This window comes from Talpa occidentalis, unplaced genomic scaffold, assembly GCF_014898055.3.
Source record: "Talpa occidentalis isolate TD23 unplaced genomic scaffold, MPIMG_talOcc4v2.1 talOcc4.16, whole genome shotgun sequence".
NCBI lineage: Eukaryota > Metazoa > Chordata > Mammalia > Eulipotyphla > Talpidae > Talpa > Talpa occidentalis.
The window spans coordinates 74148975-74293153 of record NW_023601653.1 but is presented as its reverse complement, the minus strand read 5'-3'; the positions used below and the strand labels follow the sequence as shown (position 1 = coordinate 74293153).

Sequence of the window (144179 nt, the reverse complement as noted above, 5' to 3'; positions counted from 1 at the left end):
CTTTATAAGGTTGATAATAATATATCCCATGATGTGTATGTGTTTGTATATATCACATTTCCTTGATGCATCCATCAGTTCAGGGATACTTGGTTTGTTTCCATACCAGCACTATTGTGAATAATACTATGATGAGCATGCAAGTGCAGATATCCCTTGTAGATAATAGTATTTTCTTTGGGGTATAGACCCAGATGTGGGATTGCTGAATCATGTGATAGTTCTAGTTTTAATTTCTTTAGGGACCTTCATACTGTTTTCCATAGTGGCTGCACCAAATTACAATCCCACCAAAGGGTTCCCTTTTCTCTACATAATTGACAGCAAATGTTATCTCTTGTATATTGTGCAATAACCATCCCAACAGATATAAGGTTATATCTTATTGTAGTTTTGATCTGTATTTTCCTGACAATTAGTGATAATGAACTTTTCATATACTTTGTATGTTTGAATGTTTTCTTTCAAAAAATGACTATTTGGGTCCTTTGTCCATGTTTTAATGTTTTTATTCCTCTTAAGTGGTATGAATTCCTCCTCTATGTCTTCTAATGAACACTGGGATATGTGTTTAAATAATATTCTTCCTTCCATAGGTTTCCTTCTCATTTTATTGATGGTTTCATTTCTTGAGCAGAAACTTTCTAGTCTGATATAGTCCTGCTTGTTTATTTTTGCTTTTGTGCCTTTGTTTTTGCTGTCACATCTAACAATTCATTAGCAAGACTGCTGTCAAAGAGTTTATCTCCTAAGTTTTCTTATAGGAATTTTCTTATAGGAATAAAAAAATTTTATTTTTTATATGAATTTATAGGAATTTTCTGCAGGTCTTGTCTTCAAGTTAATCAATCTTCAAGTTGATTTTTTGTTTATGATATAAGTTAATGGTCTAACTTCGTTTTTGTGTATGTGGATATCCAGTTTTCCTAGCACTGTTTATTGAAAAGGCTGATGGTCCTTTTCCCCATTGTATATTATATTATTGACTCCTTTGTTATAAATTAACTGACCATAATGCCTGGGTTTTTTCTGTTCCATTGACCTATGTGTCAGTTTTTACACCAACACCATACTGGTTTTAATTCAACAGCTTTGTAATGCTGTTTGAAATCGGAAAATGTGATGTCAGCCTTCAATATCTTGCTCAAGATTGCTTCTGCTGTTTAGTGTCTTTTGTGGTTGCATACAAATTTAGGGTTTTTGATCCTATTTCTGTAAAAAATGCTGTTAGAGTTTTGATAGCTATTAAATTGAATTTGTAATTACTTTGGGTAGCATGAATATTTTAATAATATTACCTCCTCCATTCCATGAACATAGAATATGTTTCCAATTATTTGTGTCTTCTTCAATTTCTTTTATCAATGTCTTTTATCAATGTCAAATTATCAGTGCATACACTGCTCATTTCCTTGGTAAATTTATTCCTAAATATTTTATTCTTTTTGATGCTATTGTAAATGAGAGTATTTTCTTAATTTCTCTTTCTGATAGTTAATTATCAGTGTATAGGAACACAACAGATTTTTATACATTGATGTTTTATCTGCAAATTTACTGTATTTATTGATTGGTTCTAACAGATTTTCTGTGAAGTCTTTAAGGTTTTCTGTATAATATGTCATCGGCAATGTAGAGACAATATAGGGTGTAGTAAAGTTCTGTGTTCAGAAGCTACAAATACTTGGGGGAGGACAGGAAATAGAGGTGAAAATCAATAAAGACAAAGGTGCCTTCCTAAGTAATAAAGAAATACCTGTTAGTTAAAAATCTGTCAGCTTGTTATTAAGAAAAGAATTCAAGATAGCATCTGCTCTACTTAGGAACTATCGAAGCAATCACCCACACAGAAAACTGTGAGCCAAAAGAAAGAGCATTTGTTGTGCTCAACTTTAAAATCCATAATATCAAGAGGTTTATTAACCTTGAAATAGCTTGATGGTGTGCATCTAAACTCAGGTGCTTAGTCAGGGTAATTTAGAAAGAATTCTTTCATCAAGTTACACAGGATGAATTCCTGAGCTCTTGGGGTTGCAATTTGGTGAAGTGATAATTTGCAGAAATAAATTCCAAGAACTGGCAGGCATTTATCATGAAGAAAACAGGACTGTTCTAGAATTGAATTGTACCGGATGTAACCAGTCACTGAGGGTGGGACTGTGAGATTAGGGTTGTTTTCACAGCTTTGTTTCGGATCTTCTTTCCCTTTTGTGTTGCTTTAAACTAGAAGAAACATAACATATAAAGGACTTAAGAACAGCCAGGCTCTTGCTGAAGGAGACACATATGGTGTCTATTGTGGAATTTTGCTTCTTATTCCCTTTAAGTAGGGATAAAGTTATTATATTTTTGATCTTCAAAAAAAAATAAATAAACTAGAAATAAAAGCAAACTTACTAGAAAGGGGGCTCTGACAAAAAGACATAATTTCTACAGAAAAAGTACCCAGATTGGCAAAAGTCTCCCTCATCTGAACCTTCACTTTGTTTAATATCAATAATTAAATATGCATGCCATCAGCCAAGTTTAACCATGCCTGGAGTACCACCGACAGGTCAAAACAAGTGCAGAATGTAAGAGGAAAGAGGAGAAGGAGGAACAAAGAAAGAGTGAGAGAGCAAAAAGAAATGCTGGAGGTGAGTCAAGGTAGGTGCCTTCAGCTGCTTCAGGCAGCTCTCCAGGCAAGTAAACCAAGCACATTTAAAAGAGGTGGTGCTTTTCCTTCTTCAAAAGCAAATGAAGAAAATAGGTGGGGACGTTTTCAACTTTTTTTGTTGACAAAATCAACACCCAGAGAGCTTGTTAAGAATGTCAATTCCGGGCCTCCCTGGTGGTGCAAGGGGTTAAGATGCAACCTATGAAGCTATCCGCAGCCACTGCTGCATGAGTTCGATCCCCGGCCAGGGTGGTGACCCACATGGCGCAGCAGACCTCTCCTGACTCGCCTGCTGCTCCCCTCAGCAGTGTATTTCATTCAATCCGCCTGTTCTGTTCCCTACTCTGTCGCTGGTGAATCCTCTCATTCCCCCACACCTCTGCCCCGTACCCCAGTTCTTGTATGCATAAATAAATAAATCTTAAAAAAAAAAAAAAAAGAAAAAATGTTTCTCAAATTGGCCTAGTAGGAGAGGTGGCAGAAAGAAGCTTTAGCTCTGCTACTCAAAAGTTCACATTTCTCATTCCTTGTTGAACATTGCTAGAGAGTAACAATCCATATTCTGTGGGGTAAGAAGACAGATTCATGGTACTTCCATCCAGGGATAAAAATTGCCTCTATAATTCAATCTGAATACACTCATCTCGGCAATGAGTCAGATTATCTAGTTAAAAGCATCTGGTTGCTCTTAAAGTTAGAACAATAAGGAAAAGGCTGTATTAGCTTTGCTGGAATGTTAAGCTGGTTATTCAACATTTCTTGTTGTTGTTCATTTTCATTCAATCTTAAGTGGCTTCAGGAAGGCATCAGTCATCATGATTTTCACCATCTTTATCATCAATGCCTTGTCTATGTAGTAATTATAACAATAGCTAACATGTAGAGTGCATATACTCTGTGCTGAGCACTTTCTGAGTTATTTGTATGTGTATAAATTCATGTGATCCTCACATGCCCATGACATAGTTTTATTGTTACCTCTGTTTTATAGATAGGGAAACTGAGGCACAGTGAGGTTAAGTGACCTTTCTAAAGTCACATAACTATTAAATAGCAGAGCCAGGAGTCATACACCAAGACTTTGACTATATTACCCATTAACCACTAGGATATATAGCAAAAAGCACATTATTCTGGAGTTTAATGAAGCAAAGGAAACAGAGTTGCTCTTAACATTTTTGGGAAATCTATAATCCTTAGAAAAATAAATATATAACATATATTTGCATATTGCCACAGTTCTTCTTTTGTTCCTCTAAGACCATACATTTACCTTTATGACTCTATCCCAGGTAAAGAATGCCTACGCTACTCTAGACACAAGTTACTTAAAATTATAAAATAGCTATCACTACCAAAGTAAAAAAGAGTTTCAAAAATTGAATGACTCTGGGCCTCCCTGGTGGCCCAGGGCCTAAGTCTCAGTGCTATCACCTCTATGGCCTGAGTGGATCCCCAGCCAGGAAATTGACCCGCATATGGCACAGCAGACCTCTCCTGTCTCACCTGCAGCTCCCCCACAGCAGTGTATTTCAGTGAATCCACCTATTCTGCTCTCCCCACTCTGTCTCTGGTGAATCCTCTCACACCCCATACCCTCCGTACCTTTGGCCTACACCCCAGTTCTTTTATGCAAAAGAAAAAAAATTGAGGGCCTCCCTGGTGGCGCAAGGGGTTAAGCACAGCACCATGACGCTATGGCATCCTCTGAGGCACAAGTTCAATCCCCGGCTGGCCAGGGAGATACCCACATGGCGCAGCAGATCCCTCCTGTCTCGCCTGCTGCTCTCCTCGATCTGCCTGTTCTGCTCCCCACTCTGTGTCTGGTGAATCCTCTCACCCCCCCACACACACACCTCTGGCCTATACCCCAGTTCTTGTATGCATAAATAAATAAATCTTTAAAAAAAGAAAAGAAAAAGAAAAAAATTGAATGGCTTTATAAAGCATAGCCTCAGATACCTTTAGTACTGTGCTAAATGCAATTTCAAGTAATAATAAAACTGTAAGCCTGAGAATCTAATTGCCATTTTCACCAAAGACATATAGATCGCTGATAGGCATATGAAAAGATGTTCTTTATCGGTTGTCATTAGAGAAACACAAATCAAACTCACAATCAGATTTCACTTCATATTGATTAGAATGGCTATTATCAAAAATTCAAAGTAAAATGTTGGTAAGGATGTGGAGAAGTAACTCACATGTACTGTTAGTGAGAATGTAAATTATTATAGCCCACATGGAAAATAGTGTGGAGATTCCTCAAAAAATTAAAAAATAGAACTACCATGTATGATCCAGTCATTTCACTTCTGGATATTTATCTGAAGAATATGAAAACACTGGACCTCCCTGGTGATGCAAGGGGTTAAGCATCGCACTATGAAGCAATCCGCAGCCTCTGCAGCATGAGTTCGAACCCCCGGCAGGCCAGGGAGAAACCCACATGGCACGGGTTTCCTGATTCGCCCGCTATGATATGGGAACAACCATGATATGGGAACAACCCATGACACATGAGTAGATAAAGATGTGGTATAATCACACAAGAAGATGTGGTATATTTACACAATGGAATCTTAACAGCTACAGAAAAAAATAGAGATGAAAATTTGCCATTTGCAGCAACATGGATGAAACTTAAATGGATTCTGCTAAGCCAAATAAGTCAGGGAAGAAAAAGGCTATCAATCATTTGGGGAGTATAAAGAAATAAAGCAAAGGAAAAGACACAACAAAAACAAACCTTTAGATTGACAACAAAATGATGGTTTCCAAAGGGGACATAGGGAGGGAAAGGAACAGGTAGAAGGAGTTGATGGTAGACAACTAGTGGTGGGCATGGGGTGAGGATATATACAGTTGTTTTTGTTTTTGTTTGTTTTTTAAGATTTATTTATTTATGCATACAAGAACTGGGGTACAGGCCAGAGGTGCAGGGGATGAGAGGATTCACCAGAGACAGAGTGGGGAGCAGAACAGGCAGACTGACTGGAATACACTGCTGAGGGGAGCAGCTGGCAAATCAGGAGAGGTCTGCTGCCCGATGTGGGCAGCTCCCTGGCCGGGGATCCAACTCCTGCTGCAGAGGCTGTGGATAGATTCACAATGCTGTGCTTAACCCCTTGCACCACCAGGGAGGCCCCGAAATATACAGTTATAGAGCTGAGAAACTATACACTGAAACTTACTCAGTGCTATAAACCAGTGTTACCTCAATAAAAACAAAAAACCCTGTAAAAAAAAAAAAAAAAAAAAACACACATGTCACCAAATCCAAGAATTGGCTTTGTGTAAATAACTTGAAAACTTTTCATCAACTGCCAAATTATTTCAAGATGGAAGACTAAATCTCTGTAACTCCCTGGCAACTACTGGAACCTGCCCTGACCTGACCCAGCCCCTGTTGATAGAGAGAAGAGGATGCCTAGAGCAGTGTGCTAAAGGTGATTTCAAATATCGTCCAAGTTGTTTTAATAAAATCAACTCATTCATTCATTATTTAACAAGATTTATTGAATATTTCTGTAATGAGAGTTACACTAGGCATCAGGGGCATGAATTTAAAAGTTACTGTGGAAAGAACACACCAAAATTGTACCCTATGTAAAATGCCAATCGAGTATGATGAACAAAACTAGGAATTAGAAAAGCACATAAGGAAATAAAATACATAAATTTTGCAAAATGATTTGATGGAGGAACTACAATATTTGCCTCTGTTTTCCAGGTGGTTTCTTCCCTAATAATTACCTCTCTCCACAGCCACGTCTTCATCATCCAATCAAGTTATTCAAGTTCTTCAATGAACTTCTTAGCTTCTTAGTTCTATTGCTATTCATCAGTTCACTCATCAATTAAATACCAAATGTGGAATCTCTAAGTAGCTGGTGTTTATTTTAATTTAGCCAATTAAGAAACAAGTTAAAATATGATCTGTAACAATTTGGAAAATGGGGGGAATACACAGACACATATGAAAATAACCTTAGACCATACTGGGCTATTGTAAAGACAAGTGCAAACCAAGACAATTTGGGTTGTCCATTGGATATATCACCCCAGGGGAGCAGGTGATTAAATTGGCCTACAAAGAATGTGGAGATGGAAAATCCAGGGTAATGATTTTACAAGATGCTGTTAACAATAGATGCAAACAGGGCCTCCCTGGTGGTGCAGGGGTTAAAGACAGTGCTATCAAGCTATCGCCAGCCACTGTAGGATGAGTTCGATCAGGATGCTGACCCACATGGTGCAGCAGACCTCTCCTGTCTCGCCCTCTGCTCCCCTCAGCAGTGTATTTCAGTAGATTCGCCTGTTCTGCTCCTCACTCTGTCTCTGGTGAATCCTCTCATTGCCTCCCCGCACCTCTGGCCTGTACCCCAGTTCTTGTACATATAGATAAATAAATCTTTAAAAAAAAAAAAAAGACTTGTCCAATGAGGCAGAAACCAAGAAACAAAGCTCCTCTCTTTTCTTGTCTATTCATATTCATCTCACTTACTTTAGGGAGGAGTATAAATTTGTATAACCACTTCAGAGAGCAGTTTGCATTAGCAAATATATTCAATAGAACATGTACACATCCTATGACCCAGAAATTACATGGCTAGGTATAGAAACTCCTGTATATGTGTTCTAGGAGACACACTACAACATCTAATAGTATTGTGTTCATTATAGCAAAAACCTCGAACAATTACTAGATTTATTGGATAAATAAAAAATTGCATATTTACATAATAAAATAAACTGTAAAAATTAGTGACTAGACCACAGTTACATTATATGTTAGCATAAATGAGTCTAAAGAGGTAATGTTTATTAAAATAAGTCACAGAAGAATACATACAATATGATTTCACTTATACAAACTTTTTTTTTAAATAGGGAAAACTAACCAAAAATATTGTTGAGGGATAGATGCACAGTTAGTTAAACACACACACGCACACATGCACACACACACAGAGGAATGACAAGGGAGTAACACGCAGATGATTTTGAGGCATGGTAATGTTCCATTTCTTGGCTTGGATACATTTTATTGCAGTCTTTTAAACCGCATATTACTTTTCGTTCATCCACTAGATATTGAGAACATACTCTGGGTCAGGCTTTGTGCTGGGTGTTGGAGACACAACAGTGGCCAAGTTAGACAAGGAACTTAGAGGAGTGGGAATGAATTAGATTTATAAATTCCAATGACCATTAAGCAGAAATAGAAAAGTAATCCTAAAACTAACATGAAAAAACAATGGACTAGCCAAAACAATCTTGGTAAAGAACAAAGTTGTAGGGCTCACACGTCTCCATTTCAAAACTTACTTCTAAGCTAAAATAATCAAGTTAGTTTCATACTGGTATAAGAACAGACATATATCTCTCATATATCTCTCAATAGAACAGAATGGAGGGTCCAGAAATAAGCCCACACATCTATGGTCAACTGACTTCTGACAAGGGTTCCAAGACCATCCAATGGAGAGCAAATAACCCTTCAACAAACGGAACTGGGAAGACAGATACTTATATGCAAAATAAGGAATTTTGACTCCTGCCTATGCAAAATTTACTCCTGCTATATACAAAAATTAACCCAAAATAAATCAAAGATCTTAATGCTAGCACTGAAACTATTATAAAAATTTCAAAGAAGCCTAGATATAAATCTTCATGGTCTTACAGCAATTTATTAGGTATGATAACTAAAACATAAGCAACCAAAGAAATATAGATAAATTTGTCTTCATCAAAATTAAGACTTTGTATATCAAAAAGTAAAAAAACAACACTTGAAGTATGAGGAGATATTTGATCATGTATTTGATAAGGGCATATCTAGTGTCCAGAACACATAAAGAGCTCTTATGACTCATCAACAACAACAACAAAAATAATCACCAGAAGATTTGAATAGAGATCTCTCCAGAGAAAATCTATAAGTGGGCAATAAGCATATGAAAATATGCTTGACATCATTAGTTGTTATGGAAATGCACCTCAAAGCCACAATGAGATACCACTTCACACCCACTAGAATAGCAAAAATTTAAAAACAACAACAAAAAATGATGCAGACACTATGGAGCAAGCTGATAGTTGCTACAGTTTTGAAGAACTATATGCAAATATATAGCATGAACTCCCAGTTAAATATAAAATTATCGGGCCTCCCTGGTGGCACAAGGGGTTGAGTGCAGCACTGTGAAGCTGTCCGCAGCCACTGTGGCGCAAGTTCAATGCCCGGCCAGGAAGGTACCCACATGACACAGCAGACCTCTCCTGACTCACCCGCTGCTCCCCTTAGCAGTGTACTTTGGTCTATCTGCCTGTTCTGTTCCCAGCTCTGTCTCTGGTGAATCCTCTCACCTTCCACGCCTCTGGCCTGTACCTCAGTTCTTGTAATCATCAATAAATAAATCTTAAAAAAATATATAGGATTATCATATAACCTAGCAATATCTCTAGGGTTGTACCCCAAATAATTGATAATATATGTCACACAGAAACAAATGTGAATGTTCATTCCAACATCTCCCAACAGAGCCAAAGATATAAACAACCCAAGTACCCATCAACTGACAAATGTGTAAACAAAATGTGATACCACTCATACAATGCCTATTTGGCCTTGAAAATAAAAGAAGTACTGATAAAAGCTACAACATGGATGAATCTTGAAAACCTGCAGAATGAAAGAAATACAAGCCTATTTGGCCTTGAAAATAAACAGAGACCTCTCCTGCGCCCGCTGATCAGCAGTGTACTTCAGCTCCCCGCTCTGGCTCTGGTGATTCTCTCACCCTCTTGAAAACCTGCATAAATGAAACAAATTATAAAACATGCCTCAAAAAGCTATGTATCATATAATTACATTTATATGAAATGTCCAGAATAGGTAAATCCATAGAGACAGAAAGTAAATTAGTGGCTGCCAGGGACTCTGGTAAAAGAAGAATGGAAAATGGCTTTTAATGGGTATGGCATTAGTTTTAGGGGTGATGGATATGTTCTAGAATTAAATGGTGATGATGGTTGTAAAACCTGTGGATATACTAAAAAACACAGAATTGTGCACCTTAAGTGGGTGGATTTCATGGTATGTGAATACTATATCAATAATAAACAAAACTAACAGCAACAACAAACTAGATTTATGAAGCCTCTTACTATGTCAAAGCAAGAAGGACTCTGAAGGATTATCTGGTCCAACTTGGTCATTTAGGAAGCAGTATATTGAGGCCCAGAGGAGGGAAATGACTTGTAAAAAGTAGAAATTTAGTCAGTTTCAGGAAAAGTGTGGGGTGTCTGTTACCGGTAAGGTGCTTTTTCTTTTTTTGAGATTTTAAAACATGCATGAAAAGTTTCAATCATGTGCAAATATAGAGACACAGCATAAACTCCCAGTTTTAATAATCACCCGTAGACAATCACTTTATTTCATGTACACCCTCTTTATCCCCTCCCAAATATTTTTAGGTATATTCAGACATCAATTTTACACAAATACTATAGTAAGTGCATATGGTTTCATATTTTTTACTTGTATGATCAACATCTCACACATGTATAAAAGCATGCCCAAGAAAAAACTAAATGACCCCTCCAAAAAGAAAAAAAAGAGAAAGACCGTATGGTGAGCAAGATTTAAATAAATCTAAATATACATTCAATGTAAAAGTGTACATTATATGGATGATGAACATATAAAGAAAGTGGAACTTATGCAGATCACAAAACAGCACATAAGCTTATAAAATTAAAGGGTTCTCGGGTTCTTGAGCTTTTCAAGAGAAAGCAAGAAATACTAACAATCAGTTCTTTGCATAATGCAGTAGAAAACACATACAACATTGTTCTAGAACATTCTTTGTGAGGTCAAGCAAACAGGAAACTACATGTGCAACCAGTAGAGGCCTGGGATTTATAAAATAAGGTCGATGCATATATTGTAATACTCTGTGTCATTAAGGGAGTAAACTAGATCTATATAGACCAGTATACTCAAATCTCAAAAATACATTACAAGGCAAAGAATAAAACTAAACATCCCACCCAATTATGTGAGCTGTGTTTCAAAGACTAAAAACAATTTGCAAAACAACAGGAACAGCAACACGGCATTGATTTAAAAAGTAAAGCTTATCTGCTTCTAGGATATAAGAGACAGAACAGGACTAAGGGCGGTGGTTAAGGGAATTGTTAGCTATATTTTTAATGTTTTATTTCCTTGGGAGGAAAAAAGACAAAACACATATGACTAAAGTTAAATCTTGGTGGGCCTCCCCTGGTGGCGCAGCGGTTGAGTGCTGGGCTGCAAAGCTGCCTGCAGCCTCTGCAGCACCAGTTCCATCCCAGCCGCCAGCGAGGGTCCCACATGGCACACAGACCTCTCCTGCTGTGCCTGCTGCTCCCCTCAGCAGTGTATTTCATCAGTCTGCCTGTTCTGCTTCCTGCTCTGGCTCTGGTGAATTCTCTCACCCTTCCACGCTTCCGACTGTACCCAATGCTTGTATAAATAAATAAATAAATCTTTAAAAAAATAAATAAATAAAGTTAAATCTTGGACTGTGAAAATACAAGTGTGTGTTATTTGTGTTTTCTATATTATCAAACTGTGCTTAAATTTTAAAAATATCCTATAAATTTCTGAAAGTTATATACATAGATATTTTTAAGGAGACTGCAAAAACAATCTAAAATTTTGAATTATAGTCCTCTATGTTATATAAATAATCTTTGATAAGGAAGAGCTTTTATTAGAGCAATGCACCTGCTCTATGGAGGCCACCCTCCATCTTCCCATTTCTAGATTCTTGACAAATTTGATCCACATTTTCAGATCATCTGTCTTTACAAGGTTAACTCCAAAATGGAATCCAGGGTGAGAAAGGAACATTCTAGTGAAATCACAAAATCATTTTGAAATAAATGTCACAAATTAAGAAGGAATGTTTATCTCACATTTATTTTTTTAGCCTTTTAATAATTTATTATTAATTTTTATTTTGACTTTTTCTTTTTTTAATCTCACATTTATTTTTGATATTTACCATATTAACATTGTCATAGCAGGAACAGATTCTGCTTGAGAAATGTAGGTCTGTGGGCAAGGGTATAGTCAAATACTAAGTAGATCAAAGGTGTTGAAGAAATAGACCCTGACATAAATCCTCAGTGTGAAAAGGTCAGCATCCAGGGTTATGACAAATTCAACTATGGTTAGAGCAGATGTCAGCCCTGAGGACAATGGACAGATGATCTATTTGATACAGTGATTAGGTTAAGGGTATTGGATGAAATTAAAAGTCAGGCTGTAGAAATAGTATAATCTGGGGCCTCTCTGGTAGTGCAAGGGTTAAGACTCAACCTATGAAGCTATCTGCAGCCACTGCAGCACGAGTTTGATTCCTGGCTAGCCAGGGAGCAACACACATGGCACAGCAGACCCCTCCTAACTTGCCTGCTGCTCCTCTCAGCAGTGTACTTTGGTCAATCTGCCTGTTCTGTTCCCCACTCTGTCTCTGGTGAATCCTCTCACCCACGCCTCTGGCCTGTACCCCAGTTCTTGTATGCATAATAAATAAATCTTTAAAAAAATAAATCTTTAAATAAATAAAAAGAAATAGTATAATCTGGTGGTCTGATCAAGTATGGCAAGATTCCAGCAAGTATACAGAGTCAATATTCTGGGAAAGGAATTTGGTAACAACTGGTCAAGGTAATATGATTATATCCTAGGAGCTTAGGAGAGCTTGTTGCATTGGGCCACACTTACTTGGTTCCTAGTGAGAAAAACTCAGCTCACATTATTGGATGGTGCTGACTTCAGATGCAATGGGATGCAGGGGGTTAAATGATGTACTCAGAACTCTTTCACTTGCCACCTGTGTTAGTCAGCTTTGCTACAATCATGCTTTATAAAAAGTAGCCCCCAAATCTTATACTGTAACCTCAAAATGTCAAAGACCTGCAACAGCAAACATGCATGTCATGCTTGCAGGTCTACAGGTTGGCTGTGATTAAACTAATGCTGGCTGGGTTTGGCTAGACTCAGCTGGGCTCTAGTTTCAGGGGGACTAGACATCTGCTCTGTGTCTTCATCCTGAGACAAACACAGAAGGATGAACAACTACCCAGGGCGTGATCTTTTCATGGCAGAGAGAAGGTTCAAAATGGTTGGTATAAACTTTTAAACTATTAGCACACTGGTCATTTCTACCATAAGCATAGAGTTCAGAATAAGTCATGGTCACATCCAGGGATGTAAATTCAATTTACTCCAGTGAGAAATTCTACAAAGCTGCATGGCAAAGAGATAGTGTGTGTGTGTGTGTGTGTGTGTGTGTGTGTGTGTGTGTGTGTGATATACACATACATATTTGTATAGAGATCAATCAATAGTTAGATACAATTTTATATTATATATAAAGAGAGTTGGAACCTACCACACTATCTCGGAACTTTCCTTGTCTCTGCGGTCTTCACCCGGTATGTAGGCTCTGTTACCAAGGGCAAGATGGATGTTTGCTATTTCCAACTCACCTTAGTAGCCATAATGGACACAGACCATCTTTCCTTGTAACTTTAGTTCAAAAAAATTCAAAGAGTGCTCTGACTGAACCAACCACCACCACATGGGAAGATACAGTTTAATTGGCCGGGCTGGGTCACATTCCCACACTTCATATCTGGGATCCATTTTGATCACCTCAACAGGATACATAAGACCTTAGAGGAGCGCCTAAAGGAACTAACAGTGGGCAGGCTTAGGCAAAACAACCTCTCATCTCAACTGGAAACAACTGGGGAAAACCAAGTGAATACAGCCGTGCAGCACATGATAGGCTTGGAGGGGCAATGCAGCCCCTGAGTGCCAGCACTACCTCCACTGGGCTTAGGCTGCTGCTGCTTCTGGGTACTTCTCATCCCTCTGTGGACCTAGCATGGTCCGGGTGGAAATATGGAACTCTAGGATAATCCAACTTTAGGAGCTAGAAAGAGTAATCGGAACAGGAATGTCGGTTTACCTCTATCAGCAAAGTTAAAATGTTTTTTTCCTGGAGAGGGCTCTGAGGTTAAGAGGGAGGGGGTAGGGAGCATCCCTGGTGGTGCAAGGGGTTAAGTCTCAGCACTATGAAGCTATCTGCAGCCACTGCAGCATGAGTTTAGTCCCTGGCCAGGGAGCTACCCACATGGCAGAGCAGACCTCTCCTGTTTTGTCTGCTGCTCCCCTCAGCAGTAGAATTCAGTAGATCTGTCTGTTCTGCTCCCCACTCTGTCTTTCACCCCCCACACCTCTGGCCTACACCCCAGCTCTTACATGCATAAATAAATCTTTTTTTAAAAAAAAGATGGAAGGGGTAGGGCAAGTGTCACGGGGATGGAAGGATGGTAGTGGGGGGAAATGTTTTTCAAAAGGTGAAAAAGTGCATCAAAATTTCAGGGGAAAGGGGCCTCTCCAGTGGTGCAGTGGGTTGAGCATGTGCTGTGAAGCTGTCTGCAGCCTCTGCAGCACCGGCTCAATTCCTGGCCAGCCAGGGAGATACCCACATAGCACAGCAGACCTCTCCTCCTTTACTGTCTCACCCTCTGTTCCCCTCAGCAGTGTTTTTTTTTTTCTCCATCTGCCTGTTCTGCTCCCCGCTCTGTCTCTGGTGAATTCTCTCACCCTCCTGTGCCTCTGGCCATACCCAAGTTCTTGTATAAATAAATAAATATTTAAAATAAGAAAAATAGTAAAAAAATAAATCTCATGGGAAAGCTATGCTGCACCAGCTCCCAAGGATCACCGGGAGCAGGACACTTACAAAGGAATAATGACAGTGATGACAACGTGGCCTACCTGTCACCAGGCTTTAGGTGTGACCCTCTTTTGACCCAGAGCACTATGCTGGGTGTCATCTGCTCGCACATCCACAACTTCATACTGAAGAAAGTTGTTAACAGTTGAAATGAGAAACTTAAAGTCTTTACAAATTATGTCAATTATGTCATCTATTAAATGAATTAAATGGGCAGAATGAAGCCTAAATCTTGGTTGTTTTGAAATGATGTGCTCAGTATACATTATGGTGCATGAATGAATAATTGTTGGGATTTCCTCCATTAACCTGTTTTATGGCAGACCTGTGTCACTGATGTGATGGGGAGGGGGGATAAAAATAAAGGAGAATGAATAAGAGGGAACTGCCAGATCTAGGGGCTGCAGAGAAAACAGAAGGGCAGGCACTGCTGAAGTTGAGACCCAGTGAAGAGTTTCCTTCAGGTTGAAGAACTTTAACAGGCCCAAGAGTCATTTTCCTGTCTTGCTTCTGCTTGTTCCTTTAGGAGCTGGGATTCACCTTTACCCTCAAATCCTCAATACTCAGAAAGGGATATAATATCAGCACTGGCCTTTCCAAGTTCTTCTGTTACAGAGCAACCCCAATATAGAACGGTTGCCTGACTGTGGGCCCTCACCCAGGCACTTAAAATGGACTTGAACTGCAGGCACACACCAAAGGTTAATGAAAGGTTTATTTATAAGGAAAGAGGAAATGAGGAAATGAATAACTTAGGGAGAAAAAGAGGGAAATAAATTCATAAATGTGTCCTACCTGTTCCACCGGCCTGGAATCCCAAATGACCAGCCAAGAGCTGGCTAAAAGGCCAGTGCCATGAGGCCAAGAGCGTGGCCCCAGCTCTCACATGGCTGGTTATATATCCAAACAGAAAACATGGCTGCTTAACTCTGCCCTCAGGTCCTCGCAACCCTCCCTTTGGTGATCATGGTATTGGTAGTTCCCAGTGTCTTGATGGAGTGGGAGTGGAGTCCACAAAGCCTGTATGGAGTTTGCTCAGGACATCCTTTCCCCCTAACACTTCCAGAAAGTCAGACTTGAGTGTGAAAAGTGAGGTTTTAGAGATACAGAACACTCTAGAATGAACCCTGGTATTTTTTTGTTTGTTTGTTTGTTAATGCCAGAAAAAAACAAGATGTGTTGAGGGATTCTTTTGGTCTGTGCAAGTGTGGGATCCCAGCGAATGCTTCTGACAATTTTGACAATTTATTACAGGTTGAGGGTGACACAAACAAAAAATAATGTGTCGAGGATTCAAATTGTCCCCAACCGTTTTATTAGCTTCCTTTCTCCCAGTGTTCCTTAACTCAGCACTCTCCTATTTGCTTCCAGAAGAACTACAGTTGAAATTGTTCTCTCTAGACAAGAATCAACCAGAATAGGATTATTTTAGCTGGTTTTCCCAACCAATATCAGATGTTTCCATCCCTCCCCTGTCTTAAGTGTACCGGAGACCTTCCACCCACCTGGCTGGATAATGACCCTTGGCACTGAGCTGGGGGCTCCGAGATGTCTGGCCTCAGGACACCTTGGCTCTCACTCTGACTGTTATTTCGAAATCAAGAGCAGACTAAAGTGGGCTGATCAGAGTTTGGGCAATTGAGATTGGGCCACTGCTGCAGCGTTGCAAAACCGGCATTTGGCTGGCAACAGGCAGGCAACAGCACTATCTCTTCAAGATTCCAGACACCCTCTGCCCTAGTTCTATTCAAGTCCAAAGATCAAGCCTCTCTCAGATACCCTGAGCTTGAGATATGCGTGCTGGACTCCATTATGACACTGTAATTGCAAAGAAATTCAGTGAAAGGGTCAAGAAGCAGTGAAACGTCACTCACCTGAACGTGTTAGCAAGGGGTGGCTTCACGTGGAAGAAGTTGGCCAAAAGTTTCCCTGGTGGTTTGGGGTTTGTTTTTTGTTTCTGTCAGCATGTGTGGCTTACAAAATAGTGAAAGCTCAAAATAGGGGGTGGACAGGGTCTTTCACGGTTGCTGCTCTCTCCTTCCTTGACCATCACAGAAAATGCATTTACTGAATAAACAGAAATAGCTTGCTAGATGTTTCCACTTGCGTGAAGGAAATTTGAGACTTGCTGCCTTCATCACTTAGAGTTGTTTGTTGTTTGGCTTTGTTGCCATGGTTACTACTAATATATGTTTGTGTTCATGTCTACATACATGTAGCATGTGACTGTTATATACACACGTGCACACATGTATCACATTGTGTGTGGCTGCTATATATGTATGCATACACCTATGTAGATGTCATGTGTGTAACTAGTACATACGTGCATATATGTGTTTATTCAAGAATGTCAAAGTTGTATTTCACATGCATGGCAGAAAATTAGAGGATAAAGATAAAGGGGGGTTCACCAAAGATCATGTCCAGTTGCAGGTTTTAGGCTCATGGGGGCTGACAATCAGTTGGATGAGTACTTTTTTAAAAGTTGTCATTAATGGGCCTCCCCGGTGGCGCAGCGGTTGAGCGCTTGGTTGCAAAGCTGCCCGCAGCCTCTGCAGCGCCGGTTCGATCCCCGGCTGCTCCCCGGCCACCAGAGGAGGGTCCCACAAGGCCCGCAGACCTCTCCTGCCGCCCGCTGCTCCCCTCAGCAGTGTACTTCGGTCCTTCTGCCTGCTCTGCTCCCTGCTCTGGCTCTGGTGGATTCTCTCACCCTCCCGCGCTTCTGACTGTACCCAGTGCTTGTATAAATAAAAAAAAAAAAAAAGTTGTCATTAAATATTTACAACAAAATGTATTTAGCATCTTAATCGTTTTAAAGGTCATGGTTTTGTGGCATTAAGTCCATTTACTTCACAGGGCTACGATCACCCCCATGTCCCCCATCTCCAGAACTTTCTCATCTCCTTCCCTTTAAACATGAAATCTCCAGCCCCTTCCCTGCCTCCCCCAGCCCTTGCCAACCAAGGTCTACTTTCTGTCTGAATTCGGTGCTTCTAGGCCCCGCTGGAAGTGCAGCTACATGGTGTTCCTCCTTTTGTGATGGGTTCATTTCCCTGAGCATGTGTCCTCAAAGTTCATCTGTGCCGTGAGTTTTTATAGTTTGTTTTTCATTGCTTCGACTGTTTTTGTTTTCTTTTTTTTTTTTTTATTTGTTTATTTATATTTATTTACACATGCACTGGGTACAGTCAGAAGCGCGGGAGGGCGAGAGAATTCACCAGAGCCAGAGTGGGGAGCAGAGCAGGCAGAAGGACTGAAGTACACTGCTGAGGGGAGCAGCGGGTGGCAGGAGAGGTCTGCGCGCCATGTGGGACCCTCCTGTGGTGGCCGGGGAGCAGCCGGGGATCGAACCGGCGTTACAGAGGCCGCGGGCAGCTTTGCAACCCAGCGCTCAACCACTGCGCCACCGGGGAGGCCCTGTTTTTGTTTTCTTGTTGAGGGCTGACAAGAAAATGCCTGAAAGTTTGCCTGGACTTCCTCTCGTTCCTCCAAAACGCATTTACCTTTGCCATATGGGGCATTTTTTGGTGTTTCTTCTTGCCTTGTCCACTGCATTAATTGACGTGGTAAGAGCTATTCCTGGCGCTCAGTGCTGCCAGGAGGAAGGACAGAAGCTCCCATCTCCTCCTCCTCCTCCTCCCACAGACAAAGACCTCAGAGGAGGAAGAGCAGGTGAGCACCTCCCCACCCAGAGGGCAGACCCCTGCTCACCTCCCTGTCCGAGCACTGGAGGCTCACACGTGCTCTCTGCTTTGTTGCCCTTTATAATTCTTACTTTTCACTAGGACATGTAAATGGTTAAATGTATGCACAGTGATAATGGCGAAGAAATCTCCCTCCCATCCCTGTCCCCACTTCCTTGTTCCTTCCCATCCACCAACCTGGGCTGTTTGCAGAGACAGTTCACAAGCAAACAAGCACCGGCTGCCTTGTTGACACAAAAGATGTCTTACACCCACCCGATCTGTATCTGCTTTTTGGAAAACTAGAGGAAAGTGAGAGTGTTGAATGAGAAGTTCCCACCACCCAAAGTTGATAAGAATATTTAGGCAAAGCTGTTTCTTTTTTTCTCTTACATAAGTCACAGGCAAAGTTAAAAAATATTGTGGCAAAGCCAACCCTCCCCCACCCCCTATCTGCAGAGGTAAACAGGATCATGAATTTTTACATCTTCTCAGAAATCTCCTAGTTTCACATGTCTACATATATATGTCAGCGATTTTTCAGTTTACATAATACCCACGTTTACTACCCACTCCCTCTATTGACAGGCATTTAGGTTCTTCCATCCGAAAGAAATAATAACCAGATAATGCTTCAGGAAATTTCTTGCACACGCATCTTTGTACACATTAAGACTGAATGCATAGGATAACTTTGTAGATGTGGGTTCACCGGGTGAAAAGATGTGTATTTTTAAATTTCATTGATTGTTCCGAAGAAGTCATGGTACATTTTTACTCCCACTGACAATGCCTGGAGTGCCTCTTCCTCCACATTCTCACTAACAGTCATTTGATCAAAATTGTTCCTCCTTACTCATCTAAGAGGGAAAAAATTATACCTTTTATACTTTACATTTCTTATAAAACAGATTTCTTATTAAAGAGGTTGGACATTGTTTCATGATTTTAAAAACCACACGTAACTCTTTTATGCTTTTTTAAAGGTCCTTCACCCATTGTTCTTACTTAGTTGAATGTCATACTGACTTTTTTTTCAATGCACGGAAATGAAACACAATACCTTTCTTGAACATAACTATGTACATACCATTTAGTCCTGCCTGATCATAGGGTAAATTTGATGAGAGCAACGCAAATATTACAATGATTAATGTTGCTTTTTTTTTTTTTTTTAAGTGACAAAGCAACCTGTGTTGGCAGATCCAAAGTACAATGATAAACATCTTTTGAGGCCAGGTTTTCATTGTATTAGATATGCTGTTCTGTTTTTACAGGAAAATGTGCCTATAATGAATTTGAGAAGCACCTTGGAAAGGGGCAACGAAAGGACTTTCTGGTTACAGGCACAAGGATTTTGGTGTTTAAGTTTTCCGGGTATAAAATACTCTGATTTGTTTAGTTTTGTGTGAATCCTTTGATTACTGCATAGTGATATCTCCTTAGGGAACAGAGATTTTGCTCCAGAAACAAATCTTATCAGATTTAACATCAGAATATCCACCCTTAACACCAGTCCAAGGTATAAGTCAGGGACAAAGACTGTTTTCATTCCCTCTAACTCTGCTGTACTGTGGCCTCTCAAAATCTTCCCTTTTTCACCTGAAGCATCATCTTCCTCTGCAGCATGAGTTCAATCCTCCGCCGGCCAGTGAGCTGACCCACATGGCACAGCAGACCTCTCCTGGCCCACTGCTCCCCTCAGCAGTGTATTTCAGTCAGTCTGCCTGTTCTGCTCCCCACTCTGTCTCTGGTGAACCCTCTCACTGCCCCCCCCCCCACCACACACACACATCTCTGGCCTGTACCCAAGCTCTTGTATGCATAAATAACTAACTCTTTTTTTTAAAAAAGAAAGAAACATTTTACCCCTAAACTACTTCCTCCTCTCCTTCCCTCCCTTCTACACATGTTTGCACTGTGATCCGGCTGGCGTGTCAGTGTAAGCAATCTGGCAGATAGCACAGAAAACTGCCTTCAGCAGCCTACACCCAGCAGACAGAATATGGTGGGTCACTACATAAACCAGTGGTCCTCCCTCCAGAGGTTGATCCTTCTCCAGAAGAGGGATGAGATAAGCAGGACCAAACATTGGTCTCAAGAAAAGCACTTCACTCTCTCACACTGGAAGGAGAGAGCACCTGATCCTTTCGCTTCTGGAATATTCATAAAAATTGAGATTTTGTGGTTTTGTGTGCATTGGCTCATTTGATTCTCACTAGAGAAAAGCGAAGACAGCAGAACCTGTACTTCACAGATGAGAAGTGGTCACTTTCCTAAGATCACTGAGCTTGACCCTGGTGGGTTGGTGCTCCTGGGAACAGATTCCGCTCTCCGGGAGACTTTAAAGACTGTCAGGCCAATTTTGCTGCTTCGATTTCTTCCTCCATCTCCTGATTCCTACACTTTTCTCAGGCATGGCATCCTCCTGGTCAGATGGACACTGACCACATTCCCCTTCTTTCCTTTCTCCACTCCAGAGAGTTCTAGATCTTTCCATTATAAGTCTGCAGGCGCAGCCAAGAAATTGACAACTACAACCTGCCCGATGTGGCCCAGGCTTTGGGGGACTTAAAGGCTGAACAGATGTGCAGACTACCCTACTCTGAGATGAGGGAATCTTCTAGAGATAGGAACAGAACACCAAATCAGCAACTCTCTCAAATTCTGCCCCTTCACAGTGAAGAGTATCAGGGAAAAAAAAGAGTGAAGTTATGAACAAGTATGGAAGACAGGAGGGGAGGTACAGAAATCCATGGCACCTTTTGTACCATGAGCGACCAGGATCAGGGGAGTTCCCAACCCATTGCAACCCCTGTCCCCCTAAGTGTGCATATGGGGCAATGGCGGGGCCAAAGGAGGACAGGCTAATTGAGAAGCAGGGTAGCAGAGCAGCACCAAGGTCCCAGAAACATGAGTTTGTCACCAGGACACAGGGCCCAGCTATACAATTTTCTTCAACGAATTTGCAGGAGTAACAGAGGGAGAAATTAGACAGCGGTCGGTCAAGGGGAGAAAGGAATCATGCGAAATCACGCCAGAGTAAGCACTTGAATCTGTAAATGCTGTATGTTTACAGATGCAAGATACTATTATTGCCCTGTGGGGGTCAGAAGTCAGATGGCTTAATAGCTCTGAGAAGGCAGTTTCCCCCAGTGGGAGGGAAAGCAAAGTGCATTTCCTAAGTGCTGGGATTCTGCCTTTTTACCTTGTAACTCACAGGCTGCTGAGCACAGCATTCTTAACAAGGAGGTCAAGGGGAAGATGGGATTTGAGGGTGCTGGCAGGTGGGGTTGGGATGTCTGGGCATAGGAGGGTCCCAGAAGGGGAGAGAGGAAGGGAGGGCACCACAGGGTAGCCAGCCAGAGAGAGGGCTGTCTTGTGAAAAGCCCAGAAACCACAGGGCAGTTGTGGAGTTTTTAGATAATCAAGGAATGAGGGTTAGGGCAAGGAGGGCAATGTCTAAAGAAAGACTAACTGCCAGCATATCCAGGACCCCAAACACTGGCCAGGAAAGAGCCAAGAATGCCCGAGGGGAGAAGGGCAGCCTCCATCCCAACCCAAAGAGAGCAAGAAGCTGCAAAAAGAGGGGGAAGCAGACCTCCCACCCCAATCTGCTGCCAGGGCTGGAAAACTACACTCTGGTTGCACCTGCACAGTACACCCAGGAAGGGACAGGCAAGCGGTCTCCTGCACATCATCTGAGCCCAGAGCCCTTCTCCTTTCCTGGCGGTTGTTCCTCCCTGGACTCTGCCCACCCGGGGCCTCTCTCTTTTTTAAAAGATTTATTTTATTTATTTATGCATACAAGAACTGGGGTACAGGCCAGAGGTGTGAGGGGTGAGAGGATTCACCAGAGACAGAGCGGGAAACAGAACAGGCAGACTGACTGAAATACACCGCTGAGGGGAGCAGCAGGCGAGATAGGAGAGGTCTGCTGCACTTTGTGGGTGTAGCAGTGGCTGCCCATAGCTTCATGTTACTGAGATTTAACCCCTTGCGCCACCAGGGAGGTCCCCTGAGTGCACTTTCATCTGTCTCTAAATAAACTGCTTTTGCTTCTGCTAAAGACATGGCTTTGAATTCTTCTCCCTCCACATCAAGGCCCAAGAAACCCCAAACCCAGAGACATGTAGTGACCCCAGAATCTGGTAACAATACGAAAATTCCCAAAGTTGTGGCCTGATGAGATGCTGGCGTGGCCCAACTTGCTGTGGAGAAGTCGGTAAAGAGGGAGGTGAGAGGTCACCGAGCATGCTCAGTCTCCAGTGTCTCTGCAGGGGGTCCAGGTTACCAGATTGGGGTGAGGATGGTGTGATTGGGGGGCTTGTTTGTGGGACTTGGAGAGTGCCCCACAGCAGGGGGAAGAGGGAGAAGAAAGCCTTTACCCCAGAGGCTTTTAACTAAATGTCATCATCAGGAAAATCTAAGATTCAGTTAGGAAATAGCTGAGATGAGACCTGAGGCACATGGCAGGGGAGGAAGAAGAGGGGTTAAAACAGGAGGGAGGGCACCAGGGACGGTGGTGATGGGTCATGGGTACTGTGGTGGGGGGGAGAACTACAGGGACCACATCTGAGGAAAGAAATCAAATACTGTCCAAAAATGAACAATGATGTAAATAATAAATAAATAAATAAATTTAATTATTAAAAAATAGTAAGGGTGTTTTAGGAAAAGCAATGTAAAACTCTTGTAAGATTGTATTTTTTCCTGAAAGATTTATTTATTTATGCATACAAGAGCTGGGGTACAGGCCAGAGATGTGGGGGGTGAGAGGACTTACCAGAGACAGAGTGGGGAGCAGAACAGGCAGATTGACCGAAGTACACTGCTGAGGGGAGCAGTGGGGGAGTCAGGAGAGGTCTGCTGCACCATGTGGGTTTCTCTCTTGCCAGCTGGGGGATTGAACTCGTGCTGCAAAGGCTGCAGACAGCTTCATAGGTTGCGCCACCAGGGAGGCCCCAAGATTGTATTTTCATGAATCTTCTGGATGCCTTCCCAGAACCATAGTTGCATTTTTTTTTCCCATGAAGCTTTAATTTCAGTGCCTCTCCCCTATCTGCGAAGACCCTATTCATAATTTCATATTTGTGATTTTTAAATTGCCCTCTCCCCACCTTGATTGTATAAATTCTAGGGACCCACAAAAGCTTGATCTACCTCTGCTTTAGACTCTCCACAAGTTGGAAAAATGGAAGAACCTCCGTGGTCCATAAATAAGTGCTGGGAGTGTGATGTAAAACATAACTATATGGGGGCCTCCCTGGTGGCTCAGGGATTAAGTCTTAGCACTATCACCCCAAAGGCCTGAGTTGGATCCCGGGCTAGGGAGCCGACCCACATGGCGCAGCAGACCTCTCCTATCTCGCCCGCTGCTCCCCTCAGCAGTGTGTTTCAGTAGATCTGCCTGTTCTGCTCCCCACTCTGTTTCTGGTGAATCCTCTCACCTGCCCCACCCCTGTACCTCTACGCACCAGTTCTTCTATGCAAAAATAAAAATATTACAAAGAAAAAAAATACTCAACTGTATGGTGTTTTGTCCACATTTCCACAAGAGCCCCTGGTATCTTTAAAGCTGCTGTGAGAGCAGATCCAAACAGTTCTCATCACTGCTGTTAAAAATAGAAAACACAGGACCAAGATGGAGCTATTCATCCTGGGCCCCCGCCCAGACTTAATACCTAATTTCATTGTCGTTTCAACCTCTTCCGAAATGTAATCCTAAACCAATCAATGTAGAGTTTCCTGGCCAGCACTTCTTGCTCATCATCACAGCAAGACCCCTGCCTTCCCTCCAGGGAAGGTGACTTTACCTAAAAAATCTTTACTTCTGCTAATAACCTATCCCACCCTCTTTCTGGCTATAAACACCCTCCATTGTGTAATCCCTTGCGGTGTCTAGGAGGGTGCTGCCTGATTCATGAATCATTTAATAAAGCCAATTCAATGTCTACATTTGTGATTTTTGGTTTTGCTTTTTTTTTTTTAAAGATTTATTTATGTATGCATGCAAGAATTGGGGTGTAGGCCAGAGGTGCAGGGCCGGGAATGAAAGGATTCACCAAAGACAGAGTGGGGAACAGAGGAGGTGGATCTACTGAAATACACTGCTGAGGGGAGTATCACCATGTGGGTCACCTCCCTGGCCAGGGATGGAACTCGTGGTGCAGTGGCTGCAGATAGCTTCATAGTGCTGACACTTAAGCCCTCGTGCCACCAGGGAGGCCCCATGATTTTTGTTTTTGAACATAAGGAAAAAATTTTTTCTTGCACCCCTCTGGGGTGATGGATAATGTTATTTAAACTTTTTGTAGCAATCATGTCACAATGAATATGTCGAGTCTTTATGCTGTCTGCCTTAAGCTTATCCACGGTTGTGTGCGATTATGTCTCAATACTGTAAAAAAGCCTCTCTACATGCAATGGAAAAAAAAAAAAAAGAATCTCAGCGTTCTGATTTCCAAACTGCTGTATCCTCAAAAGATAAGCAGGAACAATGATAGGTATTTTACCTGGGAGTGAATTTTTTTTTTTGACATTTTTGATCTGGATAATAACTGCAGACATGCTCCTAGGCTCTTAGTTACCCAATATGCTTCAGCTCAGAGTGAAGATTAGGTGGCACATTGGCAGGACATGTGAGTGTCACCTGCCCTGGGTGTGTTTCACCAGGCAGGTTAGGACTAAGTCACTTCTGTGTGCTCATGCCTTCCTCACAAACACTGGGAGTTGCTAAACAAAGCGGCACTGTAGGGGTTACACCCCACCTCCCTTTCCTGATGACTGTACTGCCGGCCTGCAGTCACCAGAACAGAATGTCCCCAACTTACAAATGGGCATTGTTCTCAGAAAGAGAATTTGTAAGTCGATTGTTTAGAGTTGAAAGACATTTTCCCAGATAAACAAGGGTACACATAATCTTTGCTAGTCAGGACAACCCCAAAGAACTTCATGTGTCCCTGAAATCAAAGACAGTGCCTGGGAACAGAACCCTGCCTGCGTCAACATGAATCCCTCAGAAAATGCCTTCCAGCTTCTAGCCTTGGGGCCCAGAGGAACCTTCTTCCCTCTCAAGGGGCCCTGTGAACACGGAGTGTGGGTCTTCCCACCTCTAAGTCCCTAAGTGGCTGCTGTGCCTTAGGATGAAGGCCACTGAGGAGAAAGAGCTGGGACAGAGCATTTTGGCCAGGCCCTGAGAAGGGCGAGTAAATCCCAGAATTCCTCCCAGAATCTGGCTCTCTGCCCACATTTTCTAAGGGCTGTGGGGATAAGCCTGCTTCCTGTCCAAGTTTCTTTGCCCTTTTGAAGTTTCCTGAGGTCTTTGAGCCCTAGAAACAATGATAAACAGAAGGCTTTTAAAAAACAGCTTATTTTTTTTTGAGGAGGGGGTGGAATTTTTCTCTTATTTTTCTATTAGTGAACTGCTCAGGAAAGACCAAGGTTGACATAGGGAAGGATACTGGATTTCTGGGTATATTAAAGGCCAAAAGAATCAGGTTAGGTTTCTTTCAGTTATGGTGTTAAAAAAAGAAAAAAAGAAGAAACCACAGAACCAAAATGGAGCAGTTCATGAGGAGCCTACCAAGACATGAGATGATCCAACTGCAGTTGCAGGCTCCTTCAAAAATAAAAAACCCTACAGGCCTCCCTGGTGGCATAGGGGTTAAGTCTCAGTGCTATCACCCTATCAATGCTGTGGCCTGAGTTCAATCCCCAGCCAAGGAACATAATCCACATGGTGCAGCAGACCTCTCCTGTCTCAGCAGTATACCTTACTAGATCCACCTGTTCTGTTCCCCACTCTGTCTCTGGTGAATCCTCTCACCCACATCCACACACACACACTCCTCTGACCTACACCCCAGTTCTTGTATGCATAAATAAAATTTTTAAATAAATTAATAAACCCTAACCCATCAACCTGGAGTTTCCTGGTCAACATTAGTGAGGTCATCTGCATGATAAGACTCTCTGCCTTCCCTTGAGAGAAGGTGGCTTTGCCTGAAATAACCTTTTCATTTGCAGTAACCTTGCCTCACCCTTGTTCTGACTATAAACACCTTCCATTTTGTGCATGACCTTCACAGGGTCTTCCTCCTTGCTGGATGGTATGCTGCCCAGCTCACCAATCACGTAATAAAGCTAACCACGTCTCTCAATGCACTCAAATGAATTTTGGTTTTTAGCAGCTGTTGGCTTTAATCAAGAGGAGGCTCCAAGAGGAGGGTCACACATAATCTTAGACTTTCTTTAAAATTTTTTTATTATTTTATGTCTTGACACAAACTCAAAGTATTGTTACCCATATCTCAGTCTTTAAATATCTAGACTTTACAAAAGGCCTTGATATCCATTATCATATTTGCGATAAAATATTGTTATCCCTGTTTTATTTAAGAAAACTGTCTGAAACCAAACTAGTTGGTTGGGAAACCAGGTCTTCAAATCTGCGCCTTTGCTGCTGTTTTTTAGAGGTTGGTTGATTCCCTTAAGGGAGTCCCACAACTGAAATGAGTCCCCAGAGAATATCTGATTTTATCCCTGTCTCCAGACTCCACTAAATTACCCTAAACATCTAAATGGCTCTTGTGTTCTTAAACTTCTTTAGGGAATGAAATCTAGATCTGTCGGTTACCTGTTTTGGTGACAAACTGGGTCTCTGATTAGAAAGACATCCTTTATTCCTGCCTAGGTTCCATTTGTTATCACAAAAAATTTGTGGTTTTTTTTTACTACTTTGTTGGGAAAACACAATAAGGAACTTAGAAAACAAGGGATCAGCTAGTGATTACTGGGTCAGGTCACCACAGTCCACAGCAGAACTGAAATAATGACTAACACATATACCAAAATACTTCCTTCTCTCCTTGTGAACATCCTGTGGGGTCTGTAGAGCTGGCTTGGACACATACATGCAGCTGATGAGGCAACCAAAACCTGGAAGCCTGATTTCATCCAAGGCTCTTGCACAAATCCACAGTGGAGCTAGACTAGAATTCTGGTTTCTGACCCTGGGATTAAAAAACAGTCTCTATGCTCATCAAAAAGTCATGTTGACTTTATAGATTAACAAGGTTTTTATTTGAGCGAGTTCTTAATTCCGTGCCCAAGCACAAATTCAGGACTGCTGGAGGCCGAATCAGAAATGATTCCCAGGGCATTTCCCTTAGCGAGAACACCAAGCCCAATTTGGCTTCTGCCAGGTGCCCTGGGGCCGAGCCAGGGGGCTGTGCAAATGTGCAGCAGCTGGCTGGCCCTGCCAAGGGCTGCTTGGGAACCAGGAACGTTCAGAGGCTTCTCTTGAGCTGTTATCTAGTTTTCGGGTCTGTCCAGATCTGCATGCAAGCAGTGCCATCTGGAACAATCTGGGTGCAGTGCTGCTTCTGACACTTGCTATGTCGTGCATCTCGAGAGAAGCCAGGAAAAACAAAGATGCACCATGAGCTTTGGGCTCAGGTTTGCCTAAAAAAATCCTCCTTATCTGATCAGAGAACAATCATCCAACTGACCAGAGGGAAATGAGAAATGGGTCACACCTACGCAGGAGGATTTAGGGACAGAGTGTACTGATTACAGTTTCTTGGGAGACTCTAATCCTGGACAGTTTCTCACTCTTACTGCCAGATTCAAGCTTTAGAGTGTAGACATTGACTATTTATTCTGGGTCCCCATCCTCAGACCATTTATTCTTGGCCTAAGGTTCTGCACACATGTCCTCTACCCCCATCTCCTCCTGCAAACAGCCATCTCACTGCATGGAAGACTAGGTGTCCTCAGATGTAATTCTCTGTCAGCAATTCTCAAACCTTGCTGTTGAGCAGTCATCCAAGGCACCTTTTAAAACACAGATTCACTCACTCAGCACTTTTATGTCTAGGCCCTAGGAATCTGAATTTTTTAATGTTCCTGGTGATTTTAATTGAGCCAGGTTGAGGGAAAGCCAGTAGGAGCTAATGCCTAGGAGGCAATGAACCCCCTCCTTAAGGGACACTACCAAAAGAGGAAAAATAACTAATCTCACCTCTTGCACACGCTGGAGTCCACTGCAAACTCGGCCCCAGAGGGACCAGCAGAACCCGAGCTGTGCTCAACACCCATTTCTTTATGTCAATATCCATGACACAAAGGTACCAGCTTGTTTTGACCTGTGTTCCTTCCTAAGCCGATAGATGATGGGGGGAGGGAAGGAGGAGGCCTTGAGCTGCTCATTCCACCTCCCTCTTTCAAGACCTAGCCCCTCCCCTGCTCTTGCTGGAAGCTGAAGCTCCAGGTGAAAGCTCTGAGCCAGCTGGAGCAGAGGCTCTGGAGCTCTGGTCAGGTGCACCCTGGGTCTTGGGAGCCAGAAGAGCTCTCCCTTGTCACTTGGAATCATGATGCCCACCTGCATTACTTCCCTGTGGTCCCTCATGCCAGTGCCACACACAGTTTCCCCACCTTGACTGGTCCGACTGTCTGCTCAGTGCACCTGCTGCCACAGCTGGACTGAGTTTGGAAGTTGAGGGGGTGGCGGGATCTCTTAGGAGCTGAAAATAGGTCATGTCATTTGCAAATATTTCCGGTTGGGTTACCCCTTTTCTTGTGACAGATTATTTATTTGTGATGGAGATTTAAGTCCTGGTGTGGAGATTAAGAACTGCCAGAGCAAGTTGGAAAAGAAAATCCAGAAGCTCAATTCATGTCCTTGTCCGTGAGATAGGAGCCATTTCAGAGCACTTCTAAATTTTGAAGACCACTATTATTCCAAACCTCAGCCTCTGGGAAGAGCATTTTCCTTTGTAAATTTGGGGGAGCAGCACAGTAGGGAATGCCCATGGCTGCTGTGTAAAGCGAACCTGCCTCTAGTAGCCCTATAATCTGTGCTGCCTGTGAGTTGCTTTGTCCTGACTCCCCGGGCTCAGCACCCCTCCACTTCTCGCCCTGCTTCAACAAGTACGTCAATATAGTCTTTCATTTTGTGCATAATTTTCTGTGTCATTAGTCCTAAATGTTTTGTCCTTTTAGATTCCAGATCATCAAGTCCCCTCTGCCAATTGCCCCATCAAAAGAAATCATGAGAGTCACGCTTCTCATTCAAAATGCTGGGCAGGGGCCTCTCTGGTGATGCAAAGGTTAAGCCTCAGCACTAAGAAGCTAGCAGCAGCCACTGCAGCTTGAGTTCCATCCCTGGCCAGGGAGCTACCCACCTGGCATAGCAGACCTCTCCTGTCTCTACTGCTGCTCCCCTCAGCAGTGTAGTTCCATCAGTCTGCCTGTTCTGTTCCCCACTCTGTCTCTGGTGAATCCTCCCACCCCACCCCCCTGCACCGATGGGGGGGCCTATATACCCCAGCTCTTGCATGCATAAATAAATAAATATTTTTAAAAAAAATGCCAGGCAGCATGATGGAGAGTGTTGTACACACCTTGAGACTTAGAAGCAAATGAGTGCCTCTGACTTCAGGTGACCAGATTCTGTAATTATCCAGAAATGGACTGAGAGACCAGAAAGAGCTCTGGAGTCGGCTTCCAGTACCAGCTGTTACTTCATGTCTCTAAGTCATAGTTTTCCCGTGTGTAACACCTGGATAGCAATGCATACCTGGCAGAGTTACTGGAAGAAATATATACATGTAAAGCAGCAGGGTACAGTAGGCCCTCGTTAAGTGGTAACTATAATTATTCCCCGCCTCTCTAATGATAGCCTTCAAGCTTGCAAAGTAGTCGGCTTCCTGGAAACTGTGTAGGAGCAGGAAACAAATCTGCCCATGACTAAACACAAGCCCCGTGGGCAGCTTCCTGGCCCTTCTCCCTGGTGGTCCAGCGGAGCAGAAGCTCAGCTCCTGGACTTTATCTGCACTAACTCCACACTCAATTTTTTTAAAATAATAATTGAAAAAAAAAAAAGAGAAACCCATCAACCTAATTCTGCCCCAATTTGTCCAAATGAGAAAATCTGAAACTCAGCTTGGCGGCTGTCCAGATTATGTGACCACCATCAACCCGCAAGACCTCGCCACCCAAATTTTGAACCACTGACATTTTAACTAGAACTGGTTAAATAGCGACACCGTGTGGCCAGACAGAGCGTCGCCCAGTCAGAGCCGTGGGGCCTGGTCCCTAGTTCCCTCAGTCATAAAATAAAACAGGGGCCTCCCTGGTGGTGCAAGGGGTTAAGATGCAACCTATGCAGCCACTGCAGCATGAGTTCGATCCCCGGGCCAGGGAGCTACCCACATGGCACAGCTGACCTCTCCTGATTCTCCCACTGCTCCCCTCAGCAGTGTGTTTTAGTCAGTCTGGCTGTTCTGTTCCCCACTCTGTCTCTGTTGAATCCTCTCACTCTCCAAACCTCTGGCCTGTACCCCAGTTCTTGTATGCATAAATAAATAAATCTTAAAAAAAAAAGAAAATAAAGAAAATAAAACGGCGCCTCACAAACGTGAGTAGAATCACTTCCTGCTTTGGAAATGTGTCCTTCCTGTCCACAGCCTAAGATTTGAGTGTGCACAAATCAAAGCAGACAAAAGAGGGCATAGCATAGGTAAAGTTTCTGTTTGCTGTGTGGCTGCTGAGGTGCTATGGAAAACTGACAGAAAAGCCCACAAGCCCATCCCACTCGGATCTCTCGTTGTGGCGTGTATTCAGACCTTAAAGAACTAGGAAAGTATGAAGGAAGCCGTCGATACTGTAGAGTTATACTGTCAAAGAGAAGATATTTTTAAATCATGAGCAGGATTGATAGGCCCTTCAAATAGCGCTCAGTGTAAGAAGTTACTTTAGCTGTGGGATGAGTGTCAGCGGGGGTTGTCATGGAATCTCTCTAGTCTCCTGCTTCTCGGCAACTTTCCTCCCTCAACTCTGTCAGACAGATGAATGACTATTTATCTCATCCTGGAAGTTATTTAGGGAGCAGGAGTCTTCCTCTTCACACTAGTGGGCGCAAGTTTTTACCTATTTGAGAAGTCTTAGGACTTGACTCATCATGATGCGTTTCCACAGAGGACTCTTCTGAGCCTTTGCTGGTCTCCATGCATAAGAACTAGCTAGCTCACGAGCTCTCTGAGTCACAAGCAGAAAAATCCAGGAGGAAGGAACAACTCATCCTGCCAGGACGGATTCTCTGCTTCACTGACTTGAACCCCTTTCAAGAATGATGGGGAGGGCCTCCCTGGTGGCGCAGGGGTTAAAGACAGCACAGTCAAGCAATTGGCAGCCACTGCAGCATGAGTTGATCCCCACTGGCCAAGGAGCTACCCACATGGCACGGCAGACCTCTCCTGCCTTACCTGCTGCTCCCCTCAGCAGTGTATTTCAGTAGATGTGCTTGTTCTGCTCTCCATTCTGTCTCTGGTGAATCCTCTCACCTCCCTCCCCCACACACACCTCTGGCCTGTACCCCAGTTCTTGTATGCATAAATAAATAAATCTTAAAAAAAAAAAAAAAGAATGGTGGGGAGATTTTTGCCCCAGTGACCACGAGTGGAATTCGAAACAAGGACCAGAGAGATTCAGGGTCATTTCCTGTGGCTGGAAGACTATGTCGCCTGTTAACTTGGAAACTGGGCTTCCTGTTTCTCACCACAAGGAGCTGGTCCCCAGAGGCCAGTGAGAGGGAAGCCGAGCACAGAAAAGGGAGAGGGGAAGGGAAGAGGAGCCACAGATGCCTGGGCAGCCTCTGAAGACCCCCAGTCTCCGAAACTCTTCTGAGTCCTTCTAACACTTCCCTCTTTGCAAGTTTGTTCAAATCCTCTGTTATCTGCAACTGCGAGAGAATAAGCCACAACCTGGCCTGGGGAGTTAGTCTCCTTCTCCCTTAGTTTTCTCATTTGTTCGTGAAGTTCATCACTCATTTCTTTAGTCATTCATTCAGCAAATGTTTATTGAACGCATTTTCTGTGCTAGGCACTGTTTTAAGTTCTGGGAGATGTAACTGGGAACAAAAGATAGTTCAAAAAATTCTTTCCTTCACGATGCTTCTATGAAAAAGGCTTCTGGAAATAAAGAACACATATGAGAGAGGACATTGACTTCAAATGAGGTCTCAAGGGCCTCCCTGGTGGCACAAGGGGTTAAGTACCGCACTATGAAGCTGTCCTCAGCCTCTGCAGCACAAGTTCGATCCCCGGCCAACCAGGGAGCTACCCACATGGCGCAGCAGGCCTCTCCTGATTCGCCCACTGCTCCCCTCAGCAGTGTATTTCAGTCAGTCTGTTCCCCACTCTGTCTCTGGTGGATCCTCTCACCTCCCTACCCCCACATCTCTGGCCTGTACGGCAGCTCTTGTATGCATAAATAACCTTTTTTTTAAAAATGAGGTCTCAAGCAAAGGCACCTCTGATCCAACAGTGAGAGCAAAGCCCTGAGTCTTAGAAAGTGGGTCAGTGTCACTTAAAACAATATAAATTCCTTTGGTTTTATTTTTTTTAAGATTTATTTTATTTTATGCATACAAAAGCTGGGGCACAGGCCAGAGGTGTGGAGGGTGAGAGGATTCACCAGAGACAGAGTGGGGAATGGAACAGGCAGACTGACTGAAATATACTGCTGAGGGGATCAGCGGGCAATCAGGAGAGGTCTGCTGAGCCATGTGGGTAGCTCCCTGGCCAGGGATTGAAGTCGTGCTGCAGTGGCTGCGAACAGCTTCATCGGTTGCGTCTTAACCCCTTGCGCCACCAGGGAGGCCCAAATTCCTTTGGGTTCAGAAAAAATTGGATTAAAAAGAATCACTCCTTCTATAGTATCTTTTCTTTCTGTACAACTTTTTTATTTTTTTATTTTTTTTTTATAGAGGCATGTTTTCTTTCTTTCTTTCTTTATTTGTTTGTTTTGTTTATACAAGCACTGGGTACAGTCAGAAGCGCGGGAGGGTGAGAGAATTCACCAGAGCCAGAGCGGGGAGCAGAGCAGGCAGAAGGACCGAAGTACACTGCTGAGGGGAGCAGCGGGCGGCAGGAGAGGTCTGCGCGCCATGTGGGACCCTCCTCCGGTGGCCGGGGAGCAGCTGGGGATCGAACCGGCGCCACAGAGGCTGCGGGCAGCTTCGCAACCCAGCGCTCAACCACTGCGCCACCAGGGAGGCCCTCTGTACAACTTTTACTCTTGGTACCACTGCAGAAAGCATCTCTGCTGTTTTGCCGAAGGCCCCACACTCAGCCACTCCCTGTTCACACAGCAGTTCCCGCCCTGCTCTGGCTGCTGGCAGCTTTCAATCTATTTCCAGTTATCAAGGGCAGCTGCAGATAATACACCTAAGTGACAAATTAAATTCACAGATCATTTTAAAAATCTAATTTTAGCCATCCCTTCTCCCGCTTACTTCTTTATCAAAAACTACTTAGGAAGCCCAAATTAACTGGTCTGGCTCACTCTTCCGTGGCTGAGTTGCAAATGGACAGAGTGAAGACCAAAAGGCTGGCAGCAGGAGGGAGGAAGCAAAGAACGTGAAGGCCCAGACTCTCAATCTAGAAAATGCATCAAGTGAGGGCCCAGTCTTCCATATGGCCTAACATCCCAGCCTTTGGTGGCCCTTCTCAGCTCCAACTTTCCTTCTAGAGAGATAAAGCTAGTTATCACTAGCCAACCAGAGGGAAGTGGTTTCCAATCAAGAGACAATTCATGTTCTCATTCATAAGTGGAGAGGTTCTTTGTAATTTTTTATATATTCCATGCCTCAAGTGCCTCTCCATGTCCCCTCCAAAATTAAACATTTTTTCCTCTGTGTGTGGGTGTGCATGAATGTGCTTCTCTCTCTCTCTCTCTCTCTCTCTCTCTCTCACACACACACACACACACACACACACACACACACACACTCTCTGAGGTTCACCCAGCATAATATGACCAGTGTTGGTGGGGTCTGGCAGGTCCTCTGAGCCTGTGCTTCTCCTAGAACTCCTGGGGCTGGACACAGCTTAAATAAAATACTCAGGACTTTAGGGAGAAATTAGGGCACTTTTAGAAACAGTAACCAATTTGGGGTTTTAATACTAACAGCAAGTTTTGCTTCTCACTCAAAGAACAGAAGGTGGAAACATCTAAAGGAGTTCTCCAAAGGGAGAATTTGTCAGATGCCTTTATCAGTGGAGGCCTGTCCTAATCCTAACCTGACCTGTGAACTGCCTACCCAGCCACCTATCTACTTAGAAATGTAGGCAGAGGCCTCCCTGGTGGCTTAGGGGTTAAGTCTCGGTGCTATCAGCAACTATGGCCTGAGTTACCCCACCAGGGAGCTAACCCACATATGGTGCAGCAGACCTCTCCTGTCTTGCCAGCTGCTCCCCCTAGCAGTTTATTTGAGTCAATCTGCCTGTTCTGCTTCCCACTCAGTCTCGGGTAAATCCTCTCACCACCACCTCCCCCTCACCTCTGGCCTACACCCCAGTTCTACACAGAAAAAAACAAACAAAAAAAAGAAATGCAGGCAGTCAGGCATACCTTCCTCCTGATTTTATTTTGAAGTCAAGGTGAACACATGCAAACACCTAAGCAAATATAGCCTTATTGTACTCACAATGGATCTGTAAGCTTCCACCTACTGGCCTCAGGCAGAGAGAGGAGGGAGGTAGAACATCCCAGGACAAACTCAGTTCTGCTTTGTGTGGGAACATCCTTTTCCCTCGCATCTTAAAGACTCCCTGAGGTGGGCCTCCCTGGTGGCGCAAGGGGTTATGAAGCTATCTGCAGCAGGAGTCCTATCCTGGGCCAGGGAGCTACCCACAAGGCACAGCAGACCTCTCGTCCTCTCCCCTGATGCTCCCCTCAGGAGCATATTTCAGTCTGCCTTCTGTTCCCCTCTGTCTCTAGTGAATCCTCTCATTCCCCCATCCTGCACCTCTGGCTTGCACCCCAGTTCTTGTATGCATAAATAAATAAATCTTAAAAAAAAAAAAGACTCCCTGGGGTGGCTAGCTTGGTCTAGGCACTGCCTGCAAAGCCATGATCTTTCAATCAGACTGAATATTAATCATAATCAATTATGCTATGGTGCTAGGGGATCGTGCACGGGGTGTGGGGAGTGCTGGGCTGGGAGTAGGACCTGGCTGCCCCAGTCCCAGTGGATCTTAGGCTAGCTCTTAGTGATGGTAAGTTCCTCACATCCTTGTTAAAGGTGCAGACAGTTGTCCCAGCTCCACCCCAGACCAACTGCCTACAAATTTCTGGTGTTGGGGGCCTTTGATTTTGCATTTTAAGGTTTGGAGCCCAGTCAAGTTTTGCAGGTCCTGATATGGAAACCCAGAACTGGCATTCTGACCGCCACTTCTCTTCCTGCATTGGGATTCTAAACCAAAGCTCATTTTTCTTAGGCTGGTCCCCATATTCTCTAGCACATTTCTACAGCATTTCTGTGGGGATTGTGGACAAGTTACTCTTAACAAATTTCCTGAGGTCCCTAAGGATGAATTCAAATTGGATTCCAGCTCTTAAACACTTTGAACATCTGATATAAGTTAACTCTTGGCCTCCAGAATAGTGATGTTGGGCAGGGCAATCATGCCAGCCAGTGTCCAAAACACTGGTTATTGTGGCTGATTTGTGTGACTGATCAGCTTATTTGGTTAAATACCAACTAATGAACGTGGTTTTGATCTTTCCTAGGCCAGCTCACTTTAATGCCCATGGACCATGAGTGGCCCATGGAATCTGAACAACAGTGTGAGGGATAGTTTCTGGCAAAATAACCTGAAGGCTGTAATAGTCTGTGATGTTAAATAAGAAGGTTCTTCCTGTGGTGTTAAAGGCACAGTAGTCTAAACGGCCATGGATACTCTCAGGTAGAATCTTTTGGATTATTTTGCAGTATCACTTGCTCATAACCCCATTCCTTAATCCCACTGTTCCCTCTGAAAGAAACTCTTCTAGCATTAAACTGGTGTCTGTTCCTGCTTGCTGGCTCACCTGTAAGCTAGTCTGTTCAAAGCTGGTCTCTCCTGTGCAGCTGAGATCAGTATTTCTGCCTTCTTGGATTTCTGAGTTCTGCCATCCCCTCTTTTTTGGCTCTACATCCTGGGGTCAAAAACTAGAGATGCGTCGTTAAGAATCCTACAGCAGGGTCAGGCTTTACCAAGGAACTGGTGAGCAAACCAGGGCTAACAGGGCAGGCTAACTTGCAATGTGAAGGAAGAAGAGGAAGATAAATGCGAAGCTTAAACTTAAAATTTCAAATTCTTTTGTTCATAACAGTAATATCAGTAGCCACCACCCATCGTGTATTCTCTTGGTTAGCCCTTGGGGAGAGTGCTTCGTGCATTACCATATTTAATTCTCTAATATTCTCCTGTCCCTCCCTCTAATGACCAAACTTGAGCTCTAAAAAGGTCTCAGTTTCCTGACTCTCTTGCAGAGGTACGCCAGGTAGCAAGGTTTTAAGGACCAGGTCAAAAACAAAAGGAGACTCAAGAAAGATAACCATGTGTCCAAATAAGGAAAAAGGGAGAGAAACTTCAGTGAAGGGTATTTAATGTCAGCAAGAAACTGTACATCTGGGGCAGAGATGAAGAGACGGTGCCAGGCCAGCCGGGCCTGACCTAGCTACGCTTCCTGTCATTCGTGAGGCCTCCTTTGATGGAGGAAGTGACAGCAGCAGCATCACAAGTTGGCTCTCCCTGTGTGGGAGCACAGTGCAATGTCCTCAGTCCAGCTTTGCACCTGGCTCTCTGCAGCTCGGGCACAAATATTCAGTTCATGTCTGTCCCAGACCCCTTCCTCTTGGTGCAGGGAGCTTGTGGCAGGAGCTAGTGAGCTGTGGAGGAAGAATCATCCAGGCCCCAGAGCCTGGGGGAGGGGTAGGTTTCCCATGCAGGTTTCCCATGCAGTCACCAGTCAGTGATGACATGGGAGGGCTGCCCATTCAGAGGAAGGAGTCTCGCCTGTCACTGCAGACCCTGCAGCATGTACATGAGCAAAGGCATAAGAAAACCTCCAGCCTCTCCCTGAACCCATCAATATTCTGGCAAGACCCTGAAGCAGCAAGATTTAAGCTGCCACCTGCACGGGGCCTCTTGGCCTGTCCGCTGGGATCCCAAGGGTGTCATTACCCCGAAGACTCCAGACTTCATCTTCTCCATCTGCCCACTACCTCGCTCCTCAAGGCCACGGTGGGTAGACAGTGAATATTCCCTATGCCCTGAGAGTCCCCGCCAGAGGGAGGGGAAAAGCCCCTTCTCCTGCCCTCTGGGAGTGGAGAAGCAGCAGCGTGCACTCCTCAAAGATCTCCAGCGTCTCTTAAATAAGCTTTTCCTTTCCATTTTCTTCTTTTAATTAGTTAGCATCCATCCATTTATTTATACAAATATAAAATAGATTTATATAGATTTATATAATATAAACTTTGCGGGGAGCGCAGAGGCCCCGCCGGCTATTTGCAGACATACTGGTCGACGATCTCCGTGCACTTCCTGCACTTGACGAAGCAGCACCAGTGGAACTTGCAGTGGCAGCGCTCCACCTGCACGCTCTTGAACTGGTCATAGCCGCGGCCACAGCACATGAGCTCGCAGCCGTCCATGCCCTCCGAGGTCTTGTTGCACAGGCGGCCCTGCGTGCCCAGCGAGCCGGTGGTGTCATTACGCAGGCAGTAGTCGGGGCTGGGGTCCACGTAGACCAGGTCCTCTGGGGTGGGTTGGTTGAAGCGGCTGTTGACCAGCTCCAGCCGGCCCTTGCGGGTGATGCGCATGGCGGCCGCGCTGTCATACTTCTCCTTGAGCTGGTCCCCCACCTTGCGGAACTCGGCCAGCTGGAGCCAGCAGGTCTTGAGGCTGCAGGACCCCGAGACGCCGTGGCACTTGCAGGCTACGTCTGCCATCTTATACACAGCCTGAGGGGAGGAGAGAGAAGAAATAAGCAGCCTCCCTGAGAGATGTCCAGCAGAAGGCTGGGGCAAGCCAGAGGTCAAGGACTGAACAGGACTCTCGGGGGGCAGGAGTATTGTTTTCCAAATGTATACACAATTCTTTCCAGAATCGCTCAAAAGCGGATAAAAGGAGCATCAAGTGGAAAAACACTGGGGAGGAGATGCACATCTGATCAGCTGCAAGGGTAACATTTGGGGCGTTTTCTACTTGCTCCATTTCTTATGGCTTGAAATGTGTTACAAACAATATGCCATTTTTACAATACAAAAGGGTATTTCTATCTCGACCAAAGCTTCAATCAAATAAAGACCAACAAAAGGTGTCCAATTTTTATACCATATGCAACACCAATGAGAAAAAAGACTCCAGTCCTGTTATAAGAGTACCAGAAGCTTCTGGCATGACCTTGGTGAGCCCAAAGCTCTCCTCCACCCTGCCAAATCCTCTAAGAATGAAATTGTTTTCTGTGTTAACCTCTGATCATTAACTCCATGGAATCAGCAGAACCCTAACCATAAACCACATCACGTTTGTGAACAAGAGCATGCTCTGCCACCCCAGTGCTCCCCAGACACCCCCTGGGGCGGTTGTGAGTGTGGAGAGAGAGAGGTGAGGCCCTGCACAGTGACAGCTCAGGTCAGTGTGCCCACCTGTGGGGGTGATTCATTTGAAAACAAATCACCCTGGAAGTCACTGAACTACAATTATGTGGAGTAGATTTGAACTTGGGTTATCCCAAGTCAAAATTTAAAAGCAAGAGTAGACCAGAAAGCTGCTTACCAAGTGTTTTTCAATGAAAGCATACTGATGCATTGTGTCAGATAACCCTGGCAGCAGGCCCAGAAGTGCAGATGGCAGAATAAAAATGCAAGCCTGCTGCAGGACATTTTGTCACCAACAGATTCAGGACTCATTTTTCAAGGGTTTTCTCTCTGATTTCTTTTCAAGAGTCCCCAGATTGTGTCTTTATTCAGCACTATACAGAGACCACTGCAGGTGCAAAAAAATAGTTTAACCATCATCAGCTCATATTACTATTGTCAAAACTCTTTCTGGTGTTTTTCTGGTATGGAATGATTCCCACCAGTTTATGGTGGAGAAATGGAAGCTCTAGAGAGGCCCAATAACGGGTTCAGGGCCACCCAGAAGGGAGCCAGACTGCTCGGGCTTCTGCACTCCGATCTTGGGGCTTAGAGGCTTAAACATGGCTTAGGGTGGAAAAGGAAGGAAGACTCCTCCCCAAGGTTAAAGGCACTAGTACTTGGCTGCAGCTCCAGGCACAAGGCACAAAGGAACCCACACCCCATTCCAACAGGCACTTCAAAGAAGGGCCTGCAATTATCCTTCTGGCACAAATCCCCAGGGTCTGAGCTGCAGCCTAACATTCCTTTGGAAATGGTGCTTGGTTTACAGAGGGATGTCAGGCATCTGGCGGCTGCTGCAGGAAGCATTAGGGTCTAATACTGTGTACCCTGCCGTTAAGTGACTAAGGGAACCGGATAAGCATCTCCACTGGGAGCAAACACTTAGGGAGATTCTGGGGAGGAGGGGTCAAGACTCCACAGAGCAAGGATGAGAATTTTGGTGGAACAAATCCCAGAGAAAGTCTGTCACTCACCCTCACTATTTAGACATACATCCCATCCTTCCGCCAAGAAGAAAGACATCGTAGAGAGGGCAATATTTGCATTTTAAACATTCTACTGTTGATAACATAGATTAATATATTATCCTGTGTGTGTGTGTGTGTGTGTGTGTGTGTGCGCGTGCGCGCGCTCGCGCAACCTTCTTGTAGAAAGGTGCAAGATCCCAATTGTTGGCCCTTCATGCTAACTGAAAATACAAGAAAGTGTTAAAAAAATTTTTGTTGTTAATGCAACATTTTTCCCTCTGGCAAAGCCCTTTTTAAGTCTCTCTCCCACTTCTCTCTAATGGTGTGGCTGAGTGTGGTAACTGACAGGAATGTCACAGGATTAGCCAGCTTTTATCTGGAAAATGCTCAGACGCCCTTGAGTGACAAGGCGGTATCAACCCATCACTCTTGCCACCAATATCTAAAATGGACTGATGAGAGACTCTTAGAGGCCAAGAGAAATTTCTGGCAAAGTATGTCTAAGATTTACTCGGTGGTCAAGATGTCAGATCCTTAAAATTCTGTTTAAAAAAAAATAAAAGATAACCTAGTTGCAAAATGCTCATCCAGAGAATTTTCAATCCTACCCCTAAGGAACTTCTTGTAGGTGTGAGGAAGTAGGAGGGGAATACCTTTGGCTTAGATGGTGATTGATAGGCGAGGTCTGTTCCTCGAAGAGGGCATAAAAAATAGAGAGGGACAAGAATTCCCAACCTGGAGCAGACAGAGGCAAAGGGAGAGATAAAGAGCCAGGGATGAGGTGTGGAGACCGGAGGAAGGGGGTTGGGGGGAATCCCAAGACAGGGGGAGAGACATAGAGAAAGCCAGGGAAGGTGTGTAAGAGAAACAAGGCAGATGGAAGGGAAGACGCTGGGAGATAAGGGCCAGTGCAAACAAACAAACAATTAAGGGCAATAAAATGAGGAGCCAGCAGAAGTGGGGTCAAGACTGTGACTGAAACGGGGCCATATTAGGATGAAGGCCTAGTCACCTCAGCATCTGCCACAATGTCCCCCCCACCCACCCACCCGCGCTCAGAGCGGGACAGGAAATGCTTTCCATGAATTTGACCTCTTGGTAGGAGGTAATATGGCGACTTCCCGCCACCTTGCCACAGGAGCCCACCCTGTAAAGCAGAGCAAAGAGAGTAGTTGCAAAGGCATCAGATGGCAATACCTGTCCTTAGGAAGCCACAGCCAGAAAGGTGAAGTAGAGTAAGCAATAGCTCAAGAAAAGCATAAAATGCTCTATAGAGGGTCAGCGCAGAGACACTAACCACGGGGAAACAGAAACACTTTGAAAGAGTAGGTGGTCCTTGACCTGAGGTCTTGCAAAATGGATAGAACTTGGCATTCAAGACATAAAGATCTTAACTTTTTTTCCTTATTAATCTCTCACACAGTACCCAAAGGCTGGCAAATGAGCTGTCAAACAGACAAGAAGCTGTAGTGGACTGAGGCAGCTCACAGGTGCCCTCAGCATGGAAGTCACCTATGACATTTCTGATCTCTGCCCTGGTTTTACCTCAATAACCACAGATCAAAGCAATGACCAGAACTAGCACCGCTGCAGAGTAACTACCGCCTCCACACCCACATCTGGATGGGCTCTATAAGGGAGGTACTGGGCAAACAGCCAGTTCCCATTGGATTTTGTGTCGTACAAGTTAGCGCAAACATACATAGCACATTGGTGATGCTACCTTTACACAGACACAAAAGACATTTCCAACTCTGTAGCAACATTACATTTCTAAATTTATTTCCTAAGAAGCTGTTGTTCTCCTGTTTTAATTGGTTCATCTCTGGTCTCAGGCAACAATACCTTGCCTGGTCCCTGAGTCAGCTGGCTCCGGGGCAACACTCTTCAAGAGGAAGTTTGTGATGCTTCCTGATTGCTATGGTCCCCTGACTTTTTGCCAGGAGAGTGTCCCACCACCCAGCGCTCAGACTTCAGACCTCTCTACAGAGCAACCTGGGCGCACCCAATACACAAACCAGCAGAACCAGAAAAGGCAGAGCTTCCAACTGAGCCTGGCTTCCTGAGGCATCAGCAGGCCTTCACAGGGCCAAGGAGAGAGGAGGCCTGAAGATGAGCTCACAGGTAAAGTCCTCGTTCAGCCACCAGAAAGGAGCCCTCGAGCCATTGCCCAGCTGCCCAGGCACATTCCATGAACCAAGCTCACCTCCAACCCTCCATTTCAGTCTACTGAGTTCAAGGCTCAGAAGACAGTCCCATCTTACACTTCCATTTATGTTCAAAACTCCTAGCTGAGGGCCTCCCTGGTGGTGCAGCGGGTTGAGCGCCATGCTGTGAAGCTGTCCGCAGCCTCTGTAGCACGGGTTTGATTCCTGGCCGGCCAGGGAGTACCCACATGGTGCGGCAGACCTCTCCTGCCTCGCTTGCTGCTCCCCTCAGCAGTGTCTTCGGTCCATCTGCCTGTTCTGCTCTCCACTCTGTCTCTGGTGAATTCTCTCACCCTCCTGTACCCCAGTTATTGTATAAATAAATAAATCTTTAAAAAAAAAAAAACAACTCCTAGCTGAGAAGCATGTCTGCCATTATCACCTAAGTATGCTTTTGGCATGGGTTTCCAAAAATGTCTGATTGCAATTTTTAACACTCAGCTCTGCTTTTCCCTGAGCCTTGAACAATTCTAATCTCTAGACTAGGTCTAATGGCTTGAGTGTCCAATCAGCTCATGTGTCCAACTACAAAGGAGAGGCAGTCAAGACAAGAGCACCACTGCTTATGTCTGGGATTCTGACTGTAAGGCTACCTTGGTCCTATAGGGACAAATGTTCTGTGGAGAAATAAAGAAGGTGAAAAATAGGACAACGTTCTCTGTCCATTGGGAGATGGAGATTTTGAAAGGGATTTGTTCATTAATGTGGGCGTCTGGGTCAGCCGTTGTAGGTAAGACTCTTGATTAAAGGTGCTAGCTGCTAGTTAACATTATTGTAGTGATCGTATTCCAACATATATGTCTAACAAACCAACACATCTTTCCTGCAAACTTAGATAACACTGAATGTCAATTATATCTCAGTATAAAAAAGAGAGCGAGAGACTGCCTTCAGGGAAAAGTAATAAATAAATAACTAAACAAGGATTTCATCCAAACGTGGCTCAATTTTAAAAGGTTGACTCCTGGGGCTTCCCTGGTGGCACAAGGAGTTAAGACACAACCTACGAAGCTGTGCGCAGCCACTGCAGCACAAGTTCGATCCCCAGCCAGGGAGCTACCCACATGGCTCAGCAGACCTCTCCTGTCTCAACCGCTGCTCCCCTCAGCAGTGTATTTCAGTGGATCCACCTGTTTTGTTCCCTACTCTGTCTCTGGTGAATCCTCTCACCACCACCCCCCCATACACCTCTGGCCTGTACCCCAGCTCTTGTATGCATAAATAAATAAATCTTTAAAAAAAGAAAAAAGATTGACTCCTACCTACTTTCTTCCTTCTTTATGAAATGCACTGTTCATAGAAGCCAAGTTCATAAAAAAGGATGAAACAATTTAAAAATAAAATAATCTGGATGGTCATGCCAATCCTCTTTCTTGATGGCCAGGCCACGAGTCCCCCGTGGCTCCCGTAGCTCAGAGTGGGAACAGCCCAGTTGGGCCAAGGAGTGTGTGTGTGTGTGGGGGGGGTGTTGCAAGGTGAGATGCAGCTTACCCTTCGACCTGCCTCGTTGTTCTGCAGATTCATGAGCACTCGGCCCTGTTCCTCTGATCCCTTGGCAAAGTTCTTCTCCCGCTCCCGAGCGTCCACGAACTCCTTAGCAAAGCGGTAGCCGTACTCCACGTTGTCCCCGCAGCCACCCCACAGCCAGTCCCGGGGAAGGTCCTTGGGCCGTGCTGTCCGGCTGCAGCCACACGTGGAGAGCTCACCCTCGCGGCAGGCCCGGCTGATGGCATTCACCACCCCGGCTGCGCTTACCGCGTACGTGAAGGCCGTCTCGCGGCTCCCTGTAAGAGAAGGCAAGGAGGTGGTAGCAAGGCCAGCCCGCTCGTGAAGGCCCTTGTCTGCTCTCTGCCTCCTCAGACACCATCACCCTGACTGTAATATTCCTGGGTTGGGGATGGGAAAGTATCAGAAGGGAGCACCTGTCACTTCCCATGGCTCTGATGGTAAGAAACTTCTCTCGAGAATAGCTAAGATTTTGCCTCCTCTGCCCTATGAACACACAGAACAGAATGCATCCCTCCAGCCCTGGCTTACACTCTCATCCATTCCAGAGAAGTTAACATGACCAGTAGATTCCTAGGAGGTAGATCTAAGTGGAGGGGAGACAGGGCAGTAAAGAAGTTATGGATCATGTGGGACTAACAGAATGAGACGGAGTCAGAAATCAGCCAATAGTGGGATTCTAGCCTAGCAAAATTTCTCCCTCACAGATGCACTTTCTCACCACCTAAGAGCCACACGTCTATCTTTTTTATTGTTGCCATTATCTAGAGAGACCAGGAGTGGCTGACATCAGGCAGAGACCTGGAGTAGAAAGTGAACTAGACTTACCATGTCCAAAATTACCCAAGCTGTCTTACTCTGCCTTCCTCTGGGTCCACACCGCCTCCTAACTCGAGAACACTGGGGACCACATGCATGGGACTTTCAACAAGGTCTCTCTGAATAAGCTGATCATTCCCAATGAAAAATCCGAGCTGTGTTCCTCTTTATGGCTGTAGCGAACCATTTATAAATTCTTGTGTATGTTCTACTTTAATAAATATGTTTATAAGAAAAAGATCGGGCCACCCCGGTGGCACAGTGGCTTGAGCGCATGCTGTGAAGCTATCTGCAGCCTCTGCAGCGGGTACGATTCCCAGCCAGCCAGGGAGAAACCCACATGGCGAGGCAGACCTCTCCTGTCTGGCCCGCTGCTCCCCTCAGCAGTGTATTTCGTCAGTCTGCCTGTTCTGTTCCCCACTCTGTCTCTGGTGAATACTCTCACCCTCCCACGCCTCTGGCCTATACCCCAGTTCTTGTATAAAAATAAATAAATCTTAAAAAAATAATAAAATAAAGGTTAAATAGATCAATTGCTCAGAAGTGTAACTTGTTCTTTAAAAATAAAAAGAAAGAAAAGAAAAAGATCAGTCACCAGGGACTGATCAAATCACAATGAGATACACTTCATAGATACAAGGATGGCTACTAATAAGTTGGTGAGAAAATGGAAAAACTGGGACCCGTATGTATCGCTAGTGGGAATATTAAATGCTGCAGCTGCTTTGGAAAACTGTCTGGCAGCTCCTCAGAAGGATAATCTTCATAGCATTAGCATTACCATACAACTCAACAATCCCTCTCCTAAGAATATATCCAAAATAAATGAAAACATAGGTCCACACACCAACTTTTACAGGAATGTTCACTGAAGCACTGTTCATAATAGCCAAAATGTAGAAACAACCCACCATGTCCAGCAGCAGATGAATGGGTAAGCAGAATTGGGCTGGCCATACAAGAGTACTACTCAGTCATAAAAAGTTAATAAGGCACCGCTGTAACCTACAACATGGATGAATCTTGAAATTATGATGCTAAGTCCATTTTGTATCTATATGGAACCATATACAAAGGTCACATAGTATATGATCTCATTTGTCTGAAATGTTGATAATATGAAAATTTGTGCAAACAGAAAGATTAGGGCCTCCCTGGTGGCGCAAGGGGTTAAGACACAACCCATGAAGCTGTCCGCAGCCTCTGCAGCACAAGTTCAATCCCCAGCTGGCCAGGGAGCTACCCACATGGCGCAGCAGACCTCTCCTGACTTGCCCGCTGCTCCCCTCAGCAGTATATTTCAGTCAATCTGCCTATTCTGTTCTCCATTCTGTCTCTGGTGAATCCTCTCGCCTCCCACACCTCTGGCCTGTACCCCAGCTCTTATATGCATAAATAAAAAAATCTTAAAAAAAAAAAAAGAAACAGGGCCTCCCCAGTGGCGCAGCGGTTGAGCGCTGAGAGGCTGCCCGCAGCCTGCGGCGCCAGTTCGATCCCCGGCTGCTCCCCGGCCACCAGAGGAGGGTCCCACATGGCGCGCAGACCTCTCCTGCCGCCCGCTGCTCCCCTCAGCAGTGTACTTCGGTCCTTCTGCCTGCTCTGCTCCCCGCTCTGGCTCTGGTGAATTCTCTCACCGCGCTTCTGACTGTACCCCGTGCATGCAAATAAATAAAAAACATGCCTCTATTAAAAAATAAATAAAAAATTAAAAAAAAAAAAAAAGAAACAGAAAGATTAGTGGTTGCCTAGTGTTTGGGTAGGAGGGGACTGGATGGAGAGTGGCTGCTAATGGATTTGTAGTTTATAGAGTTAGGCAAATATTCTGGAATTAGAGAGTGGTGATGGTTGTACAATCTTGTGACTACAGACTGAAATGCACACTTTAAAATGGTGAAATGGGGCTTCCCTGGTGGCGCAAAGGGTTAAGCCTCAGCACTATGAAGCTATCAGCAGCCACTATAGCACGAGTTCAATATCTGGCCAGGGAGCTACCCACATGGTGCGGCAGACCTCTCCTGTCTCGCCCACTGCTCCCTTCAGCAGTGTGTTTCAGTAGATCTCCCTGTTCTGCTCCCCACTCTATATCTGGTGAATTCTCTCACCCCCACCCCACACCTCTGCCTACACCACAGTTCTTATATGCATAAATAAATAAATCTTTAAAAAAAAGTAAAACAAACAAATAAATAAATAGAATGGTGACTTGTATGCTATGTGAATTATATTTTAACAAAGTTGTTAAAAAAATAACATAATTCTCATATGGACTCAGGTATGGAGGGGAGGGAGTAGTTTTAGGAGGACACTAAAATGCACTCCTGATCTCAGCAACGAAACCAGACAATCTTCTAGTCTCCACTTCCTCCTCTGCGTCTCCATGGTCAGAAGCAGACAACTGTGTCTAGGCAGGTGGAGGGAGGAGCAGTTTGCAATCACTAATAGATCTAGGTGATCCCCCACCTCACCCTACTTCTTCATTATCTAGGCACAACACTGTCAAGTTTGCAACCAGACCATGCAGGGCAAGTCAGTTTTTCTCAGTTAACCAGGGATTGGCTGCTAATGGAGATTAGGAGCGGCCCAGGAGAAACCCAGATGATCAGGGAGCCACAACCAGGAATGGCCTGCTCAGTGCTGAACTACCACCAGAGCCAGGGAGATATCTGGTCTAGGGGAGCGTGAGCTGCCAGGGTAAGATGGCCAAGAGGCTCTTAGGAGGGGGCCAGGACCCACTTTGAGAGACTCCTGGCTGAGAACTATGGCGCCTCAAGCCCCGACCTGGCATCGGGCACAGGGAGCGCCTCTGAAGCTGCAGCCGGAACACACATGCCAGCGCTGGGAGGGTCCCTTCCACAACATTCCTTGGAGCAGAGGGCTAGGCTTTCAAGGCAACCCACTCTATCTTCTCCGATGACACTAATCACACAATTCAGCTTAGATTAAGCTGAAATATGCCTCCCTATAGCTCCCGCCTGCTGGAGCTACGCTGTCTAATCCCTTCTCCATTTGACAGCCCTTCAGTATTTGAAAACAGCTAACATGCCTTTTATGTTTTCTCTTTTCCAAGTTACATATGTCTGATTTCTTCTTGCATCTTTAGCAAGCATGCTTTTTGGAACTGAATCACCACTCTCAGAACTGCCTTTTAAAATAATGAATCTGCAGTTGAGCACCTGCAGCAGGCGGCATGTGCCTATCACGGTGGCTCAGGATCAGTCTTCCAGTGAAAGAGCTGAGTCTTGCAGTCTGCCTGCCTCTGGAGGGGGGCATCACTGGGCACTAAATGTAGGTATCTCTGCCTTCACAAGAGCATTTGGGGGGCTCTGGTAAGCCTGCTAGTATAGGCCACTAATGCCACTCTCAAGCAAGAGAGAGATAACTCGGGACAGGAAATGCAGAGGGCTTGTGTGTAAGTAAAACAAGTCAGAGTAGAAATTCGAACCATGTCAAGGATAAAGGCAAATAAACCAGCAGCCGTGGCACTACCAGAGAGACCGGGCATCATTTCCTGCAAGGAGGTGGCAGGACCACATCAAGCCTTCGCTCTCCACAGTAGCCCAACTACCAGGGAGGTGTCCCCAGGCTCCTCAGGGCGGAGCCTGGGAGAAATGCCAGGGGCTCCCTCCAAGCTGCTCTGCTGCCCTCTGGCGGGCACTTCTGCAGCAGTTGCAAGAAGAAAGGAATCTTGGAAGATGACAGCGAGAGCTAGTGTGGATGGGGCAGGAGCGGAGGACAGCGCCCCAGGTAATATAAGCAAGCAGGGAAGCTACAAAAAGGATGTGGAAATGAAGCAAACAGAAAGGTTCCATGTGTAACAGATCAGGGTACAGAAAGACTATACCTGGGGGGGCTTCTGTTCCTGGCAACCCCTTTTTTCCTTAAAGCAGCCCTCCCTTTTTGGCCTTCACTCAAGCAAAATAACCCGTGAAAAGGCTCTATCCAGTGTCAGGCAGACATGAGGGTCCAAAGAACTACTCATTTCCTTAGTGTGATGAGGGGCTGCTTCTCTGCCTGGCCATCCTAGTTTTCTCATCCAAACCCCAGGGCAGAGAGTGTCGTCGACCGAAACTGCTACCCGGAAGAAGGACAAGTACTAAGGGCATTTGAATAGAACAAACAAAATGAACAAAGCATGAACAACTCCCACTTAACCCCCATGTCCATACTTTTGGGAACGCTGCCCAGCGGGACTGTCACTGGAGTGACCAAGCAGCCCTTTTATGGTCCCCGCGTGGAAGGAAGCAAGACAGCAGCAAGGTCTGCACTTCCCCCTGGTCCTGCTGTCTCTGATGGGGGGGGGGTCATGGGGGGGTAGGTCTGGAACGAAATGGCCATGTGGGCCAGGAAAGGGACAGGCTTTTCATGGTAACCCAGGCCCCGAACCCCCCAACTCTCTTGCCTGCTAATACCAGTCTTTGGGAAAACTCCAGCCTCAGGTAACTCCAGAATGCTGCCTTTTGAGGGGAAGCCTTTCTGGGAGAATGTGAGCCAGGAGAACACAGTGCTCTGACACCTTCCTTTTATGGCCCTGGGGATAAGAGCCAGTAGAATAGGGCCGGATTTCTCAATTTCTTGCCAGGGAGGGGAGGATTGCATTTCAAAAGGACCTAAAACAATTAGACCCCAGATCACACCTCCATCTAAGCAACAGGGTAGCCAAAGAATCCTAGACCAGGAGTGGAAGAGGGGATCCAGGAAGAGGTAGCCCTCTCATCTTTCTTCTGGGTCTGTCCCCTTCCCCCACTTTCACACAATTCCCCTTTCAAATGAAAAGGCCAGGACTGGATCTGGGTCGGGTTAATGACAGCTATCACCAATTTGGCCCAAGGTCCCCATCTCTCTCAGCGTCCAAGTGGAAGAGGCAAAACTGCTACAGACACTCAGGTGGCAAGTTTTGGGTTCTCCATCCGTGACTCTCAAAGGGGCCCTTGCGCTGGGACTTAAATCCCGAGGCCATGGAGGGCTTCTTGGTCAGCCCTAACTCACCTCGGACATTCTGAGCCCTCCCAGAGGGAGTCCCAGACAGGCTGCCCACCTGGGTGAAGTGGACACAGAAGGCTCACTGAGCCCTCGGAGGTGTGATCTGAGGCTCTGCTTCCTCAGAGCGCTTCTTTCTCTCCTTGCACCTGCTTCCAAACCTCCAGACAACCCGCTTTAGACCCGCATGCAGGCTCTCTCGTGCCAGTGCCGAGAGGGTCAGTAACTCGGGTGCCTTTAGCCAAGCCGCGCCTCGGTGACCACTTACCTATCTGCATGACTCTCCCAAAGACAGACGTGTTGTCCACAGTGCTGCAGTTCCACCTTCTCTGCCGGAACTGGTACTGACACTCCTTGATGCCCGTCTTGGCTCCCTCCCCTATGTAGGCCATGTGCTCCTGGTACAGCTGGCACAGCTTTCTCTGACCGGGGGAGAGCCCGGGGAGCTGACTGCACACAGGCTGGGCACCGATGATAAACATCTCAGGTCTCTGCACCGGGTTCATAGCTAACGACCTACAGCAGAGATGCAGAAAGGGGGAAAGACCAAGGCGTGAGCATGGTGGGCCTGTGTGCAGCAGTAAATCATTCATTCGCCACATTTGCTGAGTGCTTTCTGTGTACAAGGGGCTGGACTAAGCTCTCAAAAAGGAAAATTAGAAAAAACAGGGTACCTGCCTCCAGATGACGCATTGTGGGGAAACTGAGGCAGGAACACAGATAACGTGAGATATTATATGCTTAGGTCAGATTGAGTTTCTTGGTACATGGTGATCAGACAGGGAGAGAGCCGGGCGGCAGAGAGGTGCAGGCTCTTCATTTGAGGCAGGGGCAGGCGAGCCAACCCTCAACAGGAAAGCGCATGACTTGTTCAAGGAGTAGGAATGATTAGTGCATGGTAGCCCAAGCGCAGGATATGCGATGGGAAGCAAGACATTCCTTTAAATAGAACTGCCCTGATGTCTTTAAATAGACTCCACTTTACATGCATGGCAATACATTCTATGCTTTCATTTCCATAGCTCACCCCCGGACCAGTCATCTGCACTCAGTTCAGAGCAGACCTTTTGCTCATCAGGTACCAAACATAATAAAATGTTAAATTAGGTGAGAAGGCCATGGATTTCCCGCCTGAGCAAAAAATGTGAGCACAGCCCAGGCCAAAGAGGTGGCAAGGGTCTGCCACTCCCATGTTGACTTGGCAATGACAATGGTCTTAGGAACTCAAAAAGAAAGCCACACGTGGACACACATGCCCCTCATCTGGCCTGCAGACTTAAATAGCAACTCTACTGTCCTTGCCTCCACCAGCCAAAAAAAAATATATCAATATTCTTATTGATCCAGTAGCAACAAAAGAGTTACTTCTAACAACCCATGGGGATGGAGGAAGGTCCCAGGGAAAAGGACATGGACAGGATGTGAGAAAAAGCCAGATGAACTGCTCCTTTATTCTTGGGAATCTTCACCTCCAGGCGCTTGAGAGAGAAAAGGAGCTGACCTAGTTTTCTTGGGATAAAAAGCCCGCAGGATTCCTGTGAGTAAAGGGATGGTGAAGACACGCGGTGACCTCTCCACACTTCCGTCACCACCGGAGGCGCAGGCTTAGGTGGGCTCAGCCCTCTCACTCACCACCAGGAGCTGGCTTCGGCCGGCAGCTGGGCCCAGCTGGAAAGGAGCGCAGCAGTGAACAGCAGCAGGCTGGGCATGGTGGACCGTGGCCCTCCCCAGTGCCCTGGGGAGACCCCTGGGACTGGCGGCTTCCAAAACAGGACTCCCTGGAGGAGAGAAGGGAGAATCAACGTGGAGATGCAACAGATAAGCAAGATAAGGGAGGACCAGCTAGGCGGGGTGGGGGAAGCACAAGGATGAGCCCTGGGGTAGACCTAAGTCAAGTTCCCCTCAAAGAGATTCAGCCTCTTTCCAATCTCCACCTCCTAGGACTGCTCCCCATAGGACGGCTTTTATGTCTCTGACCCGAATCAGTGAGAACCAAACTCAGGGTGTGCTGGATGCAGCATCCAGGAAGATGCTTTGGTTGTTGCAAGCACACCGGCCCTTCTTCCAGAACATCCAACCTAATCCATTCCTCCCTTAACTCTTTCCCCAGACAGAGAGGTAGCTCTCTGACCGTCAGGCTCTCCCTTGTGGGGCTAGAAGGCAATCGGTGAGTTGGATTGGCCCAAAACCGAGTATGAGAGTCCCTCTGAATGGGTGCCTGTGCCCTTTGCGCCCTAAACACGTTTTCCCAACCCCTAGTCCTGTTTATCCTTCTTAACCAGGAATTACAGCAGGGAAAAGAATTAGAGCGGGAAAGCAGGGGCTTTTCACTTTCTCAAGGCAACTTCTCTGAGAAAGCGCCAGAAAGAAACTGCCCAGCTCTGAAGCTCTGGGGGGCAAGGCGGTGCCTCCCAGTGGCCCCCTCCCCTCACTCAGCTCAGTGGCCCTGGAGGGGCTTCCAGGAGCACTTTCCCAGCAAAGATGCCCGGGGCACCAGCAGCGCCTGGGGGCTGCATTCCTTGCAGCAAATGCCCAGTGTGCTGGGGGTGCATCTTCCAGAAGCAGCGCCCCTCCCCTGCAGCCTGAGAGCTTCCTACCCGCTTTTCTAACTGACGCGTACGTGCACATCCCCAAAGAACACCCTTCTTGGGACTTGGAAATCACAGAAAATCTGTGCTTCTGGAGCCTCCAGAGTCTATAAAACACGCCCCCTCCCACGCGCCCCACCTCACTTCTCCCTCAGCTTCCAGCCAGGGCGTGATCCCACATCTCCAAAGAATCTTCACAGGACCCCTTAACACCTCCAACGCGCACACACAAACACACACTCGCACGCCGGCTCCGGGCTGCCCCCTCCCCGGCTCACCGCGCTGCTCCCACAGATCTGGGGCTCCAGGCTCTCCGGGAGGGGGCGGCAGGTGCTTTGGGTCATCAGCCTAGGAGATATTTTGGTCCTGGGGCCACCAAGAGAGGAAGGTGGCCTGAGCTGGAACCTGGGACGCTGGTCCACAGCTTGTTCCCCACCCCCTTTTGGTTTTTCTTCTAGAGGTCTCAGCTGGGCGGGGGGCACCAACAGGCAGGTGTGTGGGGCCGGCAGGGGGCAGATCAAAGCAAGAAACTTGCTTCTTTCCCTTTGTCATGCAGAGCCAGCTCGGAAATGATCCGGCCTCTTGCCCCAGCCAACTAACAGCTCCCCACACCCTGCTTTCCTACAGACTCTCCTCCTCCAAAGGATGCCTCCTCCCCCTCTATCCCCCATAAATCCTCCCCATCCCCTAGGGCAGGAGGTCTGTGAATGCACCGACTGGAACCGAGAGAGATGGAGCAGAGATAGGGCTGGCACCAGGAGCTAATGGCTTTATGGAGGGGAGGGGACCAGGTCCAGAGTGGGGAGGACGAGAGAAAAGCTTCAAAGAGTTTCCTTGTCCAAACATCCTCAACTCCACCTACCCGTCCTTCATGGGGGCTGAAGACTCAGAGCTGCCCCTCTTCCCCATGGTCCCTGTCCCTCCCCCACTGGCCCCCCAGCCACCCGCCTGCCGGCCCCACCACCACCCTACCTCCAGCAAGCTCCCTGCTCCCACCCAGACCTCCAGACATACATCCTCGCACATTTCCACTGCCAGATAGCTGGTTCCTTCTCCCAACCGGCGACACTGATCCCCTCGGCTACCCCCTCTCACCAGCGGCTCTCACTTGAGTCACACCAAACATCAGGCTCCTGTGAAATCTTTCTGGCCCTGCAAGTCCTAGGTTCAACTGAGGCCACCCCAGGGCCACTATTGCTAAGCCAAGGACAGGCACTGGGGCCTGCTAAGGGTCACTGTGGCTTTGACTCCCCAGTGACAGGCTGACAGGCCCACTAAGGCCTAACTTCTCACCAGCTGCTCCCCTCCCCTCCCCGCCTGAACAGACCCCGAGACCACACACTGGACTCATTCCCACTGCCCTGACCTTTCATCAAACTTTCAGCTCATTAAGAAATTTATTTAAAAAAAAAAAAAAAAAAGGCTTTGGTCTGTGGTGGCTTCTCTCCAGGCCTTCCAGATGTGGGGCACCTGAAACTGAATGCACCCCCCACCCCTTGGGGATGCTAACTCCTGGCAGGCAGAGGTCAGAGGACTGAAGCAGGGCTGCCCTCTGTCTGTTGTCCCAGCTTCCCTCCGCAGGGCTGGAGATGAAAGGGGAGCTGTAGGGACTGCTTGGGGCACACAGGGAGGGGAGCCTCACCCCATTGGGGGCAGAAGGAAGCCTTGTGGGGACTCATGGCTTGATCTTCATGCACAGGACACACGAACACCTAGCAAGTCCTATCTGTGGGTCACGAGTGAGTTTTACAGCAGGACTAGACCCCAGGGGTTGTGTAGAAAGATGCAATAAACACCCAAAAGGCAGGGAGAGAGAATTCTGTCTGCTGCCTTTGTCATAGTTACAGATTTCCTCAGGTGACTAGAGTTCCCCTTCCTAAGAGAAGTGTGTGTCATTTCAAACACAGTGAAGTAAGGAGGAAGCCTGGGTCTCTCTTCTTCAGTAGTGACTGGGAGTCCAGGAGGGGGGAAGAGGAATTTGCTAAATTCCCCCAACAGGACCCTTCCAGAAGGCTTGAATGAGCTGGTCAGACATGCCCACTGCCCTACTTCTTCATTCAGTTATTCACTCATTCAGTAAATTCATCAATGAAATATGTACTGGGGGCCTGGAATGTGCTAGAGGCACGGCAGTGAACAAGTAATGCATAATGTGTCAGGTCCAGTGAAGAGTATGAAGAAAAATCAAGTGGGGACAAGAATCAAGAGGGATAAGGGTTTGCATTATTCAGGGTGCCTGAGAACAGCCACGCACTGAAATACCTGCCCAGTCCATGCCCAGCCCATGCCCAGCCCACCTCTCTCGGCCGTGGTGTGGACGGACCCCTCGGGGGCAGTCATGAGCTTTCCTGAGACTGCATCGTCCTGCCTTGTTGCAAATAAAGGGGTGCACATATGAAAACAGGATGTCCAGGTCCTCTTCCTATTTTTTGGACTTAGTCCCCCACTTTCACTCCCTCGGGGGCCTCACACAGCCATCCCCTAGGCTGACCCAGCAGCTCTGTCCTTACAGGGGCATCTCCACGCCTTCCCGCACACACCTCAGAGCAGTACCTGATGAAACTCCAACCCAGAGAGCCGACAAGGGCTTGAAAAGGTCATTCGCTGTTCACAAAACCCACCACTGGGTGCTCAGGACTGGCCTCCCCCACAGCTAAGCAGTCTATGAAATGGTGTCAAATCCCACACCTGCCCTCCGTCCCCAGACAGGCACTCTCACACCTAGAAAACGACCCAGAAGTAACCAAGAGTCTCGGAGGGAGTTGCCAGCGGCTAATTCTTACTCCGAGACTCAATGAGGAACTGTTGAATGTGCAATTTTAAAACACATCTGCAATTTTTTCTACATTCCCATCTTGGGCATCTTAGGAAAGGTGAGGCTTCCCTTGGTGAACTCCGGGCTGCAGGCTGTCTGGGTGTCTGTCTGTTCTTTCATGATTCCCATGGCAGGGCAGGTGGGGGGCAGGAGTGGGCAGCTGTAGCCTGGTGCCTTCTCACCCCTTGGCCACTGCAAGAAAGACTCTGTGGACCTCAAAGCCCTTGGCAAGAGTGTGCATCCAATTTATTCATTTCTATTTCTTTCCCTCTTTCAAGTAAGTGCCCGCCCTCCGCACACCTGATCACGGAACACGTCGCTGGTCTGGCCCACAGGATTCTACCTTTCCTACAATACTAATTGTACAGAATTTTCCTTTATTCAAAAGCATCTGGGGGTTCCCAGCTCTCTGGCCATTCTGTGCTTCTCTGTGGACCTTGTTTCCTCGCTCCTTCTTTCCCTGAATTCCCAGTCTGGGGTCTCTTCTATTTTCTTCCAAATCCTAGAAGTTCCGGTCCTACTTCCACCCAAGACTTCATGCTGATACGCTTCCCAGGGATACTTTCTGCTCTCCAGGAATTGAAACATTAAACTATTTTCAAGTCCATATTCAAAATGTGCTTCCTCCATAAAACAGTTCTCGATGAATCCAGTCCCGTGAAAACCTTTCAATTTACCTAGGGTTCCTTAGCACTTATGCTTACAGGTATCTATCTAGTCTACACCACTCTCTTCCACATGTGGTGCCTTAAAACTGTACTTTTAGGGCCTCCCCAGTGGCGCAGCGGTTGAGCGCTGGGTTGCAAAGCTGCCCGCAGCCTCTGCAGCGCCGGTTCGATCCCCGGCTGCTTCCCGGCCACGGGAGGTGGGTCCCACATGGCACACAGGCCTCTCCTGCCACCCGCTGCTCCCCTCAGCAGTGTGCTTCGGTCCTTCTGCCTGCTCTGCTCCCCGCTCTGGCTCTGGTGAATTCTCTACCCCTCCCGCGCTTCTGACTGTACCCAGTGCTTGTATAAATAAATAAATAAATCTTTAAAAAAAACCCAACTGTACTTTTATTTTATTTTATTATTTATTTTTAATGGAGTAATATTAGGACACCCCCATTAGGCATTATCACTGTAGAGTACCCACCACCAGATCACCCACAGTTTACCATCACAGTCCATTGTGCTTCTTTTCCCTCTTTATTCTTACCCTCCCTTAGCTCCACCCCCTCCTTGGTGCTTCAGGTCTATAGTCAGCCTTCTAGGGTTAGTTTTAAAGCTTGTCTCTATATGACTCTTAGTTTAGTTACTTTATATTCCACATATCAATGACATCATTCAATATTTATCTTTCTCCTTATTTGACTTAGGATTATTCCTTCCAGCTCCATCTATGTTGCTGCAAATAGCATGAAATTATCTTTTTTGATTGCTGAGTAATATTCCATCATCTTGCTCCACTCATCTGTTTTGGGGGCACTTAGGTTGTTTCCATAGCTTGAGTTATAGGCTTGAGTAAATAGCACTGCATAAACACGGGAGTGCAAATTTTCTTTCAAGTTAATGTTTTTGAATTTTGGGGATAGATGCCTAGGAGTAGAATTACTGGGTTGAATGGCGGATCCATTTTCAATGTTTTTGAGACACCTCCATCCTGCTTTCTATAAGGGCTGGACCAATTTGCATTCCCACCAGCAGTGTAGGAGGGGAACTATATGCCCAAAGACACAAACTAACCTCTCTGCTGTTTGTCCCACCCCCATAGAGCCAGTATAGCTTTACTAGGCAACAGAAATGGCTTTTGGTTGATAACCAGTGATAACAGCTGACATTCATGAGCATTTATTGATCACCTACTACATGCACTGAGTTAAGTGTTCTATGTCCATTTTCCTCATTTAATCGTCACTAAAATTCTACGTGGTATATGCCATTACTATTGTCACTTTGAAATAGAGACACTAAGATGTAAAGAGGTTCAGTAACATTCTATACAGCAATTGAAACCCTGGCATAGATTCAGATCTTTCTTTTTTCTAAATATTTATTTATTTAGTAGAAAAACTGGGTTATAGGACAGAGGTGCAGGGAGTGAACGGATTCACCAGAGACAGCCTGGGGGGCAGAACAGGCAGATTTACTGAAATACACTGCTGAGGGGAGCAGCGGGGAAGACAGGAGAGGTCTGCTGCATAATATGTGTGTTAGCTCCCCAGCCAGGGATAAAACTCAGGTCATGGTGGTGACAGCACTGAGACTTAACCCCTAGGCCACCAGGAAGGCCCCCAAATCCAGATCTTTCTACTTGTTCCCCAAACAAACACAGGTAAATACATCACATGCATCTATTATATAAGGCCTTTCAAAATCTGACTCTTGCCAACTTTTTAATCTTTTGGTTTTCACTTGGCACTTCTGTGAAGGACACTCTTCGGCCTTCAAAAACCTTCCATGACCATCCCACCCAAGGAAGGCCCATCTCCATTGTTCTAATTCCCAACCTCTTGCATGTTTTTATCACAGCATTTCATAGAGCATGGTATAATTTGGCATGCTGATCCGCTAGTGTTTTTGTTTCTTTCCTCATAAGCCCCATAAGTGATCTTGTTCACCATCTGTCCCCTGTGGTGTGGGTTGTGCCCAAGGGTATCTAGTAAGTGCTCAATAAAGTTTGTTGACTGAAAAAAGGGGCCCATTGTGGCTCTCAAGGAAATAGGAGGGAGATCACCAAGACCAGCTTCTCATGGAGACAAAGGACTCCTTTTGGCTTCCAGAAGACCCAGGCCTTTGACCAGTGATAAAGCTGTTGCTACTAACATATCCCCTTATTTGAGAACCTACTGTGAGCTACTGATGGAAACTCCAGGTCCCAGTTCTGTCTTTATATCTTTTCCTCAAGAACATGTGTCCATTCTGGTCCAAAGAGTGAAGTCCTGTGATGCTTATTACAAGATAACATGAAAATGTCTTAAGAAAGACATGACCCCTAGAAGTACTATGGGCCAGGTGGGGAAACATCAAGAGCCTAGTCTAAAAGGCAGGACATAGGACATCCCTGAGAAGTCCTAGTGGGCATCACAGTCAGGCTGTGGGTTTGGAAAGGTCTTGAAGAATGTATAGGCTTTACATGGGAGGAAAAGAGCAAAAAAAGGATTGCACATAGAGATGTGGTTTGGTGAAAGAGAATATTTCAAAGAGCTTTTGGAAGATAGGAGAGAGATTGCATTAAAGTGGGGTTTCAATGATTTCCAATGTCCTCAGGATCATTATTGTTCATTAAATTTATGTAGTTCCTCTGAAATCTGGTTTTCGATTCCCCTTGAGCATTCAATATCAACTGCCCAGGAATACGCCCATCATCATATGATTCTAGCTTCTGGGGGCCACCACTGCAGAAATGGGTTCAAAGGCTTAGAGGATCATGAAATGATCACTGAGTAAATCATCCAAGAGAACCAAGATGTACTGTATATAAAAGTTAAGCTACTGCTTGACTATGCTCTCCACAAAATTCTCCGGTTCTTTCCCTGGACCCAAGAAAGTTTGGCATTTTTTTTAAGAGCCCTTGTCTTCTTTACCCTCATGTCAAATCACTTGTCAAGGTCTCTTCTTAACGGCATCTCCATAATATTTTAAAATATTCCTATTCTCCATTCCTACTGCCATGCTCCAAGTTACTACGAGAGTCCGCCCTCTTTTCCTTCCAACAAATTGTGTCTATGTCCCATCTTATCTATGAAAGGATCAAATGAATTCCTTCCACACTCAGTTTTTCTAATTTCCAAACTAACAGCCAGCCACCAGGTTTCTCAAAAATATGGTCTCCAGACTAACACTATCCGTATCACTTGGGAACTGATTAGATATACAAATTCTCAAGCTTCACCCAGACCTACTGAATGTGAAACTCAGAGGGTGGTGCCTGGCAATCTGTTTTAACAAGCCCTCCAGGTGATTCTGGTGCTCATGAAAATTTAAGAACCACTGTCAGAGAGACATCCATACTAACACATAATGAATTCAAGCACTAAGTCGTTCAAGTGACACATATGGGTTATAGTGTCTAATTTCCACGTGTTATTGCCTTAAGCCAGTGGTGCCTTATGTGGACACTAAAGACTTCTGGGGGGCCTCCCCAGTGGCACAGCAGTTGAGCGCTGGGTTGTGAAGCTGCCCGCAGCCTCTGCGGCGCTGGTTCGATCCCCGGCTGCTCCCCAGCCACCGGAGGAGGGTCCCACATGGCGCGCAGACCTCTCCTGCCGCCCCCTGCTCCCCTCAGCAGTGTACTTCGGTCCTTCTGCCTGCTCTGCTCCCCACTCTGGCTCTGGTGAATTCTCTCACCTCCCCCCGCGCTTCTGACTGTACCCAGTGCATGTATAAACAAAACAAACAAACAAACAAACAAATAAATAAATAAATAAAAATATGCCTCTAAAAAAAAAAAAAAAGACTTCTGGGGACGACAGAACATTTGCTAACTAAACACTGCCTCTAGAATGAATCAATATGTCCACCTCCTTCTACTCAGATGGTTCTCATGTATGTAGTCTCTTGTCATTAATAAAATACTGATTCACTTGTAATTGTTACTGGCAATGGTTGGTGATGGTTACACAACTGTAGGAATATATTAAAAATCACTGAGTCATACACTTTAAACGGGTGGCTTGTGTGCTGTGTGAATTATGTCTCCATAAAGCTGCTACATTTTTTTTTTAAAGTGATGTCCCAGAGAAATCTGCTCACATGTACAAGATAGCGGTCATGAAGAGCAGTGCTTTGAACAACCCCAAACTGGAAACAACGCAAAAATCCACCAGCTGGGAGTGCAAACTGGTCCAACCACTATGGAGAGCTGTGTGGAGATTTCTTGACCTACTAAAGATGGAGCTTCCATATGATCCAGCAATTCCACTCCTAGGTATTTACCCAAAGGACACAGAAACCGTAATTCCAAAGGGCACCTGCACCCCTATGTTTATAGCAGCACTATTTACAATAGCTAAGCTATTGAAACAACCCAAATGCCCAAAAGTAGATGACTGGATCAAGAAGATGTGGCACATATACACCATGGAATATTACTTAGCATTCAAAAAAGATAAACACATGCAGTTTGCAGCAACAAGGATGGAGCCAGAACGGATCATGCTCAGCGAAATAAGTCAGAAAGAAAAAGAAAAATATCAGATGGTCTCACTCATAGCAGGAATTTAGAAAACCTAAATAAGGGACCAGGAAAAAGACTAATTAATACAAAGTAAAAATCAAAATCAACATGCAACTATAAACCAGAGACACACTACGGGGCAGAGGGGGAAAGGGAGGATTAGGGTCAAAATAAGGGGGGTGCAATTGTTTTGGGAATATAATCAAAATGAAAATGCATACATTGTGCAAAAATGAAAAATGATGTAAGAATTATATAAAATAAAATATTTTTTAAAAAATCCACCAGCAATGGATGGATCCGTTAATTGTGATGTATTAATTCAACAAAATATTTGGCAGCAATGAACATGAATGAGCTATAATTACATGTGTGTAAGTTAGCTTGTAACATGTGTGACCCTAGCCAACATAACGTTGAGAAGAAGATTTACAGCAAAGCTATGTTGATTAAGGAGCCCTACACAGGTAGTTAAGCCACAGGAAGAGCAAGGAAATGACTCTTAATGTCAGGAGAGTGGTTTCCTCAAGGGTGGAACGATGAGCAAGGGACAGAAGGAAGTTTCTGGTTGGGGGTGATGTTCTGTTTCTCAACCTGGATAATAGGTACCTGGGAGTTCATTTTAGAACAAATTAAGTGGGAAAAGCCCTGCTCATTGTTGAGAGGATCTTTATGATTTCTCAGTGGTAGCTTCATGAGGTACAAACTTTTTTGGGTTTTCTGCCTTTTAAAAAGTCTGTCTATTCAACAACAAGCAACTATAAACCAGAGACACACTATGGGGGGAAAGAGAGGAAGAGGGATTAGGGTCAAAATAAGGGGGGGTGGGAATTGTATGGGGAATATATCCAAGATGAAAATGCATACATTGTGCAAAAATGAAAAATAATGTAAAAATTATATAAAAGAAATGTTCACATGGCATGCAGACCTCTCCTGCTGTGCCCGCTGCTCCCCTCAGTAGTGTATTTCGTCAGTCTGCCTATTCTGTTCCCCACTCTGGCTCTGGTGAATCCTCTCACCCTCCCGCGCTTCTGACTGTACCCAGTGCTTGTATAAATAAATAAATAAATCTTTAAAAAAAAAATGGTTCACAAAAAAAAAGGTCTGTATATTCAAAAAGAGACTTCTACCTTATATGAACATTGAAATGGCTCCACAGATAACTATCTGAGGGCAGGTGGGACTTGCAGGGTAGAAGGGGGTTCAATGCAAACCACACAGGTGTCTTATGGGTGTGCAAGGCCTGGACTAACTAGACCTGAAACAGCAGCCACCATCATCAGCCCTGAGCCCCCTCAGCATTTGTTTCTTCTCTTCTCTGAGGATCTGCCAAAACTACCTCTTAGTTCACTATTTTTTTTTTGGGGGGGGGGTATGGTCAGGTATTACTATTTAGTCCTATTATAGCTACTATTTCTCTTACATGAATTTTTTCATACGCTTCTCTCCCTTTCCAAAGATATTTTAAAGTAGTGACCAAAGATTAATGCAACGATGTAACCAAGACTTTATCAGAAAATTGCATAACCTCTGAAAAGAATCCCCAGATGCTCATTTTTCTTCTCAGTTCAATTAACATAGCCTTTCCCTGCCAGCCTTAATTGTTTCTCCCAAGGCACTCTCTCTGTCTCTAGGACTCTCTAGTTTTTCCTTCCCAGCTTTGCTCAAAGAATCCTCTTAGCCCTATGGCATGGCGTTTCTTTGTGTGATGTACTTTTCTTGACAATTGGTGAAGATGAAAAGTTGGTGGGGTTTTTTTGGAGGAGGTACCCCAACTTCCACCCTGTTACTTTGCAACAGGCTTTGGAAAGCCTCATCTCTCCAATATGTGTCTTTCTCATCATTTCTCTAGCTGGCCAGAGAAACAATGTGTTGGGGGTGGGAAGAGAAGGAGATAGAGTGTGGGTAGGAGTGATGAGACTATATTCATTATAAATCTGGATTTGCACATATGGGGTTTTTTTTTAAGCAATTACACTGATTCTTCCTTTTTTCTAAATAGCCGTAATTCCATCGCAGAAAATTAAGTTTGGATGAGAAGTTATTGCCTCACCTTATTCTAGCCTTCTTGCTCTCTTGAAATCTTAACTGAAGCTGCCAACATTCTGCTTCAAAAATTGGCCAGGTCCGTTTGGAAAAATGGAGTTATTCCATTTTTATAAACAAGTAGGAGGTGAATGCAACAAGAAAAGAGCAGAAGCAGCCGGCCCGGGTCCATGGGGACTTGACACATCATAGCCTGGGCTGGAGCTCTCGTGGGTCAGTCACGCAAGGAAACTAGTGATGTGGCCAGAAGGGCGGGCTTGGCAGATATGCCAGTGCGTCCCCCGTGACTTAACGCTCACACAGAAAGGGCACCTGGCTTTTCACTGGGGAGGAACCAGTGTCTGTTCCTTGCTACTGCCTCTGTTTCAAACTGATCCTTCAGTCATGCTTTGGGAGATCCCTAAATCCTCCCAAGGAAGAAGCGTGAGCAGCTTTCTAGTGAACACCACAGGCACACAGTGTGCAGGCTCTCCAGTCCCAGGCCCAGCTCTGTCTTCTCCCGGATGGAAACGTTCAAAGTCAAGCTGGCCACCTCCTCTCAGCTCCTGCCAGTCGGTGCTAAGATGCCCGCGCTTCCTTTGCCAAAACCAGAGCCCCTGCCAGCCACCTCCAGACCAGCTTGGGGGGTCTTCTGATTTGGGGGATGAAATAACTCCTGTGGCTTCCTCGAGAAAAATCAAGATCACCAAATTCAGGCCTGGGCTGGTTCAAGAGGCTTTTGGTTCACCGCTGAGATTGTTTCGGTTCTTTGATGGCCCTGCCAGGCCTTTTTTATAGGCTCCAAACTCTCTTGGCAGAGAGAGTGTTCCTGGGCTGCCTGTATTCCTGGTAAAGGCTGCCTTCCCAGCCTTGAGTCTGTGCTGTTCCAACAAGGGGATCCGAGGAAAATGAAGGTAACATGCAGACCGCCTCTGGCAAGCACCCAGCACTCAGCAGACTCTTGCTAAATGTTAACTGTGCATCATTTAACAAATATTTATTGTGGGCCTACTGGGCACCCAGCACTCTATAGGAGATTACAATCAATTAATAAGATGTTCCTCTCCTAGGAACTCAGGGTCACTGCACTGTTCAATATGGTAGCCACTGACCACATGTGGCTATTTGAATTTTAAAAATTGCATGTTCAGCTTCCTGGTGGCAGTAGCCACATTTCAAGTTTTCAACAGCCATGGGTGCCTAATGGCCATTGTTTTGGTGAGGGCAGATTTAGAACATATCTATCACCACAGAGATTTTATGATGGTCAAAGACTAGAAGTCAGGAAAACACATCATCACTCATATAAAACCAAGAGCTCTGTTTGAAATCCATTACTTACATTGGTGGTAAGAGTAATTACACAGGATCCATGCAAAACAGTGTGTGCACTTGGAGTGCAACCGACTCTGTGATCCACGGCCCAGGGTCAACACCCCATCTACCAGCCATGCAGATAAACTTCTATTCCAGCAACCACCTCTCCTGCTCTTTCATATTGATAGTTCACCACTGGAAAAGCAGTCACTGTAACGAAGTTGGGAGTAATTTCTCATTATCAGATCCAAATGGACAGCTCTTTTGTACTTGTTACGCAAAGTCAAGGGGAAAAGTTCAGAACCCAGTGAAAATGCCACAAAACAATCTAAATGGAAAGTTCTATGACTCTAATTCAAAAAAATGAATATTACTGAGCATCTACCAGGTCTTTTTTTTTTTTTTTTTGCAAAGTTTATTTAGAGACAGTACTCCTGGAAAGAGATCTGAGCAGGCAGGGTCCATGGAAAACAACTGCAAGGAAAGGTGGGGGTCTTCTGGCTTAAATGGGGTACAGAAAGCTGTTTACTCTTTTCCTTTCTGGGGTTTACTGAGCCAGCTACACTGTGGTGTTGGTTTAAAGGACCAGGCAAGAATTTCTAAGTCATTCCCCCTTCTGTGCTCCTGGGGTGTGGTTTTATCAGCCCTGGAAAAGGATTAGGGCAGGGGTCTGCCTTCCCCCCCTTGCTGCTCCTTGCTCTCCTAGGGTTTTATCTGCATGCCTGTAGGGTGGGGAGAGGGGCTGCCTTCTCACCTCTGAGCATTTCTGTTCTCTTCCTGAGCTTTATCAACTCTGGCAAGTGCTTCCTGGAGTCCTGGATATAGCTGGCCATTTAATTTTCTTTAGGTATTGCCCTCCCTGATACAGTCCAGGAAAAAGAAAGTATGAGCCAGTAGGATGATGGCCCCAAGTCCTGTGTGAGCACGTAGACTGAATTATGGACTGGCAGGTCCTGTCCAAACAACTTGTCCTATCACGCTGACCATGAGGTGCCATGATAGATTAAAAAACATCTACCAGGTCTTACTCAAAGTCGGGAAGAGAAATTCCTATAATCGGGCCTCCCCTGGTGGCGCAGCGGTGGAGTGCTGGGCAGCAAAGCTGCCCGCAGCCACTGCAGCACCGGTTCGATCCCCGGCTGCCGGGCAAGCGTCCCACATGGCCCACAGACCTCTCCTGCCGCACGCGCTGCTCCCCTCAGCAGTGTATTTCGTTGATCTGCCTGTTCTGTTCCCTGCTCTGGCTCTGGTGAATTCTCTCACCCTCCTGCTCTTCTGACTGTGCCAGTGCTTGTATAAATAAATAAATAAATAAATCTTTAAAAAAAAAATTCCTATAATCTTAGGAATAAGGCTGAGATTACAATATTTAGCAGGTATGTTATAATGCGTGTGCCAATTGTTATCTTAATAACTGCATCCGATCGTTAGTCCTAAGAAAGACTAATTAATTCCAAAGGAAGGGATGTTTCATGATGGAAATGGTAACTGAACTTGTCCCTAAGAGATCAGGCTGGATTCCCACAGATAGAGATAGGAGAATGAGACCCTTCCACTGAACAAAGGTGCAGAGGCCTGAAAAACAAAGGACTCATTTTGAGAATAGCAAGAACATCATACACATCATCTCATTTCTTTCTTTTTTTTAAAGATTTATGTTATTTATTTATGCATACAAGAGCTCGGGTGTAGGCCAGAGGTGTGGGGGTGAGAGGATTCACCAGAGACAGAGTGGGGAGCAGAACAGAGAGATCTACTGAAATAACACTGCTGAGGGGAGCAGCAGCCAAGGCAGGAGAGGTCTGCTGCACCATGTGGGTAGCTCCCTGGCCAGGGATCGAACTCGTGCTGCAGTGGCTGCAGATAGATTCTTAGTGCTGAGACTTAACCCCTTGAGCTAGCAGGGAGGCCAAACACATCATCTCATTCCTAAAATCAACTATATAAAGCATAGAGTCGTTGAGGGTTGAGGGTGCGGGGGGTGTGTGTGAAGAACTAAAGCCGAAATTCAAATAAAAACAAAAGTCCTTGGGCTTCCCTGGTGGTGCAGGCGGTTGAGCACAGCGCTGTGAAGCTGACCACAGCCTCTGCCGTGCTGGTTTGATCCCTGCCAGCTGTGGAGATACCCACATGGTGGGGCAGACCTCTCCTGTCTCACCCGCTGCTCCCCTCAGTGGTGTATTTCAGTCAGTCTGCCTGTTCTGCTCCCCACTCTGTTTCTGGTGAATTCTCTCACCCTCCCACACATCTGACCTGTACCTGACCTGTATAAATAAATAAATCTTTTTTTAAAAAAGTCCTTAAATTTTGGGATTCAAGACCTTCATGCTGGAAACCCCTCATGGAATACCTTGAGGCCCTGCCCAGGATTTGGGCTTCACCTTATAATCTGCAGTAGCCATCCAAGACATTTAAGCAGGAAAGAAACATTATCAGATCTGTGTTTAGAACAACTGGCAATAGTTTGCTCACAATAATGACTGATGGAGTGTAGAGAGTGAGCGTCTAGAAGTGGGGAGCTGGAATGGGAGGGCTAGTTCAGTAGGTACATGATAAGGGGCAGAAAGAGAATCTGTCAACCTGGGGTGGTGCAGGGGAGGTAGTTACTCTGCCATGTGAGTGACCAACATTAGCAGTGAGAACCCTCCACCAGTACCCCACCTCTGACCTCTAGCCCCTACTGAGTTGAATGTAGCATTGGGGAGTCTACTGTTTCTGTGCTCATCCCCAAGGCCATAGCAGGTGGCTGGAGCAGGTTTGACCTCGAGAGCTGGCCATCTTGCAAACACCTGACTGTGATCAGAAAAAGTTACCGCTACTTGGAAAACAGCTAAAAGCACACATACTGCCTAGGATGAGTCCACAGAAATGCTCTTACTAAAACGAACCCCCAAATTATAGTTAATTGTGAAACAATTTCAGTAATGCCTGTATTCCTGGGTATAAATGTACTCGTCTGAGAAGTTATTGCATGCTAATGGCATGTTGCACCTTCAAAGCTGTTCATGGCAGAGCTCACTTGACAGACACAGAACTGACACGGCTTGCCTACATGCCCAGCCTCCACTGCACAAGGATGCGGGCATTTGACTGAGTTCTAACAAAATCTCAGAAGAGCTGATGACTGCAATCTCCAGGCCTGACCCATAAAATCCTCCAAGGAGCTCTCTTCCATGCTCTCTTTCTTCCTTTCAGTTTGATGCAGACAAGCGTGGCAGCTTTCAAAATGAGGGCTGGACAAAGTCACCAGATAGAAGCCCTGCTCCCCAGATTACCACCTGGGGAGCTGCTTGCCAATAAGGAATGTACATTTCGATTTTCACATGGGTTAAAAATAAACTATGGTTTGGTTTGTTTGTTTTTAAAGATTTGTTTTATTTATTCATGCATACAAGAGCTGGGGTGTACACCAGAGGTGCAGCAGGTGGGGTGAGGGTGAGAGGATTCACCAGAGAGAATGGGGAGCAGAACAGGCAGATCTACTGAAATACACTGCTGAGGGGAGCAGCGGGCAAGACAGGAGAGGTCTGCTGCGCCATGTGGATCAGATCCCTGGGCGGATATGCAGTGGCTGCCAGTAGCTTGATAGTGCTGAGACTTAACCCCTTGTGCCACCAGAGAGGCCCCAGACTATGGTCTTAGAACCAATTTACCTAAGAGCATTTATTCATCTTAGGAGCTAGCATTACCTTAACACAAACTCTTTCAATTCATACTCCACTTTGTATTAGATTTATGTGCATTATTTTTATTTTTTTTTATTTTTTATTTTTTTTATATTTTTTTTTTAAAGAGGCATGTATTTTTATTTATGTATTTATTTATTTATTTGTTTGTTTATACAAGCATTGGGTACAGTCAGAAGCGCGGGAGGGTGAGAGAATTCACCAGAGCCAGAGCAGGGAGCAGAGCAGGCAGAAGGACCGAAGTACACTGCTGAGGGGAGCAGCGGGCGGCAGGAGAGGTCTGCGCGCCATGTGGGACCCTCCTGTGGTGGCCGGGGAGCAGCCGGGGATCAAACCAGCGCCGCAGAGGCCGCGGGCAGCTTCGCAACCCAGCGCTCAACCGCTGCGCCACCGGGGAGGCCCATGTGCATTATTTTTAAACCCCCCCTCCCTTTAGACTGCTACAACCTTATTTCTATTTGTAGTTCAGGGATGTCAGTTGTAGGAGGACTCCTAGCCTCCTTAAAAATAGAGCAGTATCTAGCCACTCAGTCAGATGAGGACAGAGTGACTTGGGACACAGTTCTTGAATCCCTGTACCTGGGGGTCTGGAGCATTGTGTATGACAAGAAAGACAATGGAGCACAAGATCCATAGGTTAAAAGAAAGTTTAATTCTATATAAGCTCTTCACTTACAGCAAGATCTAAATAACAGCACTGCATGTTTTACTAATACAGTTTCATCTCTACCTAACTGTGTGACCCTAGGCAAGTCATACAGTTTCTCTGGATCCCTGATTTCTTCATTAGAGAATGAAGAGACTGAAACATATAAACCCTAAAGTCTTCTAGTCCCTAGTATCTCTGGCATCTATTACCAGTCAACCAATCTAGTTAAATTGGATCATTAAGTTTATGGGGTAATTTATTACTCTTTCAAAAGAAAGTATTTTTAAAATATCCAACGTTTAGTAAAGTCAAGCCTAAGAAAATACTAAACTATGTTTTAGTTTTAAAGGACAAAAGTTCATTAAGATTTTTGGCTAGTATCATTTAAAAATATTTTCTCATGGTAGGCATGGTTATTATTTTAAGCTGTGTTTTTTTTTATTGCTAATGAGGGCACAGACTTTTAGATGTTTGTGTTTCCTCTTTCATAGGTCATTTAGTTTTAAGGTTAGAGCACTTGCAGTAGAATCACAGGGAGGGATATCACTGCCTGTATCCTTCAGCCAGGGGCCAATGGAAGGCAGCTAACGCACCTGCCCTGACCTGCCAGCAGCTCAAGGGCCTGCGGGACGCTGGCGTTGGTGCAGCCCGGTGCCTCCCGGAGCATGCCTGCCTTTCATTATGTGCTCAATTCAATGGAATAAAAGTGGCTGCAAGCATAGCATTGTGGGGTTCCATATTTATTCTCTTTCTGTGACAGCCGCATCCAATTTTCTCAGTTGAGAAGTCAAAGGGGTTACAAATTCCACGCAGGACCTGGAAATCCAGCTGGGCTGTTTGAGTTTCTTTCTACTTTTCCTTGAATACAGATTTTGCAGCAGCAGACAATGCTGTTAATGGTCTGTGAGGCAGATGGGCCCTCCAACTCAACTGGCCAGGGAGACACTGACTTCGCCTAGCTAACTCTAGCACAAAAATTTGTTTTTGTTAAAGAAACTCTGTAACCAGATATACACTGAAGCCACAGGGAGAGTGGAAGTGTTGAATCAGAAGGCATTTTTGGGTCCTCCTCCTTTTCCAAACCTAACCATGGCCACAGCACTGTCCTGACATCACCTCCTGTGTCTAGGTAACCTGTGCAGTGATTCCAATGACGGGAGAAAAACAACTCTCTCCTGCCATCTGCGTTCTATCAGCATACTAAAATAACACTGTCGGTTTCCAAAACATTTAGAAATTTAGTTTAAAATATAGATCGGAAAAAAAAAACCAAAACTGACAGGGAAATTCTAATGAAGACCCTCAGACAAAAAAACAAAACAAAACAAAACAAAAGGCCAGGGTCCAGTGTCCCTGAACTGCAATCAAGGAAACACCACGAGGAGGACTGTGTAGGTGGCCTTCAGCCTGGGAGTAGGAACTGGGGAGGGGTGTCCTCAGCAAGAGGGATCCCTGTGGATGTCACTATTGGGATGGCAGTGGAGGCAGAGGCAGTGGCTCTGCAGCTCCAAGAGACCGCAAACTAATATGTGTTAATGGCATGGCCCTGACATGGCTGTCCCTGTCTTCCCAGCTGCAGAGGGAAGCTGTACTTTTTCTCCTCGTCTGTAACGCATCCACTAACCCACAGAAAGCCTATGTGAGTGGTGGCACCCACAGATGAAAGCAACAACAGAAATGTGAAAATGCAGCCCAATGGCAATTTCCAGCTTAAAATGACTGCACCCTAGGAAAAGTTCGGTGGTAAAATGTGTTCATGTTTGTGTCGAGAGAAACCACACACCCAGCCCTAAAAGCCAATATCAACAACCAAAAAGTCAATGGAAAACAGCACAGTATAACATAACAAGTAGAATGTGACCTGATTTGGTGCAGCAGGGAACACCATGGAAGGGTGTGCTACAGTGATAACACATTGCATTTTTCCAACATTAAAGAAACGGTCTCTAAGACTCAGGCGACACCAGCAATGCCCGGGTGTTCCCTACCCAGGTCCTGCCACCCCCAGGCTGCTTCCCTGACACAGATTCACTGGTCTATTTTTGGAAAAAACTCTTTTCCCTCTTTCTCTTACCTGTTCTCCCCACCCCCAACACATAGTAAGCAAAGAAAAAGGATCAGAATTAGAGTCAATATTTATTGAGTGCTGACTGTATACACAGTACCAGGGGCTGAAGAATGGGGGTGATCACAGGCCTGCAGGTGAACAGTAACAAAGAAAATTCATGCCTTAATTCAGCAGTGAGAGCAGGCAGCCCTAAATGTCTGGGAGGCAGTAGCGGGGTGAGGGGGTGGGGGTGGCCATCACAGGCCAGGGAAGGTTCCCATCCCTGTTTAATTCTGGGCAGCAGCTGCAGCAGAATCTGTACCTGTTTGGTTAGCCTGTTGAACAAACAGAACTTGTGATCATTTGTATGCATAGAAGTAAACTTTCCTTGACCCATTAAACCCCCTCTGACTTAAACAAACAAACAACTTTTTTTTTTTATTGAAACAAAATATACATAGTTAAATGCACAAATCTTAAATATACAGCATGAGGAATTTTTACATATGCATGCACCCACAGAACTAACACCACAGCGAGAACTATCTAACCATGAAGCAAACCAAACTGGTAAATGGAGAAAAGTGCAGGAATAGAATCCAACTGGATCTTAAACATGACTTTAAAAAGCTGTCTTATTGTTGTTGCTGATTTTCATATGCTGTTTAGAGATGGGGAAGGGAGAGGTCAACACAAGAAAGGTCTAGAAAACATCTTCTTAGTGGGCACGCATTCAGGATAGTATTTTCTGCTTGTTTAGGGATCTCAGGATCATTTAACATTTAAGAAATGTTTAAGAAAACATTTCAGGCTTTGACCTACTGCTGTTACATATTTGCATCCCTTATATTTAGGAAAAGGGTGTGAAGCTGTTTAACTTTTATATGTAAGCTAGGTAGGTGCTTTCTCTTGCATAATCTCACAAAGTTAATTCCCTCCAACTTTTGGGGGCCAGGGTATGGTGAGCCATTTCTTTTGGATGATAGAATGGTAATGGTAGACAATGTTATTTCTAGGTCTTCAATTCTCCCTCTTACAGCTTTGTTCTAGAATGTAAAGGAACTAGATAAAAAAATAAAACTTGATATTTAAAAAGAAATGCAAAATAAAGCAAACAAGCAAAAATAAATCCTCAATTTGGAACACGATCCCTGCATTAGAATCAAACAAGCAGCTCTCCCAGAACCAGAGAAAATTTCAGATGATCTGATATTTAACTATGTGATTCTTTATGCTGTTCAAGGATTAAGAAATGCTCCAAATTTATGCATTTATTATCTCATCTTATATAACACAGAAGAATATTAGCATATTATTTCATGGAGTAGTGACAACTTTCTGATAGAAAGAACAACCTTACAGGGTGTTCTTAATAAATGCTATGTTTATAATGATGGTCGGGATATTAGATGTAACCAAAGGAAGCAGAGGTGCCTTTTCTATAGTGAAACACTGCAGACTGAGGCATGTTGCTGATGAGATCACAAAATGCAAGCTAATTCAATGTTAACTCTGTCAGCAATGACAATATCTTAGTTTATATTTATTCTTTAAAATATGTCAGGCTTTTTCCATGCCTAGGTATAAGATCAGGAAATGCAGGAGGCTCAAAGAGGATCCCAAACGTGTTTTTCATTTTCCCACAACACTTCCGCAGCCACTAACAGGCCTGGGAGGCGGCACCATCACTCTATTTAAAAATGTCTACTTTCTGACCCCATCGCAATGATTTCAATGAGCAATCCTAATCACTTAGCAGCATACATGATCAAATTTCTGGCAGTGTCTGAATATCCTTACAGAAGTAAATGATTTTTATGGAGACATCAAGTCTTGGGTGTACACCTGAGTCCAGGGAATTCAGAGGTGCTGTTCAGGTCACAGCAAACATGTACTCAACCTGGACGCTCTGGTGACCCCGAGAAAGTCCCTTCTTTATTCTCTGCTTTGTTTTCTCCATTTGAAAAAGCCAACAAACAAGGGTTGCAGTGAAATGTCCACATGCTGGCGAAGCTTTCAAGGCGTCATCAGATTACTAAGATTTGTTATTATGCCCCCGTGCACAACTCCAATGACGGTTCCCTTGGCCAGAGCCATCAAGGAATTCTTGCTGGTGACAACACCAGCCACTGATGCCTTGAGTAAGTTACTTGAACTCTTTGGTCTTAAATGGCAAGTAAGGAGAAAAAGTAAACAACAAACAGAGAAACTCACTAAAACCTAGGTCTCCAGACTGGGACAAGTTGTTCCAACTTTAGAAAAAACTTGGATGGGGTTTTTATACCATTTCCTCTTCCTCAAACAAGAGGGGGAGGGATCCAGAGCCTGATAATGTTGAGACCTTTGGGGACAGCTGGTGACAGGGAAGCAACAATATCCCATGATTTCAATATTTTATTTTTGTCTCCTGACCATCTTTTCTGGGGTGTCAAGAGTTAATACTAGCAAAGCAGAGACTTTGCCTCTTTACCCCCTTGAGATTCTGGATATTTTGTTAAACCTTTAACCTTATCCTCTTGGCAGAAAAGGGGACTGGCTATGAACTCTGCAATGAGGCCGCTCCCTGATACTCCTCTGGGTCTGACATTATGTAAAAATGTAAATGCTCCTCCAGTTCATCCAAATAGGCTTTTGCAGCAAAGCCTGGCTTCGCGCCAGCACCTCTTCAAAAAGAGAATAACCTTCCACTCTGGCCTGGCCAGGCCTTAGACAGCCGAGTCCCAGGCCTGATGTGGCGCTGCAAACCGGGTCTGAGTATGATTGATCTCTATTCCTCTCCTTGCCTTTTGAAATATTTATCAAGCTATGACAAACCAGTGAGGCTCCTGATAAAAATGACCTTTCTCAGGCAGCCAGAACAAAGCCTCGGGCTGTGAAAAAGCAGTGAAATCTGTGGTCCACTCCAGAGTGGTGAGAGCTTAGAAGTTAGTTTGCCTTTGGTGGTCTCGCAGCCTGTGATACTTCCCTTGGAAAAGAGTGATGAAACTGGTTAAAACTATTCCTTCTCCACTCGCCCCGCAGCCTTCAGTGCTGAAGCTCTAGAAAGGGCCCCAGATGTAGTAGCTGTCCCGTCGCACAGACATCAAATAGCACTCGATAAAGACTGATACACCGGAGCCTCACTTGAGATAGTCTTCCTGCCTCTCGTCTCTCCAGGTGTTCTGTCTTTCCAGCTCCCCTCTTCTTCTCTGCCAGCAGTAGATGCATAATCATGTCTGTAGTACTTTTCCTTCACTTCAGATACTGCCAAAGCCTTCAAGCCATTGGCTACGCTCCCCTTTTCTTAGCCCTGCTCCTCCACACCCAAACCTCCCTTAGGTTCTGCTCGCCAAACACCATTTGGAAGAGGTCACTGACATCAAGAGTGGGCTATTTCACGGATAAAGGGCTAATAGGGAAGTAACCACTAGAGGGTGACATAATTACACACAAGCACATTCCTTTGGGACTCTGCAGGCTAGAGCCAGCTGTGCATCCAGCTGTGGGCCCGCAGGTGTAAAATGGCTATCAGCAGATCTACCCTCAGTGTGCACACCCACACAGGTGTTCTGAGCTCATGAGGCGCACACGCATGTGTCACATACACACACACACACACACACACACACACACACACACTCTGACCTACTTTGGTTGGCAAATCAATCAAGGCCTTCAAGTGTTTCCTAGGAAAGCCACACCTCATGGAGCCAATAATGCCTTCACGTCCACTGCTGCTTTCCTGGACAGCCCTTGATGTGTCCTCACAGGGCCACTAGCAAGGTGGAACACTAAACCTCCACTGTCAAGGCAGCAAAGCACAGTGGCTTAGAAAGGCTATACATGCACTGGGTACAGTCAGAAGCGCTCAAGTACACTGCTGTCTCACCCTCCTCCAGGAGCAGCTGGGGATCGAACCGGCGCCGCAGACAGCTTGCGCTCAACCGCTAGAATGTGGTTCTAGGGTTAGACTCAGTTCTGCTAGCTGCTTGGTCTTGGGCAAGTTATCTCTCTGGGCCATCATTTCCTCATCTTTAAAATGGAGATAATAATGGAACCTGCGTCCTAGGTTGTGAAGATTAGTTATTATGATGAATAGCTAAGTTTGCATATGCCAAGACCTTAAAAGAATGCCTAATACACAATAAATGCTCAATAAGAATTATCTTTGTCCTGCTCAGGAACTGCCCAGGAGGTTACATGCAAAATTCCATTCAACCCTCACTCCCAAAATATGAAAATCACGGGTCCTATTTTACAGACAAGAAAACTGAGGCTCCAAGTGGTCAACTAACCTGTGCAAAGTTACACAGCTTGTTAGTGATCAAGCCAAGGTTTTAACCCAGAATCTGCCTGATACTATCACACCAGAAGAGCTTATGACCTAAAAGACAAAAGGTGTGGCAAAAAAAAAAAAAAAAAAAAAAAAAACCCTCATCATTTTTACTGATACTGTTTTAATTTTACTAAAAAGGGAAAAACTTGGGGCCTCCCTGGTGGCACAAGGGGTTAAGACGCAACCTACGAAGCTGACCACAGCCACTGCAGCACAAGTTCGATTCCCGGCCAGGAAGGTGACCCACATGGCACAGCAGACCTCTCCTGACTCGCCCGCTGCTCCCCTCGGCAGTGTGTTTCAGTAGATCCGCCTGTTCTGCTCCCCACTCTGTCTCTGGTGAATCTTCTCACTCCCCCACACTTCTGGCCTGTACCCCAGTTCTTCTATGTATAAATAAATAAATCTTTAAATAAATAAATCTTTAAAAAAAATAAAAAAGGGAAAAACTTTAACAAGTATAATTTAGCAAAAGTTTTAAAGAGGACAAAGAACCCTGGGTGGCAGGAGGTGGTTCTAGCAGGAGCTCAGCAGGGCGGGGGTTGGTCCTGGGTCACCTGGGTCAGCTAAGGCATTGCCTGTTAGGGACATGCCAGTCCTCAGGCCCCACCCCCGGAGGCTCAGAGGCCTTTGGTCCTTCCAAAGCAGGCTCAAGCTTGAGAACCTCTGCTCTGAGAGAGAGAAAGTGTGAGAGCTGGGAGTGAAAAACAGGTCAAAGGCAACAAGGGGTTTGTGTGTTGATGGAAGAGGAGTTGGGGACTATTTCTTGCTCACTGAAAGGAATTTGTGACCATTCCTGCCTTTGAGAGAATGAGGTGCAAAGAGATAGATGGCTTGTTCTAACTGAAAGGTTATTTTATTACGCTCTTGCACTTTTGCTATGTTTTGCTCCTTTAACCTGCCTGTTTCTTAAAAACAGGAAATAACCTTTAAAAAAAATGTTTCACTGTCAGCAAATGTATATCTGTACAGTTGGGTGGCACATCTCGGGGTTTTTTCCACTGTGCATCTATAAAAGAAAAAAAAAATCAAATCATCCCTACTATGTGCAATTTCTACACTAGGCCATTCCTTTCTCATGGATTTTTTTTTTCTCAAGGAATTCTCACAACAGTTCTGTGAAGAGGAATTGCTTTCATTTGCCAGAAGAGGAAATGGAGCTTCAAAGAATTTCAGTCACTTTGCCGGAGGCTATGCAACTGTAATGGGAGAGCTAGGATTCCAGCCACAACTTCAGAGTCCAGGTCTGGTGGAAATTTAGCTCTACTGGGCCTAGGGAACAGAGGGGTGCTAAGGAGACCTCCAGGCAGCCTCCCAAGGGAAAGTCACACATGGAAACCACCCTCCCTGGGCACCAGGCTAAGCCTTCTCCACTTCAGGCTGGATGTGACCCACCAAGTTCTACTGTCAGTGGTGGGGAGGGGTAAGGGATCAAATGAGGAGAAAGACAGTCAATCCAAAAATCTGTTTTCAAGACAATCTTGGCTGTAAAGTCCAAAAAATGAACTAAAAATTTCTGGCTTCAGATATTGAATTCCAGTTCAGTAAGAGTTAAAAGTTTCCTAATTCTCAAAAAAAAAAAAAAAAAGTTTAAAGGCTAAGCATTCTTAAAGCTTTTAATTTTTAAAATTAACCTGATGCCTTAATATAGAAGAAGCCTCACCACAAGGGCAATGTCTGCTTGCTATTATAGTGCTCTTATTTTTTGGTAAACAAATGAGAAAAAGCTTCAGCCTGTTCTCTACACAAGTTTCTACCCCTGCAATGATCTCACCCACACCTATTCAAATTCTAGGCTTCACTGTGGTGAGCCCCCAAACTGAAACACTTTATTTCTCTCACTCTCTTGGTATTTGGAGCACTCACAAATACAGTGACCTTCAGTAGGTGTTGTGGGGCTCACAACTGGGTCCTAAACCCCTTGGGGGCAGAAACACCATCTTGCTGTTTTCACATTTCCTGAAGTTCCTTGAAAAACCCACCTTTCTAAGAGTTTGGTCTAAGTGTAGCCTGGACAGGCTACATTTACAACATAGCTTTTTTCTTTTAGAGTTGTCAAGTCTACCTGTTTTGTAACGAATGCTTAAAGCGTTAGTTACTATTAACAAATAATAGCTGATATTTAGGATTATTCTATCAAAGTATTTCTAATCTTTTGGTCTGATGCCTGAAAACACAAGCATATTTGAATCTCCTCCTATCAATTTAATATCTGATATATCCTCTATCCAAGGACAATATATTAAATGGATTTTTGGAGCAGGAAGATGAAAGAGGAACTTGCTCCACCCACTCCATGCATGGACCTGGTATTGTAGTACCTCCAGGCACATGCACCCGCCCCTCGGGGATTTAAAAAAATTGGCAACCCAATTTCAAGCTTAGAAAGAGGGAGTGGCCGTTCATGGGGGGAGGTGATTATTAATAGCACCTCCTTTTGCCCTCATGGGTTTTTCCAGTTTGGATAATAAAGTATACAGCCAACCCAATTAGACAGCTCCAGCTACACAGATCTCAAGTCCCTGTTTTTACTGTGGTGGATAATACCCATGTTTACAGGGTCTAGCAAACTAATAATTTGGGAGAGAGTAAACAAGTATTGCCAGGGGTTCCAGGGCAAGTTGTTGATGTGAGAACAGTTATCACCTATCTTTCCCTTTCATTTACATTCTTTTTTTTTTTTTTCCTTTTAAAGATTTATTTATTTATTTACACAAGCACTGGGTACAGTCAGAAGCACGGGAGGGTGAGAGAATTCACCAGAGCCAGAGCTGGGAGCAAAGCAGGCAGACTGATGAAGTACACTGCTGAGGGGAGCAGCGGGCGCAGCAGGAGAGGTCTGCACGCCATGTGGGACCCTCGCCCGCGGCCGGGGATCGAACTGGTGCTGCAGAGGCCGCAGGCAGCCTCACAGCCCAGCGCTCAACCGCTGCACCACCGGGGAGGCCCTATTTACATTTTTATTTCAAAATTCTGTTCATTCTGTTTTAAATCTTTTACTTTTTTGTGATCAAACACACGTAACATAAAAGCTACCCTCTTAATCGTTTCCAAGGGTACAGTTCTGTAGTGTTAAGGGTACAGTTCTGTAGTGTCACGTCACTGTGCCATAGATATCAGGAACTTTTTCATCTTGCAAAACTGAAACTCGACTCTCCACTTCCCAATGCCCAGTCCCTGGCAAGGCCCAGCCCCCTGCTTTCCGTTTCTGTGCGGTCCACTACTCCAGATACCTCATATAGGTGAAATTTACCCCTTGTCTTTTGGTGACTGACTTGTCCCACTGAGCACAATGTCCTCAAGTTTCTCCCCTGTTGTACCATCTGTCAGTATTTCCTGCCATTTTAAGGCTGAACAGTGGTCCATTTTTGTGTTCACACCAGAGTTCGTTTATCCATTCATTGGTCAACAGATACATGGGCTGTATCCATCTTTTGGTGATTGTGAAAATGCCATGAAGGTGGGTATACACATATCTCTTCGAGATGCTGCTTTTATTTCTTTTGGATCTGTATCCAGAAGTGGAATTGCTGCATCAATCAGATGGGAATTCTGTTTTAATTTTTTACGGCACTGCCATACTGTTTTCTGTAGCAGAAATTTTACTCTCCCACTAACTGTGCAAGGTTTCTGATTTCTCAACATCCTCACCAATACTTATTTTCTGTTTTATTAATAGCAGCCACCCTAAAGAGTGTGAGGTAATCGTTGACTGTGGTTTTGATTTGCATTTCCCTAGCAATTACTAATGATGAGCATTTTTCATATGTTTATTGCGTTGGTACATCTTCTTTGGAGAAATAACTATTCAAGTCCTTTGCGCATTAAAAAAAATCAGATTATTTGTTTTTTTGTTGCTGCTGCTTTAATCCAGTTGTAATTGTAACAGGGTGGTCCCCAGGAAATGGGGAGGTTCCAGGTTCCCTGCCCCACCCAAATGCAGGGTGGAGCTGAGCAGGGAGAGAAGAAGCTGGAGAGGAGACTGAGGAAGGAAGGAAGCAGGATGGAGCCAGAAGGAGACCTGGAGGAGGTGCATGGAGCCGAGAGACATGTGAAGAAACTGCGCTTGTCTTTTGGTCGTGAACTGGGTGACACAGATGTGGGTGAGACCCGTGGGGAGGTGACAATGGCGGTTTTTGTCTTGATTTTGATTTTGCTCCTTTCCTTCCAGACTTGTCTGGTTATTTCTGATCCTTTTCTGTGGGTCCCCCCTGGAAGATGCTTTAGACTTGTGGCAGGCTTTGGGGCCTTGCTCTGGGCCAATCCCATTTGGATGGACTTTTACCCACGAAGGGACGGGTAACTTTGGGTGCTTGATTTAGATAATATATTCTTTGCCTTTTCTGTATTGTTTCCTAATTGTATTAAAGTTCCTTCCCATTAAAGTCTCATATGTTTTATGTTGATGCGGAGGATGGCAGAACCCATTTAGAATAGGCAGGTTTGCAGGGTCTGGGCTGCCCCTCTCCCCGCCCTGTAACATAATCAGTGAATCAAGTCCTTCCAACAGAAGATAAGCTTTCTGTTATCTGTAAAATTTTCTAACCAAGATATGCCCCAAGATAGTCTCCTGCTTAAAAACAAAAAACAAAACAAAACAAAAAAACCAGGAATAGAGAGTTGGAAAGTTAGTTGCACTCAAGGATCTTGAAGTTGGGAAGTTAGTTGGCCAGACACCGTTTTATAAACCTCAGCTATCCATTGCTATTGGCTGTCGAGAATTCTTGGAGAAGTTTTGTTATGCAGAAAGTGGTCCATAAAGATATTATCTGATACCATTGCTCTCATTCCAGATCAACATTTATAGAGTGCCTACTATATGGAAAGGATCGTGCCATGGATATGTTAGAGTTTCTCTAAAAAAGGCACACAAATATTTTAACTCCTTTGACCCAAGACCCACAAGCCAGAATCACATATAGATACATAATATCTATATGTATTCTTGAATGAGGAGTTTAACATGTTAACAGTTCTCTTTTGGTCTTTGCTGCCAGATCTTGCCTCCTGAATGAGGAAGCACACATCTTTAAGTAAGCCTGATCTTTGGGTTGGGCCTTTCAATTTTCCCAGGCCCCACCCAGGTGAAAAACACACCCTACTGAAGATCTAGGTTTATTTTTTTTAATTCTTGGTAAAATTTTGGAGGGTATCCCTACACAGGCCATTGTTTCTGTTTCTAAGCAGGAGTTCGTAACTCATTCAGAAAAACTTCATTCTGGTTGCAACTTGTTGAGTTATATACATAAATCTCAGTCCACCCTGAAAATATAAACCATCCACAGGGTTTTCTACATTGGCATACATGCTTTCCAGATGGAGTCTGGTTCACAGTACCCTTCAGAAGGGGGGAAGAGTAAGGACCAAGGGGACACAAAAGGATGGTGGTGGTGGGAGGACAGGAGGGATCTCTTAAGAAAGGAAAAAAAATGGCTCTTTGTCCTTGTTAAAATAATCTCAAGCCAAAAAAAGCTCAAGAAAAATCTGTTTTTCCTCATTAAAAAAAAAAAAAAATACCCTGCGGATATTTTTGTGTTGCAAATCTGAGCCTAAACCAAAATTCCCAAGAAGTGACTCCATGTGAAAATAATCTCAATCTCAGCCCTGCGCTGGGAACAATGCATTATACCAGGGTTGAAGGGACAGCACGATTAATCTAGGCTCATGGTCTCACAGAGGGTACTATTGCAAAAGTCCCTGAAGATTTCCTGTCAAATCATCCATGTGTCATACAAGGAATGAGACCCCAAAAGTGATTCATTTCTTCTGTGCCATAAAGTCACCAGATCTCAGACCAGCATAGGCTCATTGAATACGCCACTTCTTTTTTCTCATGAATATTCATTTTGTGAGATGCTTCTATATTTTTATTTTCCTATTTGTTAAGCATGAAAATAATTACGTTGCCGAAAAGCCTTGAACTAAATCTTTGAATGCCTTCAAAACAAGGCATAGTATTAATAAGGTTCTAGAGTTCAAATCCAGAAAATGTTTTGCTAGAACGAGGACCAGGTGGCCAACTTCTAGGGAAAGTGCTTCCAAGCACTCCTGCATGACTTCAGACTTGAGACACAACCTCTCTAGGAGGGGAAAACCACGAAGCTCCTTCTGTTAGTCAAGTTCCTGTCTACAAATCTAGTCACTCCCTCCTGCCCCCCCACCCCTTGTGTGGTCTAACACTTTGTTTTGTATTAAGTAGGATTAAGGTGGTTTGGAATGAGGCCTTAACATCCACACAAACACATCCACAACCATACAACTACAACAAACAGTGAGTGGTGGAGTTGAAGGTAAAAGTTTAGGCAAAAGTGACCGAGGTGAATATAAACTTAAACACACTCCAGGAGGAGACTATTATCCCTGGCAGGCCCCAGAATTGTGGTATTTATTGCTGTAGCACATCTGAAATCCTCTTGATGACTAACAGTACAGTAATATTTCAGGAAGGTTATAAAAATCTATGGGTTTCACACCATGTGCAGTGTGGGTGAAGGTAGCAACCTTGCATTTCCTGATTTAGGAACCTAAAATCTATTATGCCTATTAGTGAAGCTGTAGGCAGCTGGTCTAATATTGGGCTCCATAATACAGAATATGGAACCAAATCTTAATCGGGTTCTCCATGAAATCATTTCCCTTTGCTGACAGATAAATCAGGTTGCCTTATCTCTCCTTGCATGGATCCAGAAATTCATGAAGGTCATTGTCTCTAACCCAAAAATTCTTGCTTTGGTGGCAGTTAAACTGAAACTCTGAAATCCTGTGTGTGGGCATAAGAGCCACCTTCTAGAATGGAGCCGTGCCTGATTCCATAAAACAGCTTACAAACCAACAAGACATTTGCTGCAGCATCTCAAACCAAACCCAAAAGTCATTCTATTTCCTAAGAGTGAATTTGTATCGGCACAGACAGACAGACTTTCTCCTGACAGTACATCCGGGCCGTACAATTTATATGTAGTCGAGGAGGCTGATGAGAAAGAAAAAGATCATAAAACCAGGCTTGGGGCAGGCTGCTCCCTTCCACATGCAAAGCAGCTGAGGCGCTGCGCAGGGCCGGGCGGAGCTCGGGACAGTCACAAAGCCGCAGAGCGCGGAAGCCGAGGGAAGTTTTGCTGCAGAAAGTAGGAGGCAAACCTTCCCGGCGGCGTCTGGAAGCAACCAGAAGATGCTAGAAGGAATAAGAGCAGTGACTAATTCTGGAACGAGGACGGCCAGGGTCCGCGCTGAGCTGAGTGATGGCTAAATACAGAGGAGCGTCCCCATAACTGGGGCAGCGGACCGCAGAGAGAGGAAAACAGCCCCACCGGGGAGACTTGGGGTGTAGAACAGAGACTGTGAAGGGACATTAGGGACAGTGAAAAAAAAAATTAAAAAAGGGGGGAATGGGAGTGAGAGCCATGATTGTGGAGGACCACGCCGGCGAGGGGGGGCTGCGGGATAATAAAGGGCGGGGTGTCCAGGGAGGGCCGGGCACTGCAGGGGAAGCCACGGGAAGGGCGGCGCAGACGTCAGCACCCAAGAGAAGCGCGGGGCCGGGGCCGGGGCCGGGGCGCGTCCCCGCAGGGCCCGCGGGCTCGGGGCGGCCGCGCGCAGGGCCCGGCCGGGCTGACAGCCGCCCGCCCCGGCGCCCGCAGGGTTAAGCCTCCGGGGCGCCGCGATTGGCCGCGCCCGGTTTCCAGGGCGACGGCCCCGCCAGTTCCGGCAGCGCGGGCGCGTCCATTGCGCGGGCGCGCGGGGGGGCGCGGAGGGGCCGAGGCCGCGCGGAGGCGCAGTCGGGCCGCGGGGACCGTCCCGGACTCTCCCCAGCGCGCGTCCCGCCCGCTCGCCCGGGTCCGCGGCGCGCCCAGCTCCGGCCGCGGCGGCTGCGGCGGCGTCCCCCGAGCGGGGCCGGCCGCTCCCGAGCGCGCGCGGGCGGCGCGGGGCGAGGCGAGGCGAGGCGAGGCGAGGCGAGGCGCGCGGCCGGCGGCCCGGAGCGGCGCGCGGGCCCCCCCGCCTGGGCGGCGGAGTCGGGCGGCCCGGCCGGAGCCTTGAAAAGCGGGCGAGAGACAAAGGCGGCGGAAGCGTCCCCGGCGCCGGGGCCCAGCGCGCAGCCCGGGGCCTCGCCGGTCCCGCGGCCGGGCCGGGCGCGCGGAGGATGCGGCAGGGCGCGCGGGCGCGGCGGCGGCGGAGCGGCGCGGCCCGGGCGCGGCGGGGGTAGCCCCAGGCGGGCGCCGGGGGGAGCGGCGGGCGCCGTCCCCGCCCGGGATGTGAGGCGCGCGGGCCGGGCGGGGGAGGCGCGGCGGCCGAGCGGCAGGAAGGAAGGAAGGAAGACGGGCGCGCCGGGAGGAGGAGCGGCGAGGCGGCCGGAGCCGGAAGGCGGGGAGGGGCCGGCCGTTGGGCCCGAGGCGGCGGCCGCGGCCGGGGCGAAGCGCGCGCGGCGCCTCCCGGGGCCCGAGCGGCGGGGCCCGCGCCCCTCCCCCCGGCGCCGCGGCGGGGGGCGCAGGAAGATGGAGACGCACATCTCGTGCCTGTTCCCCGAGCTGCTGGCCATGATCTTCGGCTACCTGGACGTGCGGGACAAGGGGCGCGCGGCGCAGGTGTGCGCGGCCTGGCGGGACGCCGCCTACCACAAGTCGGTGTGGCGGGGGGTGGAGGCCAAGCTGCACCTGCGCCGGGCCAACCCGTCGCTGTTCCCCAGCCTGCAGGCCCGGGGCATCCGCCGGGTGCAGATCCTGAGCCTCCGCCGCAGCCTCAGCTACGTGATCCAGGGCATGGCCAACATCGAGAGCCTCAACCTGAGCGGCTGCTACAACCTCACCGACAACGGGCTGGGCCACGCGTTCGTGCAGGAGATCGGCTCCCTGCGCGCCCTCAACCTGAGCCTCTGCAAGCAGATCACCGACAGCAGCCTGGGCCGCATCGCGCAGTACCTCAAGGGCCTGGAGGTGCTGGAGCTGGGGGGCTGCAGCAACATCACCAACACCGGCCTCCTGCTCATCGCCTGGGGCCTGCAGCGCCTCAAGAGCCTTAACCTCCGCAGCTGCCGCCACCTCTCGGACGTGGGCATCGGGCACCTGGCCGGCATGACGCGCAGCGCGGCCGAGGGCTGCCTGGGCCTGGAGCAGCTCACGCTGCAGGACTGCCAGAAGCTCACGGACCTGTCTCTGAAGCACATCTCCCGGGGGCTGACGGGCCTGAGGCTCCTCAACCTCAGCTTCTGCGGGGGCATCTCGGACGCGGGCCTCCTGCACCTGTCGCACATGGGCAGCCTGCGCAGCCTTAACCTGCGCTCCTGCGACAACATCAGCGACACGGGCATCATGCACCTGGCCATGGGCAGTCTGCGCCTCTCGGGGCTGGACGTGTCCTTCTGTGACAAAGTGGGGGACCAGAGCCTGGCTTACATAGCCCAGGGGCTGGACGGCCTGAAGTCCCTTTCCCTCTGCTCCTGCCACATCAGCGACGATGGCATCAACCGCATGGTGCGGCAGATGCACGGGCTGCGTACGCTCAACATCGGACAGTGTGTGCGCATCACCGACAAGGGCCTGGAGCTGATCGCTGAGCACCTGAGCCAGCTCACGGGCATAGACCTGTACGGCTGCACCCGCATCACCAAGCGTGGCCTGGAGCGCATCACGCAGTTGCCCTGCCTCAAGGTACTCAACCTGGGACTCTGGCAGATGACGGACAGTGAGAAGGTCAGGTGAGGGCGGCGGTGCCAGCTCCCCTTGTCCTGCCCTGTGCATCCTCCCTTCACCACCACAGCCCCCCGCCCCCCACACTCACGCCATACGCACACTTAGGCGTAGATCGCTGCAGTGGATGAGATGGGGCGACCCAAGAGGCCTCAGGCTCATTTTCTCCTCTTTATTCCAGCACCCTTGCCCACCACATGCCATTCTCATTGTACCGGGGTCCCTCTGCTACCCCTGCCGGACACTCCCCTCTCTTTTTCTCCCTGGGGATGGAGAGATGGACTCAGCCACTCACCCACCCACTCTGCAGGGGCGTGGAGGGCTGGTGAAGCTACTGTATCCCCACTGCGTGGCATGTGCGAGCGGCGGTGGCGTGGGGAGTCCCTAGTCCTTTCCACCTTGGGTAGTTGAGGAAAATGTCTGCCTTCACTTAAACGCTTTCATTTGAATACTGTGATCTGGTTTTTTATTTTGAAGTGGATAAAAAGCAAACCCAACTACAAAGGCCTTTTCACCTTCCTTCCACTTTGTAACTAACCCCAGTCTCTTCTCCTCACTTGTCCTTTTACAGAAAACTCTGCTATTGATGCTCATGTCATTTTTATTGTCTTTCTCCTCCTCTTTAAAAATTTTTTGAAGAAAATTGAAATCATGGTCCTTTTTTTTCTGCTGAATATATTCTATATATTATATATATATATATAAATTATATATATATAAATGTCTGGCTACCTCGTTTTAGTTTACTTTTTTTCTCTGAAGCCCTGGAATTCTACAAGAGAGATATTTTGAGACTGAAACATTTTTGTGCCTAGACTGGAAAGATGCCCACTGGGTTTGTCCATCTTCTTTGTTTTGGCTTCTTCCCAAACCCCATCCATCCAGTGTGTCCCCTTCCACATTCTGGCTATAATTTTCTTTTTCTCCTTGTCCATGGGGATTTGGGGACCCAGGGGTGTCCCTAAACGTTGACTTAATTTATAGCACAAATGTGTGGGAGAAATGAGAGTTGAACTGTTTTTTGTTTGTTTGTTTGAGATGCAGGTTGTGTCTTGAAAATTATTATATATGCAAATTCTGCCCTACCCCTCACCCTCTTCCAAGTTTCCCCGCAAAAAGGTCACACCGCGAGGCTTCCTGTGGGGAGCAGAGGGGCAGAGTTGGCCTGCAGAGCCCCTGGGGCTGTAATGTGAAGGGGAGGAGACTGAAATTCATGTCTTATCTCTGTTCTGTTAATAAAATGGGAGTTTGTGGGTTTTAAAAAATTTCTGTTTCTAAATGGAGGAATAGATGACTTTATTTTGGTCGGGGTTGGGACTTGTGGCTTTAAAAAGAATCGCTTTTGAGTAGGATGTATATTTCTGTTGGATTTTTGTTTATTTTTTTAGAATCCTCCACAGCAACATGTGAGACCATGGAGTTAAAGAAACCCAGAGACCTTTATCAATTAATTGTACTGTTTGTGAATTTGTATAAATAATAACAAAGATCCTCTTAAAACGTTTATATTCTTACAGTAAAAGGTTAAACTGATATTTATATAATAAAAGAGGAAATATGAAGTATGTTTTTGAAAAAAAAAAAAAAAACAAAACAAAACAAAAAACCTTGTATCTGTGAATTATTTTTAAGGCACTGTGTTTGGGTCCATGCCAGAGTAGGAGGTGCTGTTTGTGTGCTCTGAAAGGAAGTAAGGTATAGAGTTCGGTGCATCCTATGTGGCGTGAGTAAGCTCCTGGTTGAACATTTATTCTGTATAAGGTTTACTACTGACATCTTAATGTTTGTTTCTAGAAATGTGACTAGCCCGGAGATTTCTATCATTTTTGGTTTGAAACTGTCAACAACATGGAAATAGAAAGAAATGGAACAAAATGAAACTTTTTTTAAAAACCAGATTTGTAAAGAGTCACAATTTCCCCAGGGTGGCCAGTTTTTCTTTGGGTGGAAATGAGATCCAGGGGTACCACTGAACGAGCGGGTCATGAGATGTGGAAGTGGGGAGACACACGGGTTTCTCTGCTCTGAGTGGGTGTCGGGTGGATGTGAAATGAAGGGCAGAGGAACCGGAGCCATTGTTAGGAAAGTTAAAAGAGCGCTGTCCTTGCTCACTGCTCCCTTGCTCAGTCATGCATACTGAATCTCACAGTGTGAGTGGGGGTCCTAGTGGAAGGGAGGAGGCAGTTCAACCCCTCTTTTTAACATTCTCCTCCAGGCCTGGCTGTATTTAAGGACTTTCCTGGGGGTGGGGAGGTTGGCCAGGAGTTGGAGCACATTTGCATTTTAAGCACTTCCAATGCTGAAGCTGGCCACTCGATCCACTCTGTTGAAGGTTCTTAGAGTGAATTCCGGGCAGATAAATGAATACCAACAATTCTAGCCAAAAGTCCCCTTTGGTAGACAACAGCTAATCTGACACCCTGTGGTTGGGCTATGGAAACGGAGGAGTAGACTTGCTCCAACAGTGGAGTAATTCATATTCCTGGTTTCACACAGACCTTTCTTAGTAATTGCTGAGTTTCGTCTTTTATTTTAACAGAAAAATACTTGATCCTAGCAAGAGCTGAGAGAGAGTAGTTACTTTATTGGATCAATACTTTTTTTCTAGGAAGAGCGCTAGAATCCAAGTTTCTCCTGGGTAAGATTGTTTTGTAAAATTTCTAGGCTTTATAAAGCTTGAGCATATCACAAAAGCTGCATTGTTCCTTTTTGGAGAGCAATCACAATTGGGTCTAATTGAGCCTGACACTAGATCCATCTTCCTTTTCTTTGGGGAAGGTGTGGCTCTCTTTCTTCCCTCTTAGGTTACAGTGCTTATTGCCTGAAGACAAAAAGAAAAGTGTGAACCCTAGTAAGAAATAGGGACTTTGAATTACGGGCCCTTTCTGAGCAAGCATTTGACACTACCACATATAGAGCTTACCCAGGCTATAGGTTCTTGGAGTGTTTCTCCATGAGACTGCATGGCTGTGCAGATTCAGCCAATGAAAATTCGAGGACCGCCTCAGTCAGGCTCTGTGCTCACATCATTCATTTTAATACCCAAAGTAATACTGCCAATGGGAACCAGAAAGAGTTTCTGTTGTGTGTTTTTTTTTTTAACTTTACAGATCAAATATAAGTGTGACTAAAGGTTGGTAAATTAGTATGTAAACATTCAAATCATGGGCCTGCTGTCCCTGTTCCTGAACTAGGCATCATTCCTGTCGCTGGAGCAGTATTTGGAAAAGGTGAATAAACCACATTCATCAGTCAAGGTGAACTGCTTATCTTTCAACCTTTTGGGATGGAAAGAAATGAATCCGTGTTAACCTGTGGTGTGCTTTGCCTGGTGCTTCTAAATTTATCTCTTCATCCTCAGAGCAACCTACTGAAACCGGTATCCTGTTTTCCAGATAAGACATACTATTTGCCTTAAGCCACCCAACCTCTAATTGAGGGGAGCCAGGATTCACACCGGGTCCAGGTGTAGAAATCCAGCTTCTGAAGCTCTAGAAGGTTCCGTTACTGATCACACCTTTGTTTCCAATAAGGTGACCTCACAGTTTGAACACATTATGAAGCGTGTGAACACACCATGAACAAGCTCTTGCCAAGACGCACTACTTTAAAGAGAACATGGGTGGATTCCATTTCCACCATAGCTACAGTAGGAATGGGAAGAAATGCTTTTCAAGACTAGACAGCACTAAAGAAAATGAGCTGATACATATTTTGGGGTGGTACAAATCTTCAGAGCAATTTTTAGAATAACAGAAAAAAAAAAAAAACACTGGTTCATTTTTCATATATGTGTTGAAACTTCAGAGTCAAAAAAACAAATAGGAACTTGCAAACTTTATCATCAAGATGTAATAAACCTCGATAGGAACAATCTGGATAGCAGTCCAATTGAAATAGAACAATTTGAAAAGGACTCCACCTGCATACCTGGCTTTAGAAGTCTCATGGGTAGTAGCCCTTTAACCTCTGTCCAGAAAAGATGATCACTGCAGTGGTGGGGTTGCGTCTCTGCAGCCTGGGAGGACCATGATAGGCCTCAACTAGAGTGCTGAGAGTTGTTGCATAATTCTCCCTGCTATGGACTCCTTCCTGCTGAATTCTTCTGTCCGAAGGCGGAGGGGGCTGGGGGAGGGAGGGCCTGCTTGATTTATTCCACATTTGGCAACAGCCACAAGGATGCTGGCCTAACTTACAGTACATCCTTAAATAGTTAAGCAAACTCGAACTGATCATAGTCTCTCATGATTCACATCAACAAATCCAAAAAAGCAAATGTTCCTTTATATTGGAGTTTCTTTTTAAAGGTAAGACCCTCTTAAATAAGGACATAGGATATGTAAATTAAGTTATGTCTGCCCTGGTGCTTCCCTGCAGAGGTTACTAGATAGATGGTGGTCTTGGAATATAACTAAACCTGCACTTTTGACTTAGAGAATTTGAAAAGGAGGGTGACCCCAGGGACCACTGTGTTTCCAAAGAATAAGAACCTCTTGATTAAAAGATCAGATTTGTAAAACAAAACCAAGACTTCATCAGTTTCTGACAGCCAGCCCTCTCTTCCCAGCCCCATGGAAAGGAGAGCCCGGGGCCTCTGCTCTCAGCTGCTCTGCTATAGAAAGGGGCCTTTAGTCAGTCATCGAAAGATTGCCCTATCTGTTATCTATCTCTTCCCTGCATCAAACAGCACTCCCTCTTAAAAGTTAATTCTGTCCCTTTCGAAGAGGCCAAGACCTAAATTTCGTGTCATGTAAACCCCTGAGGAGTCAGAGGGATTAGGCTTTTTGATGCAATAATGTGGATCATGGGTGAAGGGGAGGATTAGAAATTGGAAAGCTGCATTCAAACCTAAGCTTAAGCTCATGCTTGGGCCACATGTTTATCTCATTGTTGACAACATACTTGTTCAAATATTAGGTAGCAAGTTACATTTTTTGAAATGGGAATGTTGCCAAGCAGATGAGGGCATTCATACTTGGATCAGTGCCAACTATTAATAATTGAGAATTTATTGAAGATAAATCTTCCACTGGACTTAAAACATATACTCAGCTCTTGTGTAGAAAAATGGGTATTTCTAGACAAGTGGTAAATGTGAATGTTGAAGAATGATCAGTTTCAGTCTTTTCCTCTTTTGCAGGGATTGCTCTGCTTTTGCCGGTGGAGTGGCCTGTACCAATCCAGAACATTTGGTACTATGTACAGCCAAGTCTTCCCATTCAGGTGCAAGAGAATGTAAGCTTGAATTTTAACTATGAAGTACTAGCATTGGGTGTATTAAGCACCCCCACCCCAAAAATAAAAATAGAAGTGGAATTCCTCTGCCTGCTATTTGTTAACCCAGAAAAGTGCACGTTTGCTGTTAAAAATAAGACAAATTCTTACTATCTTACTCTTCTACTTTGCTTTTCTTTGTGATAATGGAAAGCAATGAGTCTTAATTATACAGAAGAATGAGGTCTTCTGGCAAAATAGTGTTAGGCACGTGAATGTATCTGCTGGAGGAATTTAGTCATAACACAGTATTCGATTTCTCTTGTCTCAAAATTTTTGTTTTCCCAAATCTGGCACATATTGTACATTTAATTCTGTAAGTGGGAAAAGAGGAATCTGTATCAGAACTGACTAATAACCATATAAATGGTGAGCAATACACAGGTAGCTGTTTGATCTCTTTCCCAAAACACTGCAAGGGACCCCCCACCCACTGCTCCATAAAGGTACCGACTGAGAGCACATATTTTCCTGGGGAGTAAAGCAAAAAACCCCAAATACTAAAAGTCATTGTTACTGTTTAATAAGCCTTCAATTACGCAAACTTAGAAATGTTTTGCAAGAAGCTGAAAAACTAGGGCAAGTTGGTAAGTGGGCTTTAGGGCACCAGGAGCCAGGAGTGTCAGATCTGTCACCTGTTCTCAGAGAACTTGAGCCACTTCCAAAAACACTGCTTTGTTACAAATCGTAAATGTGAAGGACAACCACTGGAAGGCCATGCTCCTGATAGCCTCAAAGCTGAGAATTTACACACGTTTAACGCTACAATGTGTGTCACACGATCCTTTTGATGAAGTAGAGTCACACTACCAAGAAACACTAGCTATTTTCATTCGAGGATAAAAAGGCTCAACTTCACAGATGTTTTAGTTACAAATCCCTCTTGTTCAGAAAGAGTAAAAGGGTCTAATTTGTTCATATCAGGCACCCTCTTAATGTTTATCACTCCTCAATTTACGTAATCCACACTCCAGAAGGATCAGGCCTAGCACACAGCTGTCTGTCAATAATTACTTCTCATATCGTGGATATAAGTTACGGCAATTGGACGGTGGGCAACAGTTCTTTGTGACTGGGTTAATTTTTTATGAGTAGTGTGGAATTGGAAAGTATTGTTTTCCTCGTCCAAAATGAACAGGAAAATATTGACTACAAATGTGCATAGTATTTCTCCTTAGGAACTCTTTACCCCAAACTGGTACATGTTCATGAACACATTTATGAAGGAATAAATACCTGCTTCCGTTTTGCTTGCTGAGTGCTCCTAAATAAGGAATAACCAAAAAACTTAGTCCTGATAGTCCTTAGATTCTTTAGTAAACTCACTGAGGTGAAAACTGGACAGATGGGTAAAAAGGAAGGGAGAAATGGCAATAGCTAAGTCCCTCAAATTTTTAAAGTTCTTAGATGGGAGAAAAGCTAATTAGTGCCTTCCAGTCTGACTTTGATGTTTTAAATCTTAGCTTCATAACTTAAAAGCCCAATGCTGTGAACTACAAAAGAAAAAAAAGACCAGTAGGTACCTATTAAGCGAACAATATTAGAGTGCAATTTCTAGCCCTTCTGGTTCATTTCAGAGGCATAACATTTAGATTCTTTAAGGAATTTGGAGAAACCGTGTGGCCAGGATCTATGGTCTGAAAGGGATCTAGCTTGCAGTTTGCTGCTATGGGGAGCAGAGAATGTCTTCAGGTTTTCAGAGCCTGGAGTTGATAGATGACTGGCTCTTCCAAACCTGGCTGACGTCTGTGCACTTGAGCCAGATGCCCTCCCATTGTGCGCAGAGTCAAGTGGCGACAATCAGAACAGCGTGACCCAGAGGAAGCAGCTGGCCCATCTTTCTCCCACACGTAACGGTCTGATTTTCAATGGAACTGCAGAAACTCACTGCAGTAAGTACGACACAGGATTTAGCAGCTAATAGCCTCATCACTATTTACTTTCAGAAATAAAAAATGTACAAGTTAGAAGATAGGAGTCAAACGCTCTGTTTTCTTCAAAGGTGTGTGTGTATGCTGCGGGGGAATCATTTCTGTCTCCTCTAGATTGTTCCTTGACTTCTTCCCAGAAGACAAGAACAAAACAAAACAAGAGCTCTCCCCACCACTCACACACTAGCAATGCTCCCTGTTGGGATGCGGCTAGCATGGTGTCCACACCAGTACCAGAGGTAGTTTACCTCAAGTTTAAGATGATTTTAGGATCCACTATAAGGCAGAAAAAATAAGTACCTAAGTGCAAAACTACTTGTCTGGATGGCCAGTGTAAAGACGCAATTTGCTGGCAGTCTGCAAGCCCTTTATTTTGTCAGCAGGCGGCAGCATTGTCTGTGAGTTGGAGGCTGTTTCCAGCAGGGAACCACCGTGTCCTCCCCCTCTGACAAATGGCCTCTGGTCACCTTCCCTCCCTCTCTTGCCCCTTTAAAGAAGAATTTCTCTTCTCCTCACCTCAAGGATTCCCCCAGGGTATAAGAGTTGCCAAGAGAGGATTCTCACCTTCCCAAAAGGATTAAATTGAATTTTAAGCTATCAGTGAAGCAAGAACCCCAGGGTTGAGCACTTTGGGGAGCAAGATAACTCCACCTAAGGCTCCCGGCATTAGCCAGCAGCACTCTGCTTCAGGGAAAATTTTACAGTCATACATAGAGATAATCCTTTTAACAGCAGCAGTCAAAATGCTAGCTTTTTTTTTTTTTTTTTTTTTGATTTCACAAAAAAAGGAAAGATGTCTGTGATGAAACATTCTAGAAGAACTTTTGAAGAAAAACAAAAACATGAAAATTTTTTTTAGAAGTATCTAATTTTTTCATTTTAAAAATGAGTTTCTTTACTGTCCAGCTGAAGACATCTTTATAAAATAAAAAGGAGCACCTATTGTTATTAAAAGATTATCATTTTGGCACAGATTAAGACACCTTCATAAAAATTCAAGGAGTAAATGGAACTGAAAAAAACGAGTCCTGATAAAGAAGTAAGGTTGCTTGAATACTGAAGTCCTTCTTCTGATCTGACAGGTCTGATTCCATTGAATGTCACCCTCAGGGATAGGGTGAGGGCAGGAGAGTCGCCTCAGAGGACCAAAGCATGGAGATGAAGGGCAGCTGGTGAAAATTTGGAATAAAAGTTTGCAAGGGAGAAATCAGATGTTCCCGTGGCTGCTTCTACCACGTTGTGTTAGCTGGATGAGGAGGCTCAGCTTGCTGGCGCTGATAGGGAGGTCATTTTCAGTTAGAGAAGGAGAGAATCATGTTTGAAGGGAGAGTCCTGGAACTCAGGACCGGAGCATGAAGCACATTACCATTCCCGGCAACCCCCCCACCCAACAAAGGTCCTTTAAAAGCAGAAAATTGGGGCCTCCCTGGTAGCACAAGGGGTTAAGACGCAACCTATGAAGCAATCCCCAGCCACTGCAGCATGAGTTTGATCCCTGGCCGGCCAGGGAGCTACCCATATGGCACAGCAGACCTCTCCTGGCTCATCCGCTGCTCCCCTCAGCAGTGTACTTCAGTCAGTCTGCCTGTTCTGCTCCCCACTCTGTCTCTGGTGGATCCAATCACCCCCACACCTCTGGCCTGTACCCCAGCTCTTGTATGCATAAATAAATAAATCTTTAAAAAAAAAAAAAAGGCAGAAAAATCTCCCCAGGCAACCTTACAGACACCAAGGCTGAAATAGGCCATTGTTATTGACCAAATAGAGACTCGGGGGTGAAAACCAAATAAAGGTGAGAGGTATGGAAGGAAGGAGAGAGCCCATGTCAGTCCACAGAAGGCTGAGCACAAAACCCAAGGCAAACTGAGGAGCCGGAGCAGTAACAGCACACTCTGAAATCAAGTCAGGGAGGTACCACCTATTTAACAACTGGTGTTGCTAAGTGGTCCTTAGGATGGCCTCAGAGAGCTGCTCTTTGATTTGCAACTGCTAAGAACAGCTTTCCTGGATCCAGCACATGTTTTGAAGACAGGCCCTCTTTCTCTGATTGTTTGCATCTGATTTGAGATGAAAATGCCAACAAATGGGCCACCACAAAGGCCTGAGGTGAAGCTGTGGATGGATGTGATGTGCTTCATGCCTAGAAATGTCCCCAGGGATACACAGCCCAGCCCTCACGACCATCACTGCCCCTAGTGATCGCTCAGGGCAGTCCTGAGCACCGGCCTTTTATCCTTCACCCCACTTCTACAGGGAAAACAAGCCAGAAAGACAGTGTGCACAGGAGAGAGAAATAGAAAACAAGTGTCCCCAGGACAGGCTGCCATGGGACATTCGTCACACAGGCCCTTTGGGCAACCACTGGTTTATCAACCTTCCTGAATCAGGCTTCCACACTCTGTTTTAGCCAAGAAGATAGAGCTGGCAGCTCCAGTAATCCCAAGACAGGAGTTTCTATGTTAGGTAACCTCCCCCAAACCCTCATCCTAGAGGGCAGGAAAGCACAGTCTGAAAATCCACATGGTCTGAGTCCTATTTGTAGCCTGGACAGCTACTGCTGCAGATTTCTTAACCTTCCTCTGTCCTCATATCCTGCCCCCACAAAAGCTCCTGTTGCCCCATCCATGGAGTCTGCGAAGAGGTCACCTGGATGTACATAACCTGCAGGAAGGCAAGTCGCAGCCTCAAACTCGCCATCAAACAGCTATCTGCTGTACCTCGACCCCTCTTTGGGGGAGGATATAACCTTCACTTGATGTCCCAGAGCGAAAGCTCCGGTGTGCCATCCCCAGGCCTGGTATTTCTCACTCCTGTATTCATTTCGACTCCTGCACCTGCCGGGAACTCACAGAGAAACTAAGGCACTTGTGCACAAGAGGCTGCAAACACCTTCCCACCCTTCCACTAGTGCCAAAAACAAGCCTGCTAATGCTAATCTACCCCCTCACTTGCAGCTCAACAGCTTTTCTCCTTTAAGCCTCTGATAATGGTTTTACTAAAATCCCCTTTTGATGGAAAAAAATCCCAGCTGGACATTTCAGGCCTCAGCACAATGTACAAGTCTGCAGGTCCCTTTCCCTACCTCACAAAGGCCTCTAATCAAGTGGAAAATGTGCTGGAGGCCAGAGGTTTGGGTCCGCAATTATTTTTTAAGGGATTACTAGAGAAGAATGGAGGCAGCGAGGACCTCCCCCCGCTTTGTTTTCCATTTGGTCCTGCTTTTAGACATATTGCGCCAGGAGTAGCCATCTAGCTCTCTAAAGCACCAGGGCCTTGTCTCCTGTCCCTGGCGGAAGGATGTCATCTTTGAACACCATCTCTTCAAAAAGATTTAGAGTTTGGAAGCAATATGCCTATCCTATTCTGACCCCATTTAAGCCCTTATTTATAAAACGGCTATCGAACAGGATCTGGTGTGAGGGTAGGGCACTCATTCATTAACCTCTAACCCCTGCTCTGTATGCAGAGGGGAGAGTTCGCACCATGTCCACACACTGCTAAGATTGGGGGCATTCACTGGGGCTTCCCAGGCTTTGGAGGGCAAGAGGTCATGTTCCCAATCTTGCCAGATATCCTTCTTCTTATTTATATACACTGACCCTTCCCCTTCACACTACGCGGAGCCATCAAACTCCTGATGCAAAACATGGTTAAAAATATAAAATGCTAATAATTTTATTAGCCTATTCAGAATCTTGATTTTAAAATGGACATGGCAGAAGGGAGTTTGTCTCCTCTGTGTATTATGAAGGCCTTCCTTGATGTCATTCTTAACACGTGTTCACTAAAGATGTAATTGATAAAGGTGACCATTTTAAGTCTGCCTTGGTTTTCATCATTCTATTTCAGCATAAAGAGACAACTCATCCCTCTAAACCTGGTTAGCGTTGTGTGTTAGTGTTCCCCTAAAAAAGGAAATGACATAAATGCCTAAGCTCATTTTGAAATGATCAAGAATTAAACCATTCAGCTCTAAAAGTTAGAACTCAACATATATTTTAAGCTAAATACCAGGCTGAGTAATAGTTTAGGACTTTTCTTCAAAGTCCCTAAAATACCTTTGGTCAAAAACAAAACAGCTACCAAGAAATCCCCAAAACAAACAAAAATCAACTCTGGTCTGTTTTTGTCAATATAAATGCCTCCTTGATGTTTTGCATCATTAATTTTTCAGTTCTCCCACAGAAGAACCTTAAACGATTGAGAACTAGGTGGACAGAAGTTCAGTTATTACATGTAATACTTAATGCCAATATTTAAGTAGTATTTTTGTTGGCCTTCACACTTCTTTTGGTGGGTGTTACAGGAGGAAGGGACCATCTAGTTTCCCTTAAAAAAAAAAGTTTCCCTTTAAAAAAAAAAAGCAAGAGGCTTCTTCTGGAGCCTCTCCCCAAATGATGACTGGACCACCTCTATGGTTATCAAAATGCTGTGACAGCTTTCTGTAGGGGTGAACAACCTTACCCCAACTTTAGATGAAGATGAACTTCCTGAGAAATGTGAACTGAGACTCTCCAGGGCATCAAAGGAGACGGTGGATTAACTTAGAGTTCAGAACAAGGTGGCCTGACTCCTTTAATACAGAGCAATCGTGAGCTGTGTCTGCCTTAGCAGCAGAGTCGGTCAAGCTTCCACTCAGGGTACGGCTGCCTGAATCAGTCCCTGCTCAGAAAGCCTGCTGACTTCTTTTCCTCCTTGGCTTATCGCCATTATAGTTCTCCACTGGTTTAACATACTACATTCAACAAAATATCAGTTGTTTTAGAAGTCACTCTTCTTACCCAAGTCAGTTTGCGGGAGAGTAAAATAGCAATTTGGAAACATTTCATAATTTGGTAAAATAGTTGTGATAATGTTTCTTGGATTTTTCAGTTCAGTTGAAAATGTTAGTATATTGGAATGTAAACATCTGTCAGATTCTCATCAGATCACAAAGTATCTTAAAACCAGCTAAAGGTCAGCTGTCTTAATGTCCCAGTCAAAAAACAAGATTAAGACAATTAGAATTAACAAGCACAAAGTATGGGGTTTTCAAATTAACTGAGAAAATTTTGCTGAAGGTCTAAAGAAAGAAGGAAATTATATTCTGAGGTTGGCATGTTATCAGTCCAAAGTTCACTGAGTCTAATTGGCATACCTAAAATAGCTAGGAAATGCCCTTGAATCCACAAAGAAGATAAGAAATATTACTTTTCTAGATTGTACAGGGTGGAGTAACCTACAGGGGGAAAAAGAGCCTGGATTCTCTATTGTTTTCTCTCCTCCTCTCTTTTGATAACTGAGGTCTACAGCTAACTCCTGCTTAAGTTGTCTCTGCTGCACTGCTTCATATTTCTTAAATTCTCCGAGCTCACACATTTTGCGTCACAGTGGGCACACCTGTCTTCTGGTTCACTTGACTTTCTAAGCCACCATCCTTATGCCTTACAATCGCAATTTCGCATCTGCAGACCTTGCTTGCTGGTCGGCAGCACCCTGCTCTGTGACTCTCTCCTCCCCATGGCTCTACCCTACAAATCTGTCCCCGCTACCTCCCAACAGCCATAGAACTTTCCAGAATCATCCCAGCTTCTGGTGACCAGATGAGTTATAACTGTTATTACTGTATTTAACTGGCAATGTCTACACCACAGTTTTTAAGTAATCATTTTACTAAAATATGCCTGCCTTCATTTAAGACTGTTCTTTAAAGAGGTATATAAATCCTTATTTTTTGTAAATCCTTTTTGTAAAAACTGTCTAGAAAAATTTGGATGACAAGGCCAAATTGCTCTTCGGTCCTCCCCAGAGGTGCTTCAGTGACAAGAGTCGGTGCCTTTGGGACCCAACTTCTGCTTTCAGAGTTGCCAACAATAGTGAGGTGACAGCTGCCCCCAATTTGGGTCTGATAGAGACCCTTAATCTTGATTTGTATAAAATCTGAAAATTAAGCATTTGTCAGCACAGATTAAGTCCCCAAAGGGCCTGTGGTAATCAGACAGCATTAAGAATATCTCTCTCCTCGTCTTATACTTAAGAATCTCCTAAAGCTTCTCTCTGGGAACTGTTAGGAGTTGATCTACACAGTGCTGACAGTCAAGTGGCAGGACTGATAAAGCTTGTGCTTGGCTTTATCGGTTATAGAGCTAAAACCACTTTAAGAGCCTATAAAAATGCTAGCAAATATTCTTCTGGAACAACCCATTATGACAGTCCTTTACAATCACAAAATCCTGCTGGTTTATTGGGATTAATTGCTAACTAATAGTTAAAATTCTAGAGTTTATGAATGACTTTTTAAAAAATACGAATTAGTGTGTATTCAAGGCTATCTTTCACTTGGTAAATATTTATTTGGCAGCTGTTATGGGCCAGAGTTCTGTGCCAAGGGCTGGATACAGAGTAATGTCTCATGCTTACTTGTGTGGAGGTCTGCTTTCTTGAGTGGGAGAGAAAGAAGTGGAGTTTCACTGGGAACCGCTCCCAACCCACAGTCTGATTTATCTGTGCCGCAGCCTGTAATCTGGATATGCCCCTGGGAGTATGTCTCATGTGTGTTTGGGAGGGGGAGGCTTGGGGATTGCTGCTTTACATAGTTCAGCCTCAGATTCTCAGCACAGGAGGGAGCCAGGCAGTGGCAGCTAAGGGGGCAGGATCGAGGTTTCTACACATAGTGGGACAATCCCCACCGGCTTCCTAGGGGGTGACAGCCTCCTCCCGTTCCATACTTGAATCGCTATCTCCTGGGTCTCTTCCCCACCTCCTACACTGTCCCCCGTTCCCCTCCATCTCTGGAATTGCCACCCGCTTTCGCCTTTGGCCCTCTGGGGTCAACTCAGCCCGCCTGGACTTCATCAGTCCAAAAAGTCTCCAAGGGAGGTCAAGCCAGACCAGGGCCTTGATTTAAGTGACCACTTGAATCATTCCTGCCTCATCTCCCGTAATTTTGTTTTATTAGAGAAAATGTTTGTGAGGAGAAATGGACATATTTAAGGTTTCCTCCTGCTGTTTAAAGTTAGTTCAACATAAACAGAAAAAACCTGTTGGGCTGTGTTGAGGCCCGGTGCACAATTTGTCATGTGCATCTGGATGTTGACACAAACACCGGGCGGCAGGCTCCACCCTGGAGCTGCTTCCTCAAGACAGGCCCTTTCTCCTCCAGTTCTACAAAGGGAGAAAAGCTGTGCACCGTTTTGCAATAAATGCCCCAAGACACAACCAACCACAGACAGCTCCCCAAAGGCACGGCACAGGCTGGAGACCCTCTCACCGCCCAGAGAGCAGGCATGTAAAGACCAACCTCACATACGCTGCTTGCTGCTTTCCTCCCCAACAGCCACCAGGTGCCTTCGCAGGTTCCCACGAATGTCAGCTCCAGGTACTGACACAGACCATGGACAGGAGCCAACAGCAACTTCCAGGGGCCAGGATCACAGTGTGCGGTGGGTGGGGAGGGCTGACTGGGGTCCCAGAGAGTGCGAGAGGCGCTCCAGTAGAGGCCTTCCGAGGGGGCAGCAGCTCAGTATTCTCACTGACCAAAGAGGAGCACTTTCCCCCCAGGGGACACGGAGCAGACCTGTGTCCAAGCTTATTCAAGTACCATTAACCCCAGCCAGGCACAAAGCTATGGCTCATGGCTGAAACGTTCACGGCAGGAACAGACAGACAGGCTAGGCAGACAAACAGGTAGACAGACGGAAATACTTTCTTTTTGTTCAACTCTTAATCAGCCTCTCTTGAGAAGCAGAACTTCTCTCAGCGAAATAAAGGAACTCCAGGGAGCAAAGGTTAGAGCTGTGGGGGACCTTTATTTTTATTTTAATTGAAGTTTTTTTTTTCTCCCTTGGGGTTGTGCTTATCTGTCCATACATGTCCATAGAAAATATTATTCTTGAGTCCAGAGTCTGCTCATGTTTGTACAGATTTTTGAGGACAAATAAAAGACAAGCAGGGACACTTTTGATACTCATTTTTGTGCATAGATCTTCCCCATCAAGTTCAGGAGCAATTTATCATTATTGGCCCTGAAGTACTCTTGAGATACACTAGTGCATTCATCACAGATGACTTCTGTAAGACCATCCCTAACTTTCCCAGTGAACTCTTAGCAAAGCCTTTCCAAGAGCCATAATAATGCTCACATTATACTAAAATGATCATCAGGATACCAGGAAGGCTGACCTATGCATAGCCCTGTCCCCAAAGTTTTCTGCCCACACCAACCGCTAACGCGGCACTGGCCAGATGGCAAAGCTTCACGTGGCTTATTATCACTCATGCTCTGGATCTTCAAGCCCTTTCAGATCCCTCACACTTCAAGACCTCACTCAAATGAACTTTGTAAAACCTTCTATTACTTCCCTGTGTGTCCACGTGTTGTCTGAGGTGCTGGCTTTACCCTCTGACCCTGCATTGTAATATCTCCTTGCATCACTCTCTCCATCAAAGGATTTTCCAGTCATGGGAAGCTGGGTGGTGTTCACCTGATATATATGGACTGAGTTTCTGTCAAGTGTCCAGCTCTGGACTGGGGTGAGGTGGGCAATGAGCAAAGTATACATCCAGTCTCATAAAGCTTATGGGGAAGAGAAACAATTAGGAAATGACAATCAAAATGTGTGATGAATGTTTTGATAGGACAAGTAACCTGGTTCAGTTGGGGGAACTCAAGGTAGGAGCTTCTGACCCATCTCCCAGATATGTCCAAGACACCCCCTCTGCACTGCCAGCACTGCTGCTCGCACACACACCGGGAGGTTCTGAGTACATTTTCCTAAGTGAAGTGTCACCCAAATGCTGATGATTCTCAAATGTTCAGCCCAGACCTCTGGACCCACAGACCCAACTGTTAGACAACTCTGCGCTGTATCCCAGAGACATCTCAGGCCAACACATCCCAAACTGGCCATCTTCCCAACCAATCCCGCCTGAATAATCTACGTAAAAGGCACCACATGGTTGTCCAAACAGTAAGCCTGAGAGTTGGGTGTGATTCTCCCACTCTGCCCCCAGCCCCACCTGAACACCCCACTCTGTCAATTCTGCTTTCCAGATCCCGAGGGCTTTACCCGCCCTTCGCACCTCCAGCACTGCCTTCAGTCAACGCTTATCATGTGTAACTTCCAAGAGTGATATTTTTCTAATGTACAAATTTGATTCTGTCACTCTCTTGGCCTCAGTTCTCCATTATTCCTTTTTGCCGATTGGCTAAAGTCTAACTTCTGTCAATCATCATCCAAGGTCCCGGGTGATCCAACGTTAACCTTCCCCTCTACTACTCCTCACCCCATCCACATACACCTGCAGCACAAGCCCCAGCTCCTCTCACACCTGCCCATGCACACGCTGCATCCGCTTCTGGAAATGAGACAGAACCCCTAGACTTGATGGCCCAGTACAAAGGACTTGTTGAAGCACCCATGGGCTGAGTCCTCAGCACAGCTGACGGTGGCTGGTACATATTTCATGGCAACCAAAAAAGCCAAAAGCACAGCAATACTGTTTTCATCATATCACGTTATCACAAATAACAAGAAAGAGGCACGTTATTTGCAATACAACGTCCTCTGCAACACATTGCCCAGGTGCAGGAGGAATCTTTTCAGGATGAAGGAAAATTCTGTATTTTGATTGTGGTGGTAATTTGATGAATGGTGAAAGTGGCAGGTGACTTCGTCTGTCACCACACAGTACATTTTAAATGAGTTCAATTTCTTGTACATAAAATGAAGTTGTTATAAACAGCGTTCCCTCCATCAAAATTAAAAGTTGCATGAATAGTTGTACTCTCACCTTGTAGTGGCAGGATGGGCACAGGGCAGGATCTCTATGACCTGAGCAGATGGGGTGAAGGAGGAGTCCTGGAGCCCTCGGTGGCTTTTGCAGGCTTTTATTGGGATTTACCAGGCACACGGCAGACAGAGGTGCCAGGGGCCGGGAGGCTGACAGGCCTCCCAGCCCCCAGCAAGTCTTCACTGTCTCTGAGCTCTCCGGCCTTCTCTCATTCTCTCTGCTTCTCTCGTGGTTCTGTTGGCGTCCCAGTGATGCCACTCTTTTAAGCTCAGTCTCTCAGGCCAGGTGTACCCACTTACGCATGCTCACACCCCACTCCAGGTGCCCACCATCAGGCATGCATTCAGGACCACAGGGATCCATCATCAATCCTAATGGCGTGAGGGCAGAAAAGCCTGATACTTTTTATTTACCCTACACACCTCAAATGCTCTATCCTCAAATGCCCACCTGCCTGTAAATCCTCCCTTTTTATTCACTGCCTTCATGAAATCTTTCCCAACTCCTCCAGGCAAACTTGGGTACATTTCTCTTGTCCTCAAATTTGTCATCTTGCCCTATCCTTTTGGTAGGAGAATTTGCAGTTAAGAACTTGAGTTAAGAAACCCAAAGCTTGGGCCACTCTGGTGGCGCAAGGGGTTAAGTTTCAGCACTATGAAGCTATCTGCAGCCACTGCAGCACGCATTCAATCCTCAGCCAGGGAGCTACCCACATGGCGCAGCAGACCTCTCCTGTCTCACCTGCTGCCCCCCTCAGCAGTGTTTTTAAGTAGATCTGCCTGTTCTGCTCCCCACTCTGTTTCTGGTAAATCCTCTCACCTCCTGTACCTCTGGCCTGTACCCCAATTCTTGTATGCATGAATAAATAAATCTAAAAAAAAAGTCACCTTTGAATTGCTGTGTCCCAGGAAAACCATTTCAAAGTCAAAGGAACAACACACATGTCAGAATATTTCAGGTGTCTTTTTAAAAAACACCATTTCAGTTCATGCAATTGAGGAGACATGTTGTTAAAAGAAACAATCCTTTGCTGAATAAGACAGTGTTCACAGCTGCGGCGATACCCAACCATGCTTGGGAGGCAGACACCAGCCAAACGATCACGGCGATGACTGATTATTAATGATGAGCACTTGCCACACGGGGAGCAGCCCATTGGACGGCAGGCAGTAATGGCAGAAGGAATCTGCCACTGTCTTGCAGTGAGCACTCCCCCAAGCGCCAGCAAACAAAGGTCAGAGGACTGAGTCTGGGGACAGCACTGGCAGTCTGCACTTTGCCCAAGCTGTCATTCTCCTCCCCTCCTTACCACAACCACTTGGGAGACCCCCAGAGGGAGAAAAATCAAGACAGAGAAAATGAATACCCACTTTGGTCTCCATGATCCTATCATCAAAGACTTAATGAATATTTACTAAAATAAGCACAAGCGGTCACGACACTTGGGTTCTCTCCTGCTTTGCTCATTTAGTCCCTGGCTAGGTCTGATTGCCTCTCTCTGCCTCACTTTTTTCATTTGTAAAACCGACAAAATACTAGACATACTTCTTGAGATTAGAGTTGGGCGAGACTACAGGGAACGACAAGAGTGAAATGAACTTTGGACATAGCAAGTATGTGTTGCATGCCGCTGGTGTCTGCCCAGCACCCCGCAGGTCACCATCCCCGGCACAGGGACCCACCAACCCACTGCCAGGTCACCCTTTCTTTGCCAAGTTCTCTTCAACCAGCCTGGCAGGAAGTAAGCACTGAGAATTTATGCCCCCCTAGGAGCCTGGACTGGCAGAGGTAGGTGCATTATCATTCTGCCCCCTGGGGAGTGGGTGCTACCCCGGAGCACTCCCCAGCAGGTTTATCTCCAGTAGCCCCCAACACAGCAGCTGTCCTTTCCAGCTGTCAGCCCTTCCCCTGTTCACCTTCCCTCTCCTGCTCAATAGTTCCCTCACCTCACAGTCTACACTAACAACCACTACCTGCTCTCAACCTAGAGAGACAAAGATGAAAAGGAGAAAAAAGATAATGCAAAGTGGGAGGATGAATTCAGGCTATCTCATTTTTTTGACTTATAAATATATAGTCATATGCACATAAAGAAACACTGACTGCATCAGCATGTTAGAGATCAAAAGCACCCCAATTTTCCTTCTGCTTTTCTAAGAATTTTAATCTATTCTATATACCAAATCCCTTGTGAAATGTTATTTAAATTAATATATGAATATATCATTAAAGATAATTATCTTAGTTTATTCTTGGTTTTTTTTAATATTTATTTATTTATGCATACAAGAACTGGGGTACAGGCCAGAGGTGTGGGGGTGAGAGAATTCACCAGAGACAGAGCGGGGAGCAGAACAGGTAGACTGAAATACACTGCTGAGGGGAGCAGCGGGTGAGGCAGGAGAGGTCTGCTGTGCCATATGGGTTGTTCCCTGGCCAGCCAGGGACCAAATTTGTGCTTCAGAGGCTGCGGACAGCTTCACTGGTTGCATCTTAACCCCTTGAGCCACCAGGGAGGCCCTTTAGTTTATTCTTTATGTCTTATGACTATGCGTTGCCTAGACCAAAGAAGCACATTTAAAACACACACATATATATATTTATATCGGTGTATATATGTATGTAACTGTAAACACGTATGTATTTATCTGTATACACACACATATATACACATGAAGATGATCTATTTTCTGAGAAAGCAAACTATGATTACACAGCAATAGCCGGACACACTAGGAATTCACAACTCCCCAAAGAAAATACATCTGGATGACCTGCCGAGCAATTCCCCCATGAGATCTAAGAATGTCTCCATATTTCATCCCCTGTTCCTTCCCTGAAACCGTTTCAATCACTTGACAAATCATTATCATTCATTAATAATGTTTACTGAGTGCCCATATGTGAAAGAAATTCACTGCACATTTCACAGATGCAATTCTTTTCCCCATGGAGTTTTCATTTTAATGGAAACAATATAGAATATGGATGTCTTCCTTTACATATTCTGTTTGGGTTAGTTGCTGCTTCTTGCTTTGTCTTTCTCTCTCTGGTCCAGAGGAATAATTTCCTGGTTTTATAAACTAAGTTGGATCATTTTATTTCCATGAGTCAGGGAATACTCTGTGAAAGAATAAAGATTTAAAAAGGACTGGGGATAAGAGATGGAAGGAAGCTAAAGAGAGGCAAACTAAGCCGGCTGAGCAGTGATGGCTGTGTTTGCGCAGTATGGAAGAAAGTTCTTGGTGGTGGACAGGACACCTTCTTTTGGGATCAGAGAAGAATCTCTGGGGACAAAGAAGATACACTTCGAGATGATAACAAGCAAACATTGTCCCATCATCGAAATTCTCATGGCTTCATCTCAAATTACTTTGTCAGTCTGTTGGGATCTGAATCTATTTGTCCCTATTTCATAGCAACAGAGACTGAATTTCCTACTATACCACTTAGGAATTCCAGAGAGATGGAATCCCAGTATTCTCTTCCAAAGGCCTGCCTTAGTCAAGCTACAAAGGCCAAGGTGTGGGAGAAGTTTGTCTCTTTAGATTGTTCTAGAAACTGCTACCTCCCCCCCCCCCCCGCCCCATCTAGGAACTCACTGATAAGAATTCTCTCCCTACTGCCCAAAAAGACCTTGTGTTTTGGACTCCAGCAGAAGTAAGATTCCCAAGGCATAAGCTCTCCTACATGTTGAACCTGGATGACTCCGGTCTTGGGTGTAGAGAGCTTTCCTCAACCTGAGCATATCACCTGGTGGTGTAGATAAATTTGGTGACCTTATGTTGAGACATCGAAGTTTAGAGGCAGTGATTTTCTAGTCCAATGAAAATTTAGTTTTCAAAACAAATGGAACTCTGCTTTTTCACTAAAACCATACATTGAATCAAAAGAAATAAAAACATTTATGTAGTTGAAACTCTGGAGGGGAAGGAGCACCATATTAGTCACAAAGTAAGAACTGTCTCAAAGTTGGGTCTCAAAACCTACCTTAAGCAGGAATCTAGAAAACTTAAATAAGGGACCAGGAAAATGAATAACTATAAGAAAGTGAAAATCAAAATCAACAAAAAAACTATGAACCAGAGACACTTTTTGGGGGGTGGGGGGCGGGAGGGGAAGGATTGGGGTCAGAATGGGGCGTTTGCAATTGTATGGGGGAATATAAAAATAAAATTTAATATTTAAAAAAAAAAAAAAAAAAAAAAAAACAAAACCTACCTTAGTCCTTCTTTTTATTGGTAAGGAAATGAGGACACAGAAATTGCCCAGGGTTAGAAAGCCACAGGGCAGTCTGGGTTCCTGATGCTTAATCCTTTGTTCTTTCTACTATAACACCCCATCTCTGAGAGTCTATTCTGAACCTATGTAACTATATGTGGCAATATTAAGCCACAAGAATTACTGACTCAACGCATTCATTAAAGACTCCTTCCTGTTCATTTCCTGAGAATGAAAAATTTTTAGTTCTTTGTACCACATTAACTTCATTTGGTAATTTCAAATTCCTCTTGGCAAAAGTAATACAGGCCAGATTCCATTAAACACATATCACTACAAAAAAAAAAAAATTCAAACCCAGCTTACAAACTCCAGCAAGATTTAATCATCAAGAACTCAGGACTATATGACAAAGGAATGTGGACAGTGCTTGGATTTTATGTAAAAAGATTTTATCTCACGTTGGTAGATTCTATAATTCAGACAGCAGCTGACTTCCACGTCCCTCACCATCGAAGTGGTTGCATATTAGAAACCCAGTTGTAAGGCACGAATACCCAGGACTCCTGAGGAGTTCATCTCCACACTTCATTTAGTTTCCCCAGGTAGTCAGGTGTGATATGTACTTTGCTACCCTCAGCATTCTGCAGGCTCACCCAAGAACTCAGGGTGACCCCTCTGGGAGTGGGCTCTGGGATCCCAGTTGGATCTGTAAGCTCTGGGTTACTTATAAGACCAGAGTCAATATTAAAGCAATTATGTTCAAGGCCATTTAAAAGAAGGAAAAATAAGTGGGCATTTGAAATAAATGTAAGTATATATTTGAAAAATCCAGGGACAGGGTGGAATAGGTGTGGTATTAGGATGAGGCGGTGTATCTGACTGAGTGGCAGGCATCTCTGTGAAGCCTGTGGAGGATGGGGGGTTTCTTCTTATTCCTGCATCACTGAGAACGGGGGAGGGATGCTGTCACAGTTTTAGGAAGGACGGGTCACGGAAGCAACAGCAATGAAAAGGAGGCCACAAGGAATGAGGAAATTGTCTACATGGAGTAAATTTGAGGCCAAGATCCAAGTAAAATATGAACTTGGAAAGAAAAAAAAAATAACAGAAACATTTCAGATGACAAAACTGAAACCCTGCCTGAAATGTGGCTACTTAGGTCTTCCTCTCATGCCTGACAGCTAGAATCAGAGCTCTGTCATTTCTAGGGACTGAGTCCCGGACATGTGACGCCTCTGGGGCAGACGAAACCCACTCACCACACAAGGGATCTGGGCAGGGGACTAGGTGTTTGGGGCCAACTTGCACCCCTTACTTGGGTTTCTCAAACATTAGCTTGTGTTTGAAACCTGGAATTAGAACAGTTCACTCTGGGACACAGTCTGAACTCTGCTTGCCCCAGTCCTGAAGTTTCTGACCTATGAAGGGAGGGCGGGAGGGGAATTTTAATAGAACAGAAAAACAAGGGAAAGAGGATAAAATGCTTGTAAAGCTTTTGACAGTCTTGAGTCATATACCTATTAGCATGCAAGTGGTAACCTACACAATAAAACTTTCAGAAGCACAACTTTTCATATTACCTCAAGCAACAGGAAGGCTAAGTTAGAGCTGAAGTTAGAAATGAAGTGGTTTCTCAACATTTGGGACTTAAATGCCTTTGCACTGTACATTGTTTTGGAGTGACCTACAGCTTTCTGCAGAAAGCCGAGCACCGAGGATATGGAAATTCAGCAGTACAGTGGAGGGAGGACTGGGGTTTAAAACTCAGCTATGCCGGGCCTCCCTGGTGGGGCAAGGGGTTAAGATGCGACCTATGAAGCTCTCCGCAGCCACTGCAGCACGAGTTCGATCCCCGGCCAGGAAGGTGACCCACATGGTGCAGCAGACCTCTCCTGACTCCCTGTTGTTCCCCTCAGCAGTGTATTTCAGTCATTCTGCCTGTTCTGCTCCCCACTCTGTCTCTGGTGAAGCCTCTCACCCCCTCCCCCACACCTCTGGCCTGTACCCCAGTTCTTGTATGCATAAATAAACCTTTAAAACAATTAAAAAATTAAACTCAGATATGGCACTTACGTGCTGCCTGACCTTGAATAAGTTATCTAACCTCTAATTCTCAGTTTCTTTTTTTTTTTAAAGATTTATTTATTTATGCATACAAGAGCTGGGGTACAGGCCAGAGGTATGGAGGGTGAGAGGATTCACCAGAGACAGAGCGGGGAAAAAAATAGGCAGACTGACCGAAGTACACTGCTGAGGGGAGCAGCAGGCAAGTCAGGAGAGGTCTGCTGCGCCATGTGGGTTGTTCCCTGGCCGGGAATTGAACTCATGCTGCAGAGGCTGCGGATTGCTCCATAGGTTGCGTCTTAACCCTTGCGCCACCAGGGAGGCCCAAATCCTCAGTTTCTTCCTCTTAAAATGGGGTCTTAAAACCTACTTCATAGGGTGTAGAGTTGGAATAAATGAAAGGAGAGGATGTATGCAAAGCATCTACTATAGAGCCTTGTATGTAACATTTCATTCAGCCAACCAAGGTCGACCGACTATTTGCCAGGCACTGTGCCAGGTGCTGGAAATAAAAGTTGGCAAAGACAGACATTGTACCTGTCCTCTCGGAGCTGTAAATATGGCCACTAGTCTAGTCACTGAACAGTAGAACTTATTGTGAATTGCTTGTCTAGACTGAAGGTACTACACTGCTTACAAAGCTAAGCAAAGAACAAACTTGTTCTTCGACAGCTTAAATTTGATTAACAAGGTAAGAGCCACATAGATGGATGGTTCTGCCACCACGTATGTGATCTTGGGAGTATCATTTAACAACGTTGGAGCTGTTTCCCCAAGAGTAATATAGGCATGTTGAACTGAATTTGTGGGTCTCAAAATTGGCCACGTTTCAGAAATCTCCCAGGGGAGCTTTTAAAGGTACAGATATCAGGGTCCTAACCCTTACCTGCTGATCAGAATCTCTAAGTGTGGGGCTCTGAGATCTGCCATGAGTTTTTAAATGTCCCTATGTAGTCAAATGCAGATGGCTTGGTCTTGGCCGCAGAACTTACAACAAGTTCTGTGATAAGTTACTCTACCATGAAGCTGAAGGTAAGATGCCACCAAACAGGCAGCAGTAAAGTGCTCTGAGTGTTGGGGATAGGCAAAACATCGGTGATGGAGGGGAAACATGGAAGTGAAACTAGATCTGGTCTGGGGGAGGGCTATAAGCTGAACTTGACCAGACCGAGAAAGGGAGAAGTATAGGCACTAGAAGCCAAACATCTGACTGGAGAACAAAACACTTGAATGGGAATAATGGAGCTTGAGATTGGCAAGGTAGATTGAGACAAGGTAGAATGAGTGCATGCATTCATTCATTCACTCATTATATGACTTTATTTGGAAACAGGGTCTTTATAGAGGTAGTCTTTATAATAGAGGTTAAGATGAGGTCATTAGGTGGGTGTTAATGCAATATGACAGGTATCTTTTTAAAGGGGGAAATTTAGACAGAGACAGACACACAGAGAGGGAAGACAACGCGAGGAGACACAGAGAGAACACCATGGGGAGGTGAGTGATAAGAGCACGCCTCTACAAGCCAAGGAAAGCCAAAGATTTCCATGAACCACCAGCAGCTGGGAAAGAGGCTTAGAACAGATTCTCCCTTACACATCTCAGAAAGAACCGATTCTGCTGACCCCTTGACTTTCAGACTTCTGGTCTCCAGAAAGTGAGACAACAAATTTCTGTCGTTTTAAGCCACAGAGTTTGTAGCACCTGCTTACTGCAGCCCTAGGAAACAAATACATAATACACTGGCAAAGGAAATAAAAGTGTATACTAGAGGCTTGACAATTCATTTTCTAAATTCTTGGATTAACCAGCTACTCAGGCACCTAGAATGGTGCCTGGGACAGGTCATTTAGTATCATCTGGGATCAATAAATATTTGCTGAGTAATTAATGAGATGCTGAAGGAAAAGTGGATTCTTGGAATCCACTTAGGAGGAAATGTAGGTGCCATTCAGACATATTGAACTTCTCTAGACAGAGATATCTAAAAGCAGTTGGAAAGCAGTAGTGAAACCTGGGAGAGAAGTATGGGCAGCGGTTAAGTTTTGGAAATCATTAACACAGAGATAATAGATTAGGTACAGTTAGAAAAAATTTATATAGAAAAAGACAAGAGCAGACTTGCTGTGATTTAGGGTCTCAAAAAAGGCAGAGAATGAAGAAAGGAAATAGCAAGTCTGATGGCACAGATTTCAAGGAGGCGGGCCTTGCTGCAAGAAAAATGGAACAAGAAGACACAAATTTTGGCATGTTTCAAGTTACTTTCTTTCAAAATCACAATGGGTCTTTTTTTTTTTTTAACATAAATACATGACGCTTTGAATGTGTTTAAGTGGAGCAACTTTTGAGTTTCTTAAATTCAAGGAAAGATGATGAAGGGGGAGAAAAAGCATTAATGTTAATATTGAGTGTTTCAATAGCAACCTTACTCTGAAGACCTCAAAGACCATTGGATTGGACAAATAATCATGTAGTGAACATGATGTTGCTAATGTCAGAGGTCACAGATAAGAAAGCTGAGAGGAGTAAAGATTTGTAGCTCAGTTTTACCCAGATAATCAAAGTCAAGTGAAGAGCTGGGTTCTGATTCTTGGGCAAATATTCAAATCAAAGAGCCAGGCAACTCATCCGGGTATTCATTCATTCAACACATTATTGACCACTTATCATTGCACTTAGAAGCACAGAGATTAATACAATCAGCAAGGAGCTTAGTCTAATGGAGAAGTTAGACCCATTATCAGGTGTTAAAGACCTTAACTATAGAAACTTAAAAAAAATAATGTCCCATCATGGATGACTGAATAAACAAAATGTGGCATATGCATACAATCACCCATGGATGGGCTCTGAAGTCATTATGCCAAGTGAAATAATCCAGACACAAAAGGACAATTATTGTATGATTCTACTTGTCTGAGGTACCAAGAGTCATTCAATTCATAGAGATGGAAAGTAGAATCATAGTTGCAGGAGCTGGGAGGAGAGAGGAATGGAGATGTTATTAAGTACAGAGTTTCAGTTGGGGATGGTTTAAAAGCTCTGGAGAAGGATGGTGTGAGAATTACACAAAAATATACATGTCCCTAAGGCTCAGAATGTATACTCAAACACAGTCTCAAATCTCACATTATATACATCTGATGATAAGAACAATAAAAAAAAAAGATAATGTTTGTTGACCTGTCAAGTAATTAAAGAAATTCAAGTTCTTTTCCATGAGTCCCTCTCCAAACATAAAGCTTCTTCAGCTTAGTGAATGGCTAAGGTCTTCTGCTTTTAGGTACAAAGTTACATCAAAGTATCCCATTTTCCTATTGCCCAAGTTGATAGGAGCAACCCATGGATCAAAAGACAGATGGAGGCCTTTCTGACTGTGACCTCAAGTGTAACAGGTTTTGACCCTGCACAATTAGGGACAGAATGAAGCTGAGACAATGTTCCAGGGGGGTGTTGCTCATCAACAGGGAGCCTTAGAACTGCCCTCCCTCCCGCCAGCATAGAAGGGAAACTTCTACCACAGTCCTCTCAGAAAGAGACCAGCTTTGGAGTGCAACCAGGAATAACATCATTTGATTTAAATGGCATGTTACTACTGACACTAATTATTAATATTTGGCTTCATAGCTGGCATTCTAGATCTTCTTTTAATATATAGAAAAGGTATGGAGAAGGTAAGTGATTATCAAATGATATATCAGTGTTAAGTCAATGCCAAGAGCAGATCTAAGCTGCTATTCCAGCTCATACTACATATTTTAAAGCTTTCATTACAATTACTTAGTATTTTGTATCTCTTATTTATTAATTTTTTTAAAAAGTTTTTATTTATTGAATGCATATAAGAGCTGGGGGGTAGGCCAGAGATGCAGGGATGCAGAGATGCAGAGATGCAGACGCTGAGTGGGGGGCAGAACTGGTGGATCTACTGAAATCCACTGCTGAGGGGAGCAACAGGTGAGACGGGAGAGGTCTGTGCACCATGTGCGTAGCTCCCTGGCAGGGGATCAAACTCATGTTGCAGTGGCTGGCAATAGCTTAATAGCGTTGAGACTTTAATCCCTGAGCCACCAGGGAGGCCCAGCATTTTGTATCTTTAAAGGTTAACTTTTAGGTTTATTTTATTACATGTTCACTTTCAGAAATGCTAGAAAATTAGGATAAGATATGGAGAGAACTAGCTCAAAACTCTATCACCCAGAGAGAACCACTATAAACACCTCCCCTGGTACCACTCTCCCTAGATACAAATGGCAAAATAAGACCTAGAAGGAAGGGTCAAGGGATTTTCCCCACATCTCACCATCTGTCGGGAGAGAAGTCAGAATTAGAATCCACCTCCACTCGGCCATCTGAGCCTGAAGGCCACTCCAGAAACTATCTGGACAATCAGAGTCATCGCCTGCCACAGCCAGAGCTCCTAGCTAAAAATACAACCTCCTGACATGGTTTCCGTTACTGAAATGTTTGAGAGCCAGCCAGAGCCTGGCCTGGGCACTGAACGAACATCTGGGTGAGGGACTGGCCAGAGAACCACCCGGCAGCTGGAGGCCATATGGGCACTTAGCCTCTCCAGCTGGCAGGCCCTCCCTCCCCCTCCCTACCCCGGCCCCCACCTCCCTCCACCTCCTGGGTCTCCCCCCTTCAAAGCCTTCCACCCCTCCTTTGCCAGATTACAGCTCTCCTTCACTCTGCTCTACCTCACTTTCCTGCTCTGCCCAGGATCATCATTTCTTCTGCCATCTTTGTTCTGTTTGCCTCTCTTGTCTCTTTTGTCTGTCTTTCCACCCTGCCCCGCACCTGGAAGAGTTTTTCCCTCTCTTGCCTGTCAGTCTGATGGTTTCCTCTTCGTGCTTCCACAAAAGCCATCTGTCTCTGTAAAGCTGCCATGAGTTTCCCACACTAGAGACTCTCCTGCAACGTCCTCTGGCTGTTTAAGAAAATTCCCCCAGGCCTGCAGCATGTGGAGCTCCAGGAACAGCAATGAACAGGGAGGGGTCTCTGTCCTCAAGGCCAAGGCTGGTGAGGGGGCGAACTAACACCAAGCAGTCGAGGGGTGTGCTCCACTGCATGTTAGAACTGTTAGAACATTTGTCTTAGAGTCTTTGGGAACTTTGAGGAGAAAGCAGCCTTGAGGGGGAGGCCAGGGGTGTGAAGAGAGAGCTCTTCTGAGTTATGAATCTTTTTGTAAATGTGGTTGCCCCTGGACCCCCTACTCGGGTGTTGCAGACACTAGGGAGAGCATGCAGGAAAGCCCCCAGCAGGGCAGCTCAGGGAACAGGGCCTGGGCCTGCATTCAGGAGGGAGGCACAGCTCCCCGGGGCCACACTGTTTCCTGAGTAGAAGGGGCTTAAACTGGCTGTGAACTCACTGGATTCTGCCACCAGTTCTTACTTTCCACGGGGAACGTTCCGAGCTGTTTTCCTGTTCATCAGCTCACAGCAGAGCCACCACCACTGCTGAATGCTCCGTCAACCCCAGGTTCCCAGACACCAGACAGTGACATCGGCCCAGGGGCCCGTGGCCGCCACAGGCGGTCACCAGAGCCTATTTCGGATGAATCACCTCAGGGATGTCAGGGAAGATGTCAGGTTCTCAGTACGACGAGTTTGTTCATCTACTAAATATGGCAAGGGATTAGATCAGCAAGTTGCTTTGGCAAAAAAAGGATTCCAGAGTTAAATTAAGTATGAGAACAGTTCTGAGGGATTCACAGTGCCCGTGAATACACAGCGTAAGAACACGCTCATGTCCTGTGGTAGGAAAAAAGGATCTGATTTGGTTGAAACCAGCATTTCTCAAACTTATCTGATCACCCTACCACCACCCCCTTTTTTTTTTGGTTCTTCACCAAATATCTATTAGCCTCTAGGGAGGAACAAAAGTCGGAAAGTGTGGGGTTAAATGTCTACCTGCCAGGCAGTAAGACCTATGGATGGAGACGCAGCCACCGGGCTGGCACGGGGGAACTCGAATGCAATTGGCTCTTTATGCACTAGCATTTATTTTAAGCAGATAAAGAAGGCGGAAGTGGGGCGTGACTTTATAAAGGGCATGATGACAATGACGCCTGTGAGGTCAAGCAGGAGGCCCAGAGGACCAGAGGCGAGTAGAGAAATAATACAGAAAGCAGAAAAGAATGAAAAGTCCTGAGAGGGTTGAAAGATAAAGCCAGGGAAAGTTCAATCCAAAGAATAAAGGATCTAATAGGTTAGGAAAGTATAAGACCGGTTCACAGAAATCCTCCAAGCACCAAGAAAGGCTGAGCTAGGAGGCCAGCAGGGGGACAGGGGAACAGCCTCTATGTAAAAGAACCAAAGAATGTGGGTCCCCAGGGAACCCACACAATGTGAGAAGGAACGAAAAGTAAGGAGGGTCTTATAAGAAAGCACAGCACAGCCACAGGAAGAAGAGAAGGAAGAATCAGATAACCTTGGTGTGGCAAGGAAGGAAATAGAAAGGGTTAATGAATACCTTAAACTTTTACACCGGGATGACTACCAAGGAGCTGGTGAGCTGTAATCTACCCTCTTAGCTCCAATAGTCACAGTCTGAAAGTCCCTGTAATCTGGTTCGTCCTATTTTTTTTTCAATATTTATTTATTTATGCATACAAGAGCTGGGGTGCAAGCCAGAGATGCAGGGGGGTGAGAGGATTCACCAGAGAGAGTGAGGAACAGAACAGGCAGACTAACAGAAAACACTGCTGAGGGGAGCAGCGGGCGAGACAGGAGAGGTCTGCTGCGCCATGTGGGTTTCTCTCTGGCCGGCCGGGGTTGGAGCTCGTGCTGTAGAGGCTGTGGATTGCTTCATAATGCGGTGCGTAACCCCTTGCACCACCAGGGAGTCCCTAGACTCATACTTGTTGAAAGAAGTTCCAGTGTCATAGTCACAGCTTCCTGGATAGATTAGCCATCTCCAATTTAACATGTCTATAAAGTGCCCCTCCTTGGGCCTCCCCTGGTGGCACAGGTGGTTGAGCACAGCGCTGCAAAGCTGTCCACAGCTTCTGCAGCGCCTGTTCGATCCTGGCCAGCCAGCGAGAATCCCACATGGCACGGCAGACCTCTCCTGTCTCACCTGCTGCTCCCCTCAGCAGTGTATGTGGTCAGTCTGCCTGTTCTGTTCCCCACTCTGTGGTGAATCCTCTCACCCTCCCGCGCATCTGACCTGTACCCCAGTTCTTGTATAAATAAATAAATAAATCTCTAAAAAATAAGAAAAATAAATAAAGTGCCCCTCCTTGTCCCCTTCCATCCAGCCCCTACCTTCACCATCATTCCCACGCATGCCACAGCCATGGGTGGCCAGCTAGGCTTAAAGCCATAGCCGCCTCTCCTCTCTTGGCTACTTGGGTGGCAGGTCCTATCAAGACTATCTCTGTGCTCTCTCTTACATCTGTTTTGCACTTTGGGGTCTCAAAGCTCCACCCTGACCCCTATTACAGCGACCTTCTAAATATTCTCTGCACTCTATTCCTGGGAGGACAAGTCCTCACACACAGCCCCACTTGCTCTTCCTGGCCCAGACATGATTAGAAGTCCACAGTTAGGGACCACAGTGCTCTTTCTCACCAAATCCAGACCCAGTCTCATAATCCTTCTTAACAAAGCATACCATCCTAGGAAGCCACTGGCAGTCAGCAAAAGTCGACACTCAAGCCTATATTTTATCACAGTTTAGCAACTCTGAAATATGAATACAAACTTCAGTGCTGTCAGCCAATTTAATCTCAATGCTGCAATTATGCAGTTGTGACATAATTGTCATCACCTCCAAAGGACAGAACTTGGTCATAATTTTTCATAGTGTTTTTACTGCAGTTGAGTAATGTACATTCGTGATGCTGCACATACTGAGCTTAATTGCTGTTTAAAATGTCTTGAAGGGGCCTCCCTGGTGGTGTAGGGGTTAAATCTCAGTGCTTTCATGCTATCACTGCTGTGGCCTGAGTTTGATCCCCAGCCAGGGAGCTAACACACATGGCGTAGCAGACCTCTCCCGCTGCTCCCCTAAGCAGTATATTTCAGTAAATCCCCCTGCTCTGCTCCCCACTCTGTCTCTGATGAATCCTCTCCCTCCCCACACCTCTGGCCTACACCCCAGTTCTTCTATGCATAAATAAATAAATCTCTAAAATAAAATGTCTTCAAAAAGACGAAATCATGATTCAGCATGGAAGCACAAAGTTTTTGGCACACAGAAACACTTGGAAACAACAGAATACAGAGTTTATATTAAATAAAATGTTTGTCATCCAAAGAATGTCCAAAATTCCATACTTTATTGCAGAGCGATAACCCAAAAAATCATGGGAACAAAGAAAGGAAGCTACCAAGGTAGGTGAAGGTGAGTTATGACTTACTAAGATGTGCTTATCACAGGCCAAACACTGCACCTGGTGGGGGGCCCTGCCTGGTGGCACAAGGGGTTATGACGCAACCTATGAAGCTATCTGAAGCCACTGCAGCATGAGTTTGATCCCTAGCCAGGGAGCTGACCCACATGGCGCAGGAGACCTCTCCTGTCTCGCCCGCTGCTCCCTTCAGCAGTGCATTTCAGTAAATCCACCTGTTCTGCTCCCCACTATTTCTGGTGAATCCTCTCACCCACTGCACCTCTGGCCTACACTCCAGCTCTTGTATGCATAAATAAATAAATCTTTAAAAAAAAAAAAAAAAGAGAAGTGGAATCCCAGAGCAAATAAATGAAATTACAAAGCAAGAGAGGCAGGCGTGAATTTCTATGTTTCACAGGACTATCTTAAATTTATTGTATCATAGGCCATTGGCATAGTTTTCCTTTGTGAAATAGAAAATAAAAGTATAATGTAAAACCAAAGCTATCTTAGAGTCAATGAACTTTTGGCTCATGATTGTCCTTAGCACCTTAGTCATTTTTTATCAAGTCCCTAAGGCCAAAAAAACAAAAAACAAAAAACAAAAAACCTAGTAGCTCTATTTATTAGTTAAGCCCAAACAACTTAACAGGTATTTATGTTTAATAAGCCAGTAGCTGTTTGAAAAGATGATATGCATAGGTTGGAAAAACAGTATTTTTATCTCATTCTTTACCTCACAATACTCCTTACAGCAAACTCTCATAACTCCTTTTAGAGATGAGAAAGTTGAAGCTCAGGGAAGTTCAATGATTTCCCCAAGGTCTCTGGGGGAAAAAAATGGTTCTGCCTTGTATTATATTAATTTGTGTATTTTTTTTTAAATTTCTCCTGTAGAACATTTATACACTGTTGGTGGGAATGTAAATTATGGAAAACAGTATGGTTGTTCTTCAAAATATTAAAAATATGCCTACCATATAACCCAGCAATTCCACTCCTAGTTAGCTACTCGAAGAATACAAAAACACTAGTGCAAAGAAATATATGTACTCATGTTCATTGCAGACTTACTTGCAAAAGCTAAGTTACAGAAATAGCCTAAGTGTCTAAGGACAAGGGAGTAGATCAGAAAAATGTGATAGACACACACAGAGAGAGGAATACTACTCAGCTATACAAAAGGATGAACTCTTGCCACTTGTGACAACATGGCTGCAACTGGAGAGGCTAATGCTAAGTAAAGTAAGTAAGAAGGAAAAAGACAAATACAGATGGTCTCACTTGTATGCAGCATATAAAGAAACATAACAAAAGTCAGTCAAAACCAAATCAATAATAGGCTCAATATCTGACTATGAAACTAAGGCAACTAGAATAGGAGGGTGTCAGGGTTGAATGGGGGAGGGACGGGGTACCCAATGGAACAGGGTGGTGGGCATGGTGTGAAATCAATATAAATTAGTGGAAATTTCAACCTTTAGCCCCCAAAGCAGATACAACAACATAAACCAACTTAACCTCAGTAAACATAATTTGGATAAATAAATAAATAAAATCCATAAATGGAAAAAGAAAATTTCTCTGTAGACCATAAATTCTTTAGAGGCGAGGACTATGCTTTCATCCTGTTAGTATTCAGCAGAATCTAATATAGCATCTTGCCACAAAAGTGAGTAAATAGTTGAGAATTAAATAAACTGCCAAAAGAACCCTTCTCGTTACAGCATGGCCTGTTTAGCAGCTAACTCGATGCTTGCCTCATTGAAGAGGGTGGTAAGGAAAAGGTACTGAAGGAAAAGGAAAGAGAAAGGATGGTGGATGGTGGCCAAGGGTCAGCCACCCAGGTGCTGCCAGTGTGCCTGACACTTTCAGGGCACTGCTGAGCTCGTCAGCCCTGCCACTGTCGGCTCTTAAGTCTACTGAAAGGACAGTCCTCAGCACTAGCAAGAATACCTTCGCCATGAAACAAAGGCCTGTGGCCACCAGGGGCTCAGTCACACAAGTGCAGAAACTGACCACACCCCAGGGCAGATCAGGAAGAGCCACAGGCAGGCAGTGTGGCTCCTGTCGCTGGCTCAGAGCCCATGTCTGACTCTGCCTCTCCGAAGTGCCATTGGAAGGCCCCTGTGAAGGGGATTGGTGAATTCACTTGAGTGTGTGGAAACAAAAGCGACCATCGCAGCCCTAACCACACATGCACCTTTATTGTAGGTGTTTCGACAAGGCCCAGAGTTAAGTGGCTCCAGCTGCGGTTCACAACACCCGTTTGACCTCTGCTGTAACGACCAAATGCAGTAAAATCCATCTTCCACACTTAGCTTATGGCATGGGTGTGAGCCGCATTTCTCAGTTATCTGTCCTAAAAGGGGGTTTTATTTCTCCTCTGGAGAAAGATCACCTCTGAAGAAAGTGCAGAGTATGCTGGAGGGAGAGTGGCTCTCCACAGGAATTTGTTTAATTCACTTCACCTCAGGTACCCTCCTAAATCCTGAGTCAGAGCTATGTATGTATGTTTAATACAGGGTGGCTGACAGAAAATGTGTACCCAGGGAAATAGCCAAGAAGAAACTCCATAAGGATTAAATGGATCTTCCATGCTGAAATGCTGACAGGCCCCTGCAGTTCTAAAATGACAGCAAGTTGAGAACACAGGATTCATAGACCTCCTGAGGCCACAGAAATCATCCGGTGGAAGTTACACGTGAGACAGAAAGCTCATGAACAGGACTGTATCGAAACAACCTGGGGGCCACATACTTGATTCATTGGGAGACCTCGTCAAAGCTCTGAGTGAGACATCCCTGCATCCCTTCCCCCAGGCCTCCTGGGCTCTTACTGCCCATTCAGAGGTGGGCAATCAGGGCAACAAAGTGGTAAAAACAACAGGAAAAACTGACCAACGGTACCGCCTAAGACGTTTCACATTTGTGGAAACAAGAGCAGTTTCCAAGGGGCTCTCACATAGTTCACTGCACGTGAGATTCACCACAGCTCAGTGAAGTGGCAGGGCACCCACTGGCTCCTGAAGACACTGTTACTAGGGAAAGGTGAGTATATATTTTTTAATTTATTTATTTATGCATACAAGAGCTGGGGTACAGACTAGAGATGTGGAGGGGTGAGAGGATTCAGTAGAGACACAGTGGGGAACAGAACAGGTAGACTGACTGAAATACACTGCTGAGGGGAGCAGCAGGAGAGGCAGGAGAGGTCTGTTGAGCCATGTGGGTAGCTCCCTGGCCAGCCACAGCTGCGGATAGCTTCATAGTGCTGTGCATAACCCCTTGCGCCACCAGGGAGGCCCGGGGAAAAGTATTAGCCTACAGTCAGACAGCAAGTTCTCAAATCCAGATCTCCCCAAGTCAGCACTTGTCTACCTCATCTTTAATCCAAACACCTCAAACATTCCTACTCCCCCTGCAAATGGGCAAATGGCTGAGTGAAGCGATTTGCCTGAGGTCACACACACGCAAAGCGTTACCATATTATCACTGCTCTCAGGAAATGATTTCCATAAACTATTAGGTTGCTGGTTGATGGAAAGAACGGCCTGGCACAGAAGACTTGACTCACCACCAACGACGGACATGATATTGAAACATGACTCCTAGAAATACTTTCCAGAATATTTAACGAGATGATCATATTCAATTAGAATTTTGAGTAATCTGTAATTAAGTCCAATATCTTAAGAGATATCATGAAATGCAAAACTAAATTACTTTCAATTCACATTTACTGAAAAGACACACACCATGTAATATTTCTGGGGAAGGGAGAGAATTATCACACCACATGATACATTTTTCCATTCCAAAAAAATTTGCTCTTATTTTCAGAGGACTTTCATTTACTCCTAAGCTTCTAAAAGTGTGCAAAGAAACTATGTGTAATAACTCAAGTAACTATGAAATTTGAACATCCCTAAAATCCCTGAGCTCTAAGCACTAGGTACCCCACACAGCCAGTGCTCCCATTCAATAAGACAACTGTCAGATGGGGCTGTGATGCATTTGTCATCTGTCCCAAAGGGAAGCTCCTACACTTCAGAACTCCTGATATGAATGGTATCAACCAGTGACAATTAGAGGATTTTCAACTATTATACAAGAAAACAACATTCAATACTCCAAACACATGAGAATTTATGTTTTGACATGGCTTGATTGGATTTTCTGAGGATGATCAGGTTACTTCTACCATCTATAACTAACACGGGATGCCTCAGAAATCTGTATTAGCTATTTAACATGTTTCAAGCTGTTATCTTTAATGGCACAAACAACACATCCTGGAGGAAATAATCCCCAAAACAGGAGAAAGTATTGGCAAATCTTACTTTCTTTTTCTTTTTTTTTTAAAGATTTATTTATTTGTTTATACAAGCACTGGGTACAGTCAGAAGCGCGGGAGGGTGAGAGAATTCACCAGAGCCAGACCAGGGAGCAGAGCAGGCAGAAGGACCGAAGTACACTGCTGAGGGGAGCAGCGGGCGGCAGGAGAGGTCTGCGCCCCATGTGGGACCCTCCTCTGGTGGCTGGGAAGCAGCCGGGGATCAAACTGGCGCCGCAGAGGCCGCGGGCAGCTTCGCAACCCAGCGCTCAACCGCTGCGCCACCGGGGAGGCCCCAAATCTTATTTCTTAAAAGTCACAATATATTAAGAATTCTTACAACCCAATAATTGAAAGACAATCCCAATATTTAAAATAAGCAAAGGATCTGAATAGACATTTTCCCAAAGGAGATATACAAATGGCGAATAAGCACATGAAAAGATACTCAACATCATAGACATTAGGGAACTGAAAATTCATATCCTCTTAGTTTGCTCAGGCTATCATAACAAAATACTACAAACTGTGTAGCTGAAACAACAGGACTTTATTTTCTCACACTTCTGGAGACTGGAAGTTCAAGATAAAATGCAACCTGGTCAACATAGTGATGGTGATGGTTTTCTTCCTACTTTGCAGACAGTCATTTCATGTTGTCCTCACATGGCAGAAAGAAAGTGAAGACACTTTGGCATCTCTTATAAGGACATTAATCGCATCATAAGGGCACCACACTCATCACCTCATCTAATCCTAATTACCTCCAAATGGCCACAACTCCTGGTACCACTGGGAATTAGAACTTCATCATGTGGATGTTGGGGGAACATAATTTAGTTTAAAGCAGCATCTGCTAGGATGGCTGTAATTTAAAAGACGGATAATAACAAGTATTGACAGGCTGTGGAGAAACTGGAACGCTCCTACACTGCTGGTAGCATTGTAACATGGTACGAACATTTGTAAAACAGACTGTTCTTTCCTCAAGAGGTAAATATTGAGTAATCACGTGACCCAGCAATTCTACTCCAAGTATATACCCAAGAAACATGAAAACGTAGTTCCACAGAACACTTGTATATAAATGTTGATAGCAATATCATTTATAATGGCTCAGAAAATGGAAATAATCCTGATGCTCATCAACTGATGAAAGGATAAATAAAATGTGGTATATCCATACCATGGATTTATATCATAGGAAGAAAAGAAGTACTGATATAGTATTACAATATGGATTAACTTTGAAAACATTATGCTAAATGAAAGAAGTCAGAAGGAACTATACGTACCACATGATTTCCTTTTTAAGAAGTGTCCATATTTTATGAAACTTATTAGAACAGGCTAATCTAGAGACAAGTGAAATCTAAAAAGTAGACTAACAGTGCTTAGAACTGGTAGGGGGGTGTGGAAAAATGGAACCTCTGCTAATAGGCATAGGGTTTTCTGGAGGGGAAAGGAATGAAAATGTTGTCAAATTGATTGTGAAGATGGTTGCAAAACTCTGAATATACTAAAAACCATTGACTTATACACATTAAATAGGTGAATTGTATGCTATATGAATTATATCTCAATAAAACTATCATGTAGTTAAAAGTAAGTAATAACCCTGGAATCCATCAGAGGCATGTTGTAGGAGAAAGGACCAAGTGTAGAGTGAGACCCTCTCTACACACAATGTAATAAAATTTAAAACCAAGTCCCAACAAGATTTGCCGTAGGGGCCTCCCTGGTGGCACAAGGGGTTAAGATACAATCTATGAAGCTGTCCGCAGCCTCTGTAGCATGAGTTCGATCCTTGGCCAGCCAGGGAGCAACACACATGGCCCAGCAGAACTCTCCTGACTCGCCTGCTGCTCCCGGCCGCAGTGTATTTCAGTCAGTCTGCCTGTTCTGTTCCCCATTCTGTCTCTGGTGAATAGTCTCACCCCCCCACACCTCTGGCCTGTACCCCAGCTCTTGTATGCATAAATAAATAAGTCTTATTAAAAAAAAGATCTGCTGGAAAGTTGGAGTTAGAGTTTGAGTCCTGCTAACTTAAAGATTGTGCTTTCCACAGATCCACTTCAACAAAGTATCAAACCAAGCCACATTGGCACAAAGTGATCAGCCAGCAATTAAAGAAAAATTTATTGAAATAACTTTGGTTTATAAGATTATGTAGGTTTCAGGTATATACCATTATAAATCAATACCTGTATATAATCCATGTTCACCATTAAAGATCAGCCAGTAATTTAGTGTCTTCCAAAATAAGAATCAACACACTTCAGCAAATAATTTAAAAATCCATAGTCTAACATATTATCACCACATCCAATATTCAATCAAAAATCAGTAGACCAAAAAAAATTAATAAATAGAAAAAGTTGAGGGAAAAGTAGTCAAAATAAATTAAATTTGATTTTAAACTTACCTGACAAAGGCTTTGAGGCAGCTAGTATATTTAATTAATTAAAGGAAAATATATTCAAAGAAATTAATAAAAATATGGTCTCAATGTGGAAACAAAGAATATCAGCAAAGGAATGGGAAAGTAAAGAGCCTAGTAAAATTTTAAGAACATAACAAGTGCAATAACTAAAATGAAAAATCCACTGGTAATCTTCATAGTACATTGAGGATAGCAGAAGACTCAATGAATACTAAGACACAAAAGATAATCTGAAAAGGGCCTCCCCGGTAGCGCAGCAGTTGAGCGCTGGGTTGCGAAGCTGCCCACAGCCTCTGCAGCACCAGTTCGATCCCCGCCTCCGGGGGAGGGTCCCACATGGCGCGCAGACCTCTCCTGCGGCCCGCTGCTCCCCTCAGCAGTGTACTTCGGTCCTTCTGCCTGCTCTGCTCCCCGCTCTGGCTCTGGTGAATTCTCTCACTCTCCTGTGCATCTGACTGTACCAGTGCTTGTATAAAGTAAATAAATAAATCTTTAAAAAAAAAAAAGTGAACTACATTTCAGAAACTTGAAGGACATTTTCAGTCTAATAGAAGTGTAATTAAAGTTGGAACAAGAAGGTTAGATGGGGAGGAAAAATATTTGAAGAAGTAATGACCAAAAATCATATGAAAATCACTAACTTACAGATCTAAGAAGTTCACCAAATTTAAAAAAGGATGAACATGGAAGGAACCACACTAGGCAAATGATAGTCAAAATGCTGAGGGAGAAAGACAAAATCATGAAAATAGGGGGCATCAGGGATGGGGAAACTAGTAGAGGAGACAATTTCTCAAAAACTACAGAGAACAGAACAGAACACAATGAACACTTTAAAGTACTGAACGAAGAAAGAAATGAATTTTACATTCAGCAGAAATAGCCTCCAAAAATAAGGATGAAATTAAGACATTTTCAGGTAATTGAAAACTGAGAGAATTCATAACCAACAGTCCTGCACTACAGGAAATGCTAAAAGATATCCAAGAGCCTGGACGCTTGGGTCTCTGGGAAGGAAAGAAGAGCGCTTAACAAGCAAATGGGAGCATAAGTATAAAGACTATTTTTCTTCTTATAATTACTTAAAAGACAACTATTTAAAGCAAAAGCAATAACTCTATAAAGAGGGATTTATAACATGTAGAAATAAAAATGTGACAATCTAGAAAGAGATGGAAGAAAGTACAATTAAACTGTTGTAAGGCCTCCCTGGTGGTGCAAGGGGTTAAGCACCACACTATGAAGCAATCTGAAGCCTCTGCTGCACGAGTTCGATCCCCAGCCAGCCAGGGAACAACCCACATGGCTCAGCAGACCTCTCCTGTCTCGCCCACTGCTCCCCTCAGCAGGATATTTCAGTCTGCCTGTTCTGTTCCCCACTCTGTCTCTCTCTCTTCACACACACACACACACACACACACACACACACACACACACCCTGGCATCTCTGGCCTGTACCCCAGCTCTTGTATGCATAAATAAATAAATCTTAAAAAAATAAATAAAATAAACTGTTGTAAGATGATCATATCTGTGAAATGTGGACTATGAGCCAGTACTCCAATGAGACCCTGATTAGTTAAGGAGGCATATATAGAGGAACCACCAAACGACATGGTGGATTAAACCAAATTATATCAAAAATTACATTATTAAGTGTCAACATTTAACCTCACCAGTAGTAAGAAATACTGACATTATTGCCTCCTAATGATACATTGAGAAGGGCACACCATCACTTTCGTGGTATCCCTGTCAGAAATGGACACTGATGATCTAATTATGAAAAGCCATCAGCCCAAACCATAGAGAAACAGTCTATAAATGCACACATCGAAAGTGTCAAGGTCATAAAAGACAAAAGAAACCCTAAGGACCTTTCTGGTGACTGGAGGAGACTGGATACATAACAACCAAATTTAATGTGAGATACTAGATTGGTTTTGGAGCCAGAAATTTGTGACATTGGAGTAATAATATTCTAACAGTGTTAATTTCTGATGTTGATAATTGTGCTGTGGTTATGTAAAATGTTAACATGACAGGAAACTAATTGAAGGGTACACAGGAATTCTCTGAACTATTTTGCAACCTATCTATAAGTCTAAAGTGATTTCAAGATAAAAAGTTAAAAAATGGTATTAAATATAAATAGACTACACATCCCAATTAGAGACAGTTTGTTATATTAAAAAATCTAGACTAACCCAAGCGTCCATCAAAAGGGAATAAACTGGAGCATATTCATTCAAAGGAATACCACTTAGTAATAAAAAAGCCAAAAACTACTAATATCACAACATGGGTAAATCTCACAGATATCAGGGTGAACAAAAAAACAGTTGAACACTAAAGAGCTAAAAAAAAAAAGTGTGAATTCTGGTATAATTCTATTTGTGTGAAATTCTAGAACAGGTAAAACTAATCTAGAATGACATAAATCAGACAAGAGGTTACCTGAGTGTGGGAGGGGCTAGGCCGGGTGGTGGTTGCCTGGGTATATCTTTGTCCAAATGTATTGAGCTGCAAACTTAGAATGTATGAATTTATAATATGCAAATTATGCTTGCATAAAGTTGATTAAAAAGAAAAGGTCAGCATCCCACTTCTGAGCTGTGGCAACTGGAAGCAGGCGTGAAAGCAGAGAGGGCAGAATGTATGGAGCTGAAGGGTTCTGACACTCTAGGACTTTCCCACATACAGACTGCCTCTGGCAGTGAAATACATGATATTTTCTCAGAAGTGTGTATTTCATACTGAACTCCAGGTATCACAGGACACCTTTTCTCCTCAACTCATTTGTTGAGGGCAGGCCTCCAGGCTTATAAGCATAAAGGTGAGATGCAACCTAAGACTTCAGCACAAGGGAGGCTTAACAGTATACTTCAAGAATCTCACTTGAAAGAAAATACTTAAAAGCTGTCTGCTAAGGTTTTCGCCCAGACTCTTGATTTGGTTACAGTAGAAGAAACTGCATGCATCTGACAGGGCAACGTTACCGAGGTCAGATTACCGTCAAATTGACATGTTTGTGCAGCTTATTAATGCTGTGCTTAAGTAAGAAAATAACATCAACCCTATCCCCTTTACCAGCTATAACCAAGCTTTTGATTATGTCAGCAGAACGAGTCACTGGTGGTTGCACAACAGCAGTTTTTTGCGGTTGTTTAGAAACAGAATCAGAGTGAACTGATTCTGTTGGGTGCTTCTGATTCTGATGGGTGCTTTCCATGTGCACCCAGGCCCTGCAAGGTGCTTTCCATTAAGGATTTTAACAACGGAGAAACTGAGGGAAAGAGCGTTGGGTAACTTGCCTGATCGAGGCCACCTCTGTGTAATGGTCACACTACCAGTGAGGGTGCGGGCCAGGACTGAGTTAGCATGGACCAGGCTGCCAAACTTGATCTTTCATGATAAAGATATATGTATTAATGTTAATATTATTTTTACCTGACATAGTTTTCAGGACCAAGGCAGATAATGGAGAAGGTGGGGGGGTCTCCCCAGTGGCACAGGGGTTAAAGTCTCAGTGCTATCAAGCTATCACCAGCCTCTGTGGCATGAATTCGATCCCAGCCAGGGAGCTACCCACATGGCACAGCAGACCTCTCCTGTCTTGCCCGCTGCTCCCCTCAGCAGTGTATTTCAGAAGATCTGCCTGTTCTGCTCCCCACTCTGTCTTTGGTGAATCTTCTTATCCACACAACTCTGGCCTGTACCCCAGTTCTTGTATGCATAAATAAATAAATCTTTAAAGAAAAAGGTGAAGGAGGAGGAACAGGAGGTGGAGAAGGAAGAGACAGCAGCTAGCAAGCCTGCACTCTAGTCTAGGAAGTGGCTTCATTTTGATCCTTTGGGACACTACTTTCCCTCACCAGACAAGCCTCTACAAAGCTTTCAAAAACTGTCTCTTAGAAATAGAAAAATAAGACAAGTGCCAGGAATGAATCACAGCTGAGTCACTTGGGGCTCTGCTAGGTGTTCAAAGTCTCTGGGTCACATTTCTACTCTGCACATCCTGCAGGTAGGAGCAGTATTTCATGCTGGTTATAAAACACTTTTACACACCACCTCACTCAATCCTAAGGACTGCTCAAAGAAATAAGTGAGGAGAAAAGGCCAACATTGTGAGCCCATGAATGGATAGATAAGGAAAGGGAGACTTGTGGCTAATTCACTTGCCCAAGATCCCTGGAAACCCAAGGAAAGAAATCCTAGACTTCTGATTCCAAGTGGCCAGGAGGCCAAGCATCCTCATGCATCAGGGCCCAGAGTCTGAGGGACATCTGCCTTTGCCTAGGATTTCTTACCTCAATTTTCACACTTAGTCAACAGATGTTCAATATGAAGGTGACACTAAGCACTCTGTTGAGCTGAACGACACAAGCACATTTCTAAGGGAACACCAAGGTAGGCATCAGGCCATGACATGACAGGCCATCTTGATCGATGATGTTACCTTATTTCATCAACTCAAAGATGCTACTAATGATAAAATGTGCCATTATTTTGTTGCAGTAAGAGAGAAAAGAACTCCCACTGAAACTATGATACACATAGTATTTAGGTATATTCTGATCTCATATGCATTAAAATGTGTTTCAGTATGGATGAAATGTGGTAGAACCCAGTTCAAGACTAATTTTCTCCAACGAGGGATTACAACCTTCCCAGAAGTCACTAGCTCATTCATTCATCAATATTATGGGGCAGTCACAAGGTGAGCGACGGGGCTGTCAGTGCAGAGAGAGGATCAAAGATGAGTAAGGCATCAATCGCCTCTGCCACCTGGGGTCCCCCTCTCAGATTGAGTCCTTCGTTAAAAGTCCTGAGAACAAGGAGCTGCTCCGCTCTCAACAGCTCTTTGGTAAAAGTAGCTGTAAGTGAATGTTCGGGCCTCCTTTGTCTCCTCAATGTCAAAACAAACCAAATTAGGGAACATTCAGTTTTTCCAAACCAACCTCTGAGCAGATATTTCAAACATCTAGGTGACAATTTCCTGACACTTTCATTTTTCTCAATGAAGAGTTTAAAAGGGGAGCTAACAATGACTGTGTACATATTCTGTGTCAGGATTGCCCCAATTCACATAAAATATCATATTGAATCTTCAAAATAATGGTATGAGTCAGGCATTATTTTGCTATTTAAAGGATGAAGAACTGGAGGGCCTCCCCAGTGGCGCAGCGGTTGAGGGCTGGGTTGCAAAGCTGCCCGCAGCCTCTGCAGCGCCAGTTTGATCCCCGGCTGCTCCCCGGCCACCGGAGGAGGGTCCTGCATGGCGTGCAGACCTCTCCTGCCGCCCACTGCTCCCCTCAGCAGTGTGCTTCAGTCCTTCCACCTGCTCTGCTCCCCGCTCTGGCTCTGGTGAGTTCTCTCACCCTCCCGCACTTCTGACTGTACCCAGTGCTTGTATAAATAAATGAACAAATAAATCTTTAAAAAAAAAAAAAGGATGAAGAACTGGAGCTCAGTACACCTAAATAAGGTCTATCAGGTTATGAGTGGCTAAGTCAGATTCAAACCCAAGTCCTCTTGCCCCCAAAGACCATGTGCTTTCTACTGGATAGGGGACAGGAAGCATGGAGGAAAATGGCTTTTTTTTTTTTTTAAGATTTATTTATGCATACAAGAACTGGAGTACAGGCCAGAGGTGTGGGGGGGGGGGGGAGAGAATTCACCAGAGACAGAGCAGGGAATAGAATGGGCAGATCTACTGAAATACACTGCTGAGGGGAACAGCAGGCGAGTCAGGAGAGGTCTGCCGCACCATGTGGGTAGCCCCCTGACTGGGCATCGAACTTGTGCTGCAGTGGCTGCAGACAGCTTCGTAGGTTGTGTCTTAACCCCTTGCACCACCAGGAAGGCCCCCGACAATGGCTTTTAAAAGCTTAGAAGTCAGTGCTAGACTAAACCAAAGTCTGGAAGGTTGATATTTAAACAACTACAAAACCTCTTCGGCTATAAGACACCTCGCCCAATCTGGGGACCCATTCAATCAGCAGGATGGCTGCTGACCTCTCTGAGGAGATTCGGGTGCAGTTCCAGGTACACGTGGGAGTGGTGTGGGCACACTCCTTGGATAGCCCTAAAAGGACGACTTCCAGCCACATCGCTGGTAGTGAAGATGAGATGTGACACAAATAACCACAATATAAGACCTGGCATTAAGAAGCCATCGTGATGAGGACCTCTGAATTGTACAAGCCCTTCAGGGAGCCAACCCCCAGCCACAGAGAGATGGTGTCTGGCAGAAGTGATGATGAGGGATGAGGTGATGATGGCATTTGAGCTGTCCCTTGAACAGGCAGGTATGAACAGGAAAGCAGGAAGGGACAGGAGCTCCCAGAGGAGCAAAATGATCTCAGAGAACATTAGCAGGATTTCCAGTTCAGTAGCACTAGAGGAAGCAGTAAAGTCTGGAAAGTTAGGTTAGGGTAGAATTTTGAATGGGGGATTGAATGCTAAAGTAAAGATACTAGATTTATTCAGGAGGAAAATAAGGAGTCACACAGAATCTTGAGCTGGAGAAGGACACAGAGGAGCAGATGATCTGTCTGCGAGCTGGGTGACAGATGTCCTTGTGGGGATCGACCAAGGACAAGCAACTGGTGAGACAGCAGAACTGCGATTCACCCTGCGTGCACAAGAGCTCATACTCAGATGGCACAGAAACAGGATACAAGACAAGTAATTTCAATGGGGAAATAAAAGCACGGAAAGATTGTCAGGAAAAAAGGCAGACAGAACAGTGGTCTTCTCTTGGGGGTCACCTGGTATGTTTAGTGACACTTTTTGGTGGTCATCACTGGGAGGCAGGTTGGTGGAGATCAGGGACACTGCTAAACCTTCCACAATGCACAGGACAGCCTCTCACTGGGAAGAATTAACAGGTTGAAAATAAGGAACAGTTTCTAGAACCATAAGGAATCAAAAGGGGTAAAGATGTTACATTTACCATGTAGCTTATGAGCGGAAAAAGGCAAAGAAGCCACAGAGGCTGGCTGCAGAGCCAGACTCCAACTACTTAGCAGGACGCAGACCACAGACATCCACTCATTCCTTTGAGCTATAATTTTGTGCCGCTGTTATACATCAGGCCTGAGAGGTACCAAGGATAAGAAGAGGCACAGTCTTGCCCCCAAGTCCTGACCATCCAGAAGGAAGGTTAAGTACATAAGGAACACACATGTGATTGTAATTAGCTATGTGCTTATTCGTGTATGTGTAGAACAGACTGAAAAAGAATACCTCAAACCATTATCAACTGTTATCTCTAGTGTGGAATTATCATTTCAGCTTTTCTTCATATTTTTCTTTTTCTTTTTTTTAAATATTTATTTATTTATTTTACACAATAGCTGGGGCACAGGCTAGAGGTGCAGGAGGGTGAGAGGATTCACCAGAGACAGAGCGGGGAGCAGAACAGGCAGACAGACCCAAAGCACTGCTGAAGGGAGCAGCGGGCGAGACAGAAGACATCTGTTGCGCCATGTGGGAATCTCCCGGGCCAGCTGGGAATCGAACCCATGCCGCAGAGGCCGCAGACAGCCTCACAGTGCTGCGCTCAACCCACTGCACCACTGGGGAGGCCCTTTCTTCATATTTTTCAATGAAAACATAAATTAGTTGAAAAAATTCTGTTTTTCAGTGAACATGTCTTAATTTCAACATTTATAACTAACAGAGGTATAGCCTGGGTCATATGTTCTTGCCAGCAGGCCGATCTCTGCGGTCTGATGACAGGGAGGAAGGGTGGTGAAGGACCACCTCTTCTACTGTTAGACCCAAGCATGATGACATATGAGACCCTGTCACGCATTCATTTAATTCCTTCACCCACCGATGTGTCAGATACTGTCTGATGATCTCAAGATGCAAAGGCAAACAGAGACTAAAATCCCTGCCTTCGTGGTGTTTCCATCCTAGTAAGAGAAAGCAGACAAGAAAATGAATACGTGAAATATAAGGAACATGGTGGTTCAATGGTTATAAGCACCATGGAGAAAAAAGAAAAGCAGAGGAGGGAGCACAGAAATAAGTATGAGGGTTAAAATCTACACGGGGAAGTCATGGAAGATGGGCTAAAGTCGTTTTTGTATTTTTTTTAAGATTTATTTATTTATTTATGCAAGAACTGGGGCACAGGCCAGAGGCATGGGAGGGTGAGAGAATTCACCAGAAACAGAGTGGGGAGCAGAACAGGCAGATTAACTGAAGTACACTGCTGAGGGGCGCAGCGGGCGAGGCAGGTGAGGTCTGCCGCACCATGTGAGTTTCTCCCTGGCCAGCGGGGAATCGAACCAGTGCTGCGGAGGCTGCGGACAGTTTCACAGGACTACACTCAACTGCTACGCCACTGGGGAGGCTCCCTGGCTGAAGTCGTTTTGATAAATGGTCTGAGGAAGGAGCATGAAGAGAAGTGGGGAGGGCAGTCTAGGCAGAAGAACCAGCAAGGTCAAGGCCCTGAGGCAGAAACATGTCTAGTGGGTTCACAGATAAGCAAAGGCCAATGTGCTAAAACGAAGGAGAGGATAGAGGTTTCAGAAGGAAACTGGGGAGATAACCCAGGCAAGTGAGCACTGTGAGGACTCTGCCTTCTCCTGCATGAGACAGAAGACCATCAAGGACTCTGAGGGGGAAAGTGACATGACCTGACAGGACCACTGCCGATGGCACAGGAGAGAGACCAGTTAGGACATTACCGCTGGGATTCCAGAGAGTTGCTGGTGGAGTGAGCCAGGAGGAGACGGGCGGAGGAGGTGAGAAGTGGCCAGGGATTTGGGTCTCTCCTGACATGAGATTTGACAAGACTTACTGACGGGCCTGGATGTGGACAGTGAGAGAGAGAGAAACGACTCCACGGTGAATGGCATGGTTTATGAGCAACCAGAAGGACACGGTGGAGAAGGCTGTGCAACAAGCAGGTGGAAGGGGGAAGGTCAGCAGGTCAGGCTGGGATGCCTCCTGGAGAAGGTGTTGCTTAAGCAACTGCAGAGACCAGTCTGAAGGTCAAGGGAGAGGAGCAGTCAGGAGATAAAGACCTGAAATGTGTGAGCATGCGCACAGCAGTATAGCCATCAGAGCGTACAGCAAGCAGAAAGACCGTCCAAGGAGATAAAGAAAGCCAGGAAAGCCGCTGCCAGCAAGGGAGAAGGGGAACTAGGAGAGCAAGGTGTGCTAGACCAGGGGAAGATTGTGCATCAAAAAGGAGGCGATGAGGCAATAGCCCCTGGCACAATAGAGATCTTCCTATCAGGTCTTTGCAAATTATACTCCACAAGCCTTTACTGGATATCTGTTCCAGGCAACCTGGGGCCAAAGAGGTGAGTTCTAGGGAGATACTGAGCACCTGAGTGCAAGGCCTTGGGCAAGAAGCAGCACATCCCTCCACCACCTCTCAATCTGGTTACACACATGGGTGAAAATATCCTCTGAGTAATAGCAGCATGGGAGAATGTTCTAGGTCCTTTGGAAGCAGAGAGGAAGGAAGCAGAGAGGACAGCACCCAGTCAGGCAGTTTGGTAGGGCTGATTCTGAGTTTTAAGGTCTGAATTCAGACGCCCTTCAGGTGTACCACAGCCCTCCACAGCCCTAATGCAGTATCAACCCCGCCTCCTCCTCCCTCACTTCAGCTACCTGTGTGGCCCTTGGTGGCACCTGATGAGACCTTGAAAGCTTTCCCCTTGACTGGTTCATTATCCTGCCCAGTCTTACAGTGGCAGACTGGCCTAGCCATGGGGAAAAGAGAAAATTCTCAAATCTGATCTTCCCCTTTATATGCAAAGCTGACTTTAGATTTGATTTCACAGGGTTACCTTTTTAAGAATAAGAAAATACAACTTGGGGCCTCCCTGGTGGCACAAGGGGTTAAGACACAACCTATGAAGCTGTCCGCAACCACTGCAGCATGAGTTTGATCCCTGGCCGGCCAGGGAGCTACCCACATGGCGCAGCAGACCTCTCCTGACTCACCCGCTGCTCCCCTCAGCAGTGTACTTCGGTCAATCCACCTGCTCTGTTCCTCACTCTGTCTCTGGTGAATCCTCTCACCCCCACACCTCTGGCCTATACCCCAATTCTTGTATGCATAAATAAATAAATCTTTTTTTTTAAAAAGAAAATACAACATGGCAACATTTTGAGTGGTTATTCGCACAGGCCCCAGGGTTCTGGCTGCCCGGCCATGAAGCCTTGTTATTATTATTATTATTATTATTATTATTATTATTATTTTTGTCATCTATAAACATTTATTTTTTAAAATAAATTTTATTTTAAAAATATTAAAAAATATTATTTTTTATATTCCCCATACAATTGCAACCCCCTTATTTTGACCCCAATCCCTCCCCTCCCGCCCTCTGCCCCCCATAGAGTGTCTCTGATTCACAGTTTTTTGTTGATTTTGATTTTCACTTTCTTATAGTTATTCATTTTCCTGGTCCCTTATTTAGGTTTTCTAGATTCCTGCTATGAGTGAGACCATCCCGTATTTTTCTTTTTCTTTCTGGCTTATTTCGCTGAGCATGATCCCTTCCAGCTCCATCCATGTTGCTGCAAACTGCATGTGTTTATCTTTTTTGAATGCTGAGTAATATTCCCTGGTGTATATGTACCACATCTTCTTGATCCAGTCATCTATTTTTGGGCATTTGGGTTGTTTCCAAGCTTAGCTTTTGTAGGAGCCATAATAGCTAATACTTGTGCAGCCCTGTGACGTCCCAGATCATGGCTGCGGGGCTTTCCACACACTGACTCTCATCACAGCAAGCATATGGGATAAGTATAAAGTTACTGCTTTCATTTTGCATGTGAAGAAACAAGGGAGGCACAGCAAAGGCAGGTATCCTGCGCTGCTTAAGGTTACAAAGCAACCAGGACTCACACGCAAGCAGTCTGATTTGCAGGCCCTTGTTTTAGTCTCTCTTGTCTTTCTTTGCCGTCGATAGCCTCTTGTATCATGGAATATCCTGATGGTACAATCTAGAACACTCCGCACCCTCCTTCACCAGCTCCTGCTTATGATAAGGCATTTCACATAGTTTTTTTTTTTTTTTTTTTTTTTTTTTTATAGAGGCATGCTTTATTTATTTGTTTGCTGGTTTGTTTGTTTGTTTTGTTTATACATGCACTGGGTACAGTCAGAAGCGCGGGAGGGTGAGAGAATTCACCAGAGCCAGAGTGGGGAGCAGAGCAGGCAGAAGGACCGAAGTACACTGCTGAGGGGAGCAGCGGGCGGCAGGAGAGGTCTGCGCGCCATGTGGGACCCTCCTCCGGTGGCCGGGGAGCAGCCGGGGATCGTACCGGCGCCGCAGAGGCCGCGCGCAGCTTCGCAACCCAGCGCTCAACCGCTGCGCCACCGGGGAGGCCCCATTTCACATAGTTTTAAACCTATATACGAAATCTCTTTAAAGCTTGAATTACCTTGATTGCAGGTCTTGGAGCCCAAACAAGATTTGTAGGAAGGATTTAGTAATTCATTACTCAAATTTTTCCAGGAGAAACTTCCCAATGAATATATGTGTAGTACATAATCTTAGAGATGAATCTATGAAGGGACTCAACTGTACCCCCAAATCCCACAACAATGGAAGCCTCCTAGCATCTCAGGGTATTTGCTGGGAGGAAGAATGGATAAGGGCGCAAGAATCCAGTTCAAACTCAGAGATGCCACAGGGGCAGGCCCAGCAAAGCCCAGAGCTCAGGGCTGCTCTGTGGCTTCTCCCTGTGAAGTCCAGCTCCCCTCTGTAAGCCAAGGGCAGTGTGAGACTCAGCAGTAAACAGGATTACCCAGGGCTGGTGTCAAAAAAGCTTTGTTATCATATTCTTCACTCCCCCAGCAGGACTCGGAGCAAGTCTACTGACCACATTCCCGATAACTCTGCAGTGACCTTTGGGAGCTCAGCTTTGTAAACCAAGAACTTTTTAATCTACTGCCTTTTCTAACCTGAGCCCAGTTGTGGTTTAGCAAGTTTTGGGAAATCCACTTCTCACCCCTTTTGTATATTAATCAGATAAGAGCAACCTTGGAGAGTTAGCATTTCTGGGACTCATGGAAGTTGTAGAGAGAGGACTGGATGGAAACCCAATAGCTTTCCATAGGAACTCGGGAACCAGCTCTGAAGTCATCCAAAAGTGGAGACAGCCTCCCATAATCTCCGGGATGCCAACTAATCACACACTCCTGCAAGGCAGAAACCAAAGCCAGGAGCATAACCTGAGCCTCTTGCTTCACCACAAACCCTGCCTGTACCACCACCGATTTGTGAGACACTAACTCTGTGAAGGAGACAGGGCTAGAGTCAGCCCCCTTGGTGGGTCCACACTTCCTCTGATTGGCTGCTTCCCTACCCCCAGCTCTGGTCCTCAGCAGAGGGATTTCCAAAACCTGAACCACCTAAGGGCCTCCCTGGTGGCGCAAGGGGTTAAGACACAACCTATGAAGCTATCCACAGCCACTGCAGCACAAGTTTGATCCCCAGCCAGGGAGCTACCCACATGGCAGAGCAGACCTCTCCTGACTTGCCCGCTGCTCCCCTCAGCAGTGTATTTCAGTCAATCCGCCTGTTCTGTTCCCCACTCTGTCTCTGGTGAATCCTCTTACCCCCCAACACCTCTGGCCTGTAGCCCAGTTCTTGTATGCCTAAATAAATAAATCTTTAAAAAAAAACAAAACAAAAACCTGAAGCACCTAAGGAAGGCTGTTTAGGACAACAAAGTAATAGAACTGGCAGGGAACTCTAGGCCAATCCAACCCCTTCACCATGTTGACAAGGTAACAGTCAGAGAGGAGAAGCTACATGCAGCTCACCCACCCCTCCAAAATAAACATTCTGGCAAAGCCTCAAGAAAAGACAGTGACTCAGAAAACCAGGACTGGGTTGGATTGGGTTCTTTGTGGGGGCAGGGGAGGGGGGGTCGTCTTGGTGTTTAGGGGGTACTAAAACAAAACAAATCTGAGAAAATAACCCTGTCCCTTTAAGGTTCACTGCAGCCAGCACTGCAGTTGCTCAGGGGTTCTGGGGGGCCCAGCTGGCTGGAAATGATTATGGTGAGCACCAGGAGCCCAAGTGTGGGTTTCCTGAACCTCTACGTGGGGTACATGGAGGGGCCAGAGGAGTCTCCCCCCAGTACTGAACTGAGTTCTAAATCACCCAGGAGGAAAAAAAGTTGGGAAGAAAGCCACATGGGTGGAGAAGCAGGGAGGAGAGAGACCAACTTTAGAAAGTCTGGGAGAGGATTCATGCAGCACAAAAAGACCCAACTGCAACCGCAGGGGCAAAGAAGTCGGGAAGCGCTGCCAGGCGGTCAGCAGTGGTGAGACTGGCAGCCAGTGGGTCAAGCTGGGATGGAGGGGGCGGAGGTTTAAATTTAGTCAGGTAAACAGCGCTGGCAGGGAGGAGAGGGCCTGGTAGGTGCCGTCACCTGCTCCCCTGACCTGGCACTTGGCAATGAAGGGAAGTCCAGGCAGAACTCTACCAAATAGCAGGCCAGTTTTTGGGGTTCGGCCTAACACGCTGCCCTGGGAGGTGGGCAGACTGCACCACAGAGATGGCTAGAAGGTTATTTTGACTTTAAAGGGTCTTTTCATCTTTATCCTAGTGCCTCCGCCCCCTCCTCTGCTTGATTTTCCCGCAGGCCTGGATGCAATTCGAAGATGCTCACTAGAAACCACACAAGGGGGGGCGTCAGGTGAGGGTGAGGCATCCCCACATTCTCTCCTCACTAGAGGATTTTTATATCTACCATGGCTGATGTGAGTCTTGAGAGACCTGAAGGAGCTACAAAGTCACCAGCCACCACAAAAACTCAGGTGTGGGGCTGGAACAAAGGTGAGTCTGAAGACCTGTGCAGGCGACAGATGACGACAGGTGGTTTCAAAAAGAGCTGGGAGGACACAGTCAGAATGGAGAACAGGAAAGCTTCTGTGGACTTACTGGAGTTTATTTTGGGGAAGGCCGGGACTATGTAAAATCTCCTCCGGTGCTAGAGATGGCAGGCTGCAGCACTCCAGAAGCCAGGAGAACGATCCCAGAAGTAAGAATTGGAACAGACGAACTAGCCTGGTCCTCTGCCCTTCTTGAAGAAGAGCAAACAAAAATCTTCCAGCTGCCACCAGAATAAGAGGATGAAATACGCAGGTGAAAAACCATCCAGATATTTTCTTTCCAGAGCAGACGGCCCCCAGCAATTTGGTAACATCCTTTTCACTCATGCTTGAGGAATAGAAAACATTTGAGAAAGGGTTGTTTCAAGCCAGTAAGACAACCAACCGCCAAAGGAGCTAAATGAGGGGATGGTTTTAGACACCCTGAGCAAACACCTACTGCACACACACACGCACACACACACGCACATGCACACACTCTTGCTCCACATTCATATTGAAGTGCATAAGAAATGAGAGCCTGGGAAAGTAGGAAATCCAGGAGTGGAAAGGGGCCAGCAAGCTCCTCCAAGGCTGGCTCCTGCTCCCCTGGCAGGCAGACCCCACAGTGTGTCACACGCCCTCTGCCTCTGTCTGATTTTCTTTAAGAAAGGAGGCGGAGGTGTTGCTCACAGCTGCTCTTCAGTATTTCTCCACACACTGTCTCTTTAGGTCCCTTCTGCATTCACCTCCTGCCCCGGTGTCAGCGCCACACTCCAGGTTTCAGTGTGGAAACCTGACTTTAGTCTGCCGCCTTCCCCGGTCCCCTGGACTTGACATCACCACGAAGAGCCCCCACTGCATCACCCTCTAACAATTGCACAGAAGAGGTCTCTCAGAATTGGCTTTCCTTTGGAGGAGGCACACCTCCTTGCTATTTATAACCGCAAATCTTCTGTGTCGAGGAGAGAACAGACACTATTTTGAAATGGAGGAAAACCACCACTCAGCTTTCCACCTCTTGGAGGTTGGTGTGTTTGCCAGGGCCTGCGTGTGTGTGAGCCTAGACAGGCGTGTGGGCACAAGCTCCGGGCCTGGCATCCGCCCATCCATGCCAGATTGGAGTCTTGCCTTTGATAAGCAAACCCCACGTCTGAATCAAACAGCAGCAGGGGCAGCCGAGTCCAAAAAAGAGTCCTCAGACTTTCTGAGGATGTACCTGTGGCTCGCACCCCTGTGGCCCTGGGGGTCAGCCACAGAAAGGGTTGCTGAGGTTTCCATCAGGTGTGCCCACGAGTGCTGGTGCTTGGGCAGGAGAGTGATGGTGCCCCCCTGACCCACCAGCTTCTGTGCGGGCACGGGCGGCATGGCACCCACGTCCCATCCCAGCTCTGTCAAGTGGGCACACCGCTCGGTGACAGGAGCAGCTCAGAGGATTGGTGACATGATGTCGAGTCTTTCTCCTCAAGTACCAGATTGAAACTCTGTCCAGGGTGGTAGAAACTGAAAGCTGCTGCCCACGCGGCCAGGTGGCAAAAGCAATGAAGGACCAGGGCACGCAGCCAGCAAATCCCCGCGTTCCCAGATGAATAACCCAGCCCTGGCCTGAGTGGCCTCAGTTTCCCCGCCTGTAAAAGAGAACCGGGCGTGCGCCAAGCAAGCTGAATTCCCTGACAACGGTTTGCAGGTTGTAAAGATCGAGCAAACCTGGCTCTGACTCCCGCGCCTCGCCAAATACTGGAGCGGGAGAAAGGTCTCTGCCCCCTCCCGGGGCAGGGAAGGGTGAGGCGCAGCCTTGACCTGCGCGGGGTTCGGGCGGGGATGCAGGCGCCGCACGAAGCCCGCGCGCGGGGTCACAGCGATGCCCGAGCAGCCCCACCCCGGGCCGGCGCCGCGGGGCGCAGCCCTCCAGCCGGGGAAGGTGCGCGGGCAGCTCGGACGCGGCTCTCCTTTCTCCGACAGCCGCGGGGTGCCGGGCGGCAGCCCCCGCCACCCCTCCGCCGCCCGGCCCCGGGGCCCCCGCGAGGCGCTGGGGGGGGGAAGCCGAGCCCACCTGCCCGCGGCGGGCGCCGACGCTCCCGCCGGCCGCCCCAGCTCTGGTCGCGTCCCCGACGGGGGCGACCGGCTTCCCCGCCCGCCCCCACCCGACGGCTCCGCGCGCCCCGCGCCCCGCGAGCCCGTGGGGAGGGCAGGGCCCGCTCCCCGCAGCCGCCCCTCGGGGCTCCGGGACCCCCAGAGCCCGCGGCGCCCGCACCCTGCCGGCCCGCGACGCCGGGACGGGCGCGGGGAAGTTTCCGCGGGGGCCGGGGCCGGGGCGGGAGGCCGGGGGGCGGCGCAGGCCCGCGGGCGCCCTTCCCTCCGCGGCGCGGCGCTTACCTGCGCGTCCCGCCGCCGCTCGGGCCCGCGGGCTCCGCTCCTCGCGCGCTCGGCTGCGCCGGGTCGGCGGACGCCGCGGCGCGCGCGGTCCTGGGGGCTCCGGGGGGCTCCGGGGGCTCCCCCCGCCGGCGGGGCCCGGGGCGACCCCGCCGCTCCGCTCAGGGCGCGCGCCGCTCGGGCCGCCGCTCCGGGCTCGGCATCCGCGGCGAGGCGGGCGCGCTGCGCTCGGGGTCCCGCCGAGGCGTCCGCCCGGCGCCCCCAGATGCTGGGGCAGCCTGCGCCGGGCCCGTGGAGCCGCGTCCGGCCGCCCCGGCCCGCGGAGCCCGCGCCCTCTCCCGCCGCCGGGGTGGGGGCGTCCGGCTCGGCCCCGGGACCCCGAGCTCGGGGGCGGGGGCGCCGGGGTGCGGAGTCGGCGCCGCCCGGAGGAGGCCCTGGGCCCGGGCGGGGGTCGGGCCGCGCGCGGTCCCCCGGGGCGCGCGACCTGAGCAAGTTTCCGCCCCGAGTTGGCTGCGGGGCGGGCGGCGGCCGCGGCTGCGAGTGCAGGGGCCGGCGCGGGCGAGTGGATCCCGGGGGCTCCGCGCCTCCGCCCCGCCTCCCGCCTCCTCCCCGCCCCCGGCAGCCGCGGCGGCCCCGCTCGCTCCTTCCCACCCGCGCGGCCCGCGCACCCCTCCCGGGGCTCCCCGGGACCGGGGCGGCGCACCTGCCTCCCGCCGCCCGCGCCCGCCCTGCCCTCCCCGCGCCGCCCGGGTCTAGACGCGGGGGTGCGCTGGGGGAGCCCCCGTCCGGGAGCCCCGCGCCCAGCCCCCTCTCCCGGGCCCAGCACACCCCCCGACTCCTTTTCCCGGAACGTGACCCGGACCTCGGGGACGCAGCCCCCCAGCACCCCCCTCCGGGCACCCAGCGCCGCTGCCCGCGCTGCCCACCTGGGGGGTCGGACCTGGGGGCTTGAGAGGGAGAAGGAGCCCAGCGGTAACTCATCTGCGCGCCCAACATTTGAACACGCTTTACCTTTGAGTTCTTCTGCCCCCCTCCCCTCACTGAACCCCCCACCCCCGTTCCAGAAGTGATCTATTGTTTCGCTTTGCAAACCCGAGCCACTTCCCTGCTAGTCCTGCAACCTCTTCTGCGGCTCCGCACAGACGTCTCTGGGATATGGAAATCTGATGAGGGTGGCGGGGACACCAAGAAAAGTGTTTCCAAATGGGGAATGCCTTCTCTCATCGCTGCTGACAGCTGCGGAGCTTCATTATTCACCTGACTTTTTATGGGGTACAGAAAAGTGGCACGGCCAGTCCTTAGCCGCTGCAGGGAGTTCCCGGCCCGAATGGATGACCAGAGTCCAGTGGACAGTTTCAGCTCAGAAGGAAGTTGGAATACTTTTATTGAGATCAGGAAGTCTTGTTGGTAGGTTATCCCACAGCACCCTGGATGAGCTGCCCAAGAGGGAGCTTGCCAAGATCCCACCAGAGACAGGTGCTGAAGCCCCAGCTGCTGGACCCTGGTCCAGACCCTAGTAACTTGTGCCAACCACGTGTAGCCAGCAAATTTTGAGGCCTGAGCTCCAGCTACCTTTTCTTTTCTATTCTGAAACCCAGGCTCTTCCCTGAGTGAGCTGGAGGTCCCTCTGCTAAAGAAATGGCCTTTGAATGCAGTACAGTGAGAGAGAGAGAGAGAGAGAGAGAGAGAGAGAGAGAGAGAGAGAGAGAAAACAATAGCAATAATGGAAAGCTTTGCCTTCTCTTAATTAGTAACCAAACAAGGTGATGGCCTTCCCCTTTCAGTGGGGGAAGGGGCAGCGCAGAGTCAGGGAATGAGGGAACCTACCACATTGGCCAGCAATGAGGAGCTATTGTCCTCTGGGTTTTACAATAAGGAAAGTAAGAGCTGTTTTAGCAAATACCCCACTAATTAGCAGGAACGGATCCTTGGAATTGTGCTGGCTTCGGCAGGAAGTGCACGGCTGCTTTTCTCACCCCTGCTGAATGGGGTTTATGAGACCAGGTCCAGCAACCTTAAATGAATGGGCTATAATTATCATGGAGTGGGGGCACTGCCTTCACTGGGGGGAGCTAGTTCAAGGCTTTGTCTTTGGGGACAGATGGAGCAAGGAGACGAGGTGGTCTAAAGCAGGCATAAAAGCCTTGAATTCACTTTTTCAAATTCCAAATAGGCGCAGTTCCTCTCCTCAGAATAAAGCATCTGGGGTGGGATTTTTTTTTGTGGGAGGTCAGGGAAGGCTTTTCCTAGAGACCCCTGTCATTCCGGAATGCAATCTGGGAGAATTTGGGGACTCACTTCATACACCATTTATTGAGCCCTCAGGCATTCAGAGATGACAGAGCGTTCCAAGCCTCATGTAGTTTGGTGTGGGGTGAAGTGGGGACAAACTTATTTGGGTCCTAGAATGAGCACAGGGAGGGGCAACGTTGCTAGGTCTTTAGCTGACCACCCAGGAGAGGCTAGGTTACAGATGACAGCAGCCCCAGCTGAGTGTCCTGTGGGCCTCCTTCCATATCTCCTTGTAAGATGAGTCAGTGGGTGCAGTCAGGCCCCAGGAGGAAGCTACAGTGCCCCCTACAGTAAAGAGCTTCTGACTGAGTAGCTGGGAAAACATTGGGGTGAGGAGTCAGCGGAGACCGATGGGCCCGCACCCAGGGTAGGTGGTGAGTGTCCCATTGCTTGAGTCCCTGAACTACTGGGGGATCCAGAGCCAGCCCTGCAGGAAGCTCTGATGGGAATGCAGGCAGATGTCACCAGTGACTTGTCTATGATTGCTGGATAGGGACTCTCGGCATTCTCCCCAATAAAACACATCCTGACTCGGCATTTGTAGTTTAAAAAAAAAAAAGATAAAACAAATATTTGGACCTATGAAGGTCTGCAATGACACCTGCTTTGTTTATTGGAGACACTGTTTCCACTTCCTGATCATGCCCTAGCAGGCCACCAGGATACTCCAGGTCCCTTACAAGTCAGAACATCTAACAAAAACCCTGGTGGAGCAGGGGTTGAAGACAGCACTATCAAGCTATTGCCAGCCACTGTGGCATGAGTTCAATGCCCAACCAGGGAACTGACCCACATGGCGCAGCAGACCTCTCCTATCTCTCCTGCTGCTCCCTTCAGCATTATATTTCAGTAGATCTGCCTTTTCTGCTCCCCACTATCTCTGGAGAATCCTCTCAACCCCCTGCACCTCTGATATTGTATGCATAAAAAAAAATAAATAAATCTTAAAAAAAAAAAAAAAACTGTTGGAAAGTTAAGAGGTGCCAGCCTCCTTTCTCCTTAGTTCTCAAAATTTTCTAGGGGAGGGCATATCTAGGGTGACCTCTGACCCCAGAGCTGTGCAATTTCTGGAACAATGGTGTCTTTCCATCCCAACACCAGGAGGAAGAGCTTCAGGTAGCGGCGCTGTTCCTGTTGCTGAGTGGCAGGAGGACAGTAACCCTGTTATCGGATAATCTGTGTTGCCCCAGTCCACGTCTCTGCTCCCGTTTATGATTTATTTGGGATATACAGAAGATGTCTTCTTCCAAGCCCAGAAAAAGATGGAGAGGCATAATGAATCATTTTTTATCCCTCCAGCTATTTCACCTCTATTGTCCCTTGTTATTCACTGTTCATTTTGTGTTTATTGTCTGCATGCAACATCCATCAAAATCTCTGTTTTTCTATGATCAGGGTTTTAAAACTTGGTAGGATCTGGCCCAATGATCCAGACACCATCCCCACAGACTCACAATCACTGAGGTCATCTGGAACATGTGGGTCGAGGGGATTCTGAGGGCTGAAGGCAGCAGGGTTGGTAAGAAGAAAACTCTGCAATCATGAGTTTGAATCTGGGTATGCAATTTACTTGTAGGGGAAAAGTACAGATGAAGATCCCAGCAGAAGTCAGAAGAATTAAACTGTTGATGGTCTTAACACCCATGTATGCAGACCTACCACTTTATAAATGACTTCCACAGTTTTATCTAAAGATCCATCAAAATGAGATCAGTCCTGTTCATCTCACTTGGAGGGGTCTCCCTAACCAGTTCTCTCCCAGAGAGAAGTGAGTGCTCTCCAGGGAGGGGGTGTGGCCACTGGTGGGTGGGGGGTGGGAATCTAGACTCACTGCCTCTGCCATGTTCAGTGAGACAATGATCTCTCTGAGCCTCAATTTCCCCACCTGAAAGGGAATAGGGTGTCATCACCTGCCTCATTGGCATGTGAAAATTAAATTGGAGAATGCAGATAAGGAAGCCAAGAATCATTTCTCACATGTGGTACATACTCAATAAATATTAATAACAGCACCATTACTAGTACATAGACATGACCTGATTTTCTTCCATTTGAACAATCGATATTGCTCAGTCCTTGAACTTCCAGATTTTTATCCCAATTTTTTTTCCTCCAAAGAAAAGACACATGGAATCCTAAAGTGTTCCTTGAATGAATTAGTGCCTTATAAATGTCTAGAATGAAGCCCCAAGGTGTCACTAAAAACTGTCAAAATCTGGAGGCTGCAGCTGATGGGATGGAAGGTTTCCAGAAGCCTGTCAGTATCACTTATCAGGGGCCCATGCAGAGAAAATGGGGGTACTAATAAATGCGGCCCCATTAGTAAACTGCTCCAATATTTGAGCAAAGAATAAGGTACTGGAACCCCTCTGGTGGCACGAGGGGTTAAGTGTCAGCACTATGAAGCTATCCACAGCTACCGCAGCACCCAACTGGATCCCTGGCCAGGGAGGTGACCCACATGGCGCAGCAGACCTCTCCTGGCTCGCCCATTGCTCCCCTCTGCAGTATATTTCAGTTTGTCCACCTGCTCTGCTCCCCACTCTGTCTCTGGTGAATTCTTTCATCCCCATCCCACACCCTCACCCTCCCAATGATAAGTTAAAATGTATCTGGCCTGCACCCCAGCTCTTGTTTGCATAAATAAATACATCTTTAAAAAAATCTTTTTTTAAAAAAAAAGAAGAAGGTACTGTTTGGAATTGCAGTGGACATGACATGCTAGTTTCCTTTGACCTTCTTGAGGGGCTCCGTTACCCTGGGCTGACCACCTCACCTCTCTGGGCCTCAGTGTCTCCCCCTGTAAAGCGCACGGTTTCGCTCAATAACCCCTATGATTTCTTCCAGGACTCACCAAATCTATGACTGAGTCAAAGGCGACATGGAGAACGGTGGAGGTGTGGGCGGAGGACAATCAATTTAACTTCATATACATTTTGCTTTGCGAGTCACTGGGGCCAGTCAAGTGTTGACAGCAAGAAATAGAAAACTAGAATGGGGGGTTAGAGGTCAGGGTGGCTGGAGATGCCGTTTGGTGAAGCGAACTGATAAATATGAAAGCCAGACAGCAAGGGGTCAAGGCGGGAGGAGATGGAGGAAAACTTGGGACATATGTAGATAATCCCAACAAGCAGAACTAAGAAAACCCGAGGAGGACTTGGAGGGTCGGGGGAGGGCACAGGGGTCAAGTGATGTGTTTTCCACAATAAGAGAGCCGTGGACACGCTTGAAAGCAGAGAGAAGAAAAGTGAGGAGGGTGAGAAATTCCTGTCGTTAGAAAGGGGTGGGGAAGGCTGGGAGCAAGATCACTCCGGGAGGAGGGGAGGCCAGGAACTCAGCTAGGGGGTTAGCATTCCAGCGCGTGAGGGGCCCCTCTTCCTTCCTCTCCAGAGACTGTTAGGACGCCAGGAAAGGCAGATGAGACAGAGAGGAAAGCAGACTGCTTCGCGGGGAGGAGACATCCTTGAAGGGTCCAGAGTGGCCCCCAGTGGGGAAGACATCTAGGCTGTGTGACCAGAGGGCATCTCAAGGTCATTCACTCTGAAACAATTCCTTGGGAGGCTTCTTAGGGAACCGATAGGTTGAGTTGCTACTTTATCAGGTTGCCCCAGGGAAGAATTGCAAAAACACAGATTCCCAGGCTGTACCTCAGGCCTTCTGAACACATGGTGTTGCTGTCTGAAACTCCCATGGTGATGCTGCTCCTGAATCCAGCTTGAGACTTAGCCACATTGTGGTGTGTGTGGGGGTGGGGGGTGGGGGTGGGGTGTCCCAGAGACACTCAGTGAGACAGGAGGGGGAGAGGATGGGCTGACATGCACACTAGCAACCTGGAGAAGGCCCCCCCTCAGCCCCAGCCCCAGCCCCAGGAAGGGAG

The 144179-nt window shown here is 45.9% G+C and overlaps 2 protein-coding genes and 1 non-coding gene across 9 annotated transcripts; 2 read left to right on the top strand and 1 right to left on the bottom strand.

Moving 5' to 3' along the window:
* Positions 1 to 34577: 34577 nt before the first annotated feature.
* On the bottom strand, positions 34578 to 138038 carry WNT5B (Wnt family member 5B). The gene is made up of 5 exons (XM_037514602.2): positions 138014 to 138038; positions 50738 to 50883; positions 49374 to 49621; positions 43295 to 43587; positions 34578 to 37947 (listed from the first exon to the last, which is right to left on the bottom strand). Exons 2-5 carry the CDS (start codon positions 50812 to 50814, stop codon positions 37489 to 37491), a joined length of 1077 nt encoding a protein of 358 aa, XP_037370499.1. The 5' UTR covers positions 50815 to 50883; positions 138014 to 138038; the 3' UTR covers positions 34578 to 37488.
* Positions 75858 to 76049, top strand: LOC119248530 (U2 spliceosomal RNA). Its single transcript, XR_005125960.1, has one exon. It is a non-coding gene; the product is annotated as a U2 spliceosomal RNA (small nuclear RNA).
* Positions 81456 to 90961, top strand: FBXL14 (F-box and leucine rich repeat protein 14). 7 transcript variants are annotated; one of them, XM_054696564.1, is made up of 2 exons: positions 81456 to 83348; positions 88528 to 90961. In XM_054696564.1, exons 1-2 carry the CDS (start codon positions 82197 to 82199, stop codon positions 88624 to 88626), a joined length of 1251 nt encoding a protein of 416 aa, XP_054552539.1. In that variant the 5' UTR covers positions 81456 to 82196; the 3' UTR covers positions 88627 to 90961. The 7 variants fall into 7 exon arrangements, 6 of the variants coding, with proteins under 6 accessions (XP_054552539.1, XP_037370498.2, XP_054552541.1 ...); XM_037514601.2 differs by having other exon boundaries at positions 82163 to 83390; positions 88528 to 90960; XM_054696566.1 differs by lacking the exon at positions 88528 to 90961 and adding an exon at positions 86921 to 87511 and having other exon boundaries at positions 82163 to 83348.
* Positions 138039 to 144179: the final 6141 nt, after the last annotated feature.

Bases quoted from the DNA above. Each gene is read 5' to 3' on its own strand.
- WNT5B (XM_037514602.2), bottom strand. From the start codon at position 50,814: ATGCCCAGCCTGCTGCTGTTCACTGCTGCGCTCCTTTCCAGCTGGGCC. The intron at 49,622-50,737 runs GTGAGTGAGAGG...TCTCTGCTGTAG, and splicing joins GCCGAAGCCAGCTCCTGGTG to GTCGTTAGCTATGAACCCGG. The intron at 43,588-49,373 runs GTAAGTGGTCAC...CTTCTCTTACAG, and splicing joins TGGGAGAGTCATGCAGATAG to GGAGCCGCGAGACGGCCTTC.
- FBXL14 (XM_037514601.2), top strand. From the start codon at position 82,197: ATGGAGACGCACATCTCGTGCCTGTTCCCCGAGCTGCTGGCCATGATC. The intron at 83,391-88,527 runs GTCAGGTGAGGG...CCTCTTTTGCAG, and splicing joins AGATGACGGACAGTGAGAAG to GGATTGCTCTGCTTTTGCCG.